Genomic DNA, 143822 nt, shown 5'->3' with positions numbered 1-143822 from the left:
TGAATATATTGTCACATCATGTCAGGATTAATTTTCCAGGTGTCTGAGTCAAACAATGTTAGATCAAAGTTTTATGAACGCCAGCTAACAAAACGGCAGCGCTTACTGACAGAAAGATTCAGGATATCCTGAGCAACTCAATTCAGTATTGTCATCAGATAGAAGTGAGCTCTACTGATTGATCCACCCATCCTGGACAGATTTCTCAGCTTTACAGCCTTCTCCAGAGTAAATAGACATATTGACATAGTAAACTTGGCTATCTGAGTTGAAATAACAAATATGTGAAAACAGTATGCCACTTCCTAACCAATGAACAGACAACATTTTTCAAAAGGGTATCCACTCCAAGAAAGGAGGCGAGATGCTGAAACAAACTGATACGTACTCGGCCCTGGATCATTAAGGGCAACTGTGCTGCAGAGACAACCATACCTAAGTACACCCAGTACTTTGAAGAGCTTAGAAATGCTCCTGTTGTTATTTTTCTACGTGTCCTTTGGCATCAGTGTCTTGTCTTGTGGTTTTAGGTAAAGTAAACTGACAAACACCAGGGTAAAAAGTGAAGCCAGTGCAAAATCAACAAAACTCCAAATCCTACAGGGGGTGATTTTAAAAAGAAGTTAGTTAGTCAGTAAAAAATAAATAATAAAGTGTGCTAACACTTTATTATTTATAACTAGCTATAGTCACTAGCTATCTGTAGGTCTCAATTCTTTAATTATCTTTAATTATTGTTTTTTATGTAAATGGTTTACAGGCACCATGATACTGAAAAATGCAGCCGTACACTCTGTCTTACATCCACTTGTTGGAATCACTGTACTGATCTCATTTATGAGATGACCATGCTGTTTGTGCTTCTGGAGGTGTGGGACCTGATGGACCAACCAGAGGGCAGCAGGTCGAACATGTGGTGGGTGGGGTGCAAGGAGTCACCTGTGATTGCTTCCAGGTAAGCAGAGGGAAGCCAATGATTTTTTTGGGGCAGTTCTCAGTAGTGTGTACCAAACACCAAGGCAGCAGGAGAGCACGCTCTTCACTGAGGAGCGGTAGAAGGCCAGCGGCAGCTTCTAGGTTATCCTTTCTCAAGACACGGAGTAAGTGCAGCCAGTGCAGGTCCGGGGGGACAAAGATATTGGTTGGGTGGCTTGGGGTACAGTCATAGATGTATAGGGCACACAGTAGGGGCTGAGAGCGTAGTCCTGTGAGGAAATCTTTGATCAAGGAGCAGGTGGCAGGGGGGTGTGGAGGTGGTCTAATTTGGATTCAGGATGTCTGGGATTATAGTGCTGAATTCTGAGCTGTAGTCCATGAAGAGCATCCTTATATAGCTCTTCCTGTTTTCAAGATGGGTCAGCGCTCTACAGATGGGTCAAGGGATGAGGGTAGACAGTCCCTGATGTGCAGCGACACTATCTGCTCGAAGCACTTCATGACTACAGACGTTAGGGCTATCGGTCTGTAGTCGTTGAGCCTGTGTAGACCAGACATTTTGGGGATGAGAACAGTAGTGGAGGCCTTCAGAGAGTGGTGTGAGTCAGGGAGAGGTTGAAGAGCCTGGTGAGGATCCCCCCAGTTGGTCAGCACATTTGTAGTTGGTGAGGGCTTGGATGCCTCTCCACACCTGGTGCAGGTTGTTATCAGTTAGGAAGCCCTCTGTCCTCCTCCTGTAAACCTCCTTGGCCTGTTTGATGCCCCTCCTCATGTTGACTGTAGCAGTGCTGTACAGGTAACTGTCTCCTCAGCCTGAATTACAAGTTCAACACAATGGACTCGAGTGAAGTGGATGCAGGAGGGTGACGAGATAGCCTAAAACATAGTTAAAAATGAGACAAGGAAGCAAAACTAAATGCAAAACAGAGGAGACATCTAGCTGTGCAAAATAAAATGGGCAGTAAACTTGTGGAACAGAGAAAAGACACTGGAAAAGCTAGACTAACCAAAACAGAAAGGATTACTTAATCAATATAAACACTCCATGTAAATATTTATTTAAAAATATTAATTAAAAACACTCAATACAAATGCAGTTAAATCAGCACAACATTTATTTTCAAATACAAAGAAATACAAAAAAATACATATCAGCTGGGCACTTTTCTGCTGACTAATAAACAAGCATATTTCCATTACTTTAGCTTGTTATTTAAACATTTTTTAACTATGATAAGATTTAAATTTTATATATTTGGTTTATTTGAAACTTTAATCTTCATCCTCACTGACCACAGTAAGCACACCATCTTTGATGGAGGGTTCATGTCTCCTGGCATTAAAGGTTGGAGAAGGTTGGGGGAGGGGCATTTATAGATTGGTGTTGATAGATTTTAAATTTGTAAAATGTTAAATGCAATTACCCATGACCATGCCGGATAGCTAGTTAGCTAGCACATTTACTATTAGCTAAAGTGGTTTTTGCTGCTGCTACTGAAGCGCAGAACACATGAATTTGGGACTTCTGAGGGTGCAGTTGAGCGCTTGCATTCACTGATCTGAGAGGTTGTAACCACAGAGTTATAGCTGTAAGCAGTTAAAAAATTAAATAAATAAATGAGTAAAAACTGAATTGCAAACATTAATCTACACATTTATGTATATTTTCTCTGTAACTATACATTTAAAGCGCAAGTGAAAATACAAGTTTAAATTTTTTTTTACACATTATCTCTTTTTTTGACAGCTCTCGCATTTTGCAACGTATTTACTTCCATATATCGGCCCTAAAGGAAAAGTTGATAGTTGGGACGTATATTTTTGACCACTAGATGTCTGATGTCAGAATTATGTCGTTTTTCTGCGGCAGCGAATGAGAAGAAGAAAATACGGAAGTACGGCTCCCAAACACATTCCCGTTGGAAGAGTAAAATACTGCAGATTGCCGTATTTGCTTTGAAACGAAGCATATCTTGGACTAAATATTCAATCTCAATAAGACGATGGGGACTAGAGACGATGAATACGATTATTTATTCAAAGGTAAAAATGTGAATTTCTCGTTAGTGTCGTAGCTTTTAGCCGATAAGCTAAACAGGCCAGCTGGTCAGCTGTCAGGCTAACTAAGCCAGCGTCAACCTTTGTGCTGTGGTTGATTTTCACCGAGCTTTCAGGAAATTGATTTGAGGGTGTATACCTCTAAACGGCCTGCACTTGAGGGTTGGCGTTATAGTGCTATTTTCTTTACGTACGGTGTATTGAAGTGATGGGGCGAAAAGAAAAGAACATTAGCTGTTAGCTACTGTTAGCTTGTTGATGGTAGGCGCGGACACGCCTAGCGTTAACCGTTATCACGTTATCTTAGGTCGAGCTTGACAAGCTACAGGAACTTGTGTGAGGATTGGAAAGAATGCGTTAAGAGCTGCTTCATGAACACGTGACCACAATTTTAAAAGTGACCCAAATCATTCTTTTCGCCATTATGTTATTTTTAAAGTATTTTTATTACTGTGAATGTGTAAAATTTGCTTAAAAAGTCAGGAAGATTACTATTACTATTTTTGTGTCATAACAATGCTTCTTGGTAATAAGTCGTGTACTGTTGGAATGCCTTTCTATTACTCCTTAAATGGTATCGCATGTTTGGGTTGCACCCATGAAGAACTATGCCAATGTCAAACAACTATCAACTCTTGTTTTGAGCTTCTGGTACGCCAGGTATGGACAATCTGATGTCTGATTAGCAGGGCATGAACCTGATCAGTCAACATGTTTGACTGATCTGGATGAGATCCATGTCATAGGGCAACTTCAAGTTGGTGTTTTACAAGACTAAGTTTCAGCATTATTTTTGAGTGAGTCCTAGTGCCATCTCCACATTGAAGGCCAGGTCCCATATGAGGGTGGATATCAGAGACAGGCTGTGCAGTCGGTGTCCCAACAAGACAACATCACAAACACACTGTCAGTGTGGTACTCAGTCTTCTACAGATTTGCAATCAAAGTTTGGAGGACAATATTTCTTATGGTTTTGTAACCAGACAACCTGGAACAGACTGCCATGACTGCCCTTCACTGTTAGTTTCATTTAGTGTTGATAATGGGTGCAGTTGAACCCTGAATGTGTATAGGAATGTTACGTTCAGCAATGAGTCCAGATTGTGCTTACTGCAGTTGGCTCATAGTGTCAAGTGTCAGAGTATGGAGAGGATGTGGAGAACCCTGTGCTGATTTATGCACCGATACGGTGAAAGCTTTTGGTGGAGGCAGTGTGATGGTGAAGAGCAGCATCTTCCTCAGTGAAAAAGCAAAGCTTCTCATCACTGGTAATCTCAGTGGAGCTAGATATCAAGATGAGTTTCTGTAACCAGTGGCAATCCATATCTCCACAGTCTGGGAACAATCTCTGTCCTCCAAGACGCTTAACCCACACAGAGTGGAGTTTATCAGAGACTAAATCCAGAATATAGGTGTGGAGAGCATGGAATGACCTGCCAGCAGTCCTGATGTCAACACAGCTGAATGCTTGTGGCATCAGGATGGAGGGTGCTAGTCCTGCCAGAGTAACCAACACAACCACACTGGCTGCCTTGTAATAAATATGGGTTGAAGAATAGGATGCAATCCCACAGCAGTGTGTGACCAAGCATGAGGAGAAGATGAGGCTGTCGTGGCTGTTTGGTTCTTCCACATGCTACTGAAGTCTCTGTTAAATGAATAAATTGTGAAATTGCCGGTGTGTCTTGTTTCTTCACATTTTCAATCCAATAACTGAATAACGAGTCAGCAGCAGAATATGTCTGACGTTGGCATTGGAAGTTTTGGCAAGTTGTTATTGGTGTAACCCACATACTCACCTTTGTTACTTAACCCACAACTCTGTCTTCCTTTCACCATCAGGCAGCATTTAAGGGGAAATAAACTGGTTCTTTAATGGTTTAAGATTTATTGCCAGGCAACATTCTTCCATTAAAGAAATAATGAACCGAACACTAATTTCATTACTTTCTGTGCTAAGTTATATATTTGTACCCACACTAGTTTCTGTGATAGGCCAACAGGACAGTTCTTTTTATTTTATTTTTTAAAGATTTAGTGGCTTTTTTTGAACAACCAACAACCTATGAGATAAACAGCAGACTTTCACATATGGTAAAATTCACTTTAGATATTTGGGATCCCACCACTCTCCTCATTTTGCTGTCACATTCCTGTTTATAAAATTTGCCTTATCCTGCTGTGTGCTTTTGAGGTCCCAGTTGAAGCTGTCACAAAATTATTAACACGCTTTATGAGTTGTTTTTTCTGTATTCGTTGCAGTATGATGACTACTAACAAAGTTCAAGACAGACAGGCTTTCTCTGCCTTTGCTTGTTCAACAAAACCTCATTGAAGTTTTCAGGCGGGTGACCTCATACCTTTCCCTATTGAAGATAACAGGAATCACAGAGTTGATTATCAGCTTTCTCTGTTACACCGGGCTTTCTGCTTCAGGATCTGTGCATGCTCACAGAAAAATGGGTGTTTTGTAGGTTATGATTCTTCTTTTGGGTAGAAAAGGATCCCCAAGATTGCTGCCTGTGCTACTCAAAACATTATTATGACTTCTAAGGTGACGGCTGCACATTAGAGCGTTTTAAACTGAACATATTGTGTGAGGTTATATATGTGCACATGTCTGGGATCAGTCCAAAGTATCTACCCAACAGTCGTTGCATTTTTCTTTTATGTTCCTGTGGTTGGAACATGATTAACAGTGAAGGCCACCATAAAGGCCCTGCAGTGGGAAAACATCCTCATAACATCCCAGAATTTCATAAAACACGAACCGCTTTGTTCTCTTACAGTAGAAACATGGCTAGGCTTTTTGAAAATTGTTGTTTTTCTAATCTATGTGGGCCTATCGTGCTCCCAAAGACTGAAAATGAACAGCTGCAGATGTTTTTTTTTGAATTTGTGTGTATCTGTTTTAGGCCTTTATCTGTAGTGGACTTGCTTATTGTCAGATTTCTGCTGGAGTAGGCTCTAATCCTACCGGCATCACCAGAAAACACTGATGCTAACTAGTTTGTAGAAAATGGATATGATGTTAGGCGTGGATATTACTAAAGAATATCACACAAGAGTAGTAATGCTAAGTTAGGCCTAGCAATTTAAAGACTTTTACAAAAGTTTACATTGTGTAATTTAAGGTAATGAATTAAAACCCAAATGTCAAATAGTTTTATCGCAGCTCTAGTTTTCACATAAGTGTAATTATTGGCTATGAGCTGTGTTTAGCTGATGAGATGAGCTCCAGGAATATTTCTGATGATTGTGTTATTTTATGCAGAGGCTGCATTGCAATTATTGCTGGGAAGGGTTTCATTTTAATGTGAAAAATATAAGGTTCATTTTGACTTAAATATTATTTCTTTTGTAACAGAAGTCAAACGTGTACTGCAACATTACGTATATTGTTTATTTTAAATAAGTACAGTTTAACAGTGTAACTGTTTCTTCACCATCTCCCAGTTGAACTTTCACACTGCTAGACTGCAGCTACACCTTATGTACATTCTGTGGTGGTCATTTCATTTCTGTAATCCTGTATTTTCTGTATATAAGATTTAGATTGGTTATTATATTGTTGGTTTATATACAGTGGGGCAAAAAAGTATTTAGTCAGCCACCGATTGTGCAAGTTCCCCCACCTAAAATGATGACAGAGGTCAGTAATTTGCACCAGAGGTACACTTCAACTGTGAGAGACAGAATGTGAAAAAAAAATCCATGAATCCACATGGTAGGATTTGTAAAGAATTTATTGGTAAATCAGGGTGGAAAATAAGTATTTGGTCAATAACAAAAATACAACTCAATACTTTGTAACATAACCTTTGTTGGCAATAACAGAGGTCAAACGTTTACTATAGGTCTTTACCAGGTTTGCACACACAGTAGCTGGTATTTTGGCCCATTCCTCCATGCAGATCTTCTCGAGAGCAGTGATGTTTTGGGGCTGTCGCCGAGCAACACGGACTTTCAACTCCCGCCACAGATTTTCTATGGGGTTGAGGTCTGGAGACTGGCTAGGCCACTCCAGGACTTTCAAATGCTTCTTACGGAGCCACTCCTTTGTTGCCCGGGCGGTGTGTTTTGGATCATTGTCATGTTGGAAGACCCAGCCTCGTTTCATCTTCAAAGTTCTCACTGATGGAAGGAGGTTTTGGCTCAAAATCTCACGATACATGGCCCCATTCATTCTGTCCTTAACACGGATCAGTCGTCCTGTCCCCTTGGCAGAAAAACAGCCCCATAGCATGATGTTTCCACCCCCATGCTTCACAGTAGGTATGGTGTTCTTGGGATGCAACTCCGTATTCTTCTTCCTCCAAACACGACGAGTTGAGTTTATACCAAAAAGTTCTACTTTGGTTTCGTCTGACCACATGACATTCTCCCAATCCTCTGCTGTATCATCCATGTGCTCTCTGGCAAACTTCAGACGGGCCTGGACATGCACTGGCTTCAGCAGCGGAACACGTCTGGCACTGCGGGATTTGATTCCCTGCCGTTGTAGTGTGTTACTGATGGTGACCTTTGTTACTTTGGTCCCAGCTCTCTGCAGGTCATTCACCAGGTCCCCCCGTGTGGTTCTGGGATCTTTGCTCACCGTTCTCATGATCATTTTGACCCCACGGGATGAGATCTTGCGTGGAGCCCCAGATCGAGGGAGATTATCAGTGGTCTTGTATGTCTTCCATTTTCTGATGATTGCTCCCACAGTTGATTTTTTCACACCAAGCTGCTTGCCTATTGTAGATTCACCCTTCCCAGTCTGGTGCAGGTCTACAATACTTTTCCTGGTGTCCTTCCAAAGCTCTTTGGTCTTGGCCATGGCGGAGTTTGGAGTCTGACTGTTTGAGGCTGTGGACAGGTGTCTTTTATACAGATGATGAGTTCAAACAGGTGCCATTCATACAGGTAACGAGTGGGGGACAGAAAAGCTTCTTACAGAAGACGTTACAGGTCTGTGAGAGCCAGAGATTTTCCTTGTTTGAGGTGACCAAATACTTATTTTCCACCCTGATTTACGAATAAATTCTTTACAAATCCTACCATGTGGATTCATGGATTTTTTTTCACATTCTGTCTCTCACAGTTGAAGTGTACCTCTGGTGCAAATTACTGACCTCTGTCATCATTTTAAGTGGGGGAACTTGCACAATCGGTGGCTGACTAAATACTTTTTTGCCCCACTGTACCTTTGTGTGTGTGTGTATGTACACAGCGCTCCCTCGTTTATCGCGGGAGTTAAGTTCTAAAAATAACCCATGATAGGTGAAATCTGCGAAGTAGGCAACTTTATTTTTAGTTATTATCAGTTATTCTAGATGTTTTAAGGCGGTGAAACCCCTCACTACACACTTAATACACTTTTCTCAGACAGGCGTGAACATTTTCACACTTTTCTCTCTTGTTTAAACTCTCAAAGTTCAAACCAAAGGCTCCTGCAAGTGACGACGTTTTGTCAACATTGTTGTTTGTTAGGGAGAAAACGTACAAACATACAGTACAGCATTTCAGAGTTACACTGCCAGCCACTGAACAATTCTGCACTGTACAGGAGGCACAGCACGAGATTGATTGACAATGGTCTACAGTAGGGATGGGTATCGTTTAGGTTTTATCCAATACCGGTGCCAAACCGGTACTTTTGAAACGGTGCCGGTGCTCAAACGGTGCTCAAACCGGTGCTTAAGGAATGGAGAACACAAAATTGGTCCAAAAACCTCTCATGTTTAACTGTTTTCCACTAAAGCGCTATACAAATGCAGGCCATTTACCATTTTTCTTTGGTCATTTTAGCCTTTTTGGCCAGGGTGAAGGGAGTATCTGCCATCAAACAAGAGGACAGCCGCATGTAGCTATGATGATGTTTGCTAGTTCACCTTACATGCATTAATGTAATAACGTGGTTAGCCTACTCAACGTAAATTACACACGAACAACATTAAGCTACTCACGCAGAGAAGAACGGCTGCTGCTGCATCATCATCCTCATCATTTCTGCTACACTGGCAGGGCTAGGGGCCAGGACTCTCCTCTTCGTGTTTTTGGGGGATGTTGCATAACAGGCAACCCACCCGCAGTAGATGTGCTCGGTGTGAGGTCTCGCAGCAAGCTATCAAATACGGCGCATTTCTCGGCTTTTAAAAAAAACTGCTATGCGTCGCCAGGTGTTTCATCAGATTCGAGGTGTTACCTCCTTTGACAGTATCACAGTATCAGCTTAAAGCACTTGTTGCTGCTGAGTTTGCATATTTTGCTGTGAAGTACAGCCAGACTTTTGACCGCTTTGCCTTGGACATTTAATCTGTAGCTCTGCTCTAAAAGAACGTACGTACCTGGGCCCGCCTACTACGCTCGCAAAGGTAAAATGATTGGCTAGAATTCAAAGTGTATGACATCTCAGGGAAAAAAAGCACCGAAATGTGCGCTGCTTTTCGGTCTGGTTACTACCGTTTATGTCAGAAAACGGGATGGGTACACCGGTACCCATCCCTAGTCTACAGCCAACCGCGTTATAGCGAGGGACCACTGTGTGTGTGTGTGTGTGTGTGTGTGTGTGTGTAAAAACATGGATGGAATAAGTTCTGTGGACTTTATATTGACCATCTTTTATACCGGTATCATTTTACTGTTTTCTTGCCCAGATTCAGTTACGTTGCATTTTCTCCATTGTGTGATTCAGTGGTCCTTATTGGGGATTCGGGTGTGGGAAAGAGTAACCTGTTGTCCCGCTTCACCCGCAATGAGTTCAACCTGGAGAGCAAGAGCACCATTGGAGTCGAGTTTGCCACGCGGAGTATCCAGGTGGATGGCAAGACGGTGAAGGCCCAGATATGGGACACAGCGGGTCAGGAGCGTTACCGAGCCATAACCTCAGCGTGAGTATAACAGCGACTGCCAGAGGAGGATTCACGTCTAGATCTCTTGTTATATATCAGTGAATTTATTTTATTAAGTTAATAACCACCAGTGTTACTTATTTAATAATTCCATCAGATGAGTTGGATATTTCAAGGGAAAATTGTTATCCAAAAAACATCCACAGTTCTCCACTCTCAAAAAAAAAGTAAATTTCTTGGAATATTAATATTTTTTTACTCAAAAAAACCCAAAACAAAGTCAATAAGTTGAGCTGATGTAAAAATCTTACAGTTTCTCGAGGAAATGATGTGTTGTGGGCTGATGTAGTTCAATGACTGTTCAGCTGTTGGAAAATCATGACCATAGCTAATATTGACCGAACAATAAACCACAGCCCTCCAACATACCCCTCAGCACCTGCACACACAGTGTTCAGGTTTGTTTCAGCTCTCACTGCGACAGTGTAATAACGAGTGTGTCCATGTGCACATGGCTCTGATGCAGATACTACCGTGGGGCCGTTGGTGCTCTCCTGGTCTATGACATTGCCAAGCATTTAACTTATGAGAATGTGGAGCGCTGGCTGAAGGAGCTGAGGGATCACGCTGACAGCAACATTGTTATCATGCTGGTGGGCAACAAGAGTGACCTGCGCCACCTCAGGGCTGTTCCCACTGATGAGGCCCGGGCTTTTGCTGGTGAGACATCCTTTTCTGTTACCCTGTGGAATAAAGTGTCTATTAAGTATCACAATTACACAGAAATCTCATGATAGAATACCCTAAATGGCAATTCTAGAGCCTGAAATCTTGTAAAAATTCTAAATATTAGAACTATGCTCTGAGGATCAATGCATTAGTGATACTAGTAATAAGACCCATCTTTCATTTGCTGTGCTACACAGTGAAGTAATTCTGTGTAACTGTGTGTGGTGCACACATTCAGATAAACCTGTGTAATGGCTCAGACTGACTCATTGTTTGTGAAAATGCTACATATATGATCTGTTCATAATGATTGTTCCGCTTTGCCCCGCAGAGAAGAATGGCTTATCTTTTCTGGAGACATCGGCTTTGGACTCCACCAATGTAGAGACGGCCTTCCAGACCATTCTGACAGGTGTGTGATGTGTGTGCACCTTTAGACTCCTGTCCTTTCACAGGTCACCATAAGGTAAAAAATACCCATCAAGTAACACACTGTTGGCCACTGATATCTGAGGGAATGCTGCCCAGTTGAACAGGTGTCTTTGTTATCAAGAGCTGTCACTTTTATGAGGCCGGTCACAGTGTGAGGAAGTTTGGTGCCAAGTGAACTTCTGCTGCTGGGAGTAAACAGAGTTGACCCCACAGCCTTTCTGGACTCACTTTATGTCATAGTGGGTTGTTTACAGTTTTTATGGGGATTATCCAGGCAAATATTTTGTTTTAGTGTGTGTGTGTGTGTGTGTGTGTGTGTGTGTGTGTGTGTGTGTGTGTGTGTGTGTGTGTCTGTGTGTCTGTGTGTGTGTGTCAGACTGTAAACTAGGGTTGGGCGATATGTAAAAATTTTCCAACCAACAATCATCAGTCCAATAATCGCTGATGGGCGATATGTTAACGCATGCGCAGACTTTTTGATGGGCCGAGCAATGTAATCATGCACAGACTGATTTGCAAACTGATTTTCCCCCCCAAAAAATTAGGCCTGTCGGCATTAACGCGGTCATCGCGTTAACGTGATTACAATTTTCAACGAGCTCAACTCATCTGGAGCACAGACTGAACAAACTTTGGAGAAACTGCCGAAATCCGTTGACAGAGACATTTCAGGGATTTTGAGCCAGTCTGCGCTGCAGATACGTTAATTGTAAATCGCATCAGTCATGGCGACGGCGCGTTAACACTAAAAAAATATAAAGTCACCAATTTGGGATGAAAGATGTAAGCCTAAGGATGTAACCAAAGCAGCGTGTCACGTGTGCAGACGTATAGTGTGAGCAAAGTACTCAGACTAACCTGCACAGCATGTACGTGTCCACCATCCGGTGAGTATGCTAGGCTATCGCCCGCTTCTGCAGCTCCATCGACGAGCATCTGGGCGCACTCTGAGGAGGGGGCGTTTGCTCGCAGATGAAAGAGGGTGCTGTTAAAACAGCGCTGTTTTTTCTTCTGTTGACTGCTTCTATTAGCGCCATCATTATTAGCAAACTTACTGATGGGCAGACAAATAAATAAATCGCCTGTTTAAAAACAATCGTCGATATATTCGCCCAACCCTACTCTAAACATATTTCTGTTGAAAAGTTGAGCACTTTGATTTAGATTTGATGGGTACTGACTCTCTTTTGGCATCAGCTTCCAGTGGCCGTTAGAGTAACTGCAGTTTTCCATCGGAGATTGCTCTTTGGTTGTGTTCATACTTTAAATGTGTAATTGTACTTAAAGTGAACAACAAACGTGATACTCGGGTTTTAGATTTTTTCTCTCCATAGAGTACCGAGCACAATGACACTCAGTGCTCTCTGCTAGAATCCAATCACAGTTGGTTTACTCTGATTAAATACTGTTTCGCCTTCTGTTTAATGTTTGCCTTGTAATTCTCCCCAGATTTGCAGGTTGCAACTAACTACTTTTCTGCAGGAACATATTTGCACAGTGTTTTTAATAACATGTGACACTGGGGAATAAAATGCATGCATGGTATTTGTTAGATAACACTGTGTGATGACCAGAAAGTAGGTGTGATCTACATCCTGGTCACAGGACGACAGTACTTGGAAGAGGCGGAGCCAACATTTAAAGCTCGATTGATTTTCAGCTAGACACTTACGGGATGTTATGAAAGTTTTAAAAGAGTCTCTTTCAGTGATAGTTGTAGTAATGACTTACATGATGAGAAAAGTCGGCCATTGTTTTTTTTGGCTGCCATGCTTCCTGTTAGTCAGCTGCATGGAGGAATTACACGCCTTCCATAAGAATAATTTGTTTTGTCACATGTCTATCATCTATCAACTTGACGCATTACTTTTCTTCTCCTCCTCGTCCTCCCATCAGAGATTTACCGTATCGTCTCCCAGAAGCAGATGTCGGAGCGCCAGGAGAGCGACATGTCTCCCAGCAACAACGTGGTTAATATCCAGGTGCAGCCCACTGAGAACAAACCAAAGATGCAGTGCTGTCAGAACATCTAGCCCAGCCTCAGATCCGCTACTATCTCTCCCCCCAATTCCCCCATTTCTCCCTGTCCTTTCCTCCCTCGATCCCCATCAACCTTAAGCCCCGCCCTCGGATAATAGACTGCCTCGACATACTGTTTGGCGTGTGGGGAATGAGCCGCAGCTTCGAAGCCGTGACCTGATCTCTGCACCTACCTCCTCCTGCTAACCCTATTCTTCCCCTTCCCCCGGTAAATATTATCCCAGTTTAGGATGAACCCATGTGGGGCGGCCCTCCCTAAGCAGAGCCCCGTTGTCTTTAGACTACTGCAGGACAGCAAGCAGCAGGCATTTCATATCACGTTAGATTTCATTACTGCAGATGCGCTGACATGTCACAAAAATGTCTTAATATATGAATGTGATTCGTTTTCTTCTTCTCAAGCTCAGTGCTCCAGTTGATTTCTCCACCTTTTTTAATGTCTTGTATCATATATCTGCTACTAAATCTGAATTTAAAGCTTTGCCTCTGTTATTTTAGCGCCCCTCACCTCCTCTTTAGTGCAATGTACTGTTTTGGAAACTACGTGGATGTATCGAGCACATTGCGGACGTTTGCTCCGGTAGTGTCATGCTGTTTGATGTGATTTCTGTGAAAATGACGCCGGACTCTTTTACATTTGTTGAGCTTCAGTTAGTGGAAAGGCCAGGGGAGTGTAGCTAGCATGTGGCGCGCAGCCTGGTAAACTTTGTCGGCATCGTCACTGCATTTGCAGCAGGTGACGGGTTCGTGACAGCATGCCGAAGATGGACCTCTGACGTCCAGGTGGTTGACTTGAACTGGACTAAATGTGGAACACTATCATCATTTTAGGAACCCTGAACAGGAAGCCTGTGCATTTGAATCATCATGTTCTATTTTAAGTGGCTGCATACCGAGTTACTCATGCTCACGTTGAACGGGACTGAATACAGAATAAATCTAGCAGGCTTTTTTGCTCAGCATTAAGAAAACATGCATTAATTTCCAACATATTTGACCACTATGCAGAAACTAGCACATGGCTGTTTGGGTTTTTTCCTGTAATGCGACTTCTATAGCAAGTGAAGGAAAAAGAAGTATGAGTAAAGTAGCTGATAGCAGTCTTGTATGACATTCCTATTATAGTCAGTAATCTTATAATGTGAAGTTTCCTGTTGTCTAGCCAATTCTGCTTTGCATGTAACCACAGTACTGTAGTTAAGACACACTGAGAAAGATGTTTTTCAAGGTTTGATTTGCTTAATATATCATGCACTTACGTGTAAGAGCTGATCTAGTAAACATGCTTACTTATTTAGGATTAGGCTTTTGCTGCACATACAAAATTTGGACCTCTTTTGCCAGTTTGGGACACCGGGTCTGTTTAAGAACCAAAAAGTGACGTGGAGTCTGAACCGAACCTAATTTAGTGTGAAGTTGCTCCTCTGGCAAACAACAAAAATCAGCGGCTTAAGCTTCTGGCCAACTTACGAATGCCTCCTCGACCTGTGGAGACCGCTTCTCATACGCTCACTAACAGCTCACCGTCGTGTCCGCCTCCTCATTAACCAAGCTTTGTGTGTCTCTCGAGGAGGAGGACAGCCATGTTGCCCCTGTCACATAAAGCCTACGCACACCAAGCTGCCTCTGACTTCAACACAATGCATGGCTTTGTGTACGACTGCACCTCCACATTGTATCGCCTTATGTAGCTAACATTGTCATTACCGTTTATGAAATCTTGATGGTTGGTTAGGCTTGGCTAACGAATACAACATGCTTAACGAGTTAGCTCAGTTTAATCCGCTAACTGGCAGGCTCCTGCTAAAAGCCTTCAAGCTGAAATTTCAGGTTATCGCAGACATATACAAAGCCCGAACTTGGTGTATGTGTCTAGCAGAAGAGGGTAAATGGGTAACTCCAGAATGTGTGAGCTTTAGCTGGCCGTGCCAATGGCGTTTTATCGAACAGACGGCACTGTCCACTGGGCCTCTCCAGACTTGACAGCAGGAAATCTGTGGACAAAGCAATTTCTTTCTTCTGACAATATGATTTCTTGTTTCATGTACCTTTGTTGTCTTCATTTTTCCCTGTGTGTGTATGTGTGTGTTTCTTTGTTTTTTTTAAATATGTGTTTTGATTTCTTTCTTTTTTTAACTATTGAATTCTATAACTGACTGTAATTTCAGTGTAAACACATAAGTGAGAAATTATGTCATTTCAATGAATTTGGAGCGTTAAATATGAGAACGGGTCAAAATGAACGGTTTTGTTCTGTACAGATTGATAAATTGTACAATTGTGTCTATATCTTAAGTTATCAATTCATCTTAATAAAGCGCACCGGTCAAAAAGCTTTCTGGATTTTACTTTTTTTTTAATTGTAGATTTTTATTGTACTGTGAAGTCTTACTGCCGTCAGGTATAACATTATGGCCACTGACAGGTGACGTGAATACTACTGATCATCTCATCATAGTGTCAGTGAACATTTTTCCCTCAGAGTTACGTTAGAAACAGGAAAAATGGGTAAGCATAAGAATTTGAGCGGGTTTGACGATGGCCACATTGTGATGGTTAGATCTGTGTGACCTTTGAGCCTAGGTCATCAGCTACATGACTGGGCTTCCAAACTGAAGCTCTTGTGTTGCCAGCCAGTGGTCAGTATACTGACGTCAGATCTCAACGTTGGTTCTATGACATCGCCTGATATTGACTAAACATTGTTTCAATGTTTCCTTGCTATCTGTGTAGCTTTTTAAAATGTCCAAAAAAGGAACAGTGGTGGCGTAAAGCTTTTTTATGCATGTGAGGAGCAAAGGCTGGTGCAATTCAATCGATGAACTGCTCTGGCTCAAAATGCAGAAAAGTTATGCTGGTTTTAATCAAAAGCTGTCAGGACACACCGTGCACAGCAGTTTGTTGTGTATGGGGCTGCAGAGCCGCAGACCAGTCAGGGTGCCTGCGCCGAAATATCCACTGCAGAAAGTGGCAACAATGGGCACACGAGCATCGGGACTGGACCATGGTCCGAGCATTGAGGCCTGGGCTGATGAATCACACTTTCTTTTACTTCACAGGATGGCTAGGTGTGTGTGTGTCGCACACCTGGGGAACACCTGGCACTATGGGAAGAAGGCAAGCCGGCGGAGGCAGTGTGATTCTTCATGGCTTCGGCATCTTTCAGCAGGATAATGCATCTTGCTACGAAACAAAAAAGACAAATTCAATCCAGTTAAGGAAGTCCAATACATGGAGGCTCTACCTGGCAACTTAAAGAATCTGTTGCTAACGTCTTGGTGCCAGATACCACAGCATATCTTCAAGGGTCCGGTGGACTCCATGACTTGATGGGTCACAGCTGTTTTGGCAGTAAAACAGCTGTCTGTTTTTGCTTTATAAAGCATTTATAAATGAAATTGAAAGTACAGTTATTTTCTCAATAGAAAAATGACACAGACAAAGCACAAAGAGATGCAGAACATAAAAATATTTATTTCCAGATGCAAACAGAACACTGTAATGTAGGTAGGGTCAGAGTAATAATATGATCTCTCTCTCCAGCGTGTCCTGGGTCTGCCCCGGGGCCTCCTGGTGGGACATGCCCGGAACACCTCGACCAGGAGGCGCCCAGGAGGCATCCTTGTCAGATGCTCGAACCACCTCAGCTGGCTCCTTTCGATGTGGAGGAGCAGCGGCTCTACTCTGAGCTCCGTCCGGATGTCCAAACCCCTCACCCTATCTGTAAGGGAGACACCAGCTACGCTTTGGAGGAAGCTCATTTCCGGCGCTTGTATCCGCAGTCTCGTTTTTCTGGTCCCTACCCACTGCTCGTGACCATAGGTGAGGGTGGTGACGTAGATCGACCGGGAAATTGAGAGCTTGGCTTTTACACTCATATTTATTCAATACAGTAACAATACAGTAACAGTTTTACAGGTTAGAGATTTTAAAATTCCATAGAAATGACCACTGAAGTATGAAGTTAGTAGTAAACTAAGGAAAGGAGACTAATTAAACCAAAAATAATGAATGTTTTAGTTTGACCCCAGTCCCATCCACTAACAAAGGAGGCTTGTCTGTGTTATTTTTCTGTTGTGAAGATAGCTGAGACTTGTTTGATGAAGAGTGAAGTATTTAGCCTTTAGCACAGTATTAACCCTTTCACGCATAGCGGTCACGACAGTGGACAGCTATTCAAAGGCTGTTTTCTTGCACTTGTGTCAGTGTTGATGGCATACTTGCACATAAACCACTACATTGGACATGTGTCACTCCATACCAGTGGCGGTCCTAGCCTGTTTGGCGCCCTGGGCGAACACTCCCTCTGGCGCGCATATTAAACATATTAAGGATTGCACATTAACATAAAACTGTTGTCGGAACCATACTGAATTTCACCAGAGAAACAAACACACACACACACACATATGAAGAGAGAGAGAGTATGCATAGTATGCAAACGGCTACCAAACAGCCATCATAATCTGTCATACAATGAGAACAGGACAAATCAACTGACAATGACTCATTAATATTGTGCTGAACACAGTCCAAAAGATTCAATAAGCTACATCAGTGTCTACTGTTTACTATCATAGCCAAGTGGCTAACGAATGTAAACGGAAGTTTTCGCTATCCCTACTAATTGATGTTATCTTGTTGTATCTGTTGTGGTCAGTGCCATCCTCTATGCTGTTGCATGCTGGGGCAGCAGGTCGAGGGTCACAGATGCCAACAGGCTAAATTAACTGATCCAGAGGGCCAGTAATGTTGTGGGGATGGAGCTGGTTAGGGTGGTGTCTGAGAGGCAGATGTTGTCCAAGATAAAGACAATGTTGAATAACACCTCCCACCCACTCCATGACATGCTGGCTAGTCACAGGAGCACGATCAGTGAGAGACTGAGGTCACCAAAAAGCACCACTGAACGACACAGGAAGTCATTCCTGTCTGTGGTCATCTCCCTGTACAACTCCTCCATCTAACACACTGTAAACACTGCAACAGTTTCACCCTTTTTGCACACACTCTTTTCTGCTCTGTAATATTCTTCTCAATTTTCTTGATATTTATTTATAATCACCTCTGTTAATCCTTGATGCTTATAATTGACTGATCTGTATATATTAGTGTTATTTCTTAAATGTGTAAAATCTGTAACATAATGTATTATTTGGAGTTTAGTCTGTTACTATTTTTTACCATTTCTTCTTGGAGCAACTCGGTTTAATAGGTGGATGTAACACCTCACGATATCTTTTCAAATATAAGTCGATGCCATGATCAGGGATTCTTCCTGTCCAGAATTTGACCACAAGGGTGGTCATTTCAATTTGAAGAGATGATTCTACTGTCCACTCTTTCCATTTTGGTTGGCCAGAGTTTGAAGCAACAATCTCCATGAAACATCGAAGAGGAGCTTCCTGGAAAAAACACAGTTCAAAGTCCCTTCTGTTTGGGAGAGAGATGAAAGAGTAAATGTCCGAGGATTCACCCAAGAGGACTGAAAAAGCAATTCCTCCGCAACATAATCTCTAGTGGGAAGTTCTCCTTCTCCAACATATTTCAATCTGACTCATAAATTGCCAAACTTGGAGGCATAGGGTGCAGGAGTATAGGGCGGCATGATAGATTCTGAGACAGGGCACAGTAGGAGCAGATGGGCAAGGATAAACTAAGAGTTCCCTCCCTTACCCCTTCCACTCGTTTTGGCTGTTCAGAAACGAAAGGAACAAACTTCCTTACTAGACCCCCACCGTCTGTCTTACTGTATGAGTGTGAGACATGCTACAATCCAGTGGCACCAAGGCATTATACAATAAAATAATGTGATTAATACATAAATAAAAGAAATTCCTATACACGTATTTCATCGTAATTATTGTTATTTAACTCTGTCATGCATGAATTATGACAACCTCAATCAGGATTTTTTCTTAAGTATTTTTATTAATCTTTTCATGCCAGAATAAAAATACTTAAGAAAAAAATCCTGATTGAGGTTGTCATAATTCATGCATGAAAGGGTTAAGCATTTACCTTAGCAATGCTTACTAGTGTCACATTATAAAGTCTTACCTTTATTTTAAAGCTTTAGTTACTTATTCGTTTGCATATTAATTATTATATATCAAGCTGCAACATATAGGGAAGTAGCTCATCATCCCCTGGACCTTAGCTCTTTCACTCACTAATCACTAATGTCAATTGTCAACATGTATCAGCCTGAACATTTGATATTCAATTCAATTCAATTCAATTCAATTTTATTTATATAGCGCCAAATCACAACATAAGTCGCCTCAAGGCGCTTCATAGATACAGAGAAAAACCCAACAATCATATGACCCCCTATGAGCAGCACTTTGGCGACAGTGGGAAGGAAAAACTCCCTTTTAACAGGAAGAAACATCCGGCAGAACCAGGCTCAGGGAGGGGCGGGGCCACCTGCTGTGATTGGTTGAGAAGGAAGACAGGATAAAGACATGCTGTGGAAGAGAGACAGAGGTTAATAACAGATATGATTCAATGCAGAGAGGTCTGTTAATACATAGTGAGTGAGAAAGGTGACTGGAAAGGAAAAACTCAATGCATCATGGGAATCCCCGGCAGCCTACGTCTATTGCAGCATAACTAAGGGAGGATTCAGGGTCACCTGGTCCAGCCCTAACTATATGCTTTAGCAAAAAGGAAAGTTTTAAGCCTAATCTTGAAAGTAGAGATAGTGTCTGTCTCCTGAATCCAAACTGGAAGCTGGTTCCACAGAAGAGGGGCCTGAAAACTGAAGGCTCTGCCTCCCATTCTACTTTTAAATACTCTAGGAACAACAAGTAGGCCTGCAGAGCGAGAGCGAAGTGCTCTAATAGGGTGATATGGTACTACAAGGTCATTAAGATAAGATGGGGCCTGATTATTTAAGACCTTGTATGTGAGGAGCAGGATTTTGAATTGTGGATTTAACAGGAAGCCAAAACAGGAGAAATCTGCTCTCTCTTTCTAGTCCCTGTCAGGACTCTTGCTGCAGCATTTTGGATCAGCTGAAGGCTTTTCAGGGAGTTTTTAGGACTTCCTGATAATAATTAATTACAGTCGTCCAGCCTGGAAGTAATAAAAGCATGAACTAGTTTTTCAGCGTCACTCTGAGACAGGATATTTCTAATTTTAGAGATGTTGCACAAATGGAAGAAAGCAGTCTTACATATTTGTTTAATATGTGCGTTGAAGGACATGTCCTGGTCAAAAATGACTCCAAGGTTCCTCACAGTGTTACTGGAGGCCAAGGTAATGCCATCCAGAGTAAGAATCTGCTTAGATACCATATTTCTAAGCTTTTCAGGGCCGAGTACAATAACCTCAGTTTTATCTGAATTAAGAAGCAGAAAGTTAGCGGTCATCCAGGTCTTTATGTCTTTAAGACATTCCTGCAGTTTAACTCATTGGTGTGTGTTATCTGGCTTCATGGACAGATAGAGCTGGGTGTCATCTGCATAGCAGTGTAAATGTATGCTATGTCTTCTAATGATGCTGCCTAAGGGAAGCATGTATAATGTAAACAGAATTGGTCCTAGCACTGAACCCTGTGGAACTCCATAATTAACCTCAGTGTGTGAAGAGGACTCTCCATTTACATGCACAAACTGGAGTCTATTAGATAGATATGATACAAACCACTGCAGCGCAGTACCTGTAATACCTACAGCATGTTCTAACGCTCTAATAGGATATTATGGTCGACAGTATCGAACGCTGCACTGAGGTCTAGCAGGACAAGCACAGAGATGAGTCCACTGTCAGAGGCCATAAGAAGATCATTTGTAACCTTCACTAAAGCTGTTTCTGTGCTGTGATGAGCTCTGAAACCTGACTGAAACTCTTCAATAAGCCATTCCTCTGCAGATGATCTGTTAGCTGTTTGACAACTACTCTTTCAAGGATGTTTGATATGAAAGGAAGGTTGGAGATTGGCCTATAATTAGCTAAGACTGCTGGGTCTAGAGATGCTTTTTGAGTAAAGGTTTAACTACAGCCAGCTTGAAGGCCTGTGGTACATAGCTGATCATTAGAGATAGGTTGATCATATTTAAGATCGAAGCATTAATTAATGGCAGGACTTCTTTGAGCAGTTTTGTAGGAATGGGGTCTAAAAGACACGTTGATGGTTTGGAGGAAGTAATTATTGAAGTTAACTCAGAAAGATCAATTGGAGAAAAAGAGTCTAACTTAACATCAATGGTACTAAGAGTAACTGTAGATAATATTACATCTGTGGGATGATTACTGGTAATTTTTCTCTAATGATAAAAATTTTATTTGTGAAGAAGTTCATGAAGTCATTACTAGTTAACGTTAAAGGGATGGTTGGCTCAACAGAGCTCTGACTGTTTGTCAGCCTGGCTACAGAGCTGAAGAGAAACCTGGGGTTGTTCTTATTTACCTCAATCAGTGATGAATAGTAAGATGTTCTGGCTTTGCGGAGGGCTTTCTTATACAGCAACAAACTATTTCTCCAGGCTAAATGATGATCCTCTAAATTTGTGACACGCCATTTCCTCTCCAGCTTACGAGTCATCTGCTTTAGGCTACGTGTTTGAGAATTATACCGCAGAGTCAGGTACTTCTGATTAGAGACCTTAGTTTTCAAAGGAGCTACAGTATCCAGAGTCGTACGTAGTGAGGAGGTGAAATTATTAACAAGATAATCGACCTCTGTTGGAGCAGTGTTCAGATAGCTGCTCATCTCTGTGTTGGTACAGGGCATTGAAGATGATAACAGTGGGTGGATTATATTCTTAAACTTAGTTACAGCGCTTTCAGAAAGACGTCTACTGTGATAAAGTCTACTCTCCACCGCTGTGTAATCAATTATTGTAAATGTAAATGTTATCCATCAAGACTATCAAGGTTAAACTCTTTGTGCATGAGAAAGCCTTACTATGCCTTCAAGAATAACAACATATTGTTAAGAATATTGTGAGGCATTGAACCACAGGAATTGGTCTGTCCACCCACAGAACTACTATTCTGTATGGTCTCTCAGGAGCTGTGTGATGTCTCCTGTGGACCCCAAGTAGCCTTAGTGATGGAAATGATGGTATGATTATTCCTCACTAAGTACTCTGATCTAATAGGATAATCAAAAGATTCCCACTGACAGTTCCAGGATTTGTAATGTGGATAGCAGGATAAACTGAAGCAAATAAACAATAAACACAATGTGATTAAAATAGATCTGCAAATCATGCCATTAGAATAAATTACTACTAATAATTCAAATCTGGCCAATTACACCTTCAACTTTTATTAAAACCCAGCAATTCATTATCTTCCACCTACCATAGGCCAACAGGCAGCATTCACCCTGGACAGGTCGCCAGTCTAAGCTAACACAGACAGACAGACAACCAGAATTTGGGAATTTAGAATTAAAATAACCCAGCTCCACTAACTGCATGTCTTTGGATTGTGTGAGGAAGATGGAGTACCCAGAGAGAACCCATGTAATAACAGGAAGAACATGCAAACTCCACACAAGAAGACCAGATGGTGGATATGAACTCATTGGGCAGGCGTGCGGCCCCCTATTAAGACCTGATTAGCAAACGGAATCATTTTTACAGGAAAAGGAGGACTCCCAAACTTCTGGGTAAACATTAAAAACAGAAACATTCCACCACATGACTGCAGCTTTATATCTCTGGATGAAAGGTGAAAACAGAGTTTGTTTGTTTTTTAAAATCAACATATGACACCACTCTCCTGAGCTGTCATGACTTTATTCATTTCAGGGTTTTCAAAAACAAAAAAACAAACACACACCCTCCCCCCCAAAAATGTAAGCAGCACTACATACACCTATACACATGAACTATTGTTTGGATCAAACATATCAAACCACTAAAAAAAACAAGATAAATCAGAGCAAATAGAACAAAAACAGGAAACCAAATCATTGGGATAGCAAACTGTACACATAAGATTGTCAACATGTCCTCTTATTGCTGTTTGCTACAGCCGAACTTTAGTTGCTTCAGACCCTTTTACTTTTGCGCACTTTGTAAATGCAAATTTATGATGAAACAATGTATTTGTAAGACAAAATAAAAATGTATTTGTGAATCCTTAATTCATTCCTTTGTGTAAGCAGTTGGTCTTCATGAGTTTCAGCCAGTTAAAAGCCTGGTTTAAGTCTTCAGCTTGTTTTAGTTAACTGGTTGGGTTAAAATAACATTAGTTGAACTCATTCAAACATTTCTAAGCATTAGGTGATGAATAAATATAACTGAAAATCTATAATTTCATCAATTATAGTGTAAATCTATAATCTGTAAAAAAGGAGAGCAGTCTGAATATTTAAAGTGATTGTATGTCTATCATTTTAAAGTTACTGCTACGTTGCATAACACATTTTTGTCAGAGCTACATGAAAACACATTTAATTGTGTTTAGTAACAAAACTCTAGCGACTCTACAATAAAATCAGGGAAGGGGGAAGTTGCCTACAGAACTGTTATAACCACAACTTCCAACCTAAAATATATTTATATTTCCAAGAAGTATGTTCCAAATGGCATGTCCACAGTAGCATGGCAATTATCAGCAAAAGAGCTTAGCCATCTGACCATGATCACAATAAAAGCCAAAGAATAAGGGTATTCCTCACTAACCATTATGCCCTGAATCACCTTTTTACATGCATGTATAATAAGCTCAACATAAAGAAAAAAAATTACAACTATAATCACGAGGTGTACAGTAAGTGTACATCAAATACACCACTTTGTCTACAGTACATACAAAAAATAACGTTTCTGAGCAAAAACATGAACCCCAGCAGGATCTTTAAATATGTAAACACGAAATAAGAAACAGTGTGTATAAAATACTATACAGGTGCTGTAAGTCTGAAGATACTCCAGTTATCTTTTTTTCTGTCCTTTTCTCAGTCCTTTTTTCTGGGGAAATAAAAGGATAGAGAGCCTTTTCTTCGGAGGAGTCCATTGGATTTCTTTCCCACAGCACAACCGTAATGCCCACATGATGTTCATTTGGACCTAACATGCTAGTAAATAAAGTAGTCTTTGCAGATGTACAGTGGGCCTCAGTCCTTTCTTTGGCACAGCCATTGCAGTCTTTACGTGAGCAAGTCAGTTTCTTTTTTGACATTCATCTTCTGAGTCGAGATGTCTCAAAAACCGCTGAAACGAGTATATTTATGTGTATATGTACTTGTATTACCCCGCTGCTGGCAATTTTGGTGTGAAAATAAGAATATAAAGATGTACTGGTGACTGACACAAAACAGCTCAGACTGGTTGGTTGGTATATCATAGTAAAATGTCAAACAGCCGTCTAGCAGTCTGGACACTGCAAAACAAAAAGAAAAACAAACAAAACAAACAAATAAAATGCTACTTAGAAAATAAATAAGTAAGTATTAGTCCCAGCAACACATTTTCTCCATCCTTTAAATATCAACCTGTATTTACTCATCAGTGTCAAAACACTTTCTACTTTCATACTTCAGTTTCTTAGTTCTGAGTGCACTGGATCCTGTTGGGGGGCCCTAGAGCAGGGAACTGGTGGGGCTGCCGGGCAGTGGGGGACTGCAGCTGTTCAGGGTGAGGCTGTGGCTGTGGGAGGGGCTGGGGCGCATTGGCAGCAGGTCGTAGTGGCTCGGGATGTGGCTGTTCCTGGGGAGGTCGTATGGGTTCTGAGGGTAACTGGGAACCACTGCAGCACCACTTGCCGGCACAATACTTATGGTTGGTTCTGGGGGAACAAAAACCAAGAGAGTGGGTCTTTTATTTCATTTATATAATTTACACAATCCGGTTGTTCAGTCTGACGTCACTAGCCGTGTCTGGGCCTAAACTCCGCTGCAGGTCCATATATCAAACGATCACTATGGCATTACTGAGAGTTGAAAAACTGTCTAAAGTCTTTCATCTTTAATAAAATGATCAGCGTTCTGCTCTACCAGGTGTAACAATTGAGTTTAACATCCAGGCATCCATGAAAACGGAATTTATGACATTTAACGGAGTTAGAAGTTAGCAGGGAGTTAGCTCGCTAGCTTCTATCTAAATACAATATAGCATGTCCTGACTGCGGGGTTTTGGAAACAAATTCAAACGTACAGCTCTGTTATCACTTCCAGCATAAATGAAGACAGAAAACTAAACAGCAGTGACGTTTGTAGGGTTACTGAAGTTGGGCTAGCTGGTATATAATGATGTGCTACGTGACCGCTAGCGACACAGCTATGTTAGCATAATATAAACAAGCTAACTTTTTTTCCACTCGATAAAAGTTAACGTGAGTGTTCTCGGTGGTCAGGAACAAATGTAATCGCATGGCAGGATGCTGGAAAAGGACCAAACTTCAGCCAGGAGAACAACTGAGATAATCCATCCACAATACGAGGTTAGTCATTCATATACTGCTGCATGGGCTGGGCTGTAGTTACATCCTAAGGTTTTAAAAACTGAGCTTAAATAAATGATTAGCGGTAATAAAAGCCGAGGGAGGTCAACAGTGATCACTGACTGTTTTAGGAGCTTTTTGAGATTAAATAGAAGAAAATACATAACATTAAACATGTTAACAACACAAAAGCCATATTAAACGCAGACTACTTTAACCTACTACTTTAACTTTAACCTTAGTTAAAACCATAAATTTTCACTGTTATGCCGATGACACCCAGCTCTACCTTTCTTCTAAACCCAATTCATCCCTCCCACCTACCTCCCTCTCAGACTGTCTTATTGAGATTAGATCCTGGTTCTCCTCCAATTTCCTCAAACTTAACAGTAATAAAACTGAAGTTTTACTTGTTGGTTCACCATCTATCTTAACCAAATCCCACAGCTTTTCCATTAACGTTGAAAATTCTCCCACCCTCCCCTCCCCTCAGGTTAAGAGTTTGGGTGTCATACTTGATAATACTCTTTCATTCCAGTCTCACATTAATTACATAACCCGGTCTGCTTACTTCCATTTACGTAATATTCACCGACTCCGTCCCTTCCTTACTCCCCATGCTGCTGCCATCCTTGTCCATAGTCTTATTACGTCCCGTATTGATTACTGTAATTCCCTCCTATTTGGTCTCCCTAAAAGGTCCCTTCATAAACTCCAACTTCTTCAAAATTCTGCAGCTTGGATTATAACCCGTACTCCGTTAAGTGCTCATATTACCCCAGTTCTTCAGCAGCTTCACTGGTTGCCCATAGAAGCCAGGATAAATTTTAAAATCTTACTTCTTACATACAAGTGTATCCATAAATCTGCTCCTTCATATTTGTGTGACCTGCTCCATATCACCACTGTTTCCCGCCCTCTTAGATCATCATCTGCTATTCATCTTTCTGTTCCATCCTCGCACCTTATTACTATGGGGAACAGAGCTTTCAGTCGCTCTGCTCCTCGGCTCTGGAACTCTCTTCCTCCTGCACTAAGAAATATTGACTCCCTCTCTGTATTTAAGACACAGCTCAAAACACATCTGTTTAAACTGGCTTATTCGCTTTAATGCTGATTTTATCTGTTGTCACACTCTGTTTTGTAATTTTAACTTATTTTATGTATTTTATGACTATTGTTCCTTTTATTAATTGTGTGTTTTGTAAGGTGACCTTGGGTTTCTGAAAGGCGCCCTCAAATAAAATGTATTATTATTATTATTATTATTACTTTAGGCCCGGAATTAGGATTCGTCGCGTCATCACTGAACAACCAGATACAATGCTGTTGTCAACAAAGAAAATAAGTTTTCTTCTGCCTTATTTCAATCAAGTCCAAACTTAGTAAAATGTACTACAGGCATCAAATTCAAACACTTGAACCACAGAGTGTCATAATTCTGTGATAATGTCATGATCCCCCTGGTGTCTGGCCCCATTCCAGATTGCTTGAAAACAGCCAGTGTCTTTCCTTGTTAGATCCCACTGTTTTTATAATTATAGACCAATTTCCAAACTCCTGTTTATTTTCAAAATCCTTGAGAAAGTTGTTGCTCTTCAGCTCCTTCAAATTATTGTAGGAAACATCTTTGATAAATTCTCTTGTGGTTACAGATAAAACCACAGCACTAAAACAGCTTTACTGAAAATGATATTGTAATGCACTCAGATAAAGGTGAGCATTCCATTCAAGTTCTGCTCGACTGATCTGTAGCCTTTGATACTGTTGATCAAGCTACTTATTAACAGACTACAAAACTGGGTTGGCACCACTGGTACTGCCCTCAGATGGTTTTCTTCATACTTATCAAACAGATACTTCAGAATTTCTATTAATCAGTGTATGCATTCATCTGTACTGCTTGCATGTGGAGTCCCCCAGGGCTCAATCCTTGGACCAATTCAGTTTTTTTTAATATATGTTACTCCTGGGCCATCTCATTAATGGGTTTAGTTTAATGTAGATGACACACGGTTTTGACATACCCTTCTGTCAAACCCAACAACCTTAACAGCTTCCCCTGCCTCAACAAACGTTTCTCTGCCATTACTAATTGGATATGCTCTAACTTCCTCCATCGCAATTCTGGTAAAACTGAGGTTCTAGCACACGGCCAAGACACATTCTCCAAGGAGGTTAGTCAGTACATTAGCCCATGCAATCCTCCATAACCACAACTGTGCATTAATGTACAAGGATTACCTATAAGTCTGCTGATTGCTGATTGGTTGACAAGTGGGCTGGAAAAGGGAAGGGAGCAAAAGTGAAGATCACTAGGAGCAAAAAAACTTCAAAAATAAAAATATGTCTGTGAAGGTTCTCAGTCATCCAGGTCATCGTAGTCAAAGGAGCTTGCAAAGAAAAGCGTCTGGACTTCTTTAAGTTGCTTGAAGACGTTTCACCTCTCATCCGAGAAGCTTCTTCAGTTCTAAGGTCAAATGGTGGAGAGTCCCAGATATAAACCTAGTGGGAGTAACCCCCCACAGAGGGACAAAAGGACCCCCTGATGATCCTCTAATCGCCTGAGCCAAGGTGTGAAACTGGGTGTGGGTCCCAATCAGCCAGAGTTTCGGGTGAACTCGTTGTGAAACCTGGCCCCACCTTATCATGCGAATTCCTTAAAAATACTTGAAAGCACATGGTTCAGTTCCACCTGCTGAACTATACATTTTTCTGTGATCTAGTTTTATTAGTGTAGTGCGGTGACTCGTACAGAAAGGATAGCAAAGATGCTGTTTGTTGGGCTGCAAGACGCTAATTAAGCAATGAAAAAAATGGCAATACTCACTATGTTTTAATAGACTTCTCTGGACTGAATCATACGTGTTATTAACCTCTGTCTCTCTTCCACAGCATGTCTTTATCCTGTCTTCCTTCTCTCACCCCAACCAATCACAGCAGATGGCCCCCCCCCTCCCTGAGCCTGGTTCTGCCGGAGGTTTCTTCCTGTTAAAAGGGAGTTTTTCCTTCCCACTGTCGCAAAAGTGCTTGCTCATAGGGGGTCATATGATTGTTGGGTTTTGTCTGTATATATTATTGTAGGGTCTACCTTTTGGAGATTAAGTATTGGAATTTCAGTAGCGGGACCACACCTCCAAACACGCTCCTTCCGGTTCTCATCTCTATAGGTTCCCCCAGTTCTGCGAGCTGTTCATTCTCGTTTACGTGCCCCGCCTTCCGTCCCTCCTTTTTTTCAATTCTTTAACTTCTTCACTTCTATTTAGTACATGGGGATCTGCCAGGCCCGGGAGCCGTCACCAGTCCCCTTCAAGGCCTTGAAACCGCCGCTCGATTCATGTTCAAGCATTCACCTTTATCTACTAAAACCTAAATCGAGGACGTGGGCCCAGCTAGTGAAACAATATAAAGTGCCTTGTGGTGACTGTTGTGATTTGGCGCTATATAAATAAAATTGAATTGAACTGAATTGAATTGACTGACAACCTGACATGACATCAGATGCTGTAGGCTAAATTTTTGCTTAGTGTGCCTTTCACTCAACAGATATCTACACTTACAGACCACGTCATCAGTTACACCATCCCAGTCCTGGGCTGGACCCTTTGCCTTAAAATGGCTTAAATTCTCTGTGTATAGCTTTAAGAAGCTGCTGAAAAGGTAAATTTTAACATAACAGCGTGACATCGTTACATACCATGCTTTCTCTACATCAACTCTGTCTATCTAACATTGCCTCTGCATTGCCAATGCTGCTTCTCCACTTTATTCATCAATGATTGTGCTTTCCACATGATAAGAAAGGCCAGATGCAGCTTATAACTTGTGCTTTCTCCAATACTCTCTGCTGTCATCTCTCTGTTTCTTCTTCTGTCCACCTCTGCATTCTCTGTATTTTTCTCTCAAGATTTCAACTGGAATCTCCACTGTTCTAGCCAACAGAGTGGTCAGCTTCAGGGCAATCAGCTATTCTCTGAACTAAACAATGAGCGCAGCCTAATGTTGTTGCACTGCAGTCCATTGTCTAAAAGAAAAAAGTATTCCCAAAGGAAAAGACAAAGCAAAACTAGGGGGAAAAATCAAGAAAAAGAACAAGAGTAAGTTAAAAAATACCTGCAACAGGATGCACACAGGCTGAAACATGAGCACATATTGGACATAGGCAGGCTGCGTGGTTTGAACAATGGTAAAGTGGTCCAAAGGGGCCGTAGGTCTGACCAGAAAATATCCCCCACACTAGTACACTGCCAGGAGCCTGAACTGTTGATACAAGGCATGATGGATCCCTGCTTTCATGCTGTTTACTGATGCTGCTGTCTGAATATTGCAGCAGAAAGTGAGACTCAGCAATGTTTTTCCAGTTTTCTGTCCCCTGATTTTGGTGAGAACTGCATCCACAGTTTCATCTTTTTAGTTGACAGGATTGGCACCATTTCTGCCATGTGATTGGCTGATTAAATATTTGTGTTTAAAAGCAATAGAACGGGTGTATCTAATGAAGTGGCCGGAGAGTATACTTTAGTACAAAACAGTAAAACTAATCACAATAGTGGAATTATTAATGCAAACCTGGGGTTATATTATTCAGCCATACAAACACTGTGCTAATGGAACTCCACCTGCACCTCTGTTTGCTCTGCATGTGCACTTTGACTGTGTATCTCAAATGTGCCTAAAAATGTTCTTATTAACCGAAAACAGGAGACAAATGTAAAACACTGCAAATGTACCCATGTTGTAGACATTCTTGGCAGGCACAGTGGTGGTTGTAGTCGTACTGATGATGGCAGCAGAACAGCAGTGTGCCGTGTGTTCATGGTGTGCTGGTGATTTCATCTCCACGTAGCTGCTCTCTGAGTGCTTACATAGGCTGGGATTGTCGGTTATGGTGGCGTACGGGTTTTCACTGTTGAGGGAACAGGTGCTGGACAACGAACTCTTCACATAGTCTAAGGAAAGAGTGAGACACAGAGTGTTTAATCTTGTGTGGTATGACATTATTCAATGCTTAATTAATTAAAAAATAAAAAAAAGCTTCTTCAAAAAGCTCTGTTTTTTAAAAAAAAATCATTTTTGATGATTTTAACCCAGCAGCACTCCAGCTTTTCATAAAATGATTTTTTGTGTGTGTGTCAAATCAGAAAGACGACTCTCTGCAGCTATTTCCTGCATCCCTGGTCATTATTTTAGTTACCATAGTGACCAAATTCTCCTTGGATAACTGATCACATCATGTACTGTTAAAAGAAAATGAGACACTTCACAGTGGTAAACACGTCTCTGTCACAACCTTTTTGATATATGTGTTGCTGCCATCAAATAAAAATGCTGCAATATTTTTCTTATAATATTATTTTATTTTTCAGTTTAATATTTGATATTTTTTTCCTAGGTTCTACTGTGAATAATATATTGATTTCTTAGATTTGAAACTCATTCTATTTTGATTTACACTCTATATAGTGTCAGCTTTTTGGAATTCAGATGGTAAAAATATTAATTTGCATAAGAAAAACACTTTAATTTTCAAATTGCCATTGCTTAGGTTGCATTTCAAGACATTAGATGGCTGGAAATGTCCTAGTCTAATCCATGGACCTTATAGTGAGATATGCAGGTATTCTGTTCACCTTTTTGCTCAGTGTAAAGTAACTGAAGAGGGAAACAGACCAGAGTCAAACTCTAAAATGAGAAGCTGAGTGTGCCTGTATGGAGCTGTGCATCTCCTCTATAGCAACAGAGTGAGAGACGCTCAGTCCTTTTTAAAGCAATGAAAACATGTGTTAAGTAGGAGCGACAAAGAATTTAAAATAATCTGTATTCCTCTCTAAAATCAATACATATTCTGTGTAGTCTTTTAGTTGGATTTGTTGTAAAGAACAAAAAAGCTGAGGAGTTTTCCTTTAGGAAACATGGATGTTAGAGTCTGCATTGGAACACTTGACACCAAAGATTACATTTTAACACCAACATCAGCACTCAAGGGCAGCTGAGGTTAAAACCTGCAGATAAAGGAAATGTAAATCAAGGCACAAAGAGAGCATTCAGTTATAGAGAAGGAGAATTCTGTTTCCAAGGGGAGTTTTGGGGCTGATGAGGGTTAAAGCAGGAGGATGACTCCAGCAGGGAGGAAAAAACACAGTGAGAAGAGACGTTGGGTTCACCCTGCAAAGACACAAACACATCTATGAGCACAGGCTGGAAAGGATCAAGAGGAACAGTGACAGTGGTAGTAAAGTAACACCACCTGTGTGGCATGCTGCACCTTTTTCTTCATCTACATGAAATCACACTCTGCACTGCGAGCAGCTCTGCGAGGCTGCAACTAAAGTGGTCAGACATCAGACGTTTTCCTATATTTGAATTTTTATCATTCTCGCAGGAATGATAAAAATAAAGATGTTAGCTTTATACTGTTGTTGCAGGGGTGGATGCTGATGGACAGCACTTGTGAGTCCAAAGTTCAGGTTCAGTTTCTGAATGTTTTATTTCCAAATCTCGGCTCTCGTCTAACTCACAGAAGAGACGACACCAGCTGCTGTTCAATTTTCTTTTTTGTCTTTTCCCTAAAACAAATATTTCATACGACTTAAAATCGCAACAATAAAAGCACATGCCTACACCTCACCACTCTATGAGCCCTGAAGGTGTCCTGTGTTATCAGACCCCAGATGGTAGCAGCAGATCTTTAGGGCCTGAAGTGATCAGAAGCCTCCAGAGATCTGACTAGAGCTTTCCTGCACATGACATTGTGGTTTTCTACTTGTCCTTCTCTATAGTGCTTTGATAGATATTAAGGGCAAGAAAAAATGGTTGCCTATTGCCTGTTGCTGGGCCGTGTCACGTTTGAAAACAGGACGGTGCAGTGTTACATCCTGGTCTAGGGGTACTGGAACGCAACATAAGGTTTATAAGGAAAATGACCCTCATCCCCAAAACCATACCCAGAAGCTGATTTACAAGTGAAAGGTGGTTTATTGTGTCTAAACTGAAGCTTAACTTAACTTAAGCTTCAGTTTAGACACATCAGCTTCTGGGTACGGTGTTGGGGACCAGGGCGGGGTCATTTTCCTTATAAACCTTATGTTGTGTTCCAGTACCCCTAGACCAGGGAGTAACATGCAGTGAACAAAGTATTAGTTATTACTAATAGGGGGTGTGGTAAAAGGCACGCCTTGTGGTGAAAACCTTTTGGAGTAGGTAACTATAAAGCATTTCTTTAACTCCACAAGAGCTGGCATTCTGGAAAGATCCAGAGCATTACAATTTATACATATCAGAGTTGCTGCCTTTCATGTTTCAAACACATCAACTTTAAGAAATAACTGTTCACTTGGAACTTGATCTAACATAAGATAAGATGATGATGTGCTAGATGATTGGCACATAAAAGGGTCATTTTAAACTGGACTTCCTGTAGAATCAGTATAATCAGCAGGTCTCCTGTTGTGTCACATGCAGTTTGGATATTTCAGCACAAGCCACAAGAAGCTGGGGTTTTAAATGCAAGAGAAACGGTCACTAGCTAACTGTTCGAGTCAGGTGACGAGAGCCCTGTGTGGCACAGTACCTCTGTAGCGTGGCTCCATGTGGTAGCTGTAACGTTGATTAATGCAGTAAACACCTGCACAAAGAAAAGAAAGACCACGAGATTTATATGATTATCATAAAGAACATTGCTAAAATCCTCTTAAAAATCTATTTATACGCATGAAATTTTTATAGTTCTTGACATTTTAGATGCTCTATAAATGTACAGGGAGTGCAGAATTATTAGGCAAGTTGTATTTTTGAGGAATAATTTTATTATTGAACAACAACCATGTTCTCAATGAACCCAAAAAACTCATTAATATCAAAGCTGAATGTTTTTGGAAGTAGTTTTTAGTTTGTTTTTAGTTTGAGCTATTTTAGGGGGATATCTGTGTGTGCAGGTGACTATTACTGTGCATAATTATTAGGCAACTTAACAAAAAACAAATATATACCCATTTCAATGATTTATTTTTACCAGTGACACCAATATAACATCTCCACATTCACAAATATACATTTCTGACATTCAAAAACAAAACAAAAACAAATCAGCGACCAATATAGCCACCTTTCTTTGCAAGGACACTCAAAAGCCTGCCATCCATGGATTCTGTCAGTGTTTTGATCTGTTCACCATCAACATTGCGTGCAGCAGAAACCACAGCCTCCCAGACACTGTTCAGAGAGGTGTACTGTTTTCCCTCCTTGTAAATCTCACATTTGATGATGGACCACAGGTTCTCAATGGGGTTCAGATCAGGTGAACAAGGAGGCCATGTCATTAGTTTTTCTTCTTTTATACCCTTTATTGCAGCCACGCTGTGGAGTACTTGGACGCGTGTGATGGAGCATTGTCCTGCATGAAAATCATGTTTTTCTTGAAGGATGCAGACTTCTTCCTGTACCACTGCTTGAAGAAGGTGTCTTCCAGAAACTGGCAGTAGGACTGGGAGTTGAGCTTGACTCCATCCTCAACCCGAAAAGGCCCCACAAGCTCATCTTTGATGATACCAGCCCAAACCAGTACTCCACCTCCACCTTGCTGGCGTCTGAGTGGGACTGGAGCTCTCTGCCCTTTACCAATCCAGCCACGGGCCCATCCATCTGGCCCATCAAGACTCACTCTCATTTCATCAGTCCATAAAACCTTAGAAAAACCAGTCTTGAGATATTTCTTGGCCCAGTCTTGACGTTTCAGCTTGTGTGTCTTGTTCAGTGGTGGTCGTCTTTCAGCCTTTCTTACCTTGGCCATGTCTCTGAGTATTGCACACCTTGTGCTTTTGGGCACTCCAGTGATGTTGCAGCTCTGAAATATGGCCAAACTGGTGGCAAGTGGCATCTTGGCAGCTGCACGCTTGACTTTTCTCAGTTCATGGGCAGTTATTTTGCGCCTTGGTTTTTCCACACGCTTCTTGCGACCCTGTTGACTATTTTGAATGAAACGCTTGATTGTTCGATGATCACGCTTCAGAAGCTTTGCAATTTTGAGACTGCTGCATCCCTCTGCAAGATATCTCACTATTTTTGACTTTTCTGAGCCTGTCAAGTCCTTCTTTTGACCCATTTTGCCAAAGGAAAGGACGTTGCCTAATAATTATGCACACCTGATATAGGGTGTTGATGTCATTAGACCACACCCCTTCTCATCACAGAGATGCACATCACCTAATATGCTTAATTGGTAGTAGGCTTTCGAGCCTATACAGCTTGGAGTAAGACAACATGCATGAAGAGGATGATGTGGACAAAATACTCATTTGCTTAATAATTCTGCACTCCCTGTATTTTCCCAGTCAGCAGTCAGTATCCATGTCAGATAGACAGAGACATGTCAGATGGACACGCATTTCTCTCCTCCTGAAGGGAGGAAGTATGTTATGTCTGTATGTTTGTTAGCAGTCTAGCATCCAGTTTTCAAATCGTGTGATGATTGATGCAATAACAGGGTGAAGTCATAATAAAAACATCATAAAACATCAAAGTTTTAGTACAGCATTCGCTCCTTGGAGAAGGTTGTGCTCACTCAGTGCTCTTGCTGTACATACAGTCTGGCAGCTGATCATTAAACTGATGTTGTTTTACACTAACTCATGGCTGACTGTTGAGAAAAGAAATCTAGCAACCAAAGGTTCAAAAGAGGATTTAACAATCATCTTTTTAAAAAGCTGTCAGGCGACCTACGAATTCTTACCAAATTCTATGTTTAAACAATACAAACACAAAATTGTACAAAGATATTTCACATTTTGAAACCTGTTTAACATATTGACACATTTTAGAAAATCTTTGATGGTTTAGAAAGCACTGCATTAAAACATCCATCACTGCTCAGAAATACTTCTGATACTTATTATTGGTGAACATCAACGCATTCATAAATACAAGCTAAAATTCTACCAAATGCCAAAAATGCCAGCATGGATAATTAGAGGCTGTGTGGTGAATCAAAAATCCTAAATACTTGGAAATCAGTGACACCATAAAAAGAGCAAAGGGAATGTCTGTCTTATCAGCACAGATTTGATCACTGTCCATGAGCTTATGTAGAGTCCATTTGTGCACATCGCATGGGAAACTTTCACCTTCCATGGCAAATGATACTTAAGTGTAAACTTGGTTCATATTGGAGCAACAAACAAACAAACAGGCTTTAATCAGTTTACTCAGATTTGCTTCTACAGCATCCTGATGACATCATGTAGCAATCAATGTCTTTATTTTTGTCACCAACAATTTTTATTTATTTCATTTTAAACTTCAATAACAGAACTTAAGGATAACTAAATAAATAAATAGTTTAAAAAACAAACAAACAAAAACAAAAAAAAAAACAAAAACCAAAACAAAGGGAAGTTATCCTATTCTTTCTTCGCACACCAATCCCCACACCACCACCCTGTCATTACTCCTGTTCTTCAAGTTACAGAAAGCCAGCTTGTAAAGGGGACCAAATACAATCATACTGATGCAATTTGTCTAATAAACCATAAGTCACTTTTTCGTAAGACGCCAACTTAGCCATTGTCTTTAGCCAGTCTTCATAGGGAGGGGGACTCTTTTTCCGCCAATGTCTTAGCAGCACCTGTTTGGCCGTAGTGAGAGCCAGAATAATCCATCTTTTTGTATAACTGGAAAAATCTCCATCAGAAAGTTCTGTGGTTATACCAAGTATGGACAGTTTTGGTGAGATACCAAATCTCCTTTTTAAAACACTGAAAATTACCTCCATTATATTTTCCCACCAATCCCGAAGTGCCGAACAGCTCCATAAGATATGTAAAATCGAAGCATTTTGACCATCACATCTCCAACATTCGTCCGTAGAGGCCAGGTTCCATTTATACAATTGTTGCAGTGTTCGATGCCACCTATGGACTATCTTAAGTTGAATAAATCTACTGCCTGTTTCTTTATACATAGTATTAACATTTTGAAAACATGAATCCCGTTCAACTGAAGATATGTCCAATGCCATGTCCTGGGCCCAGTAGCACTTAACTTTAAGGAGAGGGTCAGCTGACCGTTCTTGCAATAAGTGATAAATCTTTGCGGTGATGCCTTTACCCAAGAGTGATCTTGAGAGCAGGACTTCCACAGGGCTGCCCACAGGACAACTCAAGGGGGTTCCCAGCCACTTCGATAATGAACTATGTATTTGGACATATCTCCAGAATTGATTACGCTTCAACTTATATAACTCCACAATTTTATCAAAGCTTAAAAAACATTTAGTCCCACAGTCAAATAAATCTGATACATTAAGGATGCCTGCTTTACGCCACTGTAACCAGTCAACCGATGTCCCTCCAATTAGAATTCTTTTATTCCCTCATAAGGTTGCCGAAGGTGATTTAATAAAGTCCCAGCGACCTGCCCTATGTAATTTACACCACAATGTCTTTGCATTTGCAATTATAGGATGGGTAGTTTTATGACTGGTATCAAACAGCTCCCTCCAAGGAGAAATACCACCATTAACTTCCGTCTCTATATGGGACCAGATGGGTTTAACTGGTGCAGTAGGTAACCAAGCTCTAAGTTGTTTCACGTTCATCACCCAATAATACCATTGGAAATTAGGCAATGAAAAACCTCCTGGTTTTGCACTCGCTTGAAGTTTCTTAATACTTAAACGATGCGGTGAGCTACCCCAAAGAAAGTGCCGGATTAAAAAGTCTAGATCTTGGAAATACTTATCTGGAATGTGTAATGGAATATTGGATAAAATATAAAAGATCATGGGTGCAGTCATCATCTTAATACAACTAATTTTACCCCATATTGTGAGACGCACTCTGGACCATCTACCAAATTCCATTTTTATTCTTTCAAACATTGGCTCCATATTTGCTCGAACCATCTTAGTGTAATCCGAGGGAATTTGTATCCCCAAATACCTGAAACCATTCACGGACCACCGAAACTCCCACTGTTTAAATAAAGTATGGGGGCAGTGTCCTGACATAAGCATTGCCTCTGATTTATCCCAGTTGAGGCGATACCCTGAAAGCAGCGTAAAGCTTTCTATACATTCTAATAGGGCTGGAATTGACTTCCCAGGCTGGGTCATAAGTAACAACATATCATCTGCATATAATAGAAGCTTATGTTGACTATTACCCATCGAAATTCCAAATATATTTACATTATTTCTCAGTTTTTGTGCCAGAGGCTCTATAGCAATTAGAAAGAGCCCAGGGCTAAGGGGACAGCCCTGTCTTGTGGATCTCTGTAAAAGGAATAGGTCTGATATGAGCCCATTCGTCAATACTCGCACTGAAGGCGAATCACATAATATCTTTATCCACCTGATGAAATTATCACTAAAACCAAACTTTTCTAATGTCTTAAACAGATAATCCTTCTCAACACAATCAAAAGCTTTTGCAGCATCCAGCGACAGGGCCACTGTTGGATATACTGAGTCATATACATAATTTTGCAAATTAACCAACCGCCTAATATTATCTGAACTCAACTGGCTAAGAACAGTGGGTCATAAAACGAGGCTGAAGGTGCAGAAAAGACTGACCGAGCTCACTGAGGTTGCAGTAGGCGCCCCACTCTGGAGCGCTGTTCCTGTGTTGCTTCTTTGTCTTCATCTGGAAATTTCACAAAGACACATTAAAGGTAAAAAACAAACAAGACATCTTCTTAAAGAATGTTTCAGAAAAACTGTCTCGATCTTAAAAATGAACACTTCTATCAGCTGTAGACAGGATGATGTAACAGGGTACAAACATTCGAATTCAGCTGTAAATCAGTGTGTTGAGAGTATATACTGTAGAGTGAAATGGGTTTGTTTTTGAAGAAAATAAATTTAAAAAGAAAGTCCTTTTTTTCTTGAAGGGAACCATAAATGTGGAACAGCAAAAACTCATATAGTCCTGTGTGAAAATTAAGCACACGACCCATGACTCAATAGCCTGAAGAACCACTCTTAGCAGAAATAACGCAGTAAGCGTCTTCTGTATGATTTTATCAGTCTGTCACATCCCAGTGGGGGGATTTTGTCCCACTCGTCTTTGCAAAACTGCTTTAAATTATTGAGGTTTGCAGGCATTTGTTATGCACAGCATAAGATCCTTCCACAGCATTTCAATCAGGTTGGTGTTTGGACTTCCTGCAGCTTTTCTGGTATGCTTGAGTAACGGGGTTTTGACTGTTGGACAGATGGCTTCACATTTCACTCTAGTACACATACTTTGTATATGTTGGGTTCTTTCTATTTTTATTTTCTTCAGCAGTTTGCACAGTCTGACCTTGGGACCAGCAAAGTGCTTTTGATTTTATAGAGGTGATCACATTTGACTGGATATGATGCTGTTGTGCTTTCTTTCTGTTGTATCAGCTTTTTAGAGTTTGACAGTAAGATCTGTACTGAGGGCAATTTAGTTCAGGTGGGATTAAAAACGTCACATTAAGCTGGAGTTTCTTAGACTGAGATGTGGCAAAGGAAAGAAAAAGACAAAACAAATTGCACTGAAAATTTGGTCACCAATAAAAAGTTAAATCTTTATGGATTAACACTGGGTTGCTTTTTTCCCCTTAATAAATGAAATGATCATTTAAAAACTGCATTTTTATTTACTCAGCTTATCTTTGTCTATGATTAAAATGTGTGACAAATATCCAAAAAGTAAGAAATCAGGAAGGGGGCAAATATTTTTTACACAGATACCCATTAGCAAAAAAGTCTTTCTTCCTGCTAAATCATCCAACTTTGCTTCTATGTACCTGACCTACAGAGGTTAGCCTCAAAGCAGCACAGCCTAAGGAATACCTTTGAATTGTTTGTTTTCTTTTAAATAAAGACAGTTAATTGCTACGAGGAGGTACTAATCAGTTTGCGTTTTTCTAATTTGGGTGAACTGAACCTTAAAGTAGAAACTTATTTGTTGTATAACAAAAAAAATTGGAGTATATTTATTAGCAGCCCCTCATTAAACAAACTCTTAAAGCTTTCTGAGGGCAAAATATAAAAGGTTTTTGAACCCACCTTGGCGAAACGCCTCTTATCTGGCTTGGCATAGTGTGTGGCATAGGTGCAGGACCCCAGGGTGCGGTAGCTGGGGTTGGAGAAGCAGCCACCTAAAGAGCTGCTACTGGGAGAGGACTCTGAAGAAGAAAGCAGGCCTGTGCACTGCAGCCCTGCTGCCCCAACATCAAGACATGTTCTCACATACTGAGCTCTATGTGTCATACATGCATATATATGTACAGTGCACCTGATACAAAGTATTTAACCTTTAATTTAATCACCCAGATCTGAAAAAACGGATCATTCATTGTCTTTACCTGTTGGTTGTGTAATTTCCCAGCAGGTTACGATTACCATCAACTGCTCTGAATTCTGTTGTATGCCATTCTAAACATAAATAACACCAGTCAGATGAAAAGGACAGACACACGGATATCGTACCTGAGAGGGAGTAGTCAGTGGAGCTGATGTTCAGGGCAGGTGTATAGGTGACACTAGGCACACGGTGGCCTTTCTCTCTTTGTCGATAACGGAACCAGACCACCAGAGCAAGCATGGCCATGATCATCAGCAGCAGGAAGACGATGCCCAGGACAGCCCCCGTCGACTGCCGCTGCGATGCCAGAGCTGGGCTCATCTTGGTGTAGGGGTTCAGCTCCTCCATCATCAAGGCCGCTGAGGAGAACACAGATGAGTAACACTGCATTTTAATGTTTGACACACTCACATCACCTGTACAGTGTAATCAGGCATTTTTGCTGAATGAGAATTTCAGAATAAAATTCCTCTCATTTCACTGAATTTATTGTGCTATTGACTTTTATTTTGGTATTTTGCCATGATACAAATGCATGTATCTACAAAGGACAGATAATGAAAGGCAAACAGTTAAGGAGTAGGGTGGGGTGATACCGCCAAACTGGCGGAGTCTGCAGTGACACGGGTTCCATAATCGTCTTTGGAGGTAAACAGAGAGCTGAGCACGAATATGAAGCTGTTGAACTACTTTTGGTAACCGAGTCAAGCATTCAGTCATCGCCAGATGCTCGCGGCTGCCATCTAGTGTGGATTCTGGTTTGATGCCTTGCATTAATCCCTCCCTCTGTGCAGATCTTGTGTACGCCCTTGGAAGCTTGCAATACCATGGCTGTGTCCCAATTAAGAGTCTGCACGCTTGAAGTACGCGCACTACGCATACTACGTACGGTGCGTACTATAAGTACGAGAAGTGTGGAAGTGAGAGGCTTGTGAAATGGGACGGTATACACTTCGTCGCGCTGTTCAGGTTGCCTAGCAACCATGATACTAACCGCGAGACACGTTTCATACAGCTTTGTTTGACAGAAATGAAGGAGAAAAATGTTTTGTTGGTCATTCATTTTTGTCATGACATCACTTTAGCTGAGTATCTGAGGCTGAGACCACAGGACTGTAAAACATGATTGTTGGGCTTCATGTCTGTGCTGAACAGTCATTTAAGATTAGTTAGTAAATAAGATTAGCTAGTAAATAAGATTAGTTAGTAAATAAGATTAGCTAGTAAAGAAAAATTAGCTCATGTTGTTCATGAGACTAAAGTCATCTCACTGTGGCAATGTAAATATAATATGGCCAATATTATAGTATTGTCAGATTATTATGAGATATATATATATACACACATATACATATATCACTGACTTTCAGCTTGTTGTGTTTGTGGATATATGACTGACTTTAATTATTACACATTCGCACATAAATAAGTGACGTCATATTCAGTACTTTAGTTCACTCTTCGGCCGCTCCATCTTATTAGGGAAATTCCACATACATAAATGTAAATTTCAAAACTCAACCCCATCATTTAATTTGTTTTTGATTGAAATTGAATATTACTTAAACTCTCTTAAATTAACTTCCAATAAAAAAGGTTTATCATTGATTGAAGTTCATTCAGAAATGTTTAACGAATGAGCTGTCACAACTTTCAAGTACAAAGTTGTTATGGAGTCTGTCACATTCCCCCTTTTTTCTTTTTTTATCCTTTATTTATTTATCCTTCTCATTTCATTGTACTGTATATTGTTACTCTTATTTGCCTTGTATGTCTACTGTACAAACTGAACTGGAATGACTGACTGTTCGCTTTATGATTTCAATAAAGTTTGAAAAAAAGAAAAAAAGAAAAAAAAATCTCTTCGGCCGCTCCCTTCTGCCGTATTTTGCGGCAAAATTATCCACACCCACCGCCGCGCTATGAATTGTGGGCTATATGGGACCACGAAGCGTGCACCGGACCACGCTTGATATTTGGGGAAATCGACGGAGTATGCATTTGAAGCACACTTCGAATTGGGACAGCCGTCGTCACGTGGCGGTGACGTAACCGCACTTGAAATGCGTACTTCAAGCGTGCAGTCTCTTAATTGGGACACAGCCCATGACCGCACACTCTTGGAAGTCAAACTGACGACTCTGGTGCTCTTTGCTTGGGTGATCATGCAGCTGCTTAAGAGTATGTATTCTGTATTTACAGTCTTGCATGTCATTATTTTTGTTTCCACTTCATTTCATTTGGAGTATTTAAGAATTGCATATTTAGTATATTTTTATTTGCTACTGTGTTTCCCCTTTAACCAAAATAGTACAGTTATTCAATCTGCAGTCATTGTAGTGGTTTATACATTTACTTGGCAAGTGAATGGTTGCTGGTTCAGCTAAAGACCATTAATATTTTTTATCAGAGTACCATTTGCACTTGTCTGTCTATTCGAGAGGTCTTTGTACTTCCATCTTTTAGGAACAGTCTTATCTACTACCTTAGTACATATCTACTATTATATGAAGATTTGTCTGTATGAGTTTTGCAGATGTTCTGTTATTTTATATTTTATTATTCAACTGAACTGAGGGTACATCTAAAGAAACCAAAAGAATAAGTCAGATCATGTTCCATCCTTTCTCTTTACAGAGCCATTTGTTCTCACCCTGGTCACAACGGATGCCTTTAAAGCCGATGCTGCAGTAGCAGGTTCCGGTCACGTAGTCACAGGTGGCATTGTTCATACACTCACACAGCTGCTGGCAGCCGTAGCCAAATGTCCCTGCGGGACACTCTGGACACAGGAACAGGGATTTAAGACATGTTGAACTTTAACACGTGAATGTGCAACTCTCCTGCATGTAAGAACCACTAAACACACTCACTGAGCTCACAGCTGTGTCCTATAAAGCCTGTCCTGCAGGAGCACTGTCCCGTGATGTGGTCACAGTCTGCTCCATTCTGACAGCGACACACCTCAGCACAGTGAGAGCCGTAGAAACCTGCAGGACAGCCTGAAGGGAAACAACCACTGGTTTAAAAAAAATCTATATTATGCTTTACATGTGGACAAGAATTTTCAGTAGCAGCAGCAATTTCACTCTGTCACTCTGAACCCATCTCTGTGCAGAGACATGATCAAAAACGTGAAATGTCTTTGGAAGCATTTTCTCTGGGACGAGCTAATCACTTCTGTCACAGTGGAACCAAAGTGGAAATTCAACAAAACCCTCATTTCATGCAGACGTTTAACTGACCACACTCTCTCATGTAAATTTCTGGTGATGCAAAAACATGGAGAAACAGCTCCTATAGCAGACAAATCAAATGACATGACAGAAAACAAACTTGGCTGGTTCTAGGCTAGAACTGATACTAGTCAAAAGAAAATAACATACTGATTTGGATCCGTTTTTTTCTTTTGTGCGTCAAGCAAATGTACAGATACATGGTTACTGTGACTTATCAACTTTATAAACGCAGGACCACAGACTGAAAAATGAAGTAAACATGGAAGAGCGTAAAAAGATGTTCTTTACATGGCCTTACAGCATGGAGTAACAATGTGTGGGAGTGTCGTTCAATTCAATGTCTTTTAATACATTTTAATACATCAATTTTTAATATAGCGCCAAATCAGAGCAGCAGTTGCTTTAAGGCATTTTATATTGTAAGGTACCCTGCAATAACACAGAGAAAACAGAAAACCCAACAACCACATGACCTCCTATGAGCAAGTGCTTTGGTGACAGCTGGAAGGAAAAACTCCCTTTTAACAGGAAGAAACCTCCAGGTGGGGTGGCCATCTGCTGGAGGCGAGGAGAGGAAGACGGGGCAAAAACACATCGTGGAAGAGATCAAGAAATTGATAATAAGTAATGATTAAATGCAGAGTGGTGTGAAAAAAAGTGAAGAACAAATACTTTTTATCAAAAAGAAAAGTTTTAAGGCCAATCTCAAAAGTACAGAGAGGGTGTCCATGACTCGAATCGAAACTAGGAGGGGGTTCCACAGCAGAGTGGAAGCTGAAGGCTGCCAGGAGACTGTTTATTGTGTGCATTGAAAGACGTTGGTCAAAAAGTCCTCAAAGTGTTCCTGGAGACCAGGGTGATTCTAGCTTTGCAGAGGTTTTTTCTTTTTGTTTTGTTTTACAGGACAAAAACGTTTTTTTCAGGTTAAACAAAAATGTTCTAAATTAGTTAGATGCCGTCTCTTCTCCAGCTTACGAGTTATCTGCTTTAAGGTACGCATTAGTCAGGGGAAGAGGACGACTGCAGGTGATGGCTGTGGCACACACATCCGTTGTTTCAAAAGAGAGCATTAGGTGTTAGGCTGATGAGATTCTTTGGAGTAACACATACAAACTAGGACACATTAATACTGAAGCTGCAAGTTGCAAGTGTTCATAGTCCAATGCAAACAAAGTTAATTACAACTTTGTTTGATTGTTAACCACATTTTCTCAAAGTGACCTGCTTCGTTTGTTATAATATCTAATTTTCTGTAGGTGTAACACATGTTCTAATTCTAAAGATTTGAGGTGTCTCAGGGGTCTTCCAGTTTTTCTCGCTAACAGCATTGATAAGGAAATGAATGGCCTGAGCATCATAATGACCACTTACACTGTTTGAATCAACCCAGAATTAGGGTTGTTCGATATAACGATATATATCGATGACGATATAAAAACGTCTATCGTTTCATTTTACGCTATCGTTTGTTTCGTGGTGTCGCAAAATAAACTGTTTACGGCAATATTTCTTCATGGTTCTGATGTCACTGTAGTAAAGTTCTCTCTCTCTTATGTTTAATATAACCACACTACGGACAGACAAGCACCTGTTTTTATGCGTTGTCGTTAGCAACAACGACGGTAACAGCATCGCGTGTCCGCTTGTTTATGTTCCACATAAACCTTTCACAATAAAGCTCAAGATCCTGTTGAGACTTTTCAAAATAAACTGAATCACATGAAAGAGCAGATTTTTAGAATTTAAAAAAGAGCCGCCAGGTGCTAAAAAATAAACCTCAGACTCAAACGTTAGAACAAGCTTTCCCCCGCAGCACGCCGTGTAATAAATACTCACAAAGAAAACGGCGCCGTTACAACTTCTGTCTAAAAATGTGTCGTTTCATGCATCGTTAAAACACTGGACTCCAGCTACACGACGCACAGCTGGAAACACTTCACACAAGACGAGCTGCATTTAACATTTGACGGATAAGGTGTGCCAATAATGTGCTATATGCATTATAAAATGGACTGCTGCCTTTGTCCAGTGGCTTCTAAATCCACCACTGCCATATCGACCAGTTTAGAAAATTTACTCTTCCCTAAAAAAAAAAGAAAAGACAGAAAATGTCTACAGAGGCCTGACTGACAGAGAGGGGTTTGCTCATGAGCTTCAAAACACCTATTTGTGGTCTTTCTGTGTGGCCATCTTCATGATGACCTCCCTATTTTGGGGATAATGCTGCCCAACAGTGAGGGGCCAAGAACGTCCTACCGCAAGAGGTTTAGGGGCCAAGGAGTGATGTGCTCTTTCCACCAAACTCATTTCCCCTGAAAGTATTCAGACCCCAGCAGGAGATGGAAGATAATCTGAGATGAACGCAGTAGGCTTTCTTTTCTCTGTACCTTCTGGAATCCTCATAATATTAATGTTCTGATGCCTCAAGCAAAATTCGAAATCTGCCAGTTTCTTTTTTTTAAATATATATATATTTTTAAAAACTATTTGGTAACAGATCTGTAACAGGACTGAAACAGAAAACAAAGCTTTAGAGAGGGTCTCAGCTCTCTGTGCAAGTTACTGTGAAAGAGTGTGAGAAGAGAAAATTGTAACAATTTAAAAATAACATTTCTCAGCATAAAATTAAAAAAAGATTTGGTTATTTCATCTTCTACAGTCCATAATATTGTGAAAGGTCTGTGAGTCTTTGGACACTTTGTATTGTAGCCTCCAATTCTACTTTAAAATGTCCTTTGAACCACAAGTAAACCAGCAGCCTGAGAGCGAAGTGCTCCATCGGGGGGATTTGTTTCCCCTGCACAAACAGATTTCTCCAGATTCACAGAATCTTCAAATCAAATCAAATCAAATCACTTTTATTGTCACATCACATGTGCAGGTACATTGGTACAGCACATGTGAGTGAAATTCTTGTGTGCGAGCTTCACAAGCAACAGAGTTGTGCAAAATACAATAATGTAAACAAGCAAAATACAAGAATGGCTACATCTGAAACTAATAAATATATGTACAATATATAATAGTATATGCATTTCTGGATGTGTATACTAAATATTTTTCTACGTGTGTGTGTGTGTGTGTGTACACATATTTTACAAATTAAATAGAGTAAACAATAAATAAAATATATAAAATATACAGAGTTGAATATGTGCAAAACAGTGGCGTTACTGTACAGTATGTAGTGCATAATGTTGGAGTTCCAGTAGTGAAGCTGAGGTGTCTATGACGTGTTCAGCAGTCTGATGGCCTGGTGGAAGAAGCTGTCTCTCAGTCTGCTGGTACTTTGAAATATTCAAAGTTTTTGATATTTTACATTATTTTTTTTGCAAACTGGTAAACCCCTGCCGATCTTTCCTTGTGAGAAATTCTACTAGATGCTGTTTTTATATTTATATTTTTTTAGTATCACTTATGTTTCCTGTTTTTGTTGTTGGCGCTGTCCCCACTGAGACATGCTCACAACATTAAACTCAAAATGAGCTAATATTTTTCATGAAACTGTTTTCCGTGTTTTAGTGTGAATAAAACATGGCTTTATGAGATGCATTCTCATAAAGCCATCTCACAACTTTTTTAGAATTGGATTTGTAGTTTTGTCTTTTTCTCCCTGCATTTTTCTTTTTCTCTTCTCTTTCCCTTCATCCTCCAACCTGTTGTGCAGACAGCTGTCCCTCCCTGTGCCTGATTTCTTCCCATCATCACTAAGTGGTCCTTAAGGGATCCTTGTAGGGGATCATCTGATTGTTGGAATTTTTTTCTCTAATAATTTAGGGTCTTTACCAAAGTACAGCACATGATTGATGAAAGATGTCAAAGATAGCAGAGGCAATACTATTGCATGGACATATATGGCTATCAGTGGAACTGGGTCACTAGTGTGATGTTTCGTCACTCATCCAAGTGACTTTTTCAGTCTCAGCTGACTGCAAGTTACGTAAAAAGGGAAAGACCATCTCTGAATCGAGGAGGGGGCCTAAGGCTACATCTTTCACCATCTTACAATGCTGTGATTGCAGCCAGTGAATGGTACTCATTGCCATTGGTGGGCTTTGATCTTACATTTGCATAATTCAGGGTTCATCAGCATTTTTCAGGGTCAAATTTAAGCACTTTTTAAGCACTTTCAAGGTCCATTATCAAGCTTTTCCAGCACATTACCAAAAACAGATTGCATGTTCCACTTTGCATCACCTCAGTAAGACCATGTAAAAATTAAAACAAATCGTCTTAGGTTGACTTAAATGTTCTTTGTTCCTCTTTTGTTAAAACAGAGAAAAATGCACCACACAAAAATACTGAAAAAGGAAATGGTTGTCTTATATGCATATAGTGCACAAACTCAAAAAACTCATTTCTCTCAAAAATGCAGATGTGCAAATGTGAACAAATCAACTTGTTAGAGATGCTCATCTCCACTTGGAAAAAACAACCACACAAAAGAAGAAATCTGCACAAATGAACAAGTCTGCTCATCAGATATTGATGCTTCTTTCCTACGGGACACAACAACAGGAGACAGATGTTTACTTTAACTAGTTAAGCAAGTTTGATAGCTAGCAAAATAATAATCATAGTTTTAAACATTAGCCTGTGTTATGTACACATACTCGAAATTATTTACTAGGACTCACCTGTCATGTGACTCAAATCCCGCCAGTGTCGTTTTCCATCAAACACTCATTAAAACAGCAACGTCAAGTTAGCGCACTCATCCCCGACTGTCCGGAGGGAGGGGCGGGGTCACACATTGAAACAGACTGACATGTGTGTGAGGCAGCCCAGGCGGAGAAATTTAGCTTTTACACTTTGCAACTCATTTTATTTCTCTGATAAGAAAACTATTCAGTCAGATAGTTGTTTGTGGTGAATGAAATATGGTTTCAAGCACGTTTAAGCACCACATCTGAAATTCAAGCACTTTTCAATCCTTGAAAAGACAATATTAAAATTCAAGCATTTTCAAGGATTTCAAGCACCCATACGAATCGTGATAATTATGATCAAGGAACTGACCTCCCAGCCCATCGTTCCTTCGGTGGTGCTAGTTTCAGTCATTATGCAAAGATCGGGGAAACCTGCAGTCAGCTGAGACTGAACAGAATCAACTTTTGGAGGTTCACTGATGATGTGACTGCTCATAGAAATAGCAGGATGAATTATCAAGTGAACGAGGCTATCAGCTTCAGTCAAATACTCCAAATTGGACAGCAATTTGCAGTGCAAATGGAGAAATTCAATCTTTTTCCGTGTTGAAACTAGAAACCACAAAGGAATTGAGGAGATAAGAAGAAGGGATTTCAAGGGTATGCAGTTTTTTCACCTGTCACTAGATGGAGTTAAAGGTTTGAGGTACTAACACATTGCAACTAGTGAGTGTGCATTAGTGATGAGCTCTCACAGCAGCCAGAGTGTTTTGCTTGGTCTGTATGTGTATATGAACTGCCGGTGTGTGTGAGAGAGACAGAAACATACGCTGAGTGCAGTAGAGTCCTGTCCATCCAGGGCTGCAGATACACTCTCCATCTGTAGCGCTGCACTGAGCTCCATTGTGACAGTTACATGTGTGGATGCAGTCAAGGCCCCATGAGCCCCAAGGACATGCTGCCAGAAGCACACAAAAATAAGTGCACAAAGACACATACAGTGCACAGAGTATGCAATAAAAGTCAGCACACTCTTGTACAGCAACACTATAATGCCCCATCACAGCAAACTGGGCAAGTCAAAGTGTCGTTACTAGGATTCACTTCTGCACATGGGCACTTTATTCTCTCCTCTTTTTTCTCTTTTATTCAATTCATCTAGACACGTATAAGTCTAGTAATATATAAATACATAATAATATGTCAAATGTTGCCACAGTGAAGACCAGACATACATTAGGATGCTGTGTGCCCTCATTAAACTTACAGATAATTGAGTGACTGTGGTAGATGCTCAAAGTAAGAAAGATAATTAATGTCAAAGCCACTCCAGTGACTGCCTTTAGGAAGGTTTTTTCTTCAGCTGTCTCTCACTGATCAACTAAAACACGTGGGGTGAATAACAACATACATTTTATTTGTTCTTTTGTGAAACTGAAGTTAATAAATGCTACGGTACAAAAACGGCTATAAACGTTTCCTCTTACGCTTAGAACAGTCTTCGCTGGTCCATCCAGGGTAACACTGACAGGAGCCATCGATGGGGTTACAAGTGCCATTATTAGTGCACAAGCAGGTCTCGGCACAGGCTTTACCAAACTTTCTGCTGGGACATACTGTGGAGACACATGCACAGACATGATGGGTTCATATTAGATTAAAAGCAATATTCTGCCAATACTATTAACACAACCTCCTTGTATTTTGGATGTATTTGGATGTAGTTCAACAGTTTGACAGCAGACAGACAACAGCAAATAGAAGATAACTGGTTCAGATATCTGTTCCTGTTGTTTTTCATAATTCATTTGCTCAGCTTCTACCCATATGCCGCGAGTATGTCAAGAATGCTGAACATTCGAATCATCTCCTGTGAGATCACAAGGACGCGAGCAAAACTGCGTGTTTTTACCAAAAGAAAGTGGAAGTCTGGTGGATTTCAGTCCTGGTTAAAATGATGACACGTGTAGTAACTGGTGGTGCAAATGCAGTGTATTACTAATTGATACTTTTAATAAAGAAGCCGGGAAAAAAGTTCCTCTGTAGATTTAGCACGGTCAGTCTCTTCATGCAGTCCAAGAAACAGTGCACGACGCTGCCCTCAGGGCTCTCCCTGACCTGATCATCAGTTGCAGTACAAACGATGATTCGTCATGGCCCTCTTATTTACATGTTTCTGTTTCTGGACACATACTTAGAAGTACTTCAGTATTCAGCTCTTCAGTATACCCATGAGTGAAGAAGACAAGTAGATTGTTCTGATACTGTAGAAATAATACAGAAAGAAAAAAATACTCAGAAAAGTTCTGAGAATTTCAAATTCTGACATCCCTGACAAAGTAGACCAGTTCCCAAACTTTGCACAGTGCTGTACAAAGCAAAGCCTGTACAACATTCTTATACAATATACACACAATATACAAGAAAAGATCCAAAGTACATATTTTATAAACACTACAACAAAAAAATATTCATTCATAATTTAAACATTCTTCATGATGGAAAAAAGACACAAAAAACTGAATAGAAACAAGAAATATTGAGGGAAGAATAAAGGGGCCAAATATACTTGGAAAATACAAGTGTGTGGTAATACTGGGAAGAGCCCAAAGGTAGATACTAAAAGGGAGAATGTGGATATGATCAATGAGAATTAAAAATCTAATTTCACACAAAAGAAAACATAGGTTATCCAAACTGGGCAACGATGACCTTCTGCTTCACTTAAATGTTCAGTACAAAATGATACTGTTAATTTCACTTTGTGCTTGTTTTTAATTTGATGGGAATTCCCATTCCAACACTTTCAAAGCGTTTTACTGCTGCTATGAGTTTGGACATGAAAAAGAACATCTCTAAAGCCCGAATGCTGGAACAAGCTTTATCCAAAACTGGTTGCTTTTGCTGACAATGGAGGTTTTGGATGCTATCAAATCCTATTTCTCAAGCTTTAAGTTTTCCATCTTCTTGATGTTGCTATCACTTGGTATTGATATCACTATCACTAGGGCCTTCTTCCTTTGTTTTTTCACCACTACAATGCCAGGTTGGTCAGCCATCACCAGTTTGTGTGTATATGGAAGTCCCACAGGATCTGAGCTCAGTTATTCCCGATCACCTTTGGGGGCTTATCCCATTTTGCCCCCGGAACTTCCAGGCCATACTCGGCACCCCCATATGTGCTTATTGTGAAGAATAAACCTGTGACCACAAGGAGTATTAGGAGGTATTTCCCTAGTGGAAATGCAGAGTTGCTCTGAGGCAACAGACTGGTAGGCGTTTTGTGAGCCCCACAGCGAGGAAATCAATTGGCCTACTGTGGAAGAGGTCATGCTGTAGCAAAGACGTCACATCCCAGCGGCACCGACTTCCCACATCACGAAGACCCTCGATCAGCTCCGACCTATAGTCAGGCCGCATCTGGACCACCTTCACTTTACTTACCAGCCCCACCTCATAGTGACGTCATCTACCTACTCCATCATGTCATGTTTTTTTCCAGTGCATTCAACACTATCAGGCTGACCCTCCTAGCTCAACGACTCAAAGCGATGGATGGTGGATGCCCTTCTCGTGCCCTGGATTATAGACTGCCTGACAGGAAGGTCATAATATGTGTGTCTTCAACACTGTGTGGCTGACAAGGTTATCAGCAACACCGGGGAGCACAAGGGACGCTCCTCTCCCCTTTCCTATTCACCCTTTACATCACGGCACAGACACCTGCCATTTTCAGAAGTTTTCTGATGACTCTGCGGTAGTTGGATGAATAAGTGGAGGTGATGAAACAGACCACAGGGAATCAGTGGACATGTGGTGCAAGCAGAACCATCTGCAGCTCAATGTGACAAAGACCAATGAAATGATTGTGGTCCCCGTTTCCATCCATATAGTGGAGGACTATAAATAACTTGGAGTACACACTGACAACAAACTGGAGTGAGACAAAAACACCACTGAACTGTACAGGAAGGGCTAGCCCTGTCTCTATTTTGTGAAATGGCTGAGGGGTTTTTTAACATCTGTTGGACAACGCTCAAGATTTTCGATGAGTCTGTTATGGCAACTGTGACACGCTGCTGCATGGCTGAGGGTTCAGATATCTATTCCTGTTGTTTTTCATAATTCATTTGCTCAGCTTCTACCCATATGCCGTGAGTATGTCAAGCTACCATTAGCAAGTATATGTAATATATATATATATATATATATATATATATATATATATATATACATACTACTATGACTACTATGGATCAAAGCATACAAAGAGCATATGATTAAGACCAGGAGAGTTCAGAGAGCATAACTTTCAGGAGAGGGACTGCTCACTATTTCCCTGTTGATCATCTATGAAATGAGCACACAATTAATTTTAATTATCTATGCTGTGGCTCTCTGGTGATGCCATTCTGTCCTTCTTTACAATAACTTGGTCCAGGATGAAATGCCTGAGTGACTTCTTGAGGGATTATTCTGAAACTACAAAATGTACACATATTCATATTCCACACAAGAGTAATCCCCTGACAATATCCACCGAGTGCATTTTGTGAGGAACACGTGTAATTTCAAATGCATTGCCTTGTTACTTTTTATGTCAATGTCTGAGCAAGTAGTGATGATGTAGCAGTCAATAATATACTGAAATGTTACCAAAACTCTGTCCAGTGTTTTGAAATATTACATCAGACAATTCACATGCATTAGTCTATACAAGCTCAATTAAAAGGATTAAAGAACCTCTGCATCACTCTAGAAAGCTATTGTTTTTAATGACTCCTTTGGCTCTAACAAGGGAGCCCTGGTATCTGTGCATTGTATGTCATGTACTTTGTGCAGCAGCTGGAGGAGCAGCATACACTGTACACCTGGATATCAGTATAAAGACAACAAAGATGACTTTACGGTCATGAAGCGGCCAAATATTGTGTATTGCATTTCCACTTGGATATGATCCGGATTGGAAGTTCGCGGATGACACCACAGTGGTTGGACTCATCTCAAGGGGGGAGGAGTCGGACTACAGAGATGAGGTCAACAAACTGACTGAGTGGTGTTCAGTTAACAACCTCCAACTGAACACCACGAAAACTAAAGAACTTATCTTGGACTTCAGGAAGGGCAGAGCAGACCCGGCCCCACTTTACATTCACGGGAGCTGTGTGGAGAGGGTACACTCCATGAGGTTTCTGGGCGTGCAGATATCTGATGACCTCTCCTGGACTGCAAATACTACAGCGGTGGTTAAAAAGGCCCAGCAGCGTCTCCACTTTCTGAGAGTGCTCAGGAGGAACAACCTGGAGGAGAGGCTGCTGGTGACATTTTACAGAGCCACCATAGAGAGCATCCTAACGTACGGCATAACAACATGGTATGCAGGGTGCTCAGCTGCGGACAGGAAAGTACTGCAGAGGGTCATCAACACAGCCCAGAAGATCACTGGCTGCTCTCTGCCCAGCCTGGAGGTCACTGCAAACTCTCGGTACCTCAGCAGAGCTGGCAATATCATCAAGGACCACTCTCACCCCAGCAACCAACTGTTTGAACTATTACCGTCAGGCCGACGGTACAGCTCACATAAAACCAGGACAAACAGATTCAGGGATAGCTTCTTTCCCAGAGCTATCACCGTAGTAAATAAGCACAAAAACAATTGAACCTATTCCATACCGTCACTGTCATTATATTATGCTGCTATTCATACTGTCATTATATTAATGCTGCTATCCTGTATATATTGTACATACTATTGTTTGAGTACTTACGATTGTTTTTTTTTTTTGTACTTTTTATATTTTACATTTATATTTATTATTGAAACTTGCACCAAGGGAGTGGCACTCCAATTTCGTTGTACTCTGTACAATGACAATAAAGGCTATTCTATTCTATTCTATTCTATTCTATTCTATTCTATTCTATCCAAGAAAGACAGCTGAGAGACAAAGCTGATGACGAAAATCAAACAATCCCTGCTGATGAATAAATAAAAATAACAAGTCCTGCTGATGTTGACCTCTAGCTGCCAAGTTCAGCCAAATTCAGCATGATGAACCTTGTTTGGGGGGATAAAACTGCGTTCTGTTTTTGCCTACTGTTAGCTTTCTTGTGTATACATATAGTATACAGACATAAGCTACCATTAGCAAGTATATGTAAGACAGCATAGACATACTACAAATTTCTATTTGTAACTGTTGAGGCCTTTACAGACTAAACAGAGGCTCAAAGATGTAGCACACCTCTGCACACCTCCCTCAGCTTGTTCCTCATCTGTGGGTGAATAACTGTTGCTATAATTCTGGACCAGGCCGTCTCACTTCTTCTCAGTAGTAAAGATTATTGCGGGAGACAAGGCGGTGGCAATAATAAGGTAGAAAATGAACAAAGGTTGTTAGAGTTTCTATTTATTGTTGTAAAGAAAGGGAGAGGTTTTTCATCCTATTCTCCACCTGCATGCGTTAAGCAAGCGTCTGCAGTCTTACAAGTTTAAGATGCTAACACTTTTGAATGGAGTTGACTAAAGATACTGGGTTACAACAACTGATCTAAAACTACACTGACTTACTTTCTTGGTACAAGGGTCACCAAAGCAGGCATGTCCACATCTTTCATTTGGTACAGTTTCTTTTCTGATGCAACCAAGGGGGATTTATGCCAGTGGCTGGACTCAAACTGGCCCCCTTTCATTTGCCAAGAAACCTGCTTACTTTTATGTGGCTGTATACTTAGACCACAGCCAATTTGTAAGGTCTGCACTCAAAGTTGTAACCTACAGATACCAGGTTCTGCCTTTTGGGTTGTCTGTCACTTCTCAAACCCTCACCAAATGTTTTGAGGCAGCGTTAGTTCCCCTCAAAGACAGCGGTATTCCTGTCATTTGGATCAAGCTAGTGCAGGATGCTACAGAGAGAAAGCGGCAATGCAACTGTTGTTGGATCTGTCACACAATCTGGATTTCTCAGTGACCTTTCAGTAAAGCTTGCTACCCTGACTCAGTAGTTGTTAGAAATGTGGGCTCGAAATACGCTCACCTTTCAGCCACGTACATTTGCCAGGACACCGAGTGCCATGTTTCATGTCAGCCTCGCTTATTTTCAGTTGGGATGCTGATTGGGCTCCCAAAGGATTTTAGCTTTTTAATTTCTTTGCTGTTTTTCTTGCTGCTCAATCTTTTAAGAATGTTTCAGTGCTGGACTGTCTCACACTATCGATTACCAAAACTTGCTTATTGGCTCTTCACGCTTGGAGGGAGCCCAGGCTGCTGAGCTAGGAGTCTGCAATTGGAAAGGTGTCTTTTTCCAAGGTCATGTCCACAGACACCTCTGCAAGGGGATGGAGCTGCATTTCCTGTGTTATGTTGATTCATTCAGGATGTGTATTTATTTGACCATTTATTTGTCTGCTAAGCGAATCCAGCCAGAGGTAAAGCTCTGTTTGAACACAGGGTCTCCCACTGGGTTGTGGAGTCTCCCTAGCTTACAGAACCACCAGTGGAATGGGTGATATTTGTGCTCCGGTCGTCATCACTGTGCTTTTGTTTAGTTCTATTACTTGACCGTGATAGTGCAAGTCAAATACTGGTCGTCTGACTCCAGTTCTGTGGCTGCTATGTGGGGTGTGTATATGTGTCACATACTGTATGTGTTGTGCCAACTAAAGTGATTGAAAGGGAACAAAATGTTATGACTGTATCTTTTGTTCCCTGAAAGAAAGGAACAAAATAAAGCCCCAGGTTTGTCCATCGACAGCTGGACTCGGATGACGGGGTGTATATGTGCAGTTATCTTCAACCAGGATACACACAGGTGTGTTTTACCTCTTCTTCAGGGCATTAAAGTTATAGTTCGTCACATTTCATCTCTTTGGACAACTTCATTCTTGCCTTTAAGTCTTGTGAAATACCACTTTAACATTTTTAAAAACAAAAGCTAGTCTGTGCCATTTGAAAGTGCTAAAATAATAAAATAAAGCCACACAAACATTCTGCTCCCTCGTTTGTTTTTGCATTGTTTGTGTGGGTGGGTGGTCAGATGCTACTGAGCATTTTTTCTGTACAGCTGCATTATAATGCAAATGTGGTCACAAAAATGATTAAAGAAGTAAGATTTATGAAAATAACAAAAAGTCTATAGAATATTACTTGTGAAAAACGACAGAACAAAATCCAGTTTTTTATTTTTTGTGATTTTCACATTTTTGATGTTGAATTTCATTTAGTGTCTGAGCTTTTAAAACATGCATAAGAAGCTGGATTGTGTTGGCTGCCTAAGGGTAAAACGTCTTTTAAAACATGTTTTGAAGTTTTTCATTTAAAATGCAAGACTGCAAAAGAGGAGAATGTGTATGTTTCCTTGGTCCTATATTCATATTAAACAAATAAAGAGGCAGGGAACGCTGTTTGATTGCTGCTCACACTGACATTATGGACACTGAAATTAAACCTCTATTTCAAAAAAGCACTCGGTGTTATAACAATGATCAAAGGTTTAAACGTAGCCAGTGTGTTGCTGTGTATTAAGGTCCATTAAATAAGAAGTGGGTTTTTTCTTCTTCAAGCAGGACACCATGTGTGATATGAAAAATATGAGGTAAGTAAAACCTTTTTTATTCCTAAAGTTATATTTAGGACAATGTCTCCTGTAGTTATTACCTTATGCCACATACTATCCACTAACAGAGTAGCTAACAGTAGGTTAGTAGCTAATGTTAGCTTAGCTAATAGTACTCAGAGTAGCCACAAAATTTAAGTAAGGTTGTCGTGACATAAGGTGAACATTATTATTGTAAATATGGATAGAGAACTAGATGCAGCAAGTTACACACACACACACACACACACACACACACACACACACACACACACACACACACACACAAATTCCCACAGTAATATAAACTGTCAGATGATGAAGTAAAATACAAATTATATCAAAGCAGCCATAAAAATAATAAAAAGGAGAACCAAAGTTCAAGTAATGCAGATACCTGTGAGTTGTAAAGTACTGAAGTACAGTACAGAGTAAATGTTGATCACCTTTTTGAATGAAAATGAGATGGAGACTCACCTAAACTAAGTGCTAGTTGATAAAAGCTGAGGTCAGTCTGCTTTAATATTTTTAATTATGCACCACACTGAGTTTTGTAGTGTGGAAGCGATATCTGCAGCAAACATGGGGTGCACTAGACCATATTGATTTAAAAGCTTTTGTGAAATAAGGTGAAATAATATAATAATGTATAATAAATATTGCATTAATTAAAATGTTCAAAGGTTGATTCTGTTCATCTGGACGTCGCGTTATCTGGGAGAAACGTTTCGTCACTCATCCAAGTGACCTCTTCAGTCTCACTTTGGAGATTTATTTTCCTGGATGATTGAGAATGCATCAAGACATTAATTAAAATGCATTAACATGTAAAAATCTTAAAACAAAAACTTTTTTACAAGCCAATAAAACTCTAGTCCACTGACCTTAGGGTTGTTAGGTTACTACTTAATTATTACTAATATTAATAAAGGTTTACACCATTGTAATGTCTTGTTTTCAGCATCACAAACATTTTGCATCAAAGTACAGGTCAAACTTCAGAATGATGATATGCTTGGGTGTTTTCATTACAGCCACTCATTCTCCTTTAAAGGCTTAAAGGCAACATCTCCTTCATTCACTTGCAGATTTAAAACTATTCAGATTCAGAAGACTTTATTGTTCCCCAAGGGGCAATTAAGAGACTGACCTTGCCGACCGTACAGACAATACCATCTATGTTGGAGACAAAACACTGTCAGTGCTCCTGTTACGATCAGCAAGCCTGAACACAGAGTACAGGTACATTTCAATGCCTTAGAAATTTCTATTGCATAGACATTTTATTTTATTTGACTTTGACCTTTGACTGTACTTATTATTTATGTATTTTTGCATTTAAAAAAATGTTTTCGTTCAAAAATATCATTTTAATATGGCACATAAATAAAGTCAAAGGGTTTAGTTTTTTGACAGATGACCACTTCCTTCTGTTTTTTCACTTTTTAATATTTTATTGTTGCCCATTAATAAAACAAAAGTATTTCTTATCCCATTACATGATGGAATAATTACTCGATTACTAAAATAATCAATAGCTGCAGCCCTACTGAAAAGAGCTTTCAAAGACTTAAAGGTGTGACCCAATACTTTTGTCTGCATAGTGTTTGTAGAATTGAGGAAAACAACTGTGGGAACAGGTTTCTCTCGGGGAATTACCTGCACTACAAGGGTATACTGTTATTTGTTAACACTTTCACATACGCTGTTCTTTTAAGATCCTACATATCCTGTTTTTTACATTTACCGGTCAATAACATATTTAGCTGCAAAAGGTTATCCAGCAAGAGAACAGGGATAGAGCTGGACTGGCACTTCAGGCAGTATAAAGCCTCAATGCTGGACATCTGATTTATCAAGCCTCACCCAGTTATCTATGGGCTGCTCAAAGATGCAGTGGCCAGCAGAATGGCTAATGTAGGACAGGGCATAACTAAGGCTGTCCTCATGTTTAATGATGATGAATATTTCAAAGCACACTCCTCCACTGCCTCTATTTAAAACTCGACTTAGCAACAGACCTTGAACCAACTGGGTTCACAGGAGGATGAACACCTATTCAACCTACTGAGAAACTAAGCCAGACTAAGATATTGATGTAAAGGAGGAGGCAACAAAAAGATTATTGAGATAAAATGGTTGAATACTTTGCACTAAAAGGGACTAAGAATGAGTTCACTTGGTAGATTTTCCACTGAAACGCCAACAGTCAAGGGCTTTGCTTTTGAATGCAGAGCTTGCATTCTGACCTAAAGCTAATGATGTCAGGAGGCTGACTGCAGTGATTATATTGGACGCCAGCTCTGTTCTGGTGCTGTGCCTACGTAACCATTAAAACACTATGAAAACACTAAGAATACAGGTTTGGACAGCTTTCTTAATACATTTAATTCATTTTAAAAGCATATTTTATATTTACTCATGCTATCTTTGTCTAGAATAAAAATTGGTTTGATGATCGGAAACATGGAAGTGTGATGAATCTCCAAAAAATTTGAAATTAGCAAGGAGGTAAATACTTTTTGACAGCACTATGAACAGATAGATGAAGTTGCTAACCTCAAGAAATCCTCCCAGTGGCTAGAAAAGACTTATTTAAAAGACACTACAGATCCAGTGATCACGGTAGCACAAGAACAGCACCACATCCATAGGGGCAGAAGTCTACCACAGCTGACCTCTATCTTGGAGAACAACCACTACACACTGTCCATGTCAGTTTTGATAAGCTAGCAAAGTTTCATTTGTTTTCACCTTCCAGACTGTACTTAGTTTGTAATTGAAGTATAAACAGGGCACCAACTCTGAGAAAAAAAGACTATGGAACCCAATGACAGGTTCATCCATCCATCTTCTTCTGCTTATCTGAGGACGGGTCGCGGGAGCAGCAGCCTAAGCAGCTTGTCCGGGGGAACACCATGCTTTCCCAGGCCAGCCAAGAGATATAATCTCTCCAGCGTTTCCTAGGTCTGCCCCGGGGCCTCCTCCCAGTGGAAGGTGCCCGGAACACCTCACCCAGGAGGCATCCTTGTCAGATGCCCGAACCACCTCAACTGGTTCCTTTTGATGTGGAGGAGCAGCGGCTCTACTCTGAGCCCTCCCGGATGGCTGAACTGAACTGAAGGGAGAGGCCAGCCACCCTTCGGAGGAAGCCCATTTCTGCTGAACCCATCCCTGACCCGGAGTGGGCTCTCCACCCTTTTCTGGCCCAATGAAAGGTGCTATATGCACTGATGTGGACACTAAGTCAACATCAGTGCAATATCATCAGCAGAAGACAGCTACGATCAAAGCTGGAGATTCAAAGGCAACAGCACAGTGAAAACAATAGTGAGAATAATGGACAAACATTCTCTATACACACACACACACACAACTATATATATATATATACACATATATAAATATATATATCGTATCAGGGGGCGTTGGGGCTTAAGAGGTTAATAGCATTGTTTCTTCCTCCCCTCAGCAAGTATTGCTAGTCTATCTATCTCAACTTCCTGTTAAGCACACTGCTTTTTGCTGTTTTCCCTCAGAAGCTCAAAATCTAGCGCTTTTCAGTCTGTGTCTAATCTATATCATTTCAGTCTATACCAAGCATAGAACAGCAGTTCCTTCATTACACATAAATGACTATTGTATAGAAAATATTGCATGTTAGTCTATTGCACACTGAAATGTGGATTGCATATAGAAATATATATCATACTGGATACATTTGATTTTGTGTGTATTTTACTGATTTTGTTTTTCGCCATCAGTCTGACTGTGGTGGGAAAGAAGCTGTTGTGGAAGCGTGTTGTGTGTGTGACAGACTGTCCACTCTGCTGCATCTCTGGCTGTATCCTGATTGTTTTGGTGCAAAGAGGGTGTGACCTGAAGCAACACATCATCAGAGACCTGACTATCTCTGATGATGTGTTGTTCTCTTTTCTTACAGCGCTCTGTGTCCACTGATGGAAGATCCGTTCATATAATCCTCTCTGCAGGCTTTATGACTCTCTGGAGAGTCTGTGGCTGTAGTGAGACTCAAAGTAGCCACCAACCAAGAACCCCCAGCTACCTGACAGAGTTTCATTAGTGGAAATGCTTGTAGATGTGAACACTGCTCTACGCACCATCCCCACTGGCAGTATCACTGAAATCTTAAGTACTTGGGTATTCCACAGGCCAGTGGGAATGATTCAAAAATACATGAAGTTCCACATTTCATGATGAAAAAAAGAGCATCTGTAAATACATCAGAAAGACGGCCCTCAGAGATTGCCTCAGACAGCTGAAGACAAATGGTGATGCTGAACAGGAAGAGGAATTCATGGACATGGACAACCAAGTCCCTGCATGGGATTACAATCAACAGATAGATGAAGTTGCTAAGATCAAGAAATCTGTCATGGTTTGTGTCTCTGTGTCTGAGGAGCGTGTGGGATGCCCCGGTGGCCACCCTCAGGCTGGGCCATCACCTTCACACCTGCATCCCACTCCAGGCGATTACCAGGAGGACTATTTAACTCTGCACAGACGGCTGCTCCACGCCAGTCCGTTAGTCACCCCTCAGTGGTAACTTGGCTCCCCGCAGAGTGTGTATCCAAGTGTTGCTTGAACTGTGTTAATTCTATCTCCATGTGCTCAGGTTACTGTCTGGTGTTTCGTACCTGCCACCTGCCTGCTTGGATCTCTGAGTGCACCACCTCAGAGTCCCACGGTCCGGCTCTGGCCAGATTGCTATAGCCCTGTCTTGTTGTGCCTCTCCCTTCCCCTGTACACAGACCTTTTCCCCTTTGTGTTGCAGCCTCCCAATGACGGCTTCCCTGTGTGCTTTGTCCTCCTGGTTTTCTTCAGTTCGGCGATTTCGCCTCCCTTGGTTGTTCCGGGTCACCTTTTTTTAAATAAATAAAACCTGTACTTGCTCACTCTGAAGTGTATTGAGTTTTCTTTTGGGTCCCGCTTGTGTGCGCGACCTGCGGTTAATGACACTTATTTGTAATTATGAAGTGTTTCTACTTCTGTACTTCTGAATTACTTTTCAATGGAATCAGACAAACTGACCTTCATTGCAGAGGGAGCCAAAAAATCCAGCGAGACATTTGCAGTGGCCGGTGATGTGGTGGCATGCCCCATCGCTGTGGACACACTGAGGACACATCTGACTGCAACGATGGCCATAGAAGCCAGGAGAACATGCTGTGGAGGAAAAATCCACATTATGGCTCATCATGTGCACTCTGTGATGCTGTGTGTACTGGGAATAGCGTTCTAGCCATTCCCTCGTCCCATGGGTCAGCCTGTTAGCTGTATTAGTTTTGATTTGTTTTTCCTTCCCACACAGGAAGGACTCATAAGTCTTCCTCTGGCCTTTAATTTGCTTTAATTGACGTAACTCTAATTACTCTAACTGGCAAGGCAACCATCTTCCCTCATGCTACAGGATTTTCCTCATTATGATAATTGTGTAAATTGTGAATCAAGAGAGCTTAAATGTATTACTCTGATGCCAAAAGAAGCAGAAGAAACGGTCATACAAACACACTCCATGTACTCACTCTATGAGCATCATCAGACTTGGGCTCGATTTCAAGCAGATGCAACATGAATGAGTTGCAGTTATTTTCTTAAACAAAATAAATGAACTTTAAGCTTCAGTTTCACTGGGCCATTACCATGGGAATTTAGACTCTTAATTTCAGAACACCAGCATCACCCATTAAATAAACCACCGTGTACAGGTTAATATGCAGGGTGACACACAGATCCCTAATGCTAAAGTCAGTAAAAATGGCGATATCCTTGTGGTTATTTTCACCCTGACTGAAAACAAGCCTCAAAATTGATTTCTGTAAAACTCTGATGTTTTCTCCTCCTCTGAATCTTTACAGAAGAGGTGGAAGTGCCAACATAACCCACAGCATCCCTCTGGCCAGCCACGAGGACTGTTTCTGTTTTCGTAAGACAAATGCTGCGATCATTAAATTTGCTAATTAGTTCTGAAACAAATTTTACACAGACTTTATTTCAAAGACCTGCGAAGAAGTTACAAACTGGAATAACAAAGATTATCCAGTAGAAACAGTGCACCAGGTGGCAGCTATCACTTTATTCTAGTGCCGTTAATCTCGTTAAAATGACGTTAACGGCATAACCGCATTAACGCGGTAAATCTCCGTTAGCAAGTTAGCGCCCCGTGCGTGGGACTGCACGGCGTCAACACGTTAGCAAGGTTCACTCGTTAGCACGTTAGCGCTGTCCAGCCCCATGCACGGGGCAATCTGGGCTAACGTGCTAACAGAGATTTACCGCGTTAATGCAGTTATGTGGTTAACGTCATTTTAACGAGATTAACGCTGACAGCAGTATTTTATTCATTTCTCCTTTTTTACTAATTGTATAGGAGTCTTGTTAATAGTACTATTTGTAGTTTCTATTTAAAGCAAAATGTCAGGACTGCAGCTGTGGTCGAGTGAGTACAGTACACGACTGCAGAAACGTGGGTGTGAAAAATAATCCCTTACTTCTTCTGCAGTTGGTGCCCCGGTAGCCTGGAGCGCACACACAGGTGCCGTCCTCTGGAGAACAGGAGCCCCCGTTCTCGCAGGTGCAGCTGTAGGAGCAGTTGGGTCCCCAGCGACCCTCCTCGCACACACTGTCACAATGGACACCTGCACAAAATACACACAAACACACACAATGTAGGCTATAGTAAAGCAAACAGCTTTATTCTGCCGAGCGCTGAGCTATGAGCTCTTAAATAAAGTCAAACTGGTATTCCTAACACAGAGGTTCACATGTCACTTAAAGGTGAAAAGTGAGACGGCAGGGTGATAAAAAAAAAAAAAAAAAATCAGCAGAGATGAGTAGAGTTCTCACAGGAACTCAGCTAGCAGTTAACATAATGCTGTACTAGCAAACTGTGGGCTGTAGTAAGTAAACCTGGTCACCTTCACTTAATTTATGTCTTCCAATTGGCCCCCGATTGTGATATTTGTGATATCTGTTGATCGATGTAATGTTTAGACACTTATTAAGCATTGGAAATGTCAATAAACTGTTATTTAGTTCATTATATTATAATCAGGCTGTCTGCAGGTTTTTGTGTTGTGTGTGTTAGTCTAAAACAAAAAGATGGTAAACTGGTGTGCATGTAAAGGTGATAACTGGCATTGTGTTCAACAAAACCAAACATGCTTTTAATTATTTTGCTGTCTAAATATTCATTTGTGTGTGCACATGTATGAATAAATGTCAGTTTATATGAATAAACACATAAAATCTCACAAATACTACCCAAGACTTTTCCCTGTCTAATTCTTTGGTAAAGTGTCTCCGTCTTTCATCAGTCTTGCATGTGTGTGTGCGTGTGTCCTGAGGGGCAGCAGTCTGTCTGCACAAAAACTGGTCTGCACAATAGTTCAGAGCCCGTACGGCTCACAGGGGACAGTCTGACGGAATAGAAACAGAGAGTATGTGTAAATACAGTACACGTCTCACTTCAGCCTGCAGCTCATTAGAAACTTTCTTTGACATTTAACATTTCTTTCAGACATTATGATGCAATTAATAACATTCTAACATCTAAACTTAACTTAAAAAGTAAAGAAATGTTTGTTTGGTCGATTATTTCTTTGTTGTAACAATCCTTCTTTTCAATAGATCGTAGAGTGCTGCTGGAAAGTCAGTTTATTTCCCTTTACATCCCTAAGATCTCTTTAAATAGTAGAGTTGTGTATGTGAATTGCACCCCTGAAAAAACTGCCACCGAATCTTCTCAGCCAATGCCCAACAGCTTATTCTGTTATTGACTCTTGATTTTGAGCTGGTACTGCAGGTGCTGGCTGTCAGGTTCCTGATTGGCCCAGATTAACAGCACCTTTGAGCGCGGACTCAGCTTCAATGGTGAGCTGGTGTCTGCTTCAAACATGTCCTGTTTATAATTATATCTATGTACCTCTATCCTTCAACAATGCATTCATATGTAGTGGAATGGACAAATAAAATAGAGGATATTTTCTTCAATCTTTCATTTTTATAGTATGACTGCTTATGTTTATATATATACCAAATTTTCCAGTGCTTGAGCCTACAATAATAATTAATCTTATCGTATGTTATCTTAAAATCACCCATTAGAATTATTTTTTCCGAACACTAAATCAGTCACAAAAATCAAATCAAAACTCCAAGTGCCAGCTGGACAACAGATAACAATAAACTGCTTTTTCAGTTATCTGTTGTCCATCGATGGTTAATTCAATCAGTTCCAGTTCAGTTCAATTTTATTTTATTTATATAGCACCAAATCACAATATTGTTATGTAGAGACAGTAATACAGAAAAACCCCAACAATCACACGACCTCCTATGAGTACGCACTTGACAGTGGGAAGGAAAAACTCCCTTTTAACAGGAAAAAACCAGCAGAACCAGTCTCAGGGAGGGGCGGCCATCTGCCGTGACTGGTTGGGGTTGACGGGGAAGGAGACAGGACAAAAGACATGCTGTGCTTCATAAGTTGAAGATTGCTGCTGCTGCTCGTCCATCCTGTCTTGAGAATTCTGACAGGACGACTCGGGTGTGTTGATTCCTTTAAACTGACGTATTCATCCCGCTGTAACCAGGTTTCCTTCAGTCAGAATAAACTGATGTGTTGATCAGTTATTAAATCCTTTACTAACAGGGACCTTATGTGTACTGATCCACATTTAAGTGCTTTATCTTTGGTGCAGTTGAGGATGCTATATTGTTATTTAATTTCATTTGGAATTGTTTTTTTGTGAACAGACATAGTTTCTGCAGGGATGCAGCTCTGGATCATAACAGGAGGAAGGACGCTGCAGAGATGGTGTATAAGACTCTGCTTCCTGGTCCCAACTCTGGATAAATTTGGTCAGACTGCTCCATCTAAAGGGGGATGGGTACCATCTCTCCTAACAAGACCACGTTTTCCCCAGAAAGTTGTTCAGTTTACACTTTACTCTCTGCAGACTTTTTAAATTTGATCTCACTGAGTCAGAGTGTAAATAATCACAGGAGAATCTTTGGGGTCTTTAATTGATATGCACTGTATTATCTTTCAGCTTCACAGACTCTCACAAGTCTAATTGTCATTCATAGTTATTACCTGAACTGTAATTACACAGGCTTACTAATTTCAGTCTAACGCAGATATCTGGTGTTTCTTTGTTTCTTCAAACTTCATGTAGTCGTTAACTCTAAACTTTGATCTATCTATTCATCAATATGTTGAAGTTTCCCTCAATGTCAATTCATTATCAGTTTTCCCTCTGGCAGTGAATTAAAATGTCCTCTCCATATTCATCACCTCTCATATTGATCCTCTCTCACCACAAGTTTACTAATTGACAATTAGTGGATGAAACAAGGAGAGGTACAACTCGAACATGACAATTAATAAAGTAAACAAGGGCACGGTGAAGTGTAATATCACTGCTGAGGAGAATGTTTGTGTAAAAAGGCTCTCTTGAAAGGTGCCTTATCCGTGGGAACATTTGTAAAGTTGAATTATTGAAAACAGCTCAAACTCATCCAAGCTTGAACGTCCCTAGTTTTAGAATTATAGGTTTGAATCTGCTGTGTGTTTGTCATATCGATTTGTAGTCTGAATTCATACCTTATTGTTGTCTGCACCCTTCTCCTCTGTCTTCTATTCCCCATCCATGTTTTATTTTATTCTCCTCTACTGAATGTGTGTTGAGGTATTTTCCATAATCTCTCCGTCCATGGTGTGGGACGGAGAGATTTCGCAGGTCTTTCCTCCCCACTGCTGTCAGACTCCATAATAAAGACTTTAACTGATCAAGCACACACATCCATACATATGCAATAATACTAAGTGCAATAATCCTTTCTGTCATCGTTGTATTTTTACTCAGTTGTATATAGTATTTGTATTTGTATTCTATTTTTATCTTATTGTATATAGTATTTTATTTTATTCTATTCTGTACAGCTGTGTACTGTATTTATTCTTATTGTATTCTAATTTTTGCCTCATAACTTTTGCACTGTCCACTTCCTGCTGTGACAAAACAAATTTCCCACGTGTGGGACTAATAAAGGTTATCTTATCTTATCTTATCTTATAACTGCTCCAGCTGCCCTCATTTCAGAGGGTCTAGATATGGCCCATGATCCCATGTCCCCTGAAGAGGCCAAAGGTCAAACTAAAGTGCATTTTTTAAGCTCTTCTGGAGTGTTTTTGATGAAGATTCATCAGTTTCATTGGATAGTTTTCAACGAAGTTGTTCTTCTCTGAGACCATGTGACTATAGAGGCACATCTAAAATAATTTTTAAACCCACTCTCAGTATATTTATTACTTTGTTGTGCACCTTCGATTTGATCTTCCAAGGGCTGGTTTTAGAGAGACACGAGACGCACGACAGCTTAAATAAAACTAATACAGTGGTCGGATTTCAGGTAAAGAGGTGAAACGTCTTCAAGCAACTTAAAGAAGTCCAGACGCTTTTCTTTGCAAGCTCCTTAGACTACGATGACCTGGATGACTGAGTAGCTTCACAGACACCTGCCTGTGAAAGTGTCACACGTGGTTTATAAAGCACTTTGAGTGCTCGAGTAAAGTAACAATTTCATATAGTTCATATTCATATTGCACCAAATCACAACAACAGTCACCTCAAAGTGCTTAATGCTTCTATGTGAAGACTACAATAGTACAGCTAAACCCCAACAATCAGACGACCCCCTTTGAGCAACTTTGGTGAGACTGGGAAGGAAAAACTCCCTTTTAACAGGCAGAAACCTCCAGCACAACCAGGCTGACATAAGCTTTGTCCAAAAGGAACGTTTTAAGTCTACTCTGAAAAGTAGAGCTGGTGTCAGTCCCCCAAATCCAAGCTGGGAACTGGTTCCACAGAAGAGGAATCTGAAAGCTGAAAGCCTCCCAATTTACTTTTTAATATCCTAAAGAACAGAAGAAAGACAGCAATCTGAGAGCGGAGTGCTCTATTGGGGTGATATGGGCGGTATGGAAAGATGGGCTCTGATTACTCAATATTATTTGCTATATAAGAACCAGTCCGTTTGCCATTTACATAATGTTTCAGCACAAGATATATGTTACATTACTGTGCTCAACATTAGGCCCTGTCCCACTTTGTCCCACTTTTTCAAAGATCATGTTTCAATCCTTCTGTTCACTCTTTAGCTGAAAAAAGTAAAGGAAAAGACAAATGTGATTTTTTTGTGATATGTGTATATTCAATGTTGGGTCAGTGAACTATACGTTATAGAATAGAATTCTATAGAATAGAAAAGTGCTATATAAGAACCACTCCAAATGCAATGCAAGTGGTGTAAAGCACCCAGCTACTGGACTCTAGAGCAGTGGAGATGTGTTAGAGCGGTTTCTGCAAGGCAGAACTTTTCATCCAGGTCTAGTCTGACCTCACAAATGTTTAATAGAATAGCCAAAAATTCCCATGAATACAGGAAAACTTTGCCACAAGACTGGAAGCTGTTATAGTGAAAAAGGGTGTCATTAAAGTTACTTAATACTTTTAATAATATAGCGTAGAAGGGTTATTATTGTTATGAATATTCAGTGAATGTAAAATTGGGAAAATGCTTTGAATGGCATTTTGTCAACAGACTGAAGCAGGCGTGCTGGTATGAATAAATATTCTACTGTACCACCAATATGCAACCAAAAATGCACAAATTATATCACAGTTGCCAAATGCTTGACTTTGAGGTCAAGGCCACTAAAATGTGAACTTTCTGTGGTATCAATCTGAACATCATAGGTGTTCTTTCTAATGTTACTGGATTCACAGCATTTTCAAATGTTGGCTCAAACTGCAGCTCCATAACTCACCCGTCCAACCTGCAAGACAGCGGCAGAAACCCGTAACTGGATCACAGCCATCGGAGTTAACGCAGTCACATTTCTCTCTGCAATCCAAGCCGTACGATCCATCCTAACAGCACCAAGACAAACATCAGAGAAAACACATTTTTTCTTTTATTAAGTAACTTAACGAAACATTAAAGAAGCAAAGTAGAATGCTATGAATGAATGCTATGAGCACTCACAGGACAAGGTACGTCACAGTATTCATCCGTCCAGCCTGGGGAGCAAGCACAGGTTCCACTGACGGGGTTGCAAGCTGCCCCATTGGCACACTGACACGTCTGATTGCAGCTCAGTCCCCAGGTTCCACTGGAGCAAGGGATGGAGCAGTCGACACCCTGCCAACCTGCTCAGACGACAGATCATTTTAGTTTGTAATGGAACTTTACTCTGCAATTAAGTATTATAAGTTTTATATTTCCGTATGTTTGACCTTGTGATTTTGATTTATTTTATGACTTTTCTTCTAACTTGGTGTAATTGTAGTTTATAAGAATGTGGATCCTATTTTCTCTACATTATCCATCTTTGCTGTATTTGTTATAATGACTAAATACGTGTCAATACCTATTTTATAGCTGCAACAGTGTCCAAGAGGCACGAGCCGACAGACAGACATATTTACAGTTTAAACAGATTATCAAAAGTAGTTTATTTGGAGCTAAAAAAAAAGTCCCTTTCCCCATCTTTGATAAGTGTTTCCAACAAACAGTTTGAGTAATCGTTTTTCTGTTTAACTTCATTTCCTCTTCCAAGTAAGTCTGTCTGGTTGTTGTTTGAGTTTTTCCTGCAGTGACAAAAGTCATAGAAATAAGCCAAGCTGCAGGACACAGGAGTTCATCGTTACTAAGGGCTGTACGTTGAATTATCAGAGCGTATGTTAAACATATATCCTGATAATTCAACTGTTCAGTTCAGTAATATTTTGGATTATTGTTTAAATGACTTTTAAAAATGTATTTATCTTTTTAAAGGCTTTGCTTAACTTGAATGTAAGTAATAAGAAATGTTTCTAATTTGTCATTCCCTTCCATCCTTCACCATTTCCTGGGCTTTTCCCACTAAAAACACTGAGCATATTAAAGTACATCAAAGTAAATTAAGTCATGGGTGACTAAAGAGAGAGAGTACGCGGGTTTCACAGGGTTCGTTCTTGTTCTAACCAAAGCTCTCAGGCCCTGGTCCTGTTTTCTGCTTCTTCAGATGTCTCTCTATTTTAATTACCTGTGGTCCCAACCACGTTCAGAGGTGTATAAATATTTAAACATGCTGATATTGAGAGATATTAAGCAAGCAGAAAAAAAGACCAGGTAAGGACTGGAGATTGTTACAGTTGATGACTTCACATTTTTAGAGATGTGAAATTGAATGAATGGTGAAATTGGAGAAAATTTGGGGTTTCTGGTTTTCAAATGCAGGATCAAACAAAAACAGGGCTAGGAGATCAGGGCTGGAACTTTTTAATATCAAATAGTTTGAAATTTTCTCAATTTTCTTTAAGCGTTTAGAAAAGTCCGAAAGTGTAGAAAAGATCTGTCAAAAAAAGCTGCAAATAATTTCACTGAGTTACTGTGAAATATAACAAAGAAAAAGCAGCAAATTCCCAAATTTGTTTAGTGATCTTGTGGAATTAGCTAAAAACTTTTGTATGTGTACTAGAAGCACAACTTGAATAAAGCAAGAGTTTGGAAACATTATGTCAAGGCCATGTAACCTAACTTTTTTAAAGGTTTTTATCACACTTGACCTCTTGAAATAAAAACAAGCATTTTTATCTCCTGGTGATCACTGAAATTCAAGTTATACACCCTTCCCCACTCACTTCAGATAGGCCTGGTTTTCTTCAGATTCAAATAAATGCAACACCATCAACATTTAATTAATTTCAATAGTCAACAGAATATGTAGTACTTAAAATAGCAGTTTTTCAAGCTCTCGTCAACGATATGCTCTGCAGCTTCTCCACAGGAACATCCACATGTACATTTTTAGATTAGAAAGAAGTACCAGAGGCTCTGCTGAAAATGTTAGACATTCAGGGAAACACTACAAGTTACAGTGAAGACTGTGACTCCTTACAAAAACATATTTTGATAGTTGTTCCTCTTGTCCAATTCTAAAACATAATAATGAAGGAAATTTCAACACTCTGTCTTTAAGAACGTGCTTGTAAAGCACTACCTTCTCTGCAGATGCAGGAACCATCAATGTGTGAGCAGGAGATCTCGTTTTGGCAGGAGCACGATGAGGAGCAGTTGATCCCGTACAGGCCTGCAAGACAGCTGATAGAGCAGTCGTCACCCTGGTCACACAAAAGGAGACAGGAAGGAACTGAAAAATAATGGTAAAGGTAAGATAAAAGGCCTGGAGTTGATTTGAGGTGAAGTGCTTGCATTTGGAAGATTTTGCTGTGAATGGACAACAGGTGGTCAAATCAGCTCTCCGTGAAGGTGAAACAACCAATGCTTAAGCTCACAAAGACAGAAAAAACCCATTGGAGAAGTTGCTACTATATTAGGGTTGGACTCAGCAATGCAAAAAGACCTGGACGTCCACAGGAAGACAGCTTTCCAGGATGATCGCAGAATTCTTTCTATTGCAAAGAGAAACCTCTTCACAACAGCCAACCAAGTGAACAGCTCTCTCCAGGAGGTAGACGTATCGATATCCAAGTCTATCATAAAGAGAAGACCGCATGAAAGTAAATACAGGGTGTTCACTGCAAGGTGCAAGCCACTCATCAGCCTCAAGAATAGACTGGCTAGACTTTGCTAAAAAAAACACCCAAAAAAGCCAGCACAGATCTGGACAAACATTCTTTGGACAGATGAAACCAAGATCAACCTCTACAAGAATGATGGCAAGACAAAAGTATGAAGAAGGTGTGGAACAGCTCAGGATCCAAAGCACACCACATCATCGGTAAAACGCGGCGTCGGCAGTGTGACGGCTTGGGCATGCATGGCTGCCAGTGACACTGGGACACTCGTGTTTACTGATGATGTCACACAGGACAGAAACAGACGAATGAACTCTGAGGTGACTGTCTGCTCAAATCCAGCTAAATGCAGTCAGATTGATTAGGCAGTGTTTCATAATACAGATGGACAATAAGCCACAACATACGGCCAAAGCAACCCAGGAGTTTATTGATGCAAACAACCTGATCTTAACCCAACTGAGCTGCATTTCACTTGCTGAAGATTAAACTTTGCACAGAAAGACCCACAAACAAACAGCAACTGAAGGCCTGTGAGAGCATTAAAAAGGAGGAAACCCTGGGTGTTGATTTAGCTCACTGCGATGAGCAGGTGACCATATGCCACATGGCTGAGACCAGCCGGCCCACATTCGATTCCAACCTTTTGCTGTATATCTTCCCCCATCTCTCGCCCTCCGCTTCCCTGTCACTCTTCACTGTACCCTGTCAAATAAAGCTGTAAAAAGGCCAAACGAAAAGGAGGAACCCAGCATTTGGTGATATCCATGAGTTCAAGACTTCCGGTTGTCATTGCCTGCAAAGGCTTTTCAACCAATTATGTAGTAATAAACATTTTATGCTCAGTTATTTAATTTGACCAATTATTTTTGTTTAAAAATCCCTTCCTTTTTATGCAATCTTTTCTTTCAACTCACTGAATTAAAACTGAGTCTAGTCTGCACTTCAACTGCATCAGAATTGTTTCATTTAAAATTGAACCCCCTGTCTGGGGCTCTCCTCAGCTCTTTCCAGGAGGGTGGCGTGGCTGCCCCTCCGATGGTCCTCCTTGGGCTCTCACGCTCCTGGGGGCCACCAGATGTCTCCTCCATGCCTGCTTCATGCAGGCACATTACAAGGAGAATCCTTTTGAATACAAGTGCGCTCACGCACACAGGTGCTCACAGGCTTTCTTGCCTCCCACCTCAAAGCACATTCTGCGCTGTCAGTCTTGTGTGCTGCAAAATAAAATTCAATATTTAGTATTTACTGTTAGTTACACTTATCTAGGTTATTGCTGCAGTGCTGTTTTTATTGTGTTGCTCTCCTTTTACTTGTTTTCTTTTTTTGTATCAACAGGTAAACAGCGGATTTGTTTTTTAGTGTCTTCTCTCACTGTCCCTCTTCCCCTCTGTCTTTCTTTCTTTCTTTCTTTCTTTCTTTCTTTCTTTCTTTCTTTCTCTGCCCCCAGGCATGTCTGTCCTATTTGTGACTTAAAATAAAATAAATTGAATAAATAAATAATAATAACAAAGGTCAATCAAGTGGACCAATATGGCAAAGCCATAATGATCTACTTAGTAAAATAAATCCATCTTTCTTGGCCTTCAGACAATAACTCTGATTGCTAAAGAACTGAAGAGGACAGGGGGGAAAATCATTGTGGTGATGTACAGAACCAAAATCTCTGTCCAAATATTTATGGACCCAACTGTATATGTGTGTTATGTGTTACATGTTAATGTACATGTATAAATATTTTTAATGTTGGAGAGTTCTGTATGTGTATGCAGCTGTCTAGAGGCAACCTTTTCAGAAAAATCTGAAACCTTCTAATTATAAATTAAAATCAAAGACCACTCCCAGTTCCCTCCAACAGTCCGTGTCAAGTTCTGCTCTCTTATTTTAAAATAGCTGTATCATTGTGGCTGCAATGTGTGAGCCTTGAAACATTTTGGATAAAGAGTCAGAATAGAAAAGGTTTGGCATCGGTTTAAAGTTCTGAGGCAATGACATACTCACTGACATGAGCTTCCCCTGGCATTCCATATGAATCAATATTCAGGCTTAAATGAGTCACAAGTAGGGATGGGTATCTGTGGTGGGGCGTGGTCTGCGGTGCCGTGCAGGGAGGGCGGACGCACCTGCACGGCATCCTTAATCACGCCCAGGGGTTTGGGTGTGTTGTGGTGTGACGTGAATTAAATAAAGATGGCTCTGAACGTTGCTCCATGGTCCCGCCGTGCCTTATTCACGCCACAGTATCGAAACCCGGTTCTTGTTGAGAACCGGTTCCCACTGTCGATTCCAATCGCCCCGAATGACGTCACCACGTTGCAGAGCGTCATTTACCTGGCAGGAAACGGCGCCTAAGTGGCTCAAACGCTCAAAAATTTGGTTATACTTTACGAGAACGGATGACAACAGGGCAACTTGCAATACTTGAATAGTGGATATTTCATCTAAGGGAGGAAACACTACGAATATGCAAAAGCATTTGCTCACAAAACACGCGATGACCTTAAATGAATGTCGTGTTTTTAATTCCGCTCCGGACTCGTGAATCTCAACCCAGCAGCAGCGCTAACGTTTGCACCTCCTCTCCTGTTAATGCGGCAGGTAAATAATCAACTAACAGTGCATATTATGTTAGCGCGTTCTGCCTTATTACAAACCTGCCATTACTGTGCATTTAGTGACCATGATGAGACAGAGTCTGGCTCAGATGCTGGCAGGTCTCGCTGCAGTCTGCCGGTAGCGTCTCCTTTCAGGCAGGATAGACGAATGTCACCGAGCAGAGACTCAGTTTGTGGTCAAAGGTTTGCACCCGTTTGCCACAGCAGATGATTTCCAGTAAGTGAATGTGTTTAATTGTAGGCGGGGACATTACTGGATATTCTTGTGTAATTGCTACAGAATAATTTATGTTATACTTTGTTATTGCTACAGAAGAATATTTATTTTATTATTTTACATTTACATTTTTTTTCCTGGGGACCCTGTGACACCCCATTGAAGAGCCGTAGGCTGGATCTCTTAAGATCTCACTGTTCTGCTCTCTGGCAGCAGCACCATGCTCTCCCCCTCTCTCCCATGCACTTTAGAGCAACACGCAGCAACACTACACATGAGCGGGAGGAGGGAGGTATGGGGTCTTCACACACCCCCGTTCTCTGCTAGCCATCGGGGCGGGGGGGCTGGGAGGAGATGTTGGCTGTCCGATTGGCCTCCCTGCTGCTGCGGAGCCTGGGACGGTCTGCTTGCCTCCACCCCGGGGGGAAGGGTAACATCTCTTGGGTGTGGGTTCTGTTTCCCCCTCTGGGGGCGAGGGTACCTGGACCCGGGGTATAGAGTATGTTTGGGGAGTGTGATTGTGTGTACATGTCCATTTATGTCAATCCCTACGTTGGGTGAGTGCTGAGTGTTTGTATATGTGTGCATGAGGGTGGGAATGCATGTTTGTGTCTGTGTGTGCCTGTTTGTCTGTGTCTATATGTCAGGTCGGGTCTTAGACTCCACCTCTCTGGGAACTCCCAGGCCCTCCAAGGCCTATCTCCCCTCACCACACTCCCTGCAGGTGACTCCCTGCACACCTCTGGATGTCTGGGGCCTGGATCTCCTCCATGCCTGCTTCATGCCCTGGGGGACGGGACTATGGCTCTCTACATCCTCTAGCAGACCATTACATGTGGAAACCATTTGAATACAAGCGCACTGATCCACACAGGTGTTCACTGTTCATGGACTTAAATTACACCTTTCTTGGCTGATACTTCAAAGCACATTGTGCGCTGTCTGTCCTGCGTGCTGCACAACAACATTGAATATTGAGTATTTACTGCTGTTTACACTTAGCTAGACAACAAAGACAAAGATAACAAAGACTCCTGACTCTCAACTTGCCTCATCTACTGATTCACATAAGCATAAATGCTTTGTATGTAACATTTACTGATGAACACATGAGAGAGTAGCTAGACTGCAGACTAATCAATAAAGGACATGTCGTAGTGGCGAGACAGACAGCTTGGCATTAGCAGGATATCTAACCTTATCCTGTGCTGATAGCATGCTGGGAGAGCAAGCTTCACACATCTGAAATCTCAGGCACCATGACACATTGATTGGGACCTCCAACATATAAACTTTGCCAATTAAAATTGTATGCTTCAAACCTGCTGCCTTTAAATTGCTATTAATCTAATATTCACAAAGCTATCCAAAAGACAGGAGGACAAAGAGCTCTTATTAAATTTGAAACACTTGAAAAATAAATAAAATTGAACATCAATGTGTTCAGTAAGGAAAATCAACTGAATTTCCCAGGACTGTAAAGTCACCTCTTGTATAATAATTATGTACAGATTGGTGGATTAATGATCATTTGCTTGGCAACTTTGATTTAAATTTTTGTTCTAAAAGCCAGTTATTTTCAGTTTTTAAATCAAAGATAACAAAACAAAAATAATGTGTTTTTTACTTCATAACCCAAACACTAGCTGTGCAGCCTTGGAGGAAAGCAAAGAAATTTAACAACTCTACGTAGTCCCCTAAAATAAACAAATACCATCACTGTCACTATAGGAATGGAGAGACTGAGTATCAAACTGCTGCTTCTGTACTTGGTTAGCAGATCATCAACGACTGTGATTGCCTCTACACTACTAACAATTACAGGAACACTTGGAAAACGCATCAGATCTCAATAGGGGAAAATTGTGCCGGATATCTATACAGATATGGACTGAGTAATGTGTTAGCAACAAAAGTATGAGGCACTGTTTGATATTAAAATCATGAACCTAAATTCACAGACACCCTGAAAATTAAAGTGAAACATTTAATTGCAGCAACTCCAAATTGGTGCGTTTTAGTTTGTATGGCATACAGATACTTGTAATGATGCCTGACAATGTTGGAACAACATGTGGTGTTGAGGAGAATCCCCTATGTTTCTGTTCACCCAACAACATCAGGTCTTCTATTGGATTTAAGTCAGGTGAGTATGGGGGTCAGTCAGTAGTATCAATTTCTTCATCCTCTCATATCATTGCCACATGAAGCCTGGGATTGTTGTGCAGCAGGAGGAACCCGATGATGTTAAAGGGTTCTGCTGACCCTTTCACTTCTCTCATATGTGATCAGGGTGAGCCTGACCACACCTACGAGAGGTCATTTGTCGGGTTCTGGTCGTGCTCATCCTGTTCCTCCTTGCACAAAAGAGCAGATATTGGTCCTCCTCATAGATTAAGTGTTGCAGAGTGTAGCATTGTGGAAAAGAGTTGAGAGAATCCTCCACTAAACATTTTGGTTGGCATTACTTTTCATTTTTTTTACTAATTGCATGCTTTGGTGTTTTTGTGTCTTGTGTGGGCCACACCCATGTGGGAGTGGAGATTCTACTCTAGTCCAACAGCCAGCTATCTGGAGTTGAGTACAGGGAGCAGTTGATTGGGAAGGATTTTAGGCCTTCTCTATAAAGGGGAGAGGGCAGGTTGTTGTTTTTTAGTAGGACACTGCTGGAGCAGGGAAGCCAGCTGACCTTGGAGACTCCAGGATGAAACATTTTAAAGGAAAGGATTTTTAACTTGGCCTGGTTTTGCTTTTAAAATAATCTGATGATGCTGGAGGGAGGACTCGTTTGAATTAGGATTCATGTGGATTTGCTGGGATAAAAACACTGGACTGGACACTATCTGTGCCCAAGGAAAGGAAACTGGTCAAGATTTAGAGAAGTGTGAGCTCCAGAGTGGAAGCCCCAGGATCTGGTGTAAAGACCCACCCTCGAACAACACCAGGCCTGATAAGGCTAACAATCCTGACCACGGCAGCTTTGGGCCTTGGATTCCAGACCGGAGTTGTGTCCTCAGCCAGTAGTCTGACTTGGAGGGGAAAAAAATGAACATTGTGTACACCATTGCAGTGTGAGTGTGTAGATTTCTTACTGGTCAGTATTGGAGCTTACTACGTTCTTGTATGGAGGAAATTTTGAGCTGTACGTAACACAAGGACGTTCTACTTTTGTGTTCAGGTCTCCTAGACTAATCAGAATCAGAATCAGAATCAGAATACTTTATTGATCCCTGGGGGAAATTATTTTTTGTTACAGTGCTCCATTATAAACCAACATTAAGACAAGACAGACAATACGCTAACTAAGAATAGTACAATATATACATATATATACATACATACATACATAAGTCACTTATAAATAAATATTTGGAAAAGAAACATATGTAGCTGTAGCAGCAAACAGTGTGTTAAGTGGATGCGTTGTACAGGGAGATGGCCACAGGCAGGAATGATTTCCTGTGTCGTTCAGTGGTGCTTTTCGGTAATCTCAGTCTCTCACTGAACGAGCTCCTGTGACTGACCAGCATGTCATGGAGTGGGTGGGAGGTGTTATCCAACATTGTCTTTATCTTGGACAGCATCCGCCTCTCCGACACCACCTTGAGGGAGTCCAGCTCCATCCCCACAACATTGCTGGCCTTACGGATCAGTTTATTAAGTCTGTTGGCATCTGCGACCCTCAGCCTGCTCCCCCAGCATGCAACAGCATAGAGGATCGCACTGGCCACCACAGACTCATAGAAAATCCTCAGCATTTTCTGGCAGATGTTGAAGGACCTCAGTCGCCTCAAAAAATAGAGACGACTCTGGCCCTTCCTGTAAAGTGCTGTGGTGTTTTTAGCCCAGTCCAGTTTATTGTCAATGTGTACTCCAAGGTATTTATAGTCCTCCACAATGTCAACACTGACCCCCTGGATTGAAACAGGGGTCAAGTGTTTCCTGGTCTTCCTGAAGTCCACGATCAGTTCCTTGGTCTTTGCCACGTTGAGCTGCAGATGATTCTGCTCACACCACGTGACAAAGGAGTCGACCACAGCCCGGTACTCTGTCTCATCATCCCTGCTGATGCATCCAACCACCGCAGAGTCATCAGAAAACTTCTGAAGATGGCAGGTCTCTGTGCAGTGGCTGAAGTCTGTGGTGTAGAGGGTGAAGAGGAAGGGGGAGAGGACAGTCCCCTGTGGTGCCCCTGTGTTGCTAATCACCTTGTCAGACACACACTGTGGGAGACGTACATATTGTGGTCTTCCTGTCAGGTAATCAACAATCCAGGACACCAGAGAAGCATCCACCTGCATCGCTGCTAACTTATCACCCAGGAGGGTCGGCCTGATGCTGTTGAAAGCACTGGAAAAGTCAAAAAACATGACCCTCACAGTGCTCGCCGGCTGGTCCAGATGGGTGTAGACACGATTGAGCAGGTAGATGATGGCGTCCTCTGTTCCGAGACGAGGCTGATAAGCGAACTGAAGGGGATCCAGATGTGGTCTTACTATGGGTCGCAGCTGGTCCAGGATGAGCCTTTCCAGGGTCTTCATGATGTGGGAGGTCAGTGCCACGGGCCTGTAATCCTGGGGGCCACTGGGACGAGGCGTCTTTGGTACAGGGACGAGGCATGATGTCTTCCACATCACCGGGACCCTCTGCAGACTCAGACTCAGCATAAACAGTTTATGAAAGACTCCACACAGCTGGGGGGCACAGGTCTTGAGGACAAGGGGACTCACTCCGTCTGGTCCAGCAGACTTGCCTGAGTGAAGTCTCCTCATTTGCATCTCAACCTGGTATTGAGTGAAGGTGATGGGTGGGGGAGGGGTGTCAGGAATCTCACAGGAGGCAACATGTGAAGAGAGAGGCTGGCACAGTGGTGTGGCTCTGGATTCCAGGCTGACTGCAGGTGAGGTTGTGGGGGTGGGAGCAGACACTGTGGTGTCGAATCTATTGAAAAACAGATTCAACTCATTGGCTCTATTCTCACCTCCCTCAGCTCCCCTGCTGTTGGTTGGCCTGAATCCAGTGATGGTCTTCATGCCCCTCCACACCTCTCTCATGCTGTTCTGCTGGAGTTTCCACTCCAGCTTCCTCCTGTAATTGTCCTTAGCCTCTCTGATCTTGTCCTTTAGTAACACCTGGACCTTCCTCACCTCCTCTTTGTTGCCCCCTCTGAAAGCCCTCTTCTTGTTGTTGAGGAGGGCTTTGATGTCCTTAGTCACCCATGGCTTGTTATTTGGGTAACAATGAACAGTCTGAGCTGGAACAATGGAGTCGGTGCAGAAAGTTATGTAGCCTGTGATACACTCAGTAAGCCCATTGATGTCCTCGGCGTGAGGCTCACAGAGTGTTTCCCAGTCGGTCACCTCGAAACAGCCCTGTAGTTCCGCTATTGCCTCCTCTGACCACCTCCTAACAGTCCTGGTGGTCACAGGTTCCCTCCTCACAATTGGCACATAGCGGGGGGTGAGGTGAATCAGGTTATGATCTGACCTACCAAGTGGGGGGAGGGAGGAGGAGCTGTATGCATCCTTGACGTTAGCATACAGTAAGTCTAAAGTTTTCTCTCCCCTGGTGGGACAGTCCACATATTGTTTGAATGTTGGTAGTGTATTGTCCAGTGATACATGGTTGAAGTCACCCGAGATCACAATAAAGGCACTCGGGTGCTGAGTCTGTAGCCGAGCTATGGCAGAGTGGATAGTGTCACATGCAGCTGTGGGGTTAGCAGAGGGGGGAACATAAACAGCCACCAAGATGACGTGAGAGAATTCCCTGGGTAAATAATACGGCCTGAGTCCAACAGCACACAGTTCAGTGTCCGGGCAACAAATCCTTTCTTTGATTGTTATGTTGGCAGGGTTACACCACCGGTTGTTAACTAAAACAGCAAGCCCACCTCCTTTACGCTTATCCTGTATCCTTCTCCTGAGACTGTGCCTGGAGAGACAGCAAGGTGTCACTAGGTATCACCTCATAATACCACTAGTGACAATGACCCAAGCCAAATACAGAAGTAGTGAAAAAACTGTCAGAAAATAAGAGGATGGGAAAAATGTGTCATTTTGCCCCTCTAGTGCGCCTGCTGTTAACTTCATTAACACCAAAGCACCTGAAACTGATTAATAACTCCCTCTGGATCTAAATCCAGCAAAGGTGCAAAGGTTTTAAACTCTGAATATGTTAAGTGTGTTATTGTAACACATTAATTATTCAGTGACCTGGGGGGCTGGGGACTTTACAGGGAGTGCAGAATTATTAGGCAAATGAGTATTTTGTCCACATCATCCTCTTCATGCATGTTGTCTTACTCCAAGCTGTATAGGCTCGAAAGCCTACTACCAATTAAGCATATTAGGTGATGTGCATCTCTGTAATGAGAAGGGGTGTGGTCTAATGACATCAACACCCTATATCAGGTGTGCATAATTATTAGGCAACGTCCTTTCCTTTGGCAAAATGGGTCAAAAGAAGGACTTGACAGGCTCAGAAAAGTCAAAAATAGTGAGATATCTTGCAGAGGGATGCAGCAGTCTCAAAATTGCAAAGCTTCTGAAGCGTGATCATCGAACAATCAAGCGTTTCATTCAAAATAGTCAACAGGGTCGCAAGAAGCGTGTGGAAAAACCAAGGCGCAAAATAACTGCCCATGAACTGAGAAAAGTCAAGCGTGCAGCTGCCAAGATGCCACTTGCCACCAGTTTGGCCATATTTCAGAGCTGCAACATCACTGGAGTGCCCAAAAGCACAAGGTGTGCAATACTCAGAGACATGGCCAAGGTAAGAAAGGCTGAAAGACGACCACCACTGAACAAGACACACAAGCTGAAACGTCAAGACTGGGCCAAGAAATATCTCAAGACTGGTTTTTCTAAGGTTTTATGGACTGATGAAATGAGAGTGAGTCTTGATGGGCCAGATGGATGGGCCCGTGGCTGGATTGGTAAAGGGCAGAGAGCTCCAGTCCCACTCAGACGCCAGCAAGGTGGAGGTGGAGTACTGGTTTGGGCTGGTATCATCAAAGATGAGCTTGTGGGGCCTTTTCGGGTTGAGGATGGAGTCAAGCTCAACTCCCAGTCCTACTGCCAGTTTCTGGAAGACACCTTCTTCAAGCAGTGGTACAGGAAGAAGTCTGCATCCTTCAAGAAAAACATGATTTTCATGCAGGACAATGCTCCATCACACGCGTCCAAGTACTCCACAGCGTGGCTGGCAAGAAAGGGTATAAAAGAAGAAAAACTAATGACATGGCCTCCTTGTTCACCTGATCTGAACCCCATTGAGAACCTGTGGTCCATCATCAAATGTGAGATTTACAAGGAGGGAAAACAGTACACCTCTCTGAACAGTGTCTGGGAGGCTGTGGTTGCTGCTGCACGCAATGTTGATGGTGAACAGATCAAAACACTGACAGAATCCATGGATGGCAGGCTTTTGAGTGTCCTTGCAAAGAAAGGTGGCTATATTGGTCGCTGATTTGTTTTTGTTTTGTTTTTGAATGTCAGAAATGTATATTTGTGAATGTGGAGATGTTATATTGGTTTCACTGGTAAAAATAAATCATTGAAATGGGTATATATTTGTTTTTTGTTAAGTTGCCTAATAATTATGCACAGTAATAGTCACCTGCACACACAGATATCCCCCTAAAATAGCTCAAACTAAAAACAAACTAAAAACTACTTCCAAAAATATTCAGCTTTGATATTAATGAGTTTTTTGGGTTCATTGAGAACATGGTTGTTGTTCAATAATAACATTACTTGCCTAATAATTCTGCACTCCCTGTAATATTAGGCTTTGTTTCTACAAATCTATGGGAAAATAACTGTTAAAACGTCCTTTTAACAGGAAGACACCTCTGGCAGAACTGGGATGGTCAGCCATCTGTTGCAACTGGCTGGGAATGAGGGGAGCAGACAAAACAACACTGAGAAAGAAAACCAGAGATTAATAATAATTAACAATTTGATGTGACGTGGCATATAAACTAGACTCCAAATTCCTCGCAGTGTTACTGGAGTCCAAACTTATTCCATCCAGAGTAATTATCTGGTTAGACACATTGTTTCTAAGACTTTTCAGGACGAGTACAATAGCTTCTGTTTGTCTAAATTCAGAAGCAGGGAATAAGCAGTCACCCAGGTCTTTACATCTAGGAATGTATTTCAGTTTAACTAAATGATGTGCTGGGTATCATCTGCAAATGTGTGCTGTGCATTCTAATAATACTGCAGAATGAAAGTATAATGTAAACAGAATTGGTCCTAGCACAGAACCCTGTGGAACTATGTCATTAACGGCAGAAGAAGACTCTACGTTTACATGAAAAAATTGTGCTCTACTTGATAGATGATCTGCAGATGATCAGTTAATTGTTTCATAACTACTCTTTGAAGAATTTTTGGACAGTAGCTTAAATAGTCTATTTAAATATTAGTACTATTGAAAGTAGCTGTACGTAATGACAGGTTTGTCAGATGGTTACAAATAATTTCTCCAATGGTTGAAATTTTATTTGTGAAGAAATTTGTCAAGTCATCACAAGTTATGGTTAAAGGAAGCTCAACACAGCTCTGACTCTTTGTCAGCCTGGCTGCAGTGCTGAGAAGAAACCACCTTCAATCAATGATGAATACTAAGATGTCCTCGCTTCACAGAGGGCTTTTCCTTATATAGTGGAGCAAACTCTTCTAAATCAGTGAGATGCAATTTTTTCTCCAGTTTTCAGGTTGTCTGCTTCAAGGCGTCCATTGTGGATTTAACCAGGGAGTCAAGAACTTCTGATTCAAGGCTATTTTCAGAGGAGACACAGTATCCAGAGTCAGAAACAGTGAGGAGAGAAAACTATTAACAAGTTAATCGACCTCTGTGGGATTAGAGTTTAGGTAACTGCTCTGGACTGTTGCTAAATGACATTGAAGACGATAACAGTGGAGGAATTACATCCTTAAACTTCGTTACAACAATTTCAGAAATCATTTACTGCAATAAAACACGTTCTCCACTGCTGTTAAATTTAATATTCACTTGAATAGAACAGGAAACAATAGCCCTATATGGTAATTGTACATGTACAACGAAATTATGAGTGCTAGACGCCAACTCTGCAGGAATAAAATGTAAATAGTAAGACAGCAGCAATAAACTGGAGAAAGGTGTACAGTTAAGATGAATATATACAAGAGAAAGGCACAAAATAAGAAAAGGCACACATAGAAAACAAAGTGCTTGGAAGTAGAGCAAAGGACTTGGTCTAATATAGAGTCAATGTGTAAGTATAGTGTAGAGCAGGGGTGTCAAACTCAAATACACAGTGGGCCAAAATTCAAAACTGGAACAAAGTCGAGCGGCTAACATAAATATTACCTGAAAAAAAATCTTCCTCTAGATATAAGAATGAATCTTTTCTTATGGACTCAAACAAGTTTTGCTGAAAAACTGAATATGGAACAAGCAAAGCTTAATACTAAACAATATATATATTAGCTGTATAATACCAGTAGGCCAGCTCTGATAGTAATTTGGTGTGGCTTCGCGGGCCAAATGTAATTAGGCTGCGGGCCAAATTTGGCCCGCGGGCCAGAGTTTGACACCTATGGTGTAGAGTAATGAGGGTTACTCAAACTGACCCACCACGGGTGGGCTTTCAGCGGATAGTGTTTGTTAATAGTCTGAACGGCCCAGGGGAAGAAGCTGTTTGTGAGTCTGGAGTTGGGAGACCTGACTGACCTGAGGCGCAGACCAGAGGGCGGTGGGTCAAACAGGTTTTGGGCGGGGAGCGAAGGGTCACCTGTGATGGTGGCGATGGTTATCTGGCAATGGGCTCCAGGGGTGGCAAATGACAGCCAATGATTTTTACCTTCTGCGCAGCCTTCCCATTTTTAGTAGTGGCCCCTGCGTACCAAATATCCAGGCAGCAGGAGAGCATGCTTTCCACATGACCAGGAAGACCAGGAGAACTTCCAGTCCAAGTTATTGTAGTGGTAGTGCAGCCGCTGCTGGGCCTTATTTACCAGAGCGTTGGTGCTGTGGGTCCAGGTGAGATCGGTGGAGTTTATTGTAAATTTAAATGTTATTAAAAATTATCAGAGAAAAAAGGAGTCTGTGTGTCAGAGGGGGTCAGAGTTTGATTGACTCTTCTTAGCTGCCTCACAGCATTACGCTTTCAGACAGCACAACGGTATCTTTATGATAAGCAACAACCGCCCTGGTTCAAAGCGGCATCTACGCTGCTTCACAGAGTAAAGCACCTGTTTCTCATAAACGTAACTGGAATAGACTTCATGCTGACCTCCTGTTTTTACCAGTCTGTTTTGCATGCTTGGAACTGGACTGTTTTTATTGTAAAGATGGTAATGTAGAGGCGGCTCTACTTTACAATCCCTTGATACCAAGTATGATGCTCAGCACTGTTAGTGTTCAGAGGTTCCTCATAAATGCTGGCCTAACAAAGCTGGCGGGGCTGAGGACAGCAGGCCAGTGGAAAACAGCTGCTAAGCTGGCTTAGGAGACTGGAGTGAGATCTTTGTGCCTTCAGGAGAAGCTGGTGGAAGAGGTCATGGCTGGTCTTCCTGGACTCTTAAGGGCTGCACTGGGCACTCACTCTGCAGGTAACAAACCAATTTCATCTGACAGTTGGACGTCCCTGTACAAGTTTCCCATAGAGAAACGCAGTGTGGCTCTCCAGTGGAGAGTGGTGCATGGGGTCATGGCTATGAATAAACACGTGGAACATACAGGGAGTGCAGAATTATTAGGCAAGTTGTATTTCTGAGGAATAATTTTATTATTGAACAACAACCATGTTCTCAATGAACCCAAAAAACTCATTAATATCAAAGCTGAATGTTTTTGGAAGTAGTTTTTAGCTTGTTTTTAGTTTTAGCTATTTTAGGGGGATATCTGTGTGTGCAGGTGACTATTACTGTGCAGAATTATTAGGCAACTTAACAAAAAACAAATATATACCCATTTCAATGATTTATTTTTACCAGTGAAACCAATATAACATCTCCACATTCACAAATATACATTTCTGACATTCAAAAACAAAACAAAAACAAATCAGCGACCAATATAGCCACCTTTCTTTGCAAGGACACTCAAAAGCCTGCCATCCATGGATTCTGTCAGTGTTTTGATCTGTTCACCATCAACATTGCGTGCAGCAGCAACCACAGCCTCCCAGACACTGTTCAGAGAGGTGTACTGTTTTCCCTCCTTGTAAATCTCACATTTGATGATGGACCACAGGTTCTCAATGGGGTTCAGATCAGGTGAACAAGGAGGCCATGTCATTAGTTTTTCTTCTTTTATACCCTTTCTTGCCAGCCACGCTGTGGAGTACTTGGACGCGTGTGATGGAGCATTGTCCTGCATGAAAATCATGTTTTTCTTGAAGGATGCAGACTTCTTCCTGTACCACTGCTTGAAGAAGGTGTCTTCCAGAAACTGGCAGTAGGACTGGGAGTTGAGCTTGACTCCATCCTCAACCCGAAAAGGCCCCACAAGCTCATCTTTGATGATACCAGCCCAAACCAGTACTCCACCTCCACCTTGCTGGCGTCTGAGTGGGACTGGAGCTCTCTGCCCTTTACCAATCCAGCCACGGGCCCATCCATCTGGCCCATCAAGACTCACTCTCATTTCATCAGTCCATAAAACCTTAGAAAAACCAGTCTTGAGATATTTCTTGGCCCAGTCTTGACGTTTCAGCTTGTGTGTCTTGTTCAGTGGTGGTCGTCTTTCAGCCTTTCTTACCTTGGCCATGTCTCTGAGTATTGCACACCTTGTGCTTTTGGGCACTCCAGTGATGTTGCAGCTCTGAAATATGGCCAAACTGGTGGCAAGTGGCATCTTGGCAGCTGCACGCTTGACTTTTCTCAGTTCATGGGCAGTTATTTTGCGCCTTGGTTTTTCCACACGCTTCTTGCGACCCTGTTGACTATTTTGAATGAAACGCTTGATTGTTCGATGATCACGCTTCAGAAGCTTTGCAATTTTGAGACTGCTGCATCCCTCTGCAAGATATCTCACTATTTTTGACTTTTCTGAGCCTGTCAAGTCCTTCTTTTGACCCATTTTGCCAAAGGAAAGGACGTTGCCTAATAATTATGCACACCTGATATAGGGTGTTGATGTCATTAGACCACACCCCTTCTCATTATAGAGATGCACATCACCTAATATGCTTAATTGGTAGTAGGCTTTCGAGCCTATACAGCTTGGAGTAAGACAACATGCATGAAGAGGATGATGTGGACAAAATACTCATTTGCCTAATAATTCTGCACTCCCTGTAAAGATCCAAGAACGGGGAGCCACAGTCTTTTCTGTCGGACCAAGGAAACACTGCAGCGCCTGTGGCTTGGCTGTCCCAGGCCTGCTGGCCTCTTTTCTTTGCTGTGACAGTGGCTTCCTGGGCTTAGGATTGTTTTAGAGGAGAGTCTCTTTATCCTGGGTCCAAAGTACTCTGTGGTGCAGCGTTGAAAGGTTTGCTTAATTAATTTTTCAATAGGTCAAGCTAAGATGAGTACATGGCTCACAAGGAGGAACAAAATGAAGGGGCAGGATCAGTTAATTCTGAAATTACGTTCAAGGGGATAGTAGGTGCACGTTTAAAAGCAGAATTCGTTTATTATGAAATGGTGTCTAACACTGAAGAGTTTGTCTCTGTTTGGGGAATCAGTGGAGTTTTGTGTAAAGTAACTGGAGATGTTTTAGTTTTAAATTTCTGTGAAAATCAAACGGACACCATCTGTTTTGTGTTCATGTGTGTTTATTGTGTTTTGGTTGGGTTTTGTAAAGATCTTAATTTGGCATTCATCTTCAGTTATGGTTGTAGTATAAGCATCGATATAATAAAAGGTGTGTCAAAGGTCTTCTGTCAACACTTATGTATTAAATTATAGAAAAACAGCTCATGGAACAGACGCCAATGAAACTGCTGATACAGACGATCAGCCTTGATGTGACTGTTTGATTTGGTTCTTGCCTCTGTGAGCTGACAATAACAGACAGCATTGAAAGACCAAAGATCCAAACAGGACACACCGAGGTAAGATCTCTTATAAGGATAATGAGGGTTTCATCTTAAGCATTACTATAACTCACTTAGTGTAACTGGAAAGACATTATTGGACAACCACATCATTGGAGCAAGTATAGGTCTCACAGCTTTATAGACAGTGGCACAGCTTTGGGTCCATCTTGTAAGTTTACGGCCATGCCAACTTTATTTATGAAACGCTACGTCCAACCACTGACCAAAATGCAGGACTGACTTCATGGACAAATGCTAATTTACTTTGTACAACTGGCAATTAGCATTGATAATTCAGAGCAACCAAAGCTTTCTAAATATGATGTAAGATTAGAAGGCAAACTAAACTTCACCTAAACTTACTCATCAAAATGGGAACAAGACCTGCTTAATAAAACGGCGCATACATCTGCACTAGTTACAGACAAATCAACAAGAGATTTTAAATATTACTGCATGCAAACCTTTAAGGTACTCTCACTGTTACATATAGGCAGAAACTCCACATACTTTTGTACCATCCTGACACTCGTGCTCTCTTTGTCAAACATCGTACGAGTTGCACCTGCATTAGCCTTTCTGCTTTGCGAGCCACATTAGCTCTGTGTCTAAACCTGCAGAGTCAACAGCACCAGTTGTTAGAGGATGTCCTACGCCTTCTCTGTGCATCTTCTGCACACACTGGCTGTAAATACCCTCTCCTCAACCAGGTGGAAGTTGTTCATTATTTTTAATCTGTCTTCAGGTTAAATAATACTAGGAACCTCATTTACATGTGCAATTCTTTCTGAGGAAATCCTTTTGATTTCTTGCCGTTAAAGCCTCTGAGCCTGTGCTTTTTTCTTATGAATAGACCTATGGCTGATGCAATGCACTTAAACTTAAAAGTTCTGACAGATGTGGAGGATGTTAATTAGGCAAGTTTTAGTGAATAGCTGCATGCTCTGATCAAAGACATTATGTTTCTCTTAAGACTGTGGAATAGAATGGGTGGTGGTGAAAACTGAATTTCACTCTATGCTGTCCACGTGTTGTATCATCCGATAATGTAATGTAATATAATATAATATGATATGATATGATATACAGTTTTGATTGTAAAACAAACAGCAAATGTTTGAAAATACAAAATAAAACGTTTTACAAAATAAAAAATGCTGTTTTCTTGCAATCTCTGCACAGAGTATTCCAAAAATGATAAACACATGAATTGTGGCTCTTTAATAGAAAATAAATGATCTTCTCAAATATATATTGATTTGTGTGCAATTACATTGTCCAGCAAATTGAGGCATTCTCATGAACTTAGAATGAATCAATTAAAAACACACAGGTGAAATGGTAGAACGAGCAGCTTAGAGAAGAATCAAAGTATTTGCTTTGAGAGACGAGTCGTCTATTTGTTTCCATAGCACAATACAGTTAGGCAAGAAGCAAGGCAGCTGGCTCATCCTTTTCTGTGGGCTCCCTCTAGCTTGTAGATAGTTTGAAGATAATAGTTTGTTTTAAAAATACTCAGTGTTAAATCTTCCCATAATCCCATAATCTATATTTGGCAAGTTTAGAGTGAGACAAAACAAAAAGAACCAATAAAATTCCAATAACTGGACTGGGGGAAAAGGAAAGTGTTGGTGTTAAGCCACAGAAATCTTTTGCACTTACTATGTATCCTGGTGCACAGATACAAGCTCCAGTGATGCCATCACAGTAGGCTCCATTAGCACAAACACACAGCTCTCTGCAGCCCTCACCGTAGTAACCTGGTGGGCAGGTCTCGTCACAGTAAAGCCCAGTCCATCCCGCAGCACAGGTGCACTCTCCTGACAGAGGGTGACAGCTGAAAGAGCAGGAAGATTAGAAGGTTATTTTGCAGTGTGTATATTGTTTTGTAGTTCTCCCATTTTGACCACCCTCGACACAAAGTTACTTTTATAGTAGGTTTAGTGGGAAAAGCAGAAATATGTGAAACAAAATATCAACTCCACTTTAACTAGATACAGTAATTCAAACATTCTATTCTACTGAAGTGTTGTACAGTAAGAAAGCCTGAGCAATGATCCAGTACCTGAGTGTGTTTGTGTGTATGCAGGGGCAGTATTTGTCACAGATGAGTCCATACAGGCCAGTGGGACAGAAACGATCCTGACAGCTAGGCCCCTTGAAGCCTTCGTTACAAAGGCAGGCGCCGTTGATGTGGTAGCATTTGGCTCTGTTCTGGCAGTCACACTTGTGAGCACACTGTGGCCCATAAGTGCCAACTGGGCATTCATCCTGGCATCTGGGTTGGTTTAAAAAACACGGAGGAGTTATTTTCCAACATTCTAAGCCTCTCTTCTAAAGGTGCATGGGATTTTTCTGTTTACAAGTTAGAGTGAAAGAAACAGTTATTACTGCAGCATTTGGGACTTCTATTACTTCTAATCAACTTTGTTACCTGGAAAGACACAATTCAGAGATAATAAATCGAGTTGGAATACAATCCTTGAGTAAACACCCCGTTTTTCTGCAAAATGTTGAGCTGGTATTTGGGAAAAGGTAACCATAGCTGTTTAGACAACTTCCCCTTGGTTCCCGGTAGGAAAATAACCTGGGACCAGAATAAGAGCCAAAATATTTTCAGTGTAATTCTGCAAAGAAAGCTAGTTTTCTATTGCACTGAATTTCATCACAAATCATTATTTCCATTATTATTAATCCGAGTCGTGTATTGTTAAATTATGTGCTCTCTGTACATTTTGAAAAAAATAATTGTCTAAAGATAACACATTAGAGCACATGGATAAGAGACTGCAACTGTTCTGCACTTTAAATACAACGCACTAGACCACAGTTTTGAAGAAAAACACTGGATTGTCGACCCTTTGAACTATTTTTATTCTGCCTCACTCAGCAAACCTCCACAATAACAAATTAGTTTAAAAACTTCACAAAAACCAAAACACAAAGGTCTAGAATGACCAAATTTGTATCTCTACTTTTTAGCCAACAGATCGCTGTATGACTCAGAATGGATCGAATCAAGCTTGTTAGACGGCCCATGGCTGAACCTAAAACAAGCTCTCTGTGGACAAGTAAAGATCTCTGATTTGAAGTCCAGCCCACAAAAATGATTTACCCCAGTAAACTGAACTCAAATGTCTACATGGGCAACAAAATATTTAAAATATCTCTACCCCTAAATGGTTATCAAACACATATAAAATGTGTAAAATTGGTGATTCCATTTCCCATAAAACTGCAAAACGGGAGCAAGATCTTTCCATCAACCCATATCAAAACGTCTGATCCTAATACAGCAACTTACAACATGCAGAACTCTCCATAGAACACAATATACAGGACAAAGGATGTTCCAAATGGGCCTCACACACTTAGACATATGCACACACTGCAAACACCCACTGAAAACTATGTGCACGCTGTATGGTCTTGTACGCCTACGAGGGCCTGTCGGAGGATATGTGAAGACCTTTCCACACGGTTTAGTTGCCACACCTAAACTGTTCATGTTAGGTGACATAAGCACATAAATGGAAGCACATAAATCAAACATAGTTGTTACTGCCTCACGCATCGCTAAAAAAATTATCTTCAAGAACTGGAAGTCATAACTTTGTGCATAACTCCGGTTGGCAGGGCCATTCATGTGCTACCTCTACCACACCTTACTTGAGAGCTCACTAGTCTGTGTACACGGAAGAATCCATTACAGAGAGAGTGCGAAGAAGAACAAAAAGGGAGTGACAAGGGAGTCATGAGATAGGAGGCGCCACCATGCGGCAATACACTGCATTACAACGGCAGCTGTTACACTACGCCAGGCTTCCCCAACTCAAGGCCTCGAGGGCTGGTGTCCTGCAGGTTTTAGATCTCACCCTGGGTCAGCACACCTGAATCAAATGATTAGTTCATTACCAGACCTCTGGAGAACTTCAAGACATGTTGAGGAGGTCATTTAGCCATTTAAATCAGCTGTGTTGGATCACGGACACATCTAATAACTGCAGGACACCGGCCCTCGAGGCCTGGAGTTGGGGACCCCTGCACTACGCAGTGACCCACCTCTCCTTTTTAATTACACTACAGCTGTATCATCATATATCACCATACACAACAACGATGGGCGACCTTCTAAATTCCTTGTTAATACACGTGGAGCTCCTGGTTTTCTGGCCAGCACTAAAGCCTCCAGTTCATCTCAGGCTGTGGCAGCACTCGAGGAGGAACAATATGAAAGTAAATACGGAGCAAAATGTGAGAACCTGAAAACTAAAGTGTGAAAATGTATAGGAAAAAAGATTAAGCTTCACACACTTGTGTTTATCATTTTTACATATTTACACAAATATATGGAGAGCTGCAAAACTTGTAATTCAATCATTTTAATTTTTTTTTTTACTACTCACAAGCACCACTCTGTGATTGCAACCTTTTAAATTAGTGAATACAACTGTTGACTTGCACTGATGACCAGTGTTGGGAAGGTTACTTTTAAAATGTATTCCATTACAGATTACATGCCCCAAAATGTAATCTGTAAAGTATTCAGAATACTTTGGATTACTTAATATATTATCATGCTTTTTACAACTACGTGAATGTACTATTGCTGTGATTTATTACTGTTACTGAAGGGCCGCGACTCCGAACTGTAGTAAAGGGACCTCTGACTAATACGTCGGGTTCGTGTCGGTTCGTAGCCGAAAAATAGCTTTACTTTGTTGTGTGGGTCAACTTTTCTTGCGAGAGACAGAGAGAGGCGTTGAAAGGCTGCTCCAACGGAACTTATTGTTTCGGAGGAAAACACGAACACGGTGTACAGTCGAGTCTTAATAGTTTACTTACAACTGGGCTCGTCAGGCACTCTTCTTGGCTGCAGTGGTTATTATTATATTTACATGCTTCCAGCTAGAGCAGGGCGATATGACCAAAAATATTTATCCCAATATACATTTGAAAATTTGCGATAACGATATAACTGACGATATAACTGACACCAGACAAAATACTTTACAACTCCACAACTTTATTAGTGCAAAAAAAAAAACATCAATGTATTTTCACTTAAACAAGCAGCTGTTTTTTATGTCCATTAAAGTTATATAAAAATGTAACAGTGCAAATTCCTCGCTGACAGTTTAACCAAAAGGCATTTCCAGTGGAAACTGGCCGACATATCCTCAGCATAACCATGTATAATATCCACAACACTTAAAAAGAGGTTATACACACACAATACGGTAATATCATGTTGAGGTGCAGTACGTATCACTCCGCCTACGATAGCTGTAATGCTCCGACAATCCATCGAGCGGTGCGGCTTTGTAGCTTAGCAAAGTCGTAGTAAAACATTTGACAGATTTTCGAGCGCCGTGCACATAAAACCGTTTCGAGGTCAGTAAACACAACCAGAGTTCATACATAAGGCGCACGGGATTATAAGGGGCTCTGTCGACTTTCAGAAAATTCAAAGGATTGATTTTAAGTGCGCCGTATTTTCCAAACAACACGGTAATAACGACGGCCCGCTAGCATGCGCTACCAAAAATTGTGCTTTGTTGTGTATCTGACGGATGAAAGCCAAACCAGTTCCACACCACTGAAGCTGCAGCATTTTACAAACCAGTTCTGGTTCATCCGTTTCATTCAACGATCCGCTCTCGCTCTTCTCATTCTGCGTCGCTGCCTTGTGTGTATGTAAACACAGGCACTGCGCATGCACGTTTTACCCATATTCTATCGCCATATTTCATTTTCTTATCGTTGCCCAAAATTACACCGGTATTACTGTGAACGGTATGCTATAGCCCAGCCCTAGTTCCAGCTCCCGTTTTTGCTCGATGACAACTCGTACTTTTCCTTTTTCTCCCTCCTCGCGCTCACAGACACATAACGTGTATGGCAGTCCATTCTCCCTGCAGCACAGACTACACTGCCTATGATGCTATATTCTTTAGAGCTATACCTGTAGCATTAGTCATTACAAGAAGTGTTTGTGAACTAAAAATCAAGAATGTGGGATACTGTTTGTCCATGCGCGGACGGGGGGGCGAACATTTTTCTTGTAAAACAAAGGGGGGCCCAGCAAAAACAGTTTGGGAACCACTGCTTTAAACAAACAAAACGCCAGCACTCACTGAGTGTTTACTTTTAAGCGACATGAATACGTTTCAGCTATAGCTGTCATCAGTGCAAGTGAAGAGTTGTATTCCGTGATTTGAAGAGCCCAGCGCTGCTCCTGACGGAGGGAAAACCAACCCTGCAGGGAGACCTACCTCGGCACTTGTGCAGGTGAAGCCAAAGGGAAGATTTGCTTCATCATATTTTCTAGTCTTTGGCTTAGAATGAAGTTGGTTTGGAAACATATTCAGCGATGCTTCATCTCCTACTTTGCATTTCTGTGGGTGCCCTGTGCTAGCAGTGTCCAAGTGTTTTGTTTTTTTCCCCCCTTTTCATACCGCGCCCCCCCTGCAATGGCTCTGCGCCCCCCTAGGGGGCGGGCCCCACACTTTGGGAAGGCCTGGTTTAAAGGATGGATAAGGGTATAAGATATAGAGTTAAGCACACAGCTTTTTGTATAATATCAAAATGGATCAAGTCGAAAACGCTGTCTCAGATGTAATCACTACAACTCTGCTTTATAGTCTCAACTTTCAATAAATGATTACTGTATGTGATTATGGCAGGGGAAACTCTTCTTATGATTCTAAAAGCCTTTCACAAGGTCTATAAAAGTATGTCTGCTTTTATAAACCTTGAGAAAGGAAGTGAACTCCAGTTGCTCTTAATAGTTAACTTCCATGTTTCTCATGTTCTTCAGTGTGTAATTGAATAGGAGTATATTACAAGCAACTAGTAAAAAGTCTGGACAAAAGATCAAGTATCTCGGAATTTAAAATAATGGTGCACAAAACCTTGTGGGGGAAAAAAAGCCAGGTATTCTAACTAAGGCTACGTTCACACTGCAGGTCTTAATGCTCAATTCTGATTTTTTGATCAAATCCGATTTTTTTGTCTGCTCGTTCACACTACAAATAAAATGCGACAGCAAACGCGCTCTAGTGTGAACGCTCAAAGCGGCCCGCATGCGCAAAAGAAGACGTCACACACAACGCGCTCTGTTTAGACCAAGAACAAACAGTATTGTTTGACTGATGGCCCTTAATATAAAGAGTTCGGACTTTACGTTTCCCAATTTTTGCTTTAAGTTATTTTGTTATTTACATAATAATGTAAATAACCTAATAATGATCCTTATTGCTGTTTTAGAGGAGCGCTGCTTCAAAGGATAGATTTCTGTCAGAATCTGCAGATTATACAGTACAAATAACGTTTCTCCAACGTTGTCTTCCCAACAGTTTCACTGATATCTACACGGGATGGCCAGAGAAGCGTTCGCGATGTCTTCTCTGGCGCTGATAATTGGCGTCTGTCTTGTGTCGGTGACGTAAAAGACGGATTTAATGCGACGTGACCTTTCACACAGCAGTCGCTTTCTAAAACATCGGATATGTATCGGATTCAGTACCACATACGAAAGTGACCCAGGTCGGATTTGAAAATATCGGATTTGTGCCGTTCACACTGTCATACCATGATCGGATATGGGTCGCATAGGGTCAAAAACATCGGATTTGATGCGCTTTCGCCTGCAGTGTGAACGTAGCCTATGATACACTGTTGAAGGTAAGAACACTTTAAACAGTATTTAAATAGATTTGCAGACTCAATCTTTTAGCAGTTTTTATATGTATGAAGCTACAAGTATCGCAGTCTGAATACGACACCCCTGTAATAAAGCCTCCCTTTACAAACGGTTTTATTGCATTCTGTTTTAGAGAGTTGTTAATTAAACCAAAAACCTTATATTTAATAACTATAAATATACTCTATATATTTATATTTATTTATATTTACTCTATAACTATAAATATGAACACATGACGTTCTAGCAGGACAGCTGTACAGTACTGGAGACAGACCTCATAACCTGCTAGCTAAAGATGGCGTGCTTTCATGTTCGTGCTTTCAAGTGTTCAGTGCTTTGTCTCAGTTTTGCATAGAAGTGCCGATGAATATCCAAGAACTACGGCAGATGCTCAGCTACTGTAGTCTCGAGAAAAGGCACAACTTGGTACATTGATGGAAACCCCAAATTGATTTGTAGTCCAAACTAAGTTTTAATATTTTATACATTTAAAGTTCAAATTTATACATTTGCACTGCAGTTTTATATTTTTAAACCTGTATTTGTGCAATGATTCTGAGCTAGAAAAAGAACACTTAAAAGTCCAGTGTTTCCTCTGCAGGTTTGTAGGGTTTCCTTTTAATCATTTGCTAAATACTAACATTCACAAACTACAGGATATAGCTTTCAGATGAGGTGCCATACAATAGTTTTGGCATTGCACTTTTTCTGCAAAATTCTACAAAAAAGGTTGAATGTTAATGCAACAGAAATAACAATGCCGTCCAAGACAGGTTGCTGGTGAACTGGTGGATATTAAGAGATTAACAGCCATAAAGTAATTAAATTGTTGTTTAGAATAATAATGTCCAGAATACTCACTATACCCTGAGTTATAACTTAAGCAAAGAATTGTCAGTCTGGCTTTTACTAATATAAATAAAAACTGAATGGCACTACTCTCAAAGAGAGTGTTCAGAGCTCCAACATCAGAATCACTCACACCATACGAAGGTCAACAAACTTCATCATAAGACCCTGAGTGGTGCGCTCAAGGTGAATCTTTCAAAGTAACTGAATGGACTCTAATAAGAGTGAACTGTATAGAAAATTCTATAAGCCGAGTCAAGGCTGAATTTAGACCTGCTGCATCATTCTTAACACGTCTACAAGTTGAAACCATTAAGAAACAGACAAATCACTCAATTAAAATGGCTCAGTGAGGATTTCTGTTTAGTGTCACGTTTAAATCATGCCGACTTCCTCAGGACTGTTATCTTGGCTAATTCCATTAGAATGTGGAATGGCTGGGAGAGAACTCAATCTAGGAATTATTCCATGTAGGCTAATTCACCTGTCTGGGGCCTAAATGAATGGAGGTAATTTGGCTCAATTGAGAGTAATGACAGAGAGGGTGAGAGGGAAAGAAAGACGGACAGGGTGGAAGCAGGAGAGAAAGGATAATTAAAGCAGAAATAACGAGTGGGAACGATTCAGAGCTGACCAACGGCAGATGAGGGTGCAAAAAGTCTTTTTCAAATAACAGACTCAGAAATTATGACGCTAATAAAGAAGAAAACTATTTAAAATGACTTGTTGTTCAAATGTGCCTCTTGTGGTGATTGTGCTTAAACAAACGTGGAAAAGTGTAGCAGTCTGAGTATTTGGGAGCAAGTGGATAAAGGCAGAAATTGCACAAGTATTTTCTAATTTACACTATGTGGAGTAATTTCTTACCACTGACTTCATTTTTTTATATCAGTATTATTTTGCCCTCACTGCGCAGACAGCACAGAAACAAAAATCACAGCTCAAACGCTGGAATCACGTCGTAGACACCTCATAACTAATGTGCAATTAGAAATCATTGTGTGTGTTTGCAACTTATGATATCGTGTTGCCTTTTGTTCATTTCTTTTTAAAGGCCACTATAGGTTTCTTGGTAGGGTATCATTGTAAGGTCTCTACCTTCCACTATAAAGCACCTTTGGGTGACTGATGTTGTGATTTGGCGCTATATACTGTAAATACAACTGAATTGAACCCACAATCTATTTTTGGATTTTATGAATCAGTGTGGTTTTCTAAACTAAAACTGCAGCAATAAACATCAGTTTCAAGTGCAGGCAGCTCGTTCTGTCACTGTGAATACTGATAGTGTTTTCGGGCTCTGACACAGAGTTTTAGTTTTGGTTTGGGAACCGGTGACAGCTGATGGAAGAGCAAGGATTGTTTTGGTTATGATTTCTCAGGAAAAAGTAAACGTGGCAAAAATGGCTGAGAAATAAAACAGTCTTGATAATTATCACAATAAAGGCCTCTAATAATAATGATAAAAGCAGCATGATGGGAAGCCAGCCCTGCTCTTACTTTCACACCCTTACACTGCACCTCTCACTTTGTAAAAGACAAAAAAATATATACACAGTTGCACAAGTGATGGCTTATGCAGTGAGATAACCATGGGAACTGCCTGCTAAACTTTGATCATTTTTGTCCTCTGTAAAACAAGCTGTCCAACTTTTAAAATGTTGTTAAAATCATATGTAAAAACATTTATTTCAGGATGTTTCTACCAGAAGTGTTCTACAATCTATTAGTCATTGGGTGCACTATAGTTTTACACACACTGCAAAAACACCATCTCAACTGCAAATCATGGTGGCAGGAACATCTTCTGAGGCTGACCTCACAATAACTGAGGGAACGATATATTCCATACCGAAAATACAGGATTAGCTAAGTCAGAGAACCTGAATAGGGCTGTTCATTTCATTAATTCCATTTTGAAGGTAAAATGTTCAAAAATTCTTGTTCATTTCTTTTGAAAGTATCAAAAGCAGCAAAAGAAAATGCTCAGTAGAGTTTGCTGTTGGTAAATTACTGGCTGTTAATTACAGAATGCAACTAAGTAAGTTCCCATTTGTGCTCCATTCCAAAATTGTCTCATCCTATGAATACCACCCCACAGGGAGGTCATCCATACCATTTTCTCTGGGAAAATGTTATCCTCCATACATACATTCAAACATCCATCTTCTGTTGTTTATCCAGGTCCAGATCATGTGGGCAGCAGTCTAAGCAGAGACTTCTCAACGTTCCTTTGCTGGCCACCTCCTCCATTTTCCAGATGTAACTTCTCCAGCATCCTGGGTCTGGCCTGGGGCTTTCTCCCAGTTTCTCCCATGCCTGAACCACCTCAGCTGGCTCCTTTTGATGTGGAGGAGTAGTAGCCCAACAAGCCCCTCCCAAATACCAAGCTCCCTATTCTATCTCTATGGCTAAGTCTAGCCATATGCAGTCTAGCCTGCATAGGAAATTTCAGTCACCACCCATTATTCAGCTCTCTCTTCACTGGTATAGCATTTGTCCCACTGCTGTCACTCCACCAATCCTTCAGATCCCCACTCCTTCACTCACGAAGAAGACCCCAAGATATTTAAACTCCTCCACTTGCTATGCACTCCAGCGCATTGCTATGGACAGAATCGGTAACAAAGGCCAGCCCCGGCAGAATCCAACACCCACCAAGAACTAGTCTTACTTATTACCAGCAATTTAGACCAATCTTTCGTAATGGTTGTACAGGAAACGGCTAGGCCACAAAAACGGACCTAACACCTCTTTGGTATTTGATCAAACTTTAAAAAACACATGTAGACTGATTGGACAAATTCCCAATTAACCTCTAATATCCACAATCAGGAGATTGTGGATATTAGAGGTCCAACTAACAGGCTTATTCTCCTCTTCAGCTCCCTGGCATATCCAACCTGATGGTTTCCACCATCTGGTTCAGGTTTATTTTGTCATGACCACTGACCACCTTGCAGACAACTTCACACAACCACTCCAGCAATTGAGGTGCATAATATAGTCCATTTAGACTCAATGTTCTCAACCTTCCTCTGTTGAAGGACAGTCCAGCAACCTCTCCTGCCACCTAATCAAACTCATTACTAAGTGATGATCAGTTGATAGCTCTGCTTCTCTCTTCACCTGGAGGTCCAGAACATGTGGCTGCAGATCTGATGATAAATTTACAAAATCAATCATTGATCTGCAGCCCAAGGTTCCCTGGTGACATGTACACTTATGTTTGAATGTGGTGTTTATTATGGATAAGCAAACTGCCCTTAGCACAGAAGTCAAAGAATAAAACACCTCTTTTAAAATGTACAAATGTAAAATTCAAAAAACAGAGAGTACAGTCCAAAAGTCTTTAGCCACCCCCTATTTCGTTATATTTTTCCTGGAAAATGGGAAGTAGGTGCAGTAATTTATTGAAATTGCAAACATACACTACCAGTCAAACGTTTTGACACACTTTCTCATTTAATGGTTTTTCTTTCTGTCTTTTTTTTTTACTGCTTTCTACATTGTAGATACAAACTATGTGAAAAAAGATTTATGGAATTATGTAGCAAAGAAAAGATATATAACTCTAGCCGCCCTTTGCTTTGCTGAAAGAGCTGCAAACCCTCGGCCTTCTCCCAGTGAGCTTCATGATGTACCGGTAGTCACCTGAAATGGTTTTCACGTCACAGGTGTGGCTTGTCACAGCTCATTTGTGGAATATCTTGCCTTCTTAATGGGGTTGGGACCATCAGTTGTGCTGTACAGAAGTCAGTTTGAGTTAGCTGACAGCTCTATTTAACAACTGTTAGAATTCATATTATGAAATGACAGTCAGTCTGCAAAATCAAAGTAATCGAAGCAAAGGGCGGCTATTTTGAAGAATCTAAAACATGTTTTGAGTTATTTCACTTTTTTGTTTACTTCATAATTCCATGTGTTCATTCATAGTTTTGATGCCTTCACTGAGAATCCACAATGTCAATAATCATGAAAATAAATAAAAAACATTTAATGAGAAGGTGTGTCCAAACTTTTAACTGGTAGTGTACATAGAACTAGAGTATATAAGGCACAGTTTTTATAATTCTATAAAGCTTGAAAATCAATACTTCATATGAAAAAACTATGACACAGCCTGAATTCTCTTAGGCGAGCTTTCTTGTAATGTCTCTTTGGAGATTAATATCTAAATTTCAGGAGCAGGACCACACCTCCAAACGCACTCCTTCCGGTTCTCATCTATATGTGTTCCCCCAGTTCACTAAGCTGTTCATTCTCTCTTCCACAGCATGTCTTTATCCTGTCTTCCTTCTCTCACCCCAACTAATCACAACAGATGGCCCCGCCCCTCCCTGAGCCTGGTTCTGTTGGAGGTTTCTTCCTGTTAAAAGGGAGTTTTTCCTTCCCACTGTCGCCAAAGTGCTGCTCATAGGGGGTCATATGATTGTTGGGTTTTTCTCTGTATGTATTATTGTCGGGTCTACCTTACAATATAAAGCACTTTGAGGCGACCTTTGTTGTGATTTGCTGCTGTATAAATAACATTAAATTGAATTAAAATGCTATCAAACCCCAAATGAGGAAGTGGGCCCAGCTAGTGAAAAGCAGTCTTTGGAAATAGACCTACAGGTTTCTCGACAAATCTTCCCAAGCTCTTCTTAAGATGTTGAGTGTCTTTTTCTTTTTTTCCGTTCTGATCCAACACTGTTCTATTAATATTAAAGTCCGCGATGTGGGGAGATCAGTTGAAGACTGGCTGGAGTATTTTGTGTGTTTTTCAATCTAGATTTGCTTTTATGACATTGGCAGTTTGTATAGAACCATTGTCATTGACACAATTGACTAACCGCAAGCTATGCCAGAGCCTCCACTACGTTTTACAGATGACTGTAGAGACCTTTCTTGTAGTGTTTCCTGACTTTCTGCACATACTGAAGATGCTCTGCACCAAGAATTTCAGCTTTAGATTCATCATTGATTCATCATCAATAAGATTTGTTGCAACTGATTTTCAGTCCAGTCCTTGTGTAATTTGGCATACCTCAGCCCTTTCTCTCTGTTTTCTTCCTGAAGAATGGATTCTTGCCAGCCACTGTTCCATTTGGAAGCCTCATTTCTGATGAGGCTTCAACAAACAAACTGAAAGGCCAGATGTATCGGTCAAAAGGCTTCTATCAGGTCCTTGCTGCATTTATTACAGATGGTAGATCAATTTCAATTTCTTAACGACACGACTTTCAGATTCCATTCATCTGCTGTAGATGCTTTTTTTTCACCACTTGGGTATGTTGCTGAGTGGTGGTACGGTGATTAGCACTATTGCATCAGATCAAGAAAGTCCTAGTTCAACTTCACCACCTTACCTGGGCCTTTCTGTGTGGAGTTTGCATGTTCTCCATGTGTTTTTGTGGGTTCTCTCCAGATGCTCCGGCTTTCTCCCACAGTCTAAAGATATGTGGGGTTCGGTTAAGTAATGATTCTAAATTGTCCATAGGTGTGAATGTGAATGGTTGTCTCTTTCTACGTGTTAACCCTGCGACAGGGCGTATCCTGCCTCTCGCCCTATGGTACCTGGGATAGGCTCCAGCCACCCTGCGACCCTGCCAAGGATAAGTGGAACAGCATGGAATTATTATTATTGTAATGAAATATAATTAATGACACCCAGTTACTTCAATCAGAGATCACTAAAGTAAATTGGTGTGTAACATTACTAAACCAATGTCTGACTCTGTAGTTTTCTCTGGTACCCGTCCCCCACCAATTGGACCAGAAGTGACATGTTTAGCTGCATGTTCTCCTTAAATTGCTGGCTGTCTAAGAGACTGGGTCTGCTCCTAGACCACCAAAAGTTACCAAAAAACATTTTAAAAATAAAAAAATCACAAAGAAAGAACAATAATTATCCACAACTACACCAAAGAGTAAAGCAGTGAAATGCTGTTTATTAAACATTCTCTCTCTCCGTCTTAGTACACGAGTTAATAATTAATCAATAAATCGATTTCCTCTGCCTTACAGAAACCTGCTCACAGCAGGATGATTATGTTAATGACAGCAATCTTCCTCTGCAGCTTATAACCCAACCAAAGATGCAGAAAGTTTTAGTTCATTTGAAAGCCTGACAGGTAGCTGGACAACTCAAAAACAGTTTTATTTGCTGTTATCTATTGTCCATCTGGGCCTTACTCATCTGGGTGATTTCAACATCCATCTAGATACTAAAAATGACAGCCTTAACACAATTTAATCTATTATTAGACTCAGTTGACTCAAAAGTCATTTCTGTGCTTGTCCTGCTACATCTCACTGCAGCATAATATTTTAATACAATGATTAGAACATGCTATGGGTATTAAAGGTACTGCAATGCAGTGGGCTGAACCATATCTATCTATTAGACACCAATTTGTTCCTGTAAATAAATTGTCCTGTTTAAACACTCAGGTTAATTATAGAGTTCAGCATAGTTTTGTGCTGGGATCAATTCTGTTTACATTAAACTTGATTCCTTTAGGCAGGATCATTAGAAAACACAGCATACACTTTTACTGCTATACAGATGATACCCAACTTTATTTGTCCATGAAGCCAGATAACACAAACCAATTAGCTAAGCTTTATGTCTTTAAGACATAAAGAGTTGAATGACCTCAAGGTTTCTGCTTCTACATTCAGATAAAACTGAGATTGTTGTACTCTTAAAATCTTAAATCTTAAATGATAATGAAATGATGGGCCCAATGATAACCCTGAGAAAAGAAAATCGTGCGGTCTCATTGGAGTTACAAGATGTTTTTCAGTTTCCAACCATGGGGGATCTGGATCCAACCAATGTCTAATGTGCTGTATGGTAAAAGACCAATGATATAGTTTGGATTTTGGTACTAACCAACCTCCTTCTAGTCTTTGTTTGGGGCGATCGTGGCTCAAGAGTTGGCAGTTCGTCTTGTAATCGTAAGGTTGCCGGTTCGAGCTCCGACAGTCTCAGTTGTTGTGTCCTTGGGTAAGACACTTCACCCGTTGCCTACTGGTGGTGGTCAGAGGGCCCGGTGGCGCCAGTGTCCGGTAGCCTTGCATCTGTCAGTGCGCCCCAGGGCAGCTGTGGCTACAATGTAGCTTGCCGTGAATGGGTGGATGACTGAGTGTGCGCTTTGGGGTCCTTAGGGACTAGTAAAGCGCTATACAAATGCAGGCCTTTTTTTTTTTTTTGTAGCACTGTCCACTCTATATGTGAACAGCTGTTATTCCATATAAATTACTTAAACAAAGAGTCAAGTTTTTTCCAGTAATCAACTGGGGGAGGTAAAGGAAGCACTGAACTTTTCTATTTTTTTAAATAGTAGAGTAATTGTTCTTAAAAGTAGAAGCTACAGAGGACACTATTTGAATACCTAAATAATTTATATAACAACACCCAGCACGCCCCTGCGGGCGGTTTATCCTTCAAGCTCGGGTCCTCTACCAGAGGCCTGGGAGCTTGAGGGTCCTGCGCAGTATCTTAGCTGTTCCCAGGACTGCGCTCTTCTGGACAGAGATCTCCGATGTTGTTCCCGGGATCTGCTGGAGCCACTCGCCTAGCTTGGGAGTCACCGCACCGAGTGCTCCGATTACCACGGGGACCACCGTTACCTTCACCCTCCACATCCTCTCGAGCTCTTCTCTGAGCCCTTGGTATTTCTCCAGCTTCTCATGTTCCTTCTTCCTGATATTGCTGTCATTCGGAACCGCTACATCGATCACTACGGCCGTCTTCTTCTGTTTATCTACCACCACTATGTCCGGTTGGTTAGCCACCACCATATTATATATATATATATATATATATATATATATATATATATATATATATATATATATATGATATTTATATATATATATATATATATATATATATATATATTTATATAAATAGTTGCACAATGTTGACATCTAATTGGATATTGAGAGTCTGAATTAAGCAACATAGGGGCAGATTGTGTGAGGTTGATTTTACAACCTGACAGTTTGCCAAAAGTACCTATGATGTTCAACAGTGTGGACAAGGACAACTGAAAAGCCAATATGTATACTAAGGTTTCATCAGGGTATAATGAAATATGGTGTATATCCTACAGTACAAAGTGGGGGGGGGGGGAGTTCTAAGGTTTGTATGGAGCAATTAAAATAAGTAGTGAGAGTGAGCATCCCCGTCTTGTTCCACCAGAGTATACTAAATATAGATGAGGAAAACTCTAATGCAGATACTAGCTGAAGGGTTAGCATATACATTTTTATCATCTTAATAAATTTGGGACCTTTCCATAAATATTTCCACTCCAATCGATCAAACACAAAGAAGCATCAAAGAAGAAAAGTCCAGTCTGAGACTGGGACCTTCTGGACTCACCGATAACATTATGTTGTCAGAAGACAATCTTCCTTTTGTAAAGCCTGTTTGATCACTGTGAAGCAGTTTGCCCAGCACTGTCTCAAGGCATGCAGCTAATATTTTGGCATATAGTTTAACAACTGCATTTATTAAGTAAATGGGTCGGTAATTACCACACTCCTCCAGCATTTCTAAAAGTGTCAAATATAACTCAGGAGGTTTTCCATCAATACCTGATAAACGACCTTTGTTGGTAAGTTCGAGGGCATAATGCAGTTCTCAGAGAATCTCAGGATTTTACGTGTTCTGGAGAATGAACTGGAAGGTGAATATTCTTAAAGAAAGCTTCTGTTTCCTCCTCAGATAGCGAGTATTCTCACAAATATAGCTGAGCAAAGAAAGTTTTACAGGTATCATCTCTGAAGGTGAGGTAAATATTTTTTTATATATTTCTATTATTATTATTATTATTTATATATATATATCTCACATTCTTTGCATTTTTTGTAATAAGTGCCATGGTCTCTGTGCTTCCCTGGCTGGCTCAATGCCAGGCCAGATGTTTCTATTATTATTGTGCCCTCTCTTTGTCTCTCTCCTCCGTCAGAGCTCTGGGCAGAGCTCATCTCGGGCTCCCGCCCTTGGCCCATGCACCTGGCCTAATTACTCACCTGCCGCTGATCTGCCTGATTAGCTGGCCACTATTTAAGATGGCGGTTCAGTGCTTCTTGTCACTCTTTCCCTGGATCCAGGGAAATACAGTTTACAGTACAGTAAACTGGACCTGTTCCCATTTCCTGATTATCTGAGAGTGGATTAGTGGCGAGGTGTGTGTGTGGACCTTTTTCCTTCCTTCCCACAGATCCCTGGAACCCCGGCCCGCTGCATGTTGTGTATATTGCACTTGGTGTTTCTGTAAATAAACTGTTGACTTTCATTTTGAAAAGAAACCTTGGTCTGCACTTGAGTGCGTTCAGTCCTGTGACAATAAGAGCAAAGCTGCTTCTCAAGAAACCGTTAACGACAGCCCATACAAAGAAACCTGAATAAGAAAAACTGCCAATATAAATATTGATGACTTCCTCCAGTTTATGGCTTAACTGGTCAAAAATTCTTTGTTCCCTAAAAGTGTAACATTAAATCTCCATATGTTCGGTTTACACTGGGTGGGGGAAAAGTTAAACTGACTAATAATTGGATTATGATCAAATGGACTTTTTGGGAGGATATTAGCTGATTGAACACACTGAACCAGTTTAGCAGAAGTAAGATTATAGTCTATACTTAAAGACATTTTGTGGGGTGCAGAATAAAAAGTAAATTCTTTAGTGGCTGGGTTCAATGATACAGTCTGAGCTGTTGTCTGTGAAGGTTCTCAGTCATCCAGGTCAGGGTAGTCTAAGGAGCTTGGAAAGAAAAGCGTCTGGACTTCTTTAAGTTGCTTGAAGACGTTTCACCTCTCATCCAAGAAGCTTCTTCAGTTCTAAGGTCAAATGGTGGAGAGTCCCAGATATAAACCCCGTGGGAGTTCAATTCAAGGTTCAAGGTTCAAGGTTCTTTATTTGTCACATGCATAGTTATACAAGTATAACACACAAAACACACGCAAAAATTGGGGGGGGGGGGGAGTTTCCCCCCAAGAGGGACAATGGACCCCCTAATGACCCTCTACCTCAGTGGTTCCCAAACATTTCCCCCCCACAGCTCCATTGCTGTTTATTTCACACCTCAAACATTTAATAAACAATTAAGCAAATACAAGTAATCTGCAATAAATTACAGGTAGCAAGAAAATAAACTACTAACTCTTTTACGCTGCGTCCGCACCTACACGGGTATTTATGAAAACGCAGCTGTTTCGTCCACGTAAACGGTGTTTCGAATCACCGAAAACTGAGATTTTTTAAACTCCTTTTTTGCGTTCACGTGTGGACGTCAAAGGTATGTGCCTTTTTCACGTCACGCTGTGCACCACGTTATTGTTTACCTGAGATGAATTGCAGAATGGCAGATAGAGACGAAATACTGTTAATCTATCTTCAGTTTTACACACTTACATATAAACACGCAGTTGCTGTCCCTCCATTTACAAAGGCAGAGGCGTCACGATGTGATTATTTTACATGTAGTTGTTTTTTTCCTCTGTAATAATATTCAACATTGCTGTCAATACATTTTTCAAAAAATGCCTCTCTGTGCAAAATGGGTTCAAAAACATAAACAGCTGTGGGATCCTGTTCGTCCCTGATTTAGACAAATCGTGGCAGGATCAGCCTGATGTTATTTGTATCCCACTGTAACTTTACTCTATAAAGAGCTCACATCTCCAAAATGTCAGCAGTAGTTAGTCATTAACTACTCATTAACTAGTCATTTTTCACACATGGTTGTAGTGCTTTATTGATAGAAAGTGTGGTTGGTTTGTTTGATCTGTTGTACCAAGTGTGAAATAAATAAATAAATGAAATGAAATGAAATTACAACAAGTGTTTGTGAACTAAAAATCAAGAATGTGGGATACCCAGGGGGCGGGCTTCACACATTGGGAAGCTCTGCTCTACCTAATCACACAAGCCAAGGTGTGAAAACGGGTGTAGAACCCACTATGAAACCTACCACTGTGAGTGGGCATCAAGGCGTCTGGGGAGGGATCTCAAAACTGGATTATAGATGGCAGAGAGTTGGTGTCGTAAACCACCGCCGCTGTTCCAAGATGGTCGCTCACAGTGGACATAGATGCTTCTTTCACTCCTCTTTCAAACCATCTGTCCTCTCTGTCCAAAATGTGAACATTGGTGAAACAAATAAGGTGTGAGGTACACTCCATGGTCCTTCTACGTCACAAACCATGAAGTTGGCTCACTTTAAAATGCACTCCTGTGTTTATTTTGTTTTTGATTTTCTTTTTTGTTGGCTTGAAATGAAATCTCTCTCCTGGTACTGCAGCTTACTGCAACGTCTGCATGAGTGTCCATTGCAGGCATTGAAGAGACAAAGCCTGAAATGGACACATTGGACAAATGGACACGCACACACACACCCAACCCACCGACTGACTCACTCACACATACCCACCCACCAATGACACAAAGACACCCATGCACACATATCAACCCCCTTTGAAGTGCACCCCACCCCCCACTTCCCTCCCATGCCAGCAGCAAATCCAGGCCATACCCAAGTCTTGGGGATCACCTGCACGCTGCGTCAAAGCCAATCACAAAAATGGGACAAGACAAACTGCTCTGAGTCTAAGACAAGCTACAGCTAGCAACAATCGATAGGTGTTCACATATCCTTTCCCAGAGCCTGTCAACAGGCATACAAGACCATATAGCATGCATGTAGTTCTTCTAATGACTGTCTATACAGTGGGTGCATATGTTTGAGTATATGACGCCTATTTGGAACATCCTTTGTCATATATAGTGTGTTCTATGGAGAGCTTTGTATGCCACAAGTTGCTGTAGTAAGAGCACATTATGTTGAACATGGCAGCATGCATTGTTTGAAAAACGTTGTAGTTATGAATTTTCTCTGCTAGTTTACTGCTAGAAAGCTTTAAAGTTAATAAAAACGCCCTCAGTTTTTAATGGAAGCCCATTAGCCATTACAATTTGTTAACATTTCAGAATTAAAGCCCTTATTTTGATACAGAAAGTTATTCTGTTAAGCATGTCTGAGTCAAATCTTCCAAATAAAAATCCTTGAATAGTTACAGTAAAGGAATTGAATACTCTCACTTTGTTAAAGGAAAAGCATTTGATTGCTTATTGAAAATATTAAATACTTTCATACTATCCCCCTTAAACTTTTTTAGGCAAACTCTTTACCTCTAGAGAGCAACAGAACAAGTCCAACATTAGCATCAGTTCGTCCAATTTCTCTAGAAATACTTCTAACAACTAAAGACAGGAAGATGGTCATAGATTAATAAATGAAAACACTTTCTGAATGCTTCATTTATAATGGTTTATGCTGCGTATGACTAATATACGCACACAAAGAAACCTAAAAAAAACTCAGTCAAAGATAACTGTTAAAATTTGTATTGCCATACTGTAGTATTTGTATCTGGCCACTGTATTTACTGTTTATTGCATGTTGCTCATCATTGTTGCTCATGTTTTTCTCCCTCTGCTGGTCTTCAAATAAAATTTTTACGTGCAACCACCCAATTTCCCCGTGGAGTACAGTAAACTTTCATCTTACAACCATCATTTTAGGCTGTACCTTTCTCCAATGTAGCCAGCTGTGCACTGGCACTGACCGCTGATATGGTCACATAGCCCTCCGTTACGACACGTGCACTCCTGGGAGCAATTAATGCCAAAAGATCCAAATGGACATGGCTGGGCACACACTGGACCCTGATGGAGAAGAATATATCACGTTTACATGCGCATCAAACATGTCTCGGAAGGAAGCGACATATCAAACATATTAATTATTAGCAAATTAGGTAATGACAGTAATGTCAACAGTATCCAGTGAGCAGTTTCAAACTTCTCTAGTCCAAGAAAAACCCTTGGTTCATGTTTATGGCCTGGATTTAAACTTGAATTTATGGAAAAAAAACCTCAAATTAATTTAAACTAAGACAAATAGTTTAATATATGCAACTTTACATTTCACAATTCTTTAAAGGTAGATTCTGTTATTTGAAAAACTAGGCTCTGATGTCTCATTTTTTCCATCTAAAGTAAAACAAGGAGCAAAAATCTCTGGAATCAGTCCAATAAATAGTAAGCAAGACTGTTATGACTGGATACCTGCAATGTAATCCCATGTGGTAACTACCCACTTCAAAGTAAAAGTACTTGGTGTCTGACAATGTGATGCAAACGACGACGTGACTAAGAGAAATGTCATGGGAGGTGAGCTGTTGCAGGAAGACATTAGTGTAAAATAGACAGATATATTACAGCCTACGCTCACTCCCAGAGCTTCACATATTGCAGGACAAAATACTGACTCTGGTTGACATATTTGTAATGTGAATATTTACCCCGGGATAAAAACAGGCTGCTGCATGGAAATCATAGCTTAATGTTAATTGAAACTAACTAAATCAAACTAACTTGCAATAAGAAAATCTAGTTCCTAATTTAAAATGTGGCACAGTAAAGTGCAACACTTGGTAAAGCTTTCAAAGACTACTGTGGGGGCAGGAACAGACTAAAGCTGTGGGCAACTGTACCACAAATAGATGGAAACACTCCTGTTTTCAAGTTCAAGTTACAAGAAGAGAGGCTTGCTGCAGAATTAGTGAAGCTAAATGTTAATCTTACAATACAGCAAATAAATGAAACTAATTTACCTTGAAAACTTTCACAGACACAGTATTTCAGCTCAAGATAGGACCAATGCAGAACATTTATGTACTGCATTGGTCCCATGTTCAGAATAATTTAGGCCCAAATGGTAAAACAGAGCCTAGGACACAAAAATACCAGAATTTTCTGCTATTGTAATATTTCCCTGGCAGTTAATTCAGATAAAAACAAACAAACAAACAAACAAACATTTGACCAAACTATTACAAAATGAAGAGTGTGACCCAGCAGCCAGTGCCACATGTTGAGAAAATGATGATTGATAAATTTTTGTCACTTAAAATGTGGCATGAAAAAAGTTTTTTAAGAAGGTATATTTTATAATACAGTATCATGGCGCTTAACTGTTGCTAATCCTTAAATATTCTTTTCGGCAGATTAGTTGTATGATGCTTATCTGCTTTTGCATGTGTCATGAAGTCCTCACCATCCAGCCAGCAGGACAGGAACACTCCCCAGTGACATGGTGACATGTTCCACCGTTCTGACAGGGACAGTGATGCTCACACAGGGGGCCATGTTTACCTGGAGGACAAGGTTCCTCACAGCTGGAGGGACAGAAAGCAGGAAGAGGTGTTCGCGTCAAGCGGTGAAGCTTTTAATCACTGACAAAGCTCAAAGGTTCGACACAGACAAGTGGAAGGTTAATACAGCTACACTTTAGGTTACTTCAGTAACTTATGAAAGAGTTTATCAGAAGAGAATATAGAAGAGCACTAGAAGTAATTTCAACTGTTGTCACTCTGAAGAAAATATTTATATCAAAACTTACTAACAAACATCTGAGAAAATAATGTCTGCTTAATTCTTTCTTTTCAGTGGCAGGAATAAGCTGTGATATGTTTATAGACTTCCCAAATCATCATTATACCTGACAGCTTAATGGCAAATCCTAAAAAAGCTGGAAAGGGGAAATGAGAGCATATGATACAGATCGATTTAATGACATGGAACATGACAATTTATTTACAGTACGATGCGAGGCTTGAGGAAGCTCTCATTTTCTTTTCTTTTTTATTTTAAAGTGGTCTATAACAAAGATAACACAATCTGACAATTCAATTCAATTGTGAACAGTTGCCTCAAAGTGCTTTAAACTGTAAGGTAAAGACCCTACAATGACACAGAGAAAAGAGAGAAGGCAAACAATCACCAACAAGGTGATTCTCAAAGGGCTGCTGGCCAAAAATTATCTCAGCATTGTGTGCAATGTGTCCTTAAGAGACTGAGGAATCTGAACAAGTCAATGATAAAAGAAGAAATGGCAGGCCTAAAGATGAACAATAACTGAAAGTCATGTCCTCCAGAAATAGGAAACAATCCAATAACACAGGACCTGAGATGCAGCTGACCTGGATGAACCAGATACTGTTTGCCGAAGCCTCATCTGGTCTTAATGTAAGGATGACACATATCGGGTCTATGGCTGCAAACCCTTGGTCTTCTCTCAATGAGCTTCATGATGCAGTCCCCTGAAATGGTTTTCACTTCACAGCTGTGGCTTGTCAGGGTTCATTTGTGGAGTTTCTTGCCTTCCTAATGGGGTTGGGACCATCAGTTGTGTTGTGCAGAAGTCAGGTTGGTACACAGCTGACAGCTCTATTTGACAAATGCTAGAATTCATATTACGAAATGACAGTCAGTCTGAAAAATTGCAAAAACTTTGAATGTGTCTCCAAGTACAGTCACAAAAACCATCAAGAGCTACAATAAAAGTGGCTCACATGAGGACCGCCCCAGGAAAGGAAGACCAAGAGTCACTTCTGGTGCTGAGGTAACAGCACCTCAGACTAGAGCACAGATCAATGGCACACAGAGTTCCACTAGCAGACACATCTTTACATCAACTGTTCAGAGGAGACCGCGTGAAATTGAAACACTGAAAAATATCACTTTCTATTCAATGACCTAAGGAAAAGCAACAAGCAGAAGAGATTTGTTTGGGCCAAGAAACACAAGGAATGGACTTTAGACCAGTGGAAATCTGTGCTTTGGTCTGGTCCAAATTTGAGATCTTTGATTCCACCGATCGTGTCTTTGTGCGACGCCAAAAAAGTGACCAGATGATCTCTACACCCATGGTTCCCAACATGAAGCACTGAGGAGGTGTGATGGTGTGGGGGTGCTTTGCTGCTGACACTGTTGAGGATTTATTCAAAACTGGAGGCACACTGAACCAGCATGGGTACCACAGCATCCTGCAGCAACATGCCATCGCATCCAGTTTGCGTTTAGTTGGACCATCATTTATTCTTCACCTCCGGGCTGTGTGAGGGCTATTTGACCAAGAAGGAGAGTGATGGAGTGCTGCCCGGCCTCCACAGTCACCTGACCTAAACCCAATGGAGATGGTTTGGGATGAGAGGGACCGCAGAGTGAAGGCAAAAGTGCCAACAAGAGCTCAGCATTTCTGGGAACTCCTTCAAGACTGTTGGAAAACCATTTCAGGTGACGACCTCATAAGATAAGATGACTCTTTTTTTTGTCATTGCACAGTCTTACTTACTACAATAGTTCAGTGAAATTGGAAACTGTCCCATATCAGCACAAGTCAACACAACAAAACACAACACAGTGGACTTTAAAGTGGCTTTAAAAAAAGTGCAAGAAAGGTACGGGCAAAAACAGTAAGTGAATGTTTATTGCACATTATTATTTTTCCCCCAAAAAGTCCAACGAAGTAGCCAATCAGGTCAGCTCGTAGCATTGCCCTGTTGTAAAATCTGTCCTCGAGTCTGTTTGTCTGCGACCTCAGCAGCATGAATCTCCTGCCAGATGGCAGCAGCTTCAACACCCGGTGTCCTGGCTGTGTACAGTCCAGTAGGATGCTGCATGCCCTTTTGAGACAGTGAGTGCTGTACAGGTCCTTCAGGGAGGGAAGAGGATGTCCAGTGATTTTTTTGGACCATATTAATGACCCCATGAAGTGCCTTTTTGTGTGCAATGGTGCAGCTGGAGAGAATCCATTGAGAGAATGCCAAGAGTGTGCAAAGCAGTAATCAAAGCAAAGGGTAGCTTTTTTGAAGAGTTATTTTTTGAGTTATTTCACACTTTCTTGTTTACCACATAATTCCATATGTGTTCATCCATAGTCTTGATGCCTTCAATGAGAATCGACAATGTAAATAGTCATGAAAATATATTAAATGGGAAGGTGTGCCCACACTTTTGATTGGTAGTGTAGATTGTAATGCTGCTACATAATTTTCTGCCCAAATTTGAAAGTATGGACACCAAAGCATTGTTTTTACGTTTAGACTAGACTGAAATAGAAATGTGTAGAAAATGTGGATATGTTATACTGCTTTGTATGCTAATATTCAGATTTGTAACTGTTTAAAAAAATCATACGCATTTAAAACAGTCAAATGCTGTTTGTCATATTGAAAGACATGCAGCCCTATTTAATGTTACTCAACTCACAAGGCCCCAGTGTATCCAGGTGCACAGAGGCACTCGCCAGTCTGGTGATGGCAGGTAGCGCCATTAAGGCACTGGCACTCCAGCAGGCAGTCTTTGCCATAGAATTTGGGGTCACAGGGCTCCTCACAGCGCCAGCCCTGGTAGCCATCAGTGCAGACACACGCTCCTGTGATTGGGTTACATTTGGCACCGTTGCGGCACTGACAGCGGTTACTGCAGTGTGGACCCCAAAAGTCACTCTCGCAGCCTGTAAAGAAAAGGGACTGGATGAATCATTAAACATTATTTAAAGCTATAAAGTGTGAAGCCACACAACGGATTATTTACTTGTGGTTTTAATTTCCAACAGCAAATTCACAATTGCAGTGAGGGGTCAGCCGTGAAGCAAGGAACCTAATGCACTCATGGTGTCACAGCTTTGTCAGTCTTACATGAAACACAACCTGAGCAACTGAGCTTTATTATAAACTGAGCAAAATTAAAAAACAAAACAAAAACAAAAACAAAAAAACACAAAACAGACCAACTCAGTAGTACAGAATAGGCCTAAAATAGTAAATAATAAAAACGTTTTTTGCCACTGTAAAGGTGGAAACTGGCCTGAAACAGCCACTTAGTGTGCTATAGCAACAGAAAAGTCTTGAACAGATAAACATGTTGTGTACTTTTGCAGGAAACTACCAGGACTGTGTTCTATTCTTAGTCACAGTGTGGTAGCAATGATAACATGGACTGAACCACCACTCACAACCACCAGCACTTTATACAGCCTCTGTAGAAATTATCCACATATCTCACTTATCTTAACTGCACTACTGTATAGCTCTGTGTAAATAATCATTCTGTACATACGATAATTTTTAACCCTACAACTGTTTATAACCTGCATAGTTCACATCTCTGTATAACTGTATATCTCATCTTCTGTATAGTTTTTTTTATTTCATATTTATATCCTGTACATAGCTTGTACTCACTACAGCCTGTACATACTTATAGTTATAGAATATTCATAACATACTTCATACCGTGTACATTATAACATACCATAATAGACCCATTTCTGTAATATACTCACATATCTATATTATTGCTAATATATATTGTAATATATCTATATCATGGCTAAAGCACTTCTGGATGGATGCAAACTGCATTTCGTTGCCCTGTACCTGTGACATGTGCAATGACAATAAAGTTGAATTCTATTCTATTCTATTTTCAATTTAAAAAAAATGCTGGAGAAACTACAATAGAAATTTCACTCTCACTTCACCTGAGATAATTATGTAGCATTCACTCGAAACACTAATCTTGGATATATAATATTGGAAAGTGCATGGATGATCACAAAAACCACAGTCCGCATATATCCAATCAGAAGCCCTGGGTAAATAAAGCTGTTTGTGCCAAGCTAAAAGTGCGGACCTCTGCCTTTAACTCCGGGGATGCTGATGCATATAAAGCAGCCAGGTACGACCTCCGAAAGTCCATAAAAAAGGCCAGAAAGGACTACAGGGACAAAATGGAGTCCAGCTACCACAGCTTTGACACCAGGCGACTGTGGGATGGACTGCGCTGCATCACTGACTACAAGAAGGTCAACACAGTCAGTGTTCAGCCCGCTGGATCTCTCGCAGACGAGCTCAACAACTTCTATGCTCGTTTTGACGCAGACAACAGAGAGCAGATCCTCTACCCTCAGGAGGACAGTGAGGCTGCAACTTTAACTCTGAAAACAGACGCTGTGAGATGGACCTTTAAAAAGGTCAATCCTCACAAAGCTCCAGGACCGGACGGCATCCCAGGCCGGCTTCTCAGAGCATGCGCCAACCAGCTGGCAGAGGTGTTCACCAACATCTTCAACCTCTCCCTGAGGCAGTCAGTGGTCCCCACGTCCCTCAAAGCATCCACCATCATTCATGTTCCCAAAAAATCAGTGGTCTCCTGTCTGAATGACTACCGTCCTGTTGCACTGACATCCGTCATCATGAAGTGCCTGAAGCGGCTGGTCAAAGGTCATATCTGCTCCTCCCTCCCTGACACACTGGACCCTCTTCAGTTTGCCTATCGGACAAACAGAGCCACGGAGGATGCCATCGCCCTGGCAACGCACACCACCCTCACTCACCTGGAGAAAGGGAATACATATGCAAGGATGCTCTTCATCGACTACAGCTCGGCATTTAACACCATCATCCCCTCAAAACTTGCCACGAAGCTCGTCGACCTTGGGCTGGGAACACCGATCTGCAGATGGATTCTAAACTTCCTCACAAACAGGCCCCAGGTGGTGAGAGTTGGTAAGCACACCTCCTCACCACTCGTCCTAAACACAGGAACGCCACAGGGTTGTGTGCTTAGCCCCCTCCTATATTCCCTGTTCACACACGACTGTGTTGCTAAACAAGAGTCCAACATAATCATCAAGTTTGCGGATGACACAACCATCATGGGCCTCATCACAGGCAACGATGAGATGGCCTATAGAGAGGAGGTGATGGGGCTGTACGAGTGGTGCCTGGAAAATAACCTGACTCTCAACATCAGCAAAACTAGAGAGATGATAGTGGACTACCGGAAACGACCAGTCAGAGAACACCAGCCCATCCACATCAACGGTGTCAAGGTCGAAAGGGTCAGCAGCTTCAAGTTCCTTGGAGTCAACATCACCGAGGACTTCTCCTGGACCCTTCACACAGACACTGCTATCAGGAAAGCTCGCCAGCGGCTTTACTTCCCGAGGAGGCTGCGGAAGTTTGGCATGAACGCCATCATCACCTCAAATTTCTACAGGTGTGCGATCGAGAGCTTGCTGACGAGCTACATTGCAGTTTGGTACAGAAGCTGCTCTGCCAGCAGCCGTAAATCACTACAGAGGGTGGTGAAGGCAGCAGAGCACATCACTGGCACGAGGCTTCCTGCCATTCAGGACATTTATCTCCAGCAATGCCTCCGTAAAGCACACAGCATCATCAAGGACCACAGCCACCCCGCACATCAGCTGTTCTCCTTGTTACCATCTGGCAGATGTTACAGGAGCCTGTCTGCTCGGACTACAAGACTCAAAAACAGTTTTTACCACCAAGCCATACGACACCTCAACCACAACACTTAAACACCAGTGTTGGTCAAGTTACTTGAAAAAAGTAATCAGTAACTAATTACTGATTACTTCCCCAAAAATGTAATCCCGTTACTTTACTGATTACTTATTTTCAAAAGTAATTAATTACTTAGTTACTTAGTTACTTTTTAAAAACACGATTTACAACCTGAAGAGGTGATAAAGCGATAGATCTTTCAGCCCAATTCTACTTTTGCTGCATAATCCATCATACAAAATGGAATCAAATGGAAAAGTCTCTTTTTTAAACTTGTTTTATTAGTTTTAATCTTTTAACTTCATGCATCAAGCAAAAATTTAATTATATGCAACATTCTCTGAGTTGAATAAATTAGTTTAACATTTAAACCTATTTTCTGCACATTCCAGCACATAAAATAAAATATTTTTTGTGTTTACACTCACTCTTTCAAATAGATGCAAGTAAAACACAGCAGAAAATAAATAAAGTCAAAGACTCAGCGGTCCTGTTGCTCTATTTTCACCTGTAAAGCAGGAGTGGGGCAGGCGGAGGTTTACCCTGGTGCAGGTGTGCCGCGGTCAGTGGAAGAATCCGCGAGTTTCTCTGTGAGTTTCCCATTACGTCGTAGCTACTCGGTGCTTGTTGGAAGTTTAGGGGTTTTTTTCGCTGTAAAAAGAAGTTTTCTTCCCACGCACAGCGGACACTAATGTTTTTGTCACTTTTTATGGAATCAAACTCAAAGTAAAGTCAGTACTTCCACGCTTTAAACGCTGCACGCTCATACTCTCTCTGCACTCGATATGTGATGCACTGTTGATCTGCACACAGCTGTTGTCACTAACGGCGCACTCGCTTACGTCACTGTTATGAGACATTCTCGCAAAAAATCACGGTTTTAGTAACGCAGTAACGCAGCGTTACTACGGGAAAGTAACGGTAATCTAATTACCGTTTTTACAATAGTAATCCCTTACTTTACTCGTTACTTGAAGAAAGTAATCAGATTACAGTAACGCGTTACAAGTAACGCGTTACTGCCCATCTCTGATTAACACATGAGTAAGCGTACCAACAGATAATGATTTGGTCCCCTGCTGAATTTAAAATTTGCTCACTTACTAAGAAATGAAGAGTCCCTAATTGACTTCTTTGGGCACTTTGGAACACCATACAACAAACTGGCACAGAAGACCACTCCCTAACAGGTAAATAGGTAATGTGTCTGACCCCAGATACTGTGAAAAGGACCCTCTGCAGGATTAACCACGTAAGACAGGTGGAACAGACAACATATCAAACACCATCTCCGCTGCTCTCCATTCTGCCCTCACCCACCTGAATACAAAGAACTCTCATGTGCAGATGGTGTTTCAGTTTCAGTTCAGCATTCAACACAATCATTTGGATTGTGACTCAAAACCAAGACAATAACACCTTCAAGACCATCACACTGAGCACTGGTCTCAACAAGGGTGTGTGCTCACTGTTCTTCACGCTACTGGCTCATGACTGTGTATCAACCTACAGCACCAATCCCACTGTCAGCTTTGCAGACAGTGGGACTGGGATGTTTTTACCATAAACAATGATGAAGCCAACAACAGGAATGAGGGGAGCCATCTGGTCAACCGTTATAGAAACAATAATCACTTTAAATCAAGGCAGTTAATTCAAGCACCAAATTCCTGGGATTGCATATCCTGAGGACCTCTCCTAGTTCGATGACACCACTGACCAAAAACGCTTAAACTCACCTCTGCTAAAAAAAACTATGTCAATGTAAATGAGATATATACTTTGTTGCCTGATTTGAATAAAAAAAAAAAAAAACAAAAAAAAAAACAACTCACCTCTGCTTCCTATGTGAATTGAGAAGCGCACGAGTCCCACCTCCCACTATTCTACTGGGGAACCACTGAGAGGGTTCTTACTGGCTTATCACTGTGTGGTACGGAGCCTGCACAACCTCCTGCCAGAAGACATCATCGGTGACCCTTTTCCTTTTGATATGGACATTTTTACCGTCTGCCTCACCCATAGAGCCATCAGCAGCTCATCCCTCGCAGTCCTTCCTCAGTCTCCTGCCTTCGGGGAGCAAGTACCACAGCCTCTAGGCTCGTTCCACTAGACTGTTGAACAGCTTTATTCACCAAGTGATCAGGAGAAGCTGTGCTCACAAGCAGCATCATTTATTTATATTATGTATATTATTTATATGTATAGTACAGGGCAGCACAGTGGTGTGGCTAGCACTGCTGGATCACAACAAGATGGTCTTGGATTATATTCCAACATCTGGCTAGGACCTTGGGTTTGCATATTCTCCCCATGTTTATATGGGCTATCTCTGTGTACTCCAAAACATGCAAATAGTGTGATTAGGTTAATTGGTGAGTCTAGATTGCCCATTGGTGTGAAGGGGTATGAATAGCTGTCTGACTGTACAAGGTGTACAGTACCCTGCCTCAGCTGGAAAAGCCTCCAGCTCCCCCCTGATCTTGAAATGGATAAGCGTAAGAGAATGACTTGATGTATGGACATATATTATATGTCCATGTACATATGTTACTGTGTCATGTTACTATATTTGCACTATTGTACATATGCTTGATTTTTTTTTAAAGATATTCCTTTTAGTGTCTTTTAATACTATGTTGAGACAAAAAGAGTCCAGGGATTCCCTTGTATGTCCAGTACTGTGAACTGATAATAAAGAAATAAAATCTTGACGCTTGGGTTTTCCAGTGAACATCCAAATGATGCAGAAAAGCCTTGGGAGAAAGGGCTATAAGCAAAATCGAGCTCTTTGACATTAGCTTGACCTGCTATGTTTGAAGGAAACAAAATGTATGACCCAAAGAACATCCTCGCAGTCAAGCATGGAGGTAGAAACATTATGCTTTGTGGCTATTTTTTTACAAAGGGTAGAGGTAGGGCTGTTCGATATAACGATACAGTGGGGCAAAAAAGTATTTAGTCAGCCACCGATTGTGCAAGTTCCCCCACTTAAAATGATGACAGAGGTCAGTAATTTGCACCAGAGGTACACTTCAACTGTGAGAGACAGAATGTGAAAAAAAATCCATGAATCCACATGGTAGGATTTGTAAAGAATTTATTCGTAAATCAGGGTGGAAAATAAGTATCGTTTCATTTTACGCTATTGTTTGTTTCATGGTGTCGCAAAATAAACTGTTTATGGTTATATTTTTTCATAGAGTTGATGGACACTGTAGTGGCTATATTAATTTCTTAAAGTTCTCTCTTTCTCTTATATTTAATATAACCACACTACAGACGGACAAGCGCCTGTTTTTATGCGTTGTCGTTAGCAACAATGACGGTAACAGCATCGGGTGTCCGCTTGTTTATGTTCCACATAAACCTTTCACAATAAAGCTCAAGATCCTGTTGAGACTTTTCAAAATAAACTGAATCACGTGAAAGAGTAGATTATTTACGGATGAGAAGTAAAAAAGAGCCGCCAGGTGCTACAAAAAAAACCTTGGACTCAAACGTTAGAACAGGCTTCTCCCCGCAGCACGCCGTGTAATAAATACTCACAAAGAAAACGGCGGCCGTTACAACTTATGTCTAAAAATGTATCGTTTCATGCATCGGTTAAAACACTGGACTCCAGCTACACGACGCGCAGCTGGAAACACTTCACGCAAGTCGAGCTGCCCGAGTTTCACAGAATTGACAGAAAATGTTACATTTTTGTGATTTATATCGTTATCGGACGATAGATGTCTTATATCGGGATATGAGGTTTTGGTCATATCGCACAGCCCTAGGTAGAGGACCCCTCTTCCCCCTCTGTCCAACCAAAAACTGTACTCAGACAGACACACTATAAATAACGTTTATGTCAGACGATGGGTCGCAGGGTGTAGTTTGCAGCTCAGCTGCAGAGGAGGGACGTGGCAGTGGGTTCAGGGGGAGATACCACGGGTGGATGGTCAATAGCCGATAATCATTATCTAATCATGTCTCATCTGTTTAGGCAGCATGCCAGGACTGTGAGAGTGTGGAGGCAAAAACCCCTCTTGAGATGTATGCAGACCTCATGAGCATGGGCAAATGTACAAATTCGGCGGGGGTCAAATAATGATTTTCTTCACTGTAGATTGGTAAATATATGTATGTATAGGTGTTACTGTAAGAATCAAATCCACTGCATGGTATAAATAGACAGAAGCAGATTAACAAACAAATTGTAGGTTGAATGACTGTAAATGACTGAAGAGGTTATGCTCACATCCTAATCCCATATGTTTGAGACATTTGAGGAGGCATTGTCCTTGATGTAAATATGTAAAAATTGTGTATGTTTCTGTTCTGTGTGTTGTGGGACAACCAAAGGATTATTCTATTCTATTCTATTCTATTCTACTCTACTCTACTCTCTATTTGAGTCAGTCAGAGAAAGGAGGTCAATGCTCGTTATCATGAACAACCCATTACACCTGCTCCACAGTTCCGTTACCATGGTTACCAAATGATTTTCATTGATTGCTCACATGTCAACGATAAAATGGCTTCAAAAGCAGCTCATTGACAGCAAATGTATATAGCAATACAAGAATAAAACATTCAGTGTTTGTTTCCTTTGCATTAAAACACAAACTAGAATCTTTCTGGAACTGGACTGCGACACTGCTGTTGTTGGTCTGCACCACTGTATAAGTGGGTGTGTCTCACCAGCCCTCATGATGGATTCCAAAACAAAGTTGTCAATCCTCACTGGCAGAGAGCAGTTTGAGCAGCTGAGCACCTGAGAACCCTGAGAGAAGTAGATATGTTGAGTCTGCATACTATTGGCTCTGAAGGAGGTGGGGTGAATAACTGAAATCTGTAGCTAACCTTACTGTATGGAGTTTACTGACACCAGTAAATTCAATACATCAAATTGCTGTTTACCAACCCAGCTGGTGTTTGAGCTCCGCATCCCGAAAGAAAAACCTCGCTGCAGCCAAGCCAAATCAGCTTTATTCATATAGAACTTTAAAATCTGCAATCTCATATACAATAAAGCACAAAAACTAGGCTTTTGGATTATTTTCAGCTACTCTGATACTGTTGGAAAAGAGCATTCGACTGCCTTGATGGGGCTACAGTAAGAATTCTGTCTCTAGCAAAAAGAAATAGGACAAACTTCTTACTTAAAACACCTATTTCTAACGATCAAATTAACAAAATTACACGAACACACATGACCTGGGCCCTGTTAAAGGAAGCATGTTCAACCAACTCAGAATTAAAAATAAACTCTGAGCTGATTAACTTTGATTTGGAAACTCTGCGTTTCCTGTTCCAGAACAGTAGTAAGTAAAGCTAATTTATCAAGCACTTTTCATAGACAGGTAGTCACAAAGGGCGGAACATTCAGGTTAAAATAAACAAAACATTAGGTACCAAAACAGACAATATAGACCAGCTGTCCCCAACCCCCGGGCCACGCACCGGTACCAGGCCACGAGTTGAGGCTCGGGTGTGAAATGTATGGTTTTCAGGGTTTTTATTATTTTTTATCATTATTTTTTTACATAGTTAACTCGGTTTGCCTGGGTCTTTTCCTGTGTGTTATGAATAAATCTTCTTTCTTTTTTTGGTACCGGTACTTGTTTTATTTTGTTGTATTTATCTGCGACAACCTAAAGGCCAGTCGTTGCAAATATTGTCGGACATAATCCGGTCCGTGGCGCGGTTGGGGACCGCTGATATAGACAATGCAAAAGGTTAAATGTAAAAAACAGCTAATCAGAGTAAGTTCAATCAGCTCTGAGTATGTTCACCCTGAGTTAAGTGCTGACCATAATATAATGACAGGAGGAACGAAGAAGAATTTTAATCAGTTTGTGCCACTTTGCCATCATCATAGATGAATTAAAGTTGAATCTGTAATTAGGGGTGCAACGATACTCGTATCGATATTGAACCGTTCGATACAGTGCTTTCGGTTCGGTACGCATATATATCGAACAATACAAAATTTTTAATTTATTTTATCAACTTTCCTTCTGACGATGCTGTCTGTGTTGAGTGCTCAGTGGATCTGCGCTCACAGTGCAGCCTAGGCGGAGTAGTCGAACGCAGATTCACTGAGCGCAGGGCAAGCTAGCGAGACAGGAGCTAAGCTCGTTGCAACATGGCAAATTGAACCTCCCCCACCCTCATTCAGATCTGGCGTTTGGAACTATTTTGGTCTTCATGTGACGTATGACCCTGAAGGTAAGCGCGTCATGGACTAAAGTAAAACAGTATGTTGGATGTGCCACGCAATGCTCAATTACATTGGTGGGAGCTAGTGTGTTAGCGCAGTTAGCTCGTTAACGTGTTGACGCCGTCCAGCCCCACGCACGGGGCGATCAAGGGTAGCTCTTTAATGGAGATTTGCTGTGTTGTGGCGTTAACGTCATTTCAGATTAACGCTGACAGCACTAGTGGGAACACAACGAATATGACTGCACATTTACTCCGACAGCATCCTAGTGCAAAGACAAGTGGAAGCAGACAAAAACAACAAGCACGCATGCTACAAACTTTAGCCGAGTCATTTAGACAGCCGTTAGCACAGGATTCTCCTTATGGGGACCTGATATGTTTAATATGCTGCTGAGAATATAGCCCAGAAGAAGCGTATAGTAGAGCTTTTATTTTGGAAGGAGACATTTCTCTGTAATAAACTCTCTTTTCCAAAGATGAGTGATTTCTTGATCAGATAGATTTTTTTATTACTTTGTTGTTTCAGCAACATTAAATTTAAAAACTACTTTTGAGTTAAAATATATATTTAGAATTTTAATAAATGACAAATTAAAAAGGCATGAACATTATTTTGTATCGAAAAAATATCGAACCGTGACACCAAAGTATCGAACCGAACCGTGAATTTTGTGTATCGTTGCACCCCTATCTGTAATATATCAATTTAGTTTAATGTTCATGTATCATTTAGCTAGCTTGATCTTTGATCAGATCAAAAGGCTAATTTTACATTTGATTTTAAATCTAATCACTCAGGTGTAACCTGATATGACAGAATGTGGAGAAACTAATGGTCCTGGGAGAGAAGTTACCCAGATAACATCAGACTGTGGGCGGATCCACCCTCAGCTCAGTTTAAAAAAATAAAGCCACTATGAATGGATCCAAAATGGATCCAGACAGGATGAGCTGGGAAATGATCCGAGCTGAATCCTCTCAGAATTTGAACCTTCACAATGTTGTTTGACATCAATTACATTTCAGCATGAAATGTAATCAGATTACCAACAGATTGTCGGCAGCTGCTTTTAAAACATCGTTTTAAATACATTTAAATAAATAATTTTCAAGATCTGTTACATCAGTGTGACTGTTTAACACATAAATAATAAATCGATGATATAATAGCTGTCACCATCCTTATTTCAGTGTTTGTAAAAATAAATCTTCTACAAATTAATTTTCTCCACTATGCACTTTGAAAGTGACTTTATGAATAAGAAAATTAATTCAATTCAATTCAATTCAATTTTATTTATATAGCGCCAAATCACAACATAAGTCGCCTCAAGGCGCTTCATAGATACAGAGAAAAAAACCCAACAATCATATGACCCCCTATGAGCAGCACTTTGGCAACAGTGGGAAGGAAAAACTCCCTTTTAACAGGAAGAAACCTCCGGCAGAACCAGACATTGTCAGTCAGCTGGTTCAGCTGAGGAGAGTCAGTTATAAAGCACATTTAAAAAAAATCACACATTGGCCAAAACGGTGCACAAAAACATGGATAAAAATAAACAAGGGGATAAACAGAAATTTGCAAAATACGTGTTAGGCTAAACATATTGTGAGGGGTCTGTGATCCAGCATTTTTGAGGTCGTTGTCTTTTTGTGAATTATTCATTTGGAATGTTTTAATTTTCTGTTAGTTACTATTAGTTATTTGTTTCTTTGGCTGTATGTTTAGTTTTATTTGTCTCCACATTGTCTCGGTTAGGTCTCTCGTCTCCCTTTCCTGTTTACTTGTCTCGTCTCCGGGCTCTGTTCCATGTCTCCACTGTCTGTCATGTGTATCCGTGTATGTTTCTGCAGCCGTCATGTCTCGTTCCCTTTTTCCATCTCCCGTGTGTTTAAGTCGCTCCCTCCCTCTTTCTGTCTCTTCTTTACGTCTCTCCATGTTTCCTGTTTTATTTTTAAAGTCTTGTGTTTCCATGTTCAGTGTGTTTAGTTTTGCTTGCCCTGTGGATTCATGTTCATTTGTGTCAGCTGTGTTTCCCCAGACGTCTGCACTTTCCTCATTACCCTATTTCCCTTTGTTCAGCATCAGTTATAGTTTAGTTTCGCCTCTGTTCACCTTTGCCTTTTGTGTTTCCCATCAGCCTAAATAAACGCTTTTTGTTACTCCTCAGTTTTGTCTCTTGTTCATCTGCTCTTGGGTCCGCTCCTCAAACACATTGCAATTCCAGCCATAGCACATATGTAACAGTGTTTCTGTGGTATTATTCCACTTGCCACAAATGTCAGTGTAATGGGGAAACAGCGTACTTTTCATTTGTTTAAAATTGTGTAAAACTGTATGCTAAAGCAGAATGCTAAAGCAGAATGCTAATACTGTGTGAGTGGTGTGCGGCTAGGGTTGCCAACCGTCCCTTAAAAAACGGAATTGTCCCGTATTGAGCTAATAAGGGACGCGCTTTGTCCCGTAATACAGTGAGAATCAAAAGTAGTCTATAAATGTTTATGGAATTAACGCTTTGTTTGAAAACATAACTCCCAGCCCCTCTCCTGCTTTGTGACCAATGAGCTGACAGCACACTTATGACAATTCGAGTATGACAAGTCAGATTACCGCTCATCTCATTGGTCGAGGAAAGGTCGCTTGCGGAGAAAATACCAGAAGACAACAGATGACCACAACAAGAAGCATGGCCAACAGGGAAACAAACGCCGACACTGCGGTGCAAGTCTCGGATGACAGTACACCTAAAGCTGGGCAGACACTGTGCGATTTTCAAACTGCACGATTGACTCGCAGGGGTTAGAAGTTCATAGGTCACGATGCAGGTCTCACACTATACCGCCCGATGCTCTGATGCGACCTGAGTGCTCACACTGTGCGTCCATAAAATGAAGGTTATAACAGAAATTCTGTCGCTCGCTCTCTCTGTCTTTCACTCACACAGACACACCACCACCATCAACTTTGCTAAATTGCTAATGAAAAACATGATCAGGCAGCTGTGATTGAGCAGCAATGTAAATCCAACTATTTTCACGGTTGTTGTGGTCGTGATAATTTTGTGAGGCCACATCGAAAAGGCTCGGATGAGCTTTCTAAAGTTCTACAAGTTGTGCCTCCATCGCTTGTGTCCAGATCACACGCTGCACAGCCGTGCTGCTCCGTCTTTTCCCCCGACGTTTACGTGTTTGTGCGTGAGCGGCTGTGTTGACACCCTCACGAGCGATTGATGATCGGGAGCTGGTCGTGAGGTGTTAATCGCTTCTCGTTACCCCACGTATACTACATGATGCATGATGAAGGCCAAAATCGGGCCGATCACCAAATCGGCCGCACGACTCAAAAATCGGCTCAAAATGGGCCAAAAATCGCACAGTGTAAGCCCAGCATTAGAGCAGCAATGTTTGTTCGCTCAGAGAAAGGAAAAAAGGCTGCAAAAGTACAGGGAGGAATGGGAAAAGGAAAACACCTGGCTGGGAAAGTGCACGATAACACTGCACTGTGTGCCGGCGCACTTTTTCCATAGGCATGCTTCTAGTGGTGGGCACATGAAGAACATGAGGGGCATGAAAGCTCGGGGAACCCTTAACCAATTTCTTGTCCACCAGGCCACGGCAGAAGCAGATATGGTATGTAAACATTGGTTTGTTTTTTTAAACCCTCTGGTTAAGGTTAATATGGGCATGTGCAGTGAATATCAGCGCTATGTGGCCAGAAGTGTGATAATATAACTTATTTTGTGTAATAAACAACTGCAAGGATAGATGATTACAACAAATAGATGACTAATACGTAAAAGTAATACATAGATGAATAATGATGATGAGTTATGATGCATAATCATGGGAACAAGCGGGTTTACAAACAGGAGCAGCTGATTAGCATTAGAAAAGCTGAAATAATACCTCAACTGAAGCCAACTGTACTAAATGCACTATATGTGCACAGTTACAAGAATATTTTTGTTCTATTGTTTTCTATTAATTTATATAATTTTAAGTTAAGCAGGACAGAGTTCTTTTAAAGAAAGATTTACTTATATCCTCAAAAGTTAAGCATGACAGGCTTCTGTTTAAGAAAGAGACCTGTTTTATTGTGTTAATGTTGTCATTTTGAGCTAAAAATAAATGGCTAAATGATCATTTGTTTCCCATATGGTCATATCACAAAGAATATGCATCTGCTTAAATCAAATTCAAGTCAAATGGTTAAAAAATAATTTCACACACAAAAAAAAGAGCTACCACACTGGGAAGGGTGAAGACAACTGGGTTGCCCGGCCCTGGCCACGAGGTGTCCCTTATTTATTTTTCAGGGAGTTGGCAACCCTATGTGCGGCAAGCCCTTTGCACTGATACAACGTTTCCATTCAGGACATAAAGGGGCAACGATCAACCAGAGACTACTTGTCTTCTTAAAAACACAACACATGCAGAGTCGAGGAGTCTGTTTTGGGCTGACGTGTTGCGGCGGGGTGAAGCAGAAACCGGTTACACATATACCGTCATGTTCAAAAAAGCCATATGACGTACAATGAGCAAAGAAGGAGACAGACTCAACTGCCAATGAATAAAAATAAGCTTAAAGCCTAGTTTAAAAAGAATCGATGGAGAGAGCAGATTGGACTGTGAGAAGTATGCTTTTCCATAGTTTGGGGGCAAATGCAAAGAAAATACAGTCTCTGAGTATAAATCTAGAGCAGGGGGCAGACAGAGGGTTCTGATCAGGTTGCCAGAGGGATTTTTAGAATTAGATCAGAAGCTTGGCGAGATTCAGTAAGGAGGCTTTTTTCTCCACCTCTACGTCCAGCCATTCAGAACAACTGGAAACATTTGGTAGCAATGCTGAACAAACTCGTTTGTTTAAAGCCTCCTGAGGCCTCAAGACAGGCTGCCCCTTAAGATAATTGGGGTTGAGACATGTGGTAAAACTCTACTATTGCTCCTCAATTATTCTGAGGTGACAAGATAACAGCTCAGAACAAAACACCACAAGCATCTTTCTGCAGAGTGAATATGATAGATGCAGGGAAGCATGCGATTTCCTCTACAGTCATCCCATCAGAATGAACAGCAGAGAATTTGGAATTTAGCATTTTAATTTTCTAGGCCAATGAATCCCAGGTATTCTGCTGAATAAAGTGGAGCTACCATCAGACAACAGATTATGATGCACGATTTCTCTTGTAATGCAATGGTCTATAAATACATTACTGAAGTACACGTAACAGATTTGGAGCTGGAGTATAATAAGTGGATAAATCAGAATCTGAAGACATCATCATCATTTCCTTAGGGATAGGGTAATAATAAAATGGCTTTGTCTAATCAGAATCAGTATTTTATGATTCTGAATCTGGCTAGACAAAAACAAACAGAGAAAACAGAAGAAATAACATATTGTTGTACATTACATCATCTTAAAAACCATAAATCAAAGCACCAATTATCTTTCTGACATATGCTTACAGACTAAACTGTCTTCCCAAAATGAGAAGTACAACACACAGAGTGTAGTGAGTTCGCTTCACAGTGCCAGCTGCTCTAAATGAGTGGCTAAAAAAGAAGAAAGGCAGAAAACAGGGGTGAAACAACCTGGAGGAGAAATGGGAAAAGTCATGCATATGTAGGCAACTTTACTAATCAAACGTGGGTGGTAGTTTCACAGATATTATAGTGTTAAATGTTTCATCAGTACTGCGGTGGACAGAGCCATGAGCAGACAACGCATAAATCAGACTCGCACTCCCTCCCTCTCAATCTTTCTCTAATTTACTCTCTTTTCGTCTTTCAAGTCCTCCTGTCCTCTGTCTACCTCTCTCCTCCATGTGTCTCTTGCTCTCTCAAAGAGAGGAGTTATCTTTATTTCTCTTAACTAGTGAGCCAGCATAGTCAAATCCTTTATCCTCTCACAGCCTCAATTATTCAGGAGCAAAGAGTCCAAATCAAGAGACTAATGACTTTGATCAAGAGTGGCTCGCTGGCACTAAGCAGAACTTTCTGCACTAAATTAAGAGCTGCATAATATACTTTGGCAAAGGCCACTCTTTAAGGAATATTTCTAGGTCTGTCTATGGTATAGTCACTCTTTGCCAGTAACAAAATCAGAGCTCAGAGGGCTAGCTCTTCTCATGTTTCTTCTGTTACAAAAGGACCCGAGCTCAGTGCAGGTGACCGATGCAGCTGCCAGATTGCCAAAGTGAGAAAAGGGCAAATTTGCAGGTGTCACAACAGCCATAACTTAATTAGTTATGATAAACTGCCCTATACACAGAACACAGGATCTTTCAGGACCACAAAATAGCTCTGCTTTTCTACACAAGCTGTCACACAGACTCACAATTTTACAGTAAAATCAGACGCACACTGAGTCCTGAACTCCAGTTTAAAAATTTGAGAGTTTGTGGAAAAAACTTTACCAAAAATGTAGCGATACTGACTGAGTGGCGACACCTACCATGCGGCAGCTTCCTAGACCTTAACAGCGAGTCTAAAAACAAACGACTGTGAGATGAGGTTGCAGCGGTGAGCACAGCGACCGCTGCAGCAGCTTCACGGGGCCTTAATGTCGCCATTACTCTTGATTGGCCTGAGTTTTGCGCAGGCTGGGATGATGTCTTTGGACAACAGCACTAACCAAACAAACAAAGTGACCGTATGGTTCTTTCCAAAAAACAGGACATTAGAAGACTACCAATAAAACAGTGTCTAGACTACTATGTGAATTCCATTTATTTTAGGGGTTTTTTGTCTTGACATTCAGTTTTTATTGAAACTAATTTTTGTTGAAAACTGTTTTGTCAAAATTACTTCTACATAATTTTATAAAGTTACACTTTATAATAAATTTAGGATGTTGTCACAAAGTTTTCAGATGTCTCAACACCAGCTTAGTAAGATACTCTGGACTGCATACTTTTAAATAATAATAATAATAATAATAATAATAATAATAATAATAATAATAATTGATTGGATTGATATAGCACTTTTCAAGGCACCCAAAGCGCTTTACAATGCCACTATTCATTCACTCTCACATTCACACACTGGTGGAGGCAGCTACAGGTGTAGCCACAGCTGCCCTGGGGCAGACTGACAGAAGCGAGGCTGCCATGTCGCGCCATCGGCCCCTCTGGCCAACACCAATACAGGATTTGAATAGCAACTGGCAAGATCAGCAGATCAAAATCTGACCCCAAAACATTGATTCTGTTCATCTGGACGTAGAGTTTTTAGTGAAACAGTCTCGGCTGACTGCAGGTTTCCTCATTACTGAAGACCTCAAAGTCTCATGCATTGTAATAAATATAATATATTATTGTTCCATCCAATTAGAAAGCACAGTTTTTCCTTACATGCAGATAGAACATTGTGGCAAAAAGGAGAAAAGAATGTAGCAGCCCTTCAAAATTTGGATTTGGTTCATTGATAGACTGGATCAAAACACTGTATACAGTGGGGCAAAAAAGTATTTAGTCAGCCACCGATTGTGCAAGTTCCCCCACCTAAAATGATGACAGAGGTCAGTAATTTGCACCAGAGGTACACTTCAACTGTGAGAGACAGAATGTGAAAAAAAAATCCATGAATCCACATGGTAGGATTTGTAAAGAATTTATTGGTAAATCAGGGTGGAAAATAAGTATTTGGTCAATAACAAAAATACAACTCAATACTTTGTAACATAACCTTTGTTGGCAATAACAGAGGTCAAACGTTTACTATAGGTCTTTACCAGGTTTGCACACACAGTAGCTGGTATTTTGGCCCATTCCTCCATGCAGATCTTCTCGAGAGCAGTGATGTTTTGGGGCTGTCGCCGAGCAACACGGACTTTCAACTCCCGCCACAGATTTTCTATGGGGTTGAGGTCTGGAGACTGGCTAGGCCACTCCAGGACTTTCAAATGCTTCTTACGGAGCCACTCCTTTGTTGCCCGGGCGGTGTGTTTTGGATCATTGTCATGTTGGAAGACCCAGCCTCGTTTCCTCTTCAAAGTTCTCACTGATGGAAGGAGGTTTTGGCTCAAAATCTCACGATACATGGCCCCATTCATTCTGTCCTTAACACGGATCAGTCGTCCTGTCCCCTTGGCAGAAAAACAGCCCCATAGCATGATGTTTCCACCCCCATGCTTCACAGTAGGTATGGTGTTCTTGGGATGCAACTCAGTATTCTTCTTCCTCCAAACACGACGAGTTGAGTTTATACCAAAAAGTTCTACTTTGGTTTCATCTGACCACATGACATTCTCCCAATCCTCTGCTGTATCATCCATGTGCTCTCTGGCAAACTTCAGACGGGCCTGGACATGCACTGGCTTCAGCAGCGGAACACGTCTGGCACTGCGGGATTTGATTCCCTGCCGTTGTAGTGTGTTACTGATGGTGACCTTTGTTACTTTGGTCCCAGCTCTCTGCAGGTCATTCACCAGGTCCCCCCGTGTGGTTCTGGGATCTTTGCTCACCGTTCTCATGATCATTTTGACCCCACGGGATGAGATCTTGCGTGGAGCCCCAGATCGAGGGAGATTATCAGTGGTCTTGTATGTCTTCCATTTTCTGATGATTGCTCCCACAGTTGATTTTTTCACACCAAGCTGCTTGCCTATTGTAGATTCACTCTTCCCAGTCTGGTGCAGGTCTACAATACTTTTCCTGGTGTCCTTCGAGAGCTCTTTGGTCTTGGCCATGGCGGCGTTTTGAGTCTGACTGTTTGAGGCTGTGGACAGGTGTCTTTTATACAGATGATGAGTTCAAACAGGTGCCATTCATACAGGTAACGAGTGGGGGACAGAAAAGCTTCTTACAGAAGACGTTACAGGTCTGTGAGAGCCAGAGATTTTCCTTGTTTGAGGTGACCAAATACTTATTTTCCACCCTGATTTACGAATAAATTCTTTACAAATCCTACCATGTGAATTCATGGATTTTTTTTCACATTCTGTCTCTCACAGTTGAAGTGTACCTCTGGTGCAAATTACTGACCTCTGTCATCATTTTAGGTGGGGGAACTTGCACAATCGGTGGCTGACTAAATACTTTTTTGCCCCACTGTACCTCTCCAAATAGATGCATCAGACAAACATTCTTATTTGCCAAAGCTTCAGTCTACAAAGGGGCACCCCTCAGTGAGCACTCTGATCCTTATAGGAGGATATTTGGCACTGGTGTAGCCCCTCCACTGTCTGGAAGCAGTTTTAGGAGTCCATTACTCTTGAAATCATAAAGATTCAAGAGGAGAAAGAAAAAATTAACTGAGTGGTTCAGTTAAAATTCTGAGCTTTGGCTCATAGAGTTTATTTGTACACACTCTGACCTCATTGTGGACTAGAGGTTAAAACCAGCCCCACCAGTTCAGTTCATTTTTATTTCAAACATGTGCATTCACAATCATTACAAAATATCATTCCATTCTTTTGTTTGAAAAGGAGAAGGCAGAAGTATACACTTATTAGTCCCTACCCCCTCACCACATCGCATCTTCATGTGCACAGTGTTGGGAATAATGGAATACATGTACCAGTGTTACGTATTTAAAATACACAACATGAGTAACTGTATTCTGTTACAGTTACCGTTTAAAAAGGTGGTATTCAGAATACAGTTACTTTGTTGAAATAAGTGGATTACACGGCGGTCTCTTCCTGTTTCATATGTTAGGCTATGGCCTCTCTGTTTTTGGTGATTCCACGCCGGTGGAAACCCAAACAAACACGCAATAAGAGGATCTAATTCCTGTGTCTCGATCTCATGGCCCATGTCACCTCTACTTGCGGCCGCATAATGACGTGAAGAAATGTTCTTAAAAATTATTGTTCAATAAATTATTTAATATGAAGGCAATAAGAGAGTGTTACAGGCATAGCCCTAAAGAATGGAGCCTCATGGGCAGTGTAGCCCAGCTGTGAGTAAGCTGTTAAGACTCGACTGCACACTGTGTTCGTGTTTTCCTCCGAAACAATAAGTTCAGTTGCAGCAGCCTTTCAACGCCTCTCTCTGTCTCTCGCTAGCAAAGTTGACCCAGACAACAAAGTAAAGCTAGTTTTCAGCTACGAGCCCGACACGAACCCGACGTATCAGCCAGAGGTCCCTTTACTACGGTTTGGAGCCGCGGACCTGTTTTATATACGCGAGGAATAGTTTTCTATATGAGATCGCTGCAAAAAGTGCAGCCTTACCTAATGTCCACCTACTGTTACTCATTTATATTAAGGTTTAAACATCTAGTTGGTGTTGGTGTGGAGAGTAGCCTTCAGTAATAGTAATAAATCACACAGCAGTAGTGCATTCATGTAGTTGTAAAAAGCATGATAATATATTAAGTAATCCAAAGTATTCAGAATACGTTACTCTCATTGAGTAATGTAACGGAATACATTACAAAATACATTTTGGGACATGTAATCTGTAATCTGTAGTGGAATACATTTTAAAAGTAACCTTCCCAACACTGCATATACATTAGTGATGTGTCGGTCGCAAACGAAATGGCTCTTAGAGCCGGATCTTTGACGTGAACGACACGAGCCGGCTCCTTATTGCGAGCCGTGGGTGTTTTCTCTTTCTCTCTCTCTCTCTCTCGCACTTTTTTCCCGCTTCACTCCGAACGCAAGCCTCGTGCTTTACGCTGAGCAGGGGGGGGAGGGGCGGTAGTTACAGGCTGAGTAGCACAGGAACAGAGCGGGAGGGAGAGAGAGAGCCAGGAACAACAACGTCACATTAGAAAGGTATAGTAATCATCCACAACTATATTCAGTTGCAGATGATAAAGGATTCAGAAAGTTTGTTCATGCAGGTCCATATGACAGAGAATATGCATCTTCTTTTTGTTTTCATATTTCAATTTATATTTAATTGTGTTGTGGTTTGCAGTGTTTTGTGTTGTTTCACTTTAAATTTGTAAAAGGAAAAAGCTGAAATTTTAAATAGTTAAAAGTTGAAATGTGAATAATTGTTTTTTATATTATATGATTTATTTATTACATTTTATGTGGAGTGAATAAATAAAAGTATATTTACAGTGGCCCCTAGAGACAAAACACGTACAAAAGACAACAGAAGTGCTCCAGGATGCTGGGCGCAGTGTTGAGCTTTTGTTATCTTGTGGCTACACAAGCCAGCAAGTACCAACGACCGGATTTGGTGTGTGGTAGTAACAGGTAAATGAACTTTTTTTTTTTAAATTATTTGAATATATATGAGTGCCTGTGTATAAATACACAAACAATACACACATGCTTTCAATTGTGTAATTTAAGTGATCTAGTAGCTCTGTTTTGAAGTTCAGTTAACGCTAGAAATTTGTTTTCGAGTTTGTACGTGTTTTGTCTCTAGGGGCCACTGTATATATTTATATATAAACATATATAAATAAAACCACTTTATTTTACGTTAGCAATTCCTTTTGTGCATAATTTTACATTATTGTTAATAATAAATTAATTAAAGCAACAAAACAACCTGAAGAGCCGGTCGGAGCCGAAAGAGCCGGATCTCTAAAAAGAGCCGGAAATCCCATCACTAATATACATGCCTTTCAGTAGAGACAGTGAACTCCTTAAACTTCCTGGGAACTGAAGTGCGAGCAAAACATCAGTTCACTTATCAACATGGCACAGTAAAGGATTTACTTCCAATGCCAACTGAAGAACTACAGCCTGATGGTGCAGTTTTACTCCTACATCTTGAAATCCATCCTCACTTCTTCCACCATCATCTGCCAATGCAAGGACAAAGGCAGATCTGCCTTCCATAAGAGACTTAGATACTCCCCTCTAGCAGGAACCTGTGGTCCATCAGAACCAATACCTCGGGCATATACACCCTCGTTCTGCCTTTATAGTCCCTGACACTGTCTCCCATTCCATGATTACATCATATAATAAAGAGACAATGACATAACAAATGCATCAGCCTACTTTATTGTGCTATACCTCTAAAAATTGTATATTTATATGCAACAAAACAGACTGCAGTTCAAGAGTTTATAGAAAGCACAGTTTCACTATAAAACTGTTGAATATTTTGGCTATAAATCAGAATCAGAATCAGAATCAGAATACTTTATTGATCCCTGGGGGAAATTATTTTTTGTTACAGTGCTCCATTTTAAACCAACATTAAGACAAGACAGACAATACGCTAACTAAGAATAGTACAATATATACATATATATACATACATACATACATAAGTCACTTATAAATAAATATTTGGAAAAGAAACATGTGTAGCTGTAGCAGCAAACAGTGTGTTAAGTGGATGCGTTGTACAGGGAGATGGCCACAGGCAGGAATGATTTCCTGTGTCGTTCAGTGGTGCTTTTCGGTAATCTCAGTCTCTCACTGAACGAGCTCCTGTGACTGACCAGCATGTCATGGAGTGGGTGGGAGGTGTTATCCAACATTGTCTTTATCTTGGACAGCATCCGCCTCTCCGACACCACCTTGAGGGAGTCCAGCTCCATCCCCACAACATTGCTGGCCTTACGGATCAGTTTATCGAGTCTGTTGGCATCTGCGACCCTCAGCCTGCTCCCCCAGCATGCAACAGCATAGAGGATCGCACTGGCCACCACAGACTCATAGAAAATCCTCAGCATTTTCTGGCAGATGTTGAAGGACCTCAGTCGCCTCAAAAAATAGAGACGACTCTGGCCCTTCCTGTAAAGTGCTGTGGTGTTTTTAGCCCAGTCCAGTTTATTGTCAATGTGTACTCCAAGGTATTTATAGTCCTCCACAATGTCAACACTGACCCCCTGGATTGAAACAGGGGTCAAGTGTTTCCTGGTCTTCCTGAAGTCCACGATCAGTTCCTTGGTCTTTGCCACGTTGAGCTGCAGATGATTCTGCTCACACCACGTGACAAAGGAGTCGACCACAGCCCGGTACTCTGTCTCATCATCCCTGCTGATGCATCCAACCACCGCAGAGTCATCAGAAAACTTCTGAAGATGGCAGGTCTCTGTGCAGTGGCTGAAGTCTGTGGTGTAGAGGGTGAAGAGGAAGGGGGAGAGGACAGTCCCCTGTGGTGCCCCTGTGTTGCTAATCACCTTGTCAGACACACACTGTGGGAGACGTACATATTGTGGTCTTCCTGTCAGGTAATCAACAATCCAGGACACCAGAGAAGCATCCACCTGCATCGCTGTTAGCTTATCACCCAGGAGGGTCGGCCTGATGGTGTTGAAAGCACTGGAAAAGTCAAAAAACATGACCCTCACAGTGCTCGCCGGCTGGTCCAGATGGGTGTAGACACGATTGAGCAGGTAGATGATGGCGTCCTCTGTTCCGAGACGAGGCTGATAAGCGAACTGAAGGGGATCCAGATGTGGTCTTACTATGGGTCGCAGCTGGTCCAGGATGAGCCTTTCCAGGGTCTTCATGATGTGGGAGGTCAGTGCCACGGGCCTGTAATCCTGGGGGCCACTGGGACGAGGCGTCTTTGGTACAGGGACGAGGCATGATGTCTTCCACATCACCGGGACCCTCTGCAGACTCAGACTCAGCATAAACAGTTTATGAAAGACTCCACACAGCTGGGGGGCACAGGCCTTGAGGACAAGGGGACTCACTCCGTCTGGTCCAGCAGACTTGCCTGAGTGAAGTCTCCTCATTTGCATCTCAACCTGGTATTGAGTGAAGGTGATGGGTGGGGGAGGGGTGTCAGGAATCTCACAGGAGGCAACATGTGAAGAGAGAGGCTGGCACAGTGGTGTGGCTCTGGATTCCAGGCTGACTGCAGGTGAGGTTGTGGGGGTGGGAGCAGACACTGTGGTGTCGAATCTATTGAAAAACAGATTCAACTCGTCGGCTCTATTCTCACCTCCCTCAGCTCCCCTGCTGTTGGTTGGCCTGAATCCAGTGATGGTCTTCATGCCCCTCCACACCTCTCTCATGCTGTTCTGCTGGAGTTTCCACTCCAGCTTCCTCCTGTAATTGTCCTTAGCCTCTCTGATCTTGTCCTTTAGTAACACCTGGACCTTCCTCACCTCCTCTTTGTTGCCCCCTCTGAAAGCCCTCTTCTTGTTGTTGAGGAGGGCTTTGATGTCCTCTATCTATCACATATAGCTTTCTGTTTCTATTAGGTGAAGCTGCTTTGTTTACTCACTTTGACTTAGTGAAGGGTAACTGCTACAGTAATGGTGTTACAAGTCATGTTGGCAGATCTTTACACGCTCAGCATTACTTGGTTGCAGAGAATTTTTTTTTTAAGTCAATGATATGATTACACAGCAAAATTAGCATTTCATGGAGTTGTTGGTCATGTTTCAACACTGTATTGTACTGCATTGGTTTATGCTGTTAGGTAATGCTTGCACACAATGTGCATGGCTGATTTGTGTCATTAAATCATCTGCTGTACCTACTTTAAATACTGCTCTGCTTTTTGTCTCCATCCATTTGGAAAAAGGAGAGAAAAGCTTTAGGGGTTCATTCTACTGCTTTTTCACGACACAGCAAAAAGTTATGCAAATGCAATAAGAATTTCTTAGTTACTACCAGTTCTAAGTGAGTTGATTTGTTCAAAGCCTGGACAAAAGAATTCAATATGCATTCCTAATTTTTTTATTAGATTTGATGACATGAGTGTGCGAAGAGCTCTCTCACTAAACATTTATTTATTCAGGAAAGTTAGCCTTTGCAGCATCCTTCTTCATGTGCATACCAATTTTGTGCAGCACTGTGCAGTGCAGTGGTGACTGAGGTAGCAGTTATTTATTGTTGCACTGGGGCCTGGGGCCTATTCCAAGAAGCAGTTTTAGTGAACAACTCTTTGGTTAACCCTAAGATGAAGGAAATTTGGGTTTTCTTTTACACACTATAAGGTGATACAGGTGCTCCTGGTGCAACGGACTGACACGTCAATTCATTTCATTCTTAAAGTCCTAATAAAGTTCATAGTGTAGTGAAATCATTTGCAGAAGTTTACATTTACAGGCACTAAAATCCCAGTTGGATGTTAATTTGAACATTAAGGTTACAGCAAAAAAAAAAATAGATTTAAAATTCAAATATAAAATTAGGAGCTTCATCTAATGAAAATTCAAGAGAGCTCATATTTCTCCCATATTCCTTTCTCTTCACTGGCTCCCTGTTAAATCCATAATCAAGTTTATAATCCCTCTTCTCACATAAAAGGTCTTGAATAATCAGCCCCCATCTTATTTTAAAACCTCATATCATCCAATCATCAGACTGCAGGCTTACTTGTGGTTTCTAGGATATTTCAAAGCAGAATGGGAGGCAGGGGCTTCAGCTTTCAGCCGCCTCTTTTGTGGAACAAGCTCCCAGTTTGGATTCAGTTGACAAACACGTTCTCTACTTTTAAGATTAAGTTTACAACTTTTCTTTTGGATAAATCTTATAGTCAGGGCTTGGATCTGGTGCTGCTGATTCCTCAGTGAATCCACCGCTGTAGGTCTGAGTGTTTCTTCACTCGCCTTTTCTCTGGCTCTCTTGCAAAGTTTCTTCTGTCTTCCTCCATCACCCCCAAGTGGTCAATTCGTATAACAATGGTTTACTGGGGCGATCGTGGCTCAAGAGTTGGGAGTTCGCCTTGTAATCGGAAGGTTGCCGGTTCGAGCCCCGGCTTGGACAGTCTCGGTCGTTGTGTCCTTGGGCAAGACACTTCACCCGTTGCCGCCTGGTGGTGGTCAGAGGGCCCGGTGGCGCCAGTGTCCGGCAGCCTCGCCTCTGTCAGTGCGCCCCAGGGTGGCTGTGGCTACATTGTAGCTTGCCATCACCAGTGTGTGAATGGGTGGATGACAGGTTGTGTAAAGCGCTTTGGGGTCCTTAGGGACTAGAAAAGCGCTATACAAATACAGGCCATTTACCATTTACTTACTCAGCATGAGTCAGGCTTTCTGGGGCTGAAAACTGTCGATCACAGATTTGATCAACTCAGATCTTTTTCAACTCAACCATTTGTGAAAGCTGCAAACTGAAAGTGAAGCCTATGAAATAGCTATGAAGCAAAGTTCCACATATCGAGTGATTCTTTCCATTATCTGGGTGATTTTAGTAATTATTTTACCAGTTTTTAAAAATATGAGTTTTGTCTTTACAAACGCAAAGAAAATTCTCATTTGAATATTAACGGCCAACAACCACTCGCCAAACTGAGAATATCAACTTTTCCTCAGTGACCAGTTTGACGGAGGGTTGCTGACTGATTTACAGGCGTGTGTGACTGAGCTAATGTTTTTGCTTAGATGTTTTCTTAGGGCATGCAACACAATTCAACTTAACTTTTCCATCTGTAGTCTGGTTTATGTTAAACGGCTTGAGAGCAAGTAAAGAAAGAAAAACACTGAGGTCGTGAAGGATCTTGCAGGAATGGTGACGTTATTTTAAAAGTGAGTGATCAGTAGCTGTTGGGTTTGTCTTGAATAAAATTTGCAAGCAAGTTAGGTGTGCAGCATAAGTTACCATGGTGATATATCTAAGTAAGAAATAATCACCTTTTTAGGCCAACAAATTCCACAACAAAATAAAAAACAATTTCTTTTTCTATCATTTTGCACTCCGTTTAAATTCACACCGAGGCCACTGCACAGAGTACTGGATTACACATTCACCTAACTTCACCTAACCTAAAACAGAAATGACCTTGATCTGTTACCAGGCACCATTTAAATGAAACATTGTAACTAACTTTTCTAACTTTTTTCTGTTTATTTGTTTTATTTTGGGGTTTTTTAATGTTGATTTAAAGTTTTAAAGTTTTGTACTTATTTAGGAATTTGAATATTTCCGAATGTCATAATTTATTTATTTTCTCACCATTATGAGATAATAAATTATCCCAGAAGGCATCTTTTGCCCTCTCGGTCTAACCAACTAGAAACAACTGAATGAGAGTAATCAACAAGCAGTCTGAGGAACGCACAGGGAATAGCCTGCCAATAAGTGAGGTACAAAACACACAGCAGCAATCTAACTCCCCACTGGGTCATCTGTTAATCTATGGAGGAGCAGATATGACCATTGGTCTTGGTTCTGCCTCACTGATCACAGTGGGATCTGCTAGAGCTGAAATGTCAGTTTCATGTCAGTCAGTGTGTGTGTTAAGTTTAGCAGGGAACACCTGGAGGATGTGAAAGGCCAGCTTACATCCCATAAACTCACACATATCTTATTTTTTCATCGTAATGAAACATAATTGAAATCCACAGCTTCCTACACTTTTATCCAGGGAACAAATATATACATTCGCCCTATGACAGCTGGGATAGGCTCCAGCGCCCCCCGCGACCCTGAAAAGGATAAGCAGAAGCGAATGGATGGATGGATGTAATCTAAAGGGACTATGAAATTATCAAATTTTAGTACCTGCATGAGACTAATTTTTTACAATTTTATCAAAATTCTCATCTGTTTTTTTCTGGCAACCAACTGACAGCTCAACTACGTGTTTCAGCTATAAAAATATTTGTAAGCAGTAACAGCTTAATCTGTGTCAGAATCAAATGCTGACCCAGAGTTTAAATCTTATTTAAAGAGAGAGGTCATTAGAACTCTTCTCACTTACACCTGCACACACTTCCTTTAATGCAGCCTTTGTTTTTATTATGTCTGAGGGACCTATTCATTTAAAATTATTCTTTTTCAGTCCATCTATTAACATGCACAGTTCCTAATTTCATGGCCCAGGATACCCTGCATTTCTTACTGGCATGTTTTCAATACAACTTAAGACTTAGCATAATAGTGTATTGCTAATGCTTTGCATTGCCAGTGCTGTTGGAAGATATTTTTCTTTTTATTCATGCATTCAGTTTTTCTCTGCATTGCATTAGGGGAGGGGTGGAGCAGTGGGTTTCAGGTTGTGTCGCTGGCCTGCACTGAAAAAAGGAGACTGGTCATCTCTTGGATTTATATAAGCATCTTGGGTGTATTTAACACAACTGCCTCGTGTTTTAAAGTTAGGTGTAACTAAATAGTGTAGAACCTACATGATCTGCAGGGAGGGTACATTCATTTGTTCATATCACGTTCAATTTAAGTAAGTCAATAATGAAGCAATGCCAAATCTCACGATATCGCACGTGATTTCATCCAGCGTTGTTTTGATCGTGGGTGAGGAACGTTGCCATTTCAGTCAAGACGAGCTGCCCACCTCGACTTTTTTCGGTAAGTTGCTGCCTGCCACTCCTTTTTTTTTTGGTATAGGTTGATTTTCTGAATAACTATTTTTCATATCACAGCCAAATGTAGTTTAATGTCTAGTGTGTCACGATGTAACGCATTAAATAAAGAATTGGCACGTTTGCATCTGAATGTGTTTTTTGAACGGGAGCTGTAATGTCCCAATTAACTCCGAGGTGCTGCAAACATATTTGGTTTTGTGTTTGAATTAGTTTGCAAACTGACTGTTCAGTTACATTATTCAACAGTGTCAACTGCACCTTGGGGAGATTTTCTTATCAATGTCTTAAATGCATTTGTTGCAACAGTAAAAGATAAGGTTTGTTTTAAAACTGATTCTAATTACATTCTCCTATTCTTTCGCAACAGACAGTGAAGTAGGACCATGACAACTCAAGCTATTCTCAGAGTTATCCTTGGACCAGACAGTAGTCAGAGGGTGATGGTTTCTGCTGGTCTGCCTTCAGCTGTTACTGAACTGGAGGCTGAAGACTCAGTGCAAAATAATGGAACCCTTCTGACCACAGTTCATGGACACACTTTTTGGCAACGAGTTTGTGAACTTAACTTCAGTGGCAGAAATACAAAACTAAGCAACAATCAAAATTGTACACACATCCTGCCAACCTCAAGACCAAGGTGAAGACAGGTTTTCTTTTCCATCAACCAGTGCTCCTGATGACACATCTACTTCTGGTGACAGCACTGTGGGTCTTTCATCTCCAGAGTCTACATCATCACGGTCTTCTTGGCCAGATTTGTTCTGCATTCCCCGTTTCATATATGATGCGGAAACTAAGCTTGCGAAGGCCCATGTCGCATTTAAAGAAAATGGGATGCTGCTGATCCCTGATCCAAAGCTGAAGTCCGACATTTTGCAGGGTTTAATCCAGGAGGTAGTCAAGACCCGTCTACCTCACAGACAAAACGTTTGACCAAGTTGCAGAGGCACTCACCCTGAAGCATCCATGTTTGAAAGAAAAAGGCTCACCCGGTGGCTATGCGGGATGGAAAATGAGCCTCAAATACAAGTTAGCAAACTACCGCACACATCTCTGGAAAGCAGGATGTCCTGAAGTATGTGTGAATTCTTTGAAAAATAAGCCACCTGAGAAATGTTCTCCTGCTTTTGACGTTAAGCGACAAAAGAGGGGTGAAGTGGGTCACTGCCCCTCTCTTCCACTCGGAGAAAGTGAACAGTCCCTTGAGAAGATGAGGGTCGAACTCCTTTCAGATGTGAAGAAGCGCAACAACAGAGAGACAGTTATGGGTAAAATGAACAGAACACTTGCACTGAAGAAGACAAGAAGTCATTTTTGATGCTCCCATGATCTGCAATGTACAAGAGAGATGGCCGGCTCTTTTTCATCCAGCACAGGTAATGTAAGTGCTGAAAGGAGAACAACAATAAAAAAATGCCTTGACTAGTTGTGTCATGTGTTGATGTGTAAAGGTAATGACTTTATTAGGAAGTGTGCATAGCAGAGCCCAGATGACTAACCATGCCTAGTACCTGCCATTATTTTAAAATAATTTCATGTCGTTTCAGATAAACGCAGAGTTCAAGCGCATCACAACCATGTCTTTGCAGTCAAGGTTTCTGTTGCAGCTTGACTATCTCTCTGAAAGTCTGCTAAAAGGCTAAAAGGACAAACAGCTAAAGGATATAGCTGCCATGATGACAGTAAGAATTTTTAATGACTTCTGATGACTGATTCAAAAAATCAAAAGTTTTTGTCTTTGATCATCATTTGATCCTTGTCTGACGAGGCCGGAATTGGGACTGGGATGCAGCCCTGGAGTATAACAAGTCCAGTTTGATCATGAAAATCATCCAGAAACAACAACTTCCAGGAAAATGAGGAGGAGAAATCAATCTTTACATCAGCTTTTGTCTGAGGAAAAAAAAATTGCCCAACTGTGAGGCTGAAAGAACATTTAAAATCTTCTGAGTGACCTAACCTGGCTGTCTGGTGGACCAGTGTAGGGATTTGTTTAAAGAGGAATCTTAAAGAAATGTTTTATCTTTAACCAGGACATGACTGGGGCCACTGCACTGAGTGCCATAGATATAATAACAGTGGGCATCTATGTCTCAGAGACACACCAGGCAATTACTCTTTTGATGTTGGCATCATCATCGAGGGTGTGCTGGTTCTTAAGGATCTGGATAACGTGGCTAATGCAGTAGCCATGCGCTTTGGACTGTTTTACTCTGTCAACATGAGTTACCCATCACAGCTCCGTTACACCTTTGAGGTGATTCAGAAGGTGGTAATGGGATTGGATGCAACTCAACTCTCAAGAAAAGCGCAAAACTTTAAGACAAAACTGCTCATGTCAGCAAAGTTCACTGTTGCTGTGCACGCAAGGTGTTTAGCTCTCTCACTGGTTCTCCTGCATTTTGGACGTTCAATTTCCAAGATAAATGATTGTTGTGTACTTTGTAACTGCCGTGTGAACAGGGCCTTATTTGTTTTTTTCTTTTCCTTTTTGCTCTCTGTACAAGTTTTCTAATTGGCAGCATTTTTACATTTTGGTTTATTTGTTTTCAGAAGTGAAGAAATGTAGTTGTTCAGCCTAAATAGTTCCATCATGGCTGTGTGAAACAGCATTTTAGGTTTCATTCAGCTGGCGTAAGATTGCTTTGATGGTTTCATGTGTTGAACCAAGATGTCGCAGTATGATCAGTGCTGGACTTCTTGACGTTCACTGTATCACTGTTATTTCTGTGGCTCTTCAATAAAGGTTACATGCAGGTGGTATTTTCATTTTCTTTTGTTAGTAATTGTGGTAAAATGCATAATGTTAATGATAATGTTAATAGGAAGGTGTTTGCCAATCCAGTAATTTATTTTAGTGTTAATGGTTACTAACATTACAGCAAATTATTTACATTTATAATTGTTAATTTGATCTTGACATCTTAAGCAGAATGTTTTGTATTGTTCTCTTTCAAGGTGGTAGCCTGTGTAGGGGAAAAAAGGTCTAATTTCTTTGCTGTCATTGAGTTGACAAAACACTGAAAAACTGACAATCCTTAACTGCGGATTTATATTTCAGTGAAGACATAATGTCAGTTCAAAAATTTACCTTCTGTCACTGCAGTGAAATTAGACATTTTGCTTTGAAAGGTTACTGGTGGATACTGGCAACCATCTGGGAAGGGAACAATACAATTTGTTAAACAGCTTCCATTAAAGAAATGTGTATTTGATACTACAACATAATACCAACTTGTTATACACTCAACAAAAGGGAAATTGGGTGGTTGTTACATTTACAAAAGTCTAACTTGTCATTTGAACAAAATAACGTCATGTTTCTAGGGTGAAAGCAATTAAATCATGTTGGATCTGCATCAAATTCAGCAACTTTATTTGTTATTGTTCAGATGACATGATACAATCTAGGAAGAGTGGTTAGTTGCCTGCCCTCACAACATTCACAAGATCACACGAGATTTCAAACCACAAGAAAATCACTGGAGTTATAAGAGGCAGACAACCATACAAACACCATGTGTATGGTGTTTCTATTTATTGTGGTTTAATCTGTCAAGGATGAAAACATACAGACAACTCTGCATCAAGCACAGCTTTCCTACTTTTGTTAAGTCTGGATGGACAGCTCAATGGCATGGTGGTTAGCGCTGTTCAGAGCAAGAAGGTCCTGGGTTCAAATTATGAAAAATTATGAAGGATCAAATATTCCAAGGGCTAAAATTACTTCATCCAAACATGTTTCATTCACATTGTAGCAACACATAGTGCACAGGTTGAATGAATATGGATGACTTGTGTTGATTTAACGCAATTTTTTAAGTTGCTGCCGAAGCAAAACATCTGTGTGCAACCAATGTCCATTACTGAATTGAGTAAATAATAATAATAATAATAATAATAATAATAATAATAATAATAATAATGGATAGCATTTATATAG

At 41.0% G+C, this 143822-nt stretch overlaps 2 protein-coding genes across 2 annotated transcripts; one reads left to right on the top strand and one right to left on the bottom strand.

Moving 5' to 3' along the window:
* The first annotated feature begins 2805 nt into the window (after positions 1–2805).
* LOC146679209 (ras-related protein Rab-11A) lies at positions 2806–15366 on the top strand. The gene is made up of 5 exons (XM_085409074.1): positions 2806–2979; positions 9674–9869; positions 10357–10550; positions 10891–10971; positions 12888–15366. Exons 1-5 carry the CDS (start codon positions 2940–2942, stop codon positions 13022–13024), a joined length of 648 nt encoding a protein of 215 aa, XP_085265200.1. The 5' UTR covers positions 2806–2939; the 3' UTR covers positions 13025–15366.
* Positions 15367–22491: 7125 nt separating this feature from the next.
* On the bottom strand, positions 22492–112812 carry LOC146679208 (uncharacterized). Its single transcript, XM_085406929.1, has 21 exons — positions 112809–112812; positions 112407–112653; positions 109411–109531; positions 107881–108017; positions 88797–89009; positions 88394–88568; positions 70323–70443; positions 68324–68487; positions 68106–68208; positions 62764–62910; positions 61304–61438; positions 49145–49273; positions 48487–48615; positions 42643–42771; positions 42423–42551; positions 39895–40128; positions 39472–39623; positions 38005–38074; positions 33007–33060; positions 30167–30385; positions 22492–24782 (listed from the first exon to the last, which is right to left on the bottom strand). Exons 1-21 carry the CDS (start codon positions 112810–112812, stop codon positions 24577–24579), a joined length of 3018 nt encoding a protein of 1005 aa, XP_085263055.1. The 3' UTR covers positions 22492–24576.
* Between the last annotated feature and the right edge of the window lie 31010 nt (positions 112813–143822).

This window comes from Rhamphochromis longiceps, linkage group LG1, assembly GCF_057381845.1.
Source record: "Rhamphochromis longiceps isolate RC_006_pf linkage group LG1, R_longiceps_female_GT1.1, whole genome shotgun sequence".
Taxonomy (NCBI): domain Eukaryota; kingdom Metazoa; phylum Chordata; class Actinopteri; order Cichliformes; family Cichlidae; genus Rhamphochromis; species Rhamphochromis longiceps.
The sequence above is the reverse complement of the archived record's forward strand: the minus strand, read 5'-3'. Positions and strand labels throughout refer to the sequence as shown.

Bases quoted from the DNA above. Each gene is read 5' to 3' on its own strand.
- LOC146679208 (XM_085406929.1), bottom strand. The intron at 108,018-109,410 runs GTGAGGACTTCA...CTTCTCCATCAG, and splicing joins CCTGTCCTGCTGGCTGGATG to GGTCCAGTGTGTGCCCAGCC. The intron at 70,444-88,393 runs GTAAGTGCAAAA...TTGTGTGACCAG, and splicing joins TCTGTGCACCAGGATACATA to GGTGACGACTGCTCTATCAG.
- LOC146679209 (XM_085409074.1), top strand. From the start codon at position 2,940: ATGGGGACTAGAGACGATGAATACGATTATTTATTCAAAG. The intron at 10,551-10,890 runs GTGAGACATCCT...TTTGCCCCGCAG, and splicing joins TGAGGCCCGGGCTTTTGCTG to AGAAGAATGGCTTATCTTTT. The intron at 10,972-12,887 runs GTGTGTGATGTG...TCCTCCCATCAG, and splicing joins CTTCCAGACCATTCTGACAG to AGATTTACCGTATCGTCTCC.